The 123035-nt window shown below is 41.4% G+C and overlaps 1 protein-coding gene and 2 pseudogenes across 5 annotated transcripts; 1 reads left to right on the top strand and 2 right to left on the bottom strand.

Moving 5' to 3' along the window:
• Positions 1-3524: 3524 nt before the first annotated feature.
• Positions 3525-106771, bottom strand: SEPTIN11 (septin 11). 5 transcript variants are annotated; one of them, XM_007519826.3, is made up of 11 exons: positions 106597-106771; positions 49998-50112; positions 35546-35741; positions 30392-30578; positions 27117-27278; positions 23439-23535; positions 20858-21026; positions 13980-14112; positions 11987-12174; positions 6341-6408; positions 3525-3794 (listed from the first exon to the last, which is right to left on the bottom strand). In XM_007519826.3, the coding sequence occupies exons 1-10, from the start codon at positions 106621-106623 to the stop codon at positions 6384-6386; spliced, it is 1299 nt and encodes a 432-aa protein (XP_007519888.2). In that variant the 5' UTR covers positions 106624-106771; the 3' UTR covers positions 3525-3794; positions 6341-6383. The 5 variants fall into 5 exon arrangements, with proteins under 5 accessions (XP_007519888.2, XP_060043893.1, XP_060043892.1 ...); XM_060187910.1 differs by lacking the exon at positions 6341-6408; XM_060187909.1 differs by lacking the exons at positions 3525-3794; positions 6341-6408 and adding an exon at positions 3821-4448.
• On the top strand, positions 90040-91125 carry LOC103110655 (MOB-like protein phocein; annotated as a pseudogene).
• Positions 106772-111450: 4679 nt separating the features above from the next.
• LOC103110691 (RNA polymerase I-specific transcription initiation factor RRN3-like) lies at positions 111451-112469 on the bottom strand (annotated as a pseudogene).
• Positions 112470-123035: the final 10566 nt, after the last annotated feature.

The following is a 123035-nucleotide window of genomic DNA, read 5'->3' as shown; positions in this document are numbered from 1 at the left end:
CCTAGTAGCACAGGAGGGAGGCCTGTGTGTGCAGGAAAACAAGCAAACTCAGGTACCCTGCGTATGGGCCAGGTGGTAGCTAGGTGCTAGATGTGCTTTCAACAAAATACGCTAGAGATCCAAATCAAGTCTTAGACATAGTCAAGCCCCGAAACTTTGCTGTTTGAATTGGATTTGAGCAGTCTTTAGGACATTGAGATGGGAGTGCAAACTGTGACTTGATAATTAAAGAGGCAGGCAGTAAGGATGGCAGAGACAGTGGTTTAAAAACATGTCCAGGGCACCACCAAGAATGCCTTTTCAGGTAGAAAAAATTGAGCTCACAATCCTAGATCCCAGGAGCCTAAGTAAAAGCTTAACCACATAACAAATACTAGAATTATTTACCTTATTACTCACCAGGAGAATAGTAGGGAAAGCACATTTTGGTACTTTCTTTAGACCCAGTAAACTGACTTTATTTCTTAAAAACTTGTTAGGCAAGAAAACACTTCAGAATGAAAGCAAGCAAGGGATCAAGTAGGACTCGTTTATTTTTTCAAATAAAGCTAGCTATAAAATTCTAGCATGAAGGGTTTACCTTCTCCAAAATTTTGCTGTGCTATATATACTCTAAGGTGTATGGAGAGGCAGTGGCAATTCATGGTCTGTAGCTACATGGCCAACATCTAATTGGGCTTGGCACAGTTATTTAAAAGTATTTGGAAACGGAGCACAGGGGGGATGTAAAAAAAAGGGCAAGGGGCAGCCAAACTTGTAACAGCTTCTGTCTCTGATTTAAGATCCTATTACGAATAGAAAATAGGAAGGTGAATGGACCCCCTCTTCTCCGAGGACCCAGAGAACTGCCCCCTCCCCCGCTGTCCGTAAAAAAAAAAAAAAAAGGAAGGTGGGGAGTCTGGGCGGTAGCAGCAGGTTAAGCGTACGTGGCCTGAAGCCCTGAAGCGCAAGGACTGGCGTAAGGATCCCGGGTCTAGCCCCCAGCTCCCCATCTGCAGAGGAGTCGCTTCGCAGGTGGTGAAGCAGGTCTGTAGGAGTCTTATCTTTCTCCCTCTCTTGTCTTTCCACTCCTCTCTGTCCTATCCAACAACGACAGCACCAATAACAACAATAATAATTACAACAATAAAAAACAAGGTCAACAAAAGGGAAAATGTTTTTTTAAATTTAAAAAAATATGAAGGTGAATGGATTATGAGGCTCATGGTTTTTTTTCCCCCCAAATTAAAAGTCCTCAGCCCTGGGAATTTGGTTACTTACTAGACATAGATATAAGTGCCAGAGGACTAAATACTTTGCCTTTAATAATTCAAAATACAAGGGCTGTCAAATAGCTCACCTGGTTAGTGTGCTGCCCTGCCATGAGCATGACCTAGGTTCAAGCCTGGCCACTATCACATTGAGAAGGCTTCAGTGCTATGGTTTCTTTTGCTCATCTGTGAAAAAGCTGGCTCCAGTGATGAAGGTGTGGTGCTCCACCCCCCCACCCCCCTGGAAAAAAGGAGGCCAGAGATAAAGCTCACTAGGTAGAGTATGTGTTGTGCCATGTGCATGGCTCAGGTTCTAGCCTTGGCCTGGCATCACATGGAAGGTTCTCTGGTACCATGAGAAGCTCTGGTGCTGTAGCACATCTCTTAACAGATGACAAAACAGCCCAAGTGTGGTAAACCTGTGAGGCCTAGCTCTGCAATAATAAAAGGCATTCAAGTGCGAAGATATTCCAAGTGAGCTACACATACACCATTGTTTTCCAGAGTGGAAAGGCGAGAGCCATTGCTTAAGCAAAAGATTTGTGTAGCAATGTGTGTGAATATAGCCAAAGTTCTGTACTTGTTTTTTCAGATATAATCTGGGTCAATGACAGACAAAAAATGAAACGTGAGCACAAAGGAAGTTTCATGTGCTACTTACAACTGTTGGGAGGAAAAGTTTGGTCAAGCACATTAGGGTGATGCTGTAATTTCATCTGCCCCGGCTCAGTGCATTGTGATTCAAAAGATCAGCTCTCCTGTGAACAGGTGCTGTGCTGATCTCAAGTGGACCTCTGGACTATGCAGCAATATGGCAAGAGTTTTTACCTGAAATAGGTAATTGATTACAATGCGGGTGAAAAAAACCCTATTAGTGGAAATGGGTTTACATGCTTCAATTCTTCTTGTTCTGTTCCACAATCAAGCTCTGGGTTAAGTAATTATTACTGATAATTATCCCCAGAATGGTTTCCTTTTACTCGGTCAGCCAGGAGAACTTGAGAAACTACCACCTGAAGTAAAATGCAAATCAGTGTGATGACCAGCTTCCTGAGGTAACTGAACAGAAGCCAGCCTACTTAAAATAGTCCGTTCTCCCACTATTCCCATTAAAATATTTAGTGTTCTACTTCCTCTAACCCTGGGACTTGAAAAAATGAGGGGGGGGGTTGTTGGGGGGGGGAGTTAACAATAGACTTTTAAAGTATTAGTCTTTATAACCCTTAGCAGAATTTAAAAAAAATAAGTGACAGGATATTGAAATATTTTTTAAAAAAGCAAAGTTAAAAATAAAGCCCTTTATTGTACTAGTGATGAAAGTGGTTTCACACAAATAGGATGTCTCTGTGTAACTTACAAAAGTGATATATCATGCTCTGGCATTAGCTGGTAACCCACTCACCAAAATACCAGTCACATTACTTGCAGAATTCTATCCTGACAGATTACAGTGTAATGTTTGGAGGAGATGGCCTTTCACTCATGACCATTTAACATTACAGATAGGTCTGGCTAAAAATTAAGTTTTTCTAAGAAAGTCTCTTGTCAGTATGCTCATTCAGTTGCCCTAAACTCTTCCTAAGAATCACATGATTCAAGAGGCAGGGAAGTTGCTTCACCTTTCAGCAGAAGCAGATCTTAAGTCTTAAGAGGGAAAACAAACCCAGGGTTTTTCACCAAATGCAACTCAGGCCATCAGTAGTAGTTTATGACCTACCTATCTACCGTAGGACTGCAAAATGATGATGGAAGCCAGCAGACAACTAAACTAGTAAAATTAAAATGTAACTAAAAATGCATCTTCATGCTCTGAAAAATGAAGCTGAAAATCGCTTTTGACTGAAAATTGTCCTTAACGAGTAGATGTGTGTGGTGTGGTGTGGTGTGTGTGTGTGTGTATAGACTTCTTATAATCTTGTACTTCACAAATGTACCAGCCATCGGCAAGCACAGAGAGGGTGTGTGTGTGTGTGTGTGTAAATGTTAAGTGACTTCCAGAAGAGATTTTTTTGCACAGTAGATAAAATCCTCTGGTAACTCTTGAGAAGTGAGAACCTTTCTTTATGATGCTATTATTTGGAAAAAAGATATGAATTTGTTAGGGTTTGTTTCTTATGGTCCAGGAGACAAGAAGGTGGATGCAAGACAAAGCAGAGCTTCACAATAAATACAAATTCAGGGATAGGCCAGAAAATTAATGAATACCTACTTAACATCAGCACATTTTAAACAATCAAAACTTTTTAAACCTTGGTGATAGCAAAGAAAAAAAGGTTTTGTTTTTTGTTGTATCTGAGACATATACTGTAAGCAGTTTTATGTTTTAAACTTGAAACTTAAAACAGGCACAATTTTAATACAACTGCCTAAATAATCAATACACAAAACAACTGGCTAACTGGAGAAAAAGAAATGTTGTTTTCTAAAGGAGAATCCCAAACTTAAAACAACTTATATCAGGGGTGCAGGTAACAAAGAGCCAAACAGTGGTTCCTGAATTTATAGGAAGGATGCCCACTTCTCTATCAAGAGGCAGATGGTCAGCTGAAAAATAAAAACATTGTTATCAATAGAACACTCCAAATAAAGTCATTCTTGTTCATGCAATATCAAAAAACCCAAACTTCAAAACAACCCATAAGACTAACGAAAGGAAAAGTTGCCCAGATCTTATGACCTGATTGATGGTTATGGTTCCTGATGGGACTGTTTAGAATCTTGTTCACTAGTCAGAGATCTGGAGTTAATATGAGATCAAGTTTGTGGACTGTGGAGGGGGTGAACACCTCAGATTAGGGTAAACAGTGTCTTCAGTCAATGAGTTCCTGGATCAGCAGTTTTGGGAACACTGACAGCTTATCAAGAGGTTTCCAACATAGGGTTACCTCAGCTCGTGGCCCACGTTCTCTGTCACTCAATTTCCTTTTAAGTAAATATATAGTATTAAGTTTTATCTGTTTCACGTAGTGACCAGTCTCTTTAGTAATCACCAGGGGCAGCAGTTTGTAAACAAGACAATGACATATACAAACAGTAGTGCAGATATTTGACCCAGACTTTAAAAGAATAGAAGGCGATGGTGGAAATGAGGTAACTCTTCCCCAACACGTGTGAACAAACAGCTCCTGCTCTTCTAATGCTCTATGTCCATTAGGAGAGAGTAGGGCTTGTCAACAGGATGGTTACATAAAGAAGAAGCTACAGAAGAGAAAAGAGAAAGGTTCAGATTCAAATTTGATTCTTAAGACTTAAAAGGAGGGTGGGGGGGGGGAGGAAGGAAGGCTTCTCTCTAACAAACTGAAGGAACACCAGTAAGTCAGTTGAAGGATAACTTCCTGGAGTAGCAATGGCAGTAGCAGTGGCCTCTTCCTAGAGACCAGGAAAGAAAGGAAACCACAACTGGGTGTAGGGGATACAGAGCAGGGGACACTATTCAGGGCGTGGGGAGGGGAGAGAAAAGGGTGGTACAAATGCTATGCAAAGTGCAGGGAGGAGGATCCTCCTGGGCAAGGATCTTGGAGAAAGAAGTTGCTGCTGCCAAGATGGTAGCACCTGAACTCCACCAGGTAATGCAGAAAAGCACAGGCTTTCACCTCTTTTATCCAATAAACACCTGTATGGGTGTGCATATCAAGCAGTGACTAAAAAGAACTCACAAATGGGCACACAATGTTTGGGTAAAAATATATTTTCCCTAGTTTATATGTCTTGGCACTAGTGATAAATGCACAGATGACCTTTCCAGCATTCTTCTACCTTAACAGATACCAATATCTGAGCATTTTTGCTAAGTGATTACTTTCATACTTGGAAAATGTTATACTTCACATCAATACAGTTATCTTAGTTAAAAAAGACAAATGTCAAACATGCATCTTACATATATGACAATTCTTCATTAACACTGAATGTAGATTACACAACAGTTTTAGAAACACATTGGTTATTTCCAAACAGCAAAATGACAGTGATCTGTAACTACAGTTTAAGGCATACCATCATATTTTTAAAATTAAGAAATAGACAAATTTCTAATGCTGTTCACAGCTTAATTTTCAATTTATTTAAAACGTCTTCAAACCTACATACAATCTGACTTTGGAGGGCATAATTCCTACTAGAGAGCCATTGCATATTATGTCCTGTGTCAAAGGAACCAGGAATTCTGAAAGGTGAGGCTTGACAATTTCAGACACTTGTGAACAGCAAAGCCAAGAGATCTGAATGGTCATTTCTGGTGAGAGTACACAGAGACGGTATGACATGGCTTGGTAACAGCTGAAAAACCCAATTTAACAGTGTGACTATGATACACATATGAATATGTCCAACAAAGTGAGGAAACCACATCTGTGAAGGTCACAAGATACAAAGAGTGTTACTGCTGGTGAGATCACAAACAGTGAAGGAAGAAAACCCAAGCCCAGAGCGATATTCAACATTCCGCTGGTTGAGATGCCCTTTCTAGATAAGACTTGGGCCAATAAACAGAGTTTAAGCTGGGCACATAGTCTCTGAACTTCTAACCAATTCTTCTAAGTGCTTTTCCATCATAGCCTACCATACTTAGCACTGTTAGGAATAGTTCAAGCCCCAAGAAGCAAAAGATGGTCACTACAGTTGAGTAAGAGATGTGGAGAGAAGAAGCAAGTGTGGGGTGGAGGAGGAGGTAGTCCCTGCCAGCATTTAGCTAGCATAAAGATGAGACCATGAACCAAAACACGAAGCAGCCATAATGATAGAACTGGCACCCATTTTTTCTTCTTTACTTTCTGCAGTTGGAGGTAGATCCTTTCTGCAGTTTTATTTACATCAGAACAAAGACCCTCTGTAGTATCTAATGATGACCACAATACCATGTGAAATGCAAATGGGGATAAACAACTGCTGGCTTTCCTACTGCTATCAAGGAACCGTTGACTTTATGTGAGTTTTTTTTTTTTTATGAAGAAGAGTTAAATGTTATTTGAAATATATCTTAAAAATGATTCAAACCTTTCCTTCAAAAACAAAAATCCTCTATCCCATTTGCGCTGTTCTTATTTTAAAAGTCAGAAAGATCTCAAAAGGTTTCTCGCTATTGTACTTACATGCAAAGGCGAAAGCACATCCAATTAGATTTGAGGGTATCATTTATTCCGTGCAGAGCCAAGGACTACTGTGAAAAAAGGCACAGATACAGAAAGAAAAGAGAAAAGCAGCAATAACAAACCAAACAGGGCTAGGGAGAAACGGCAGAAAAAAGTTCAGAAGCAACGTCTTTTTTAAAGCTTCTATAGTTTTTGACTTTTTATTCCCTGACTCTCCACATGATTTATTTTATTGTGAATAATGTGTGTGATGGGGGGAAAAAATCAATTCAATCAATACTACTCTTGGAATCAAAAAGTCAACAGAATGCTTATCATGATGAGACTCGCTTTTAAAAGGCAGTTAAGGATGCATCCAAAATAATTTTACAATGATGCGCTTTTATTACTTAAAAGTGTACTTTTTGTTACAAGACAAAGATGCTCACACAAGCAGATGTAGGGGCAAGCACACATCACAAGCAATCAAGCTTTTGCCTAGTGCACAGCATCTGAGCAGACTCAGTCCATGGTTAGAAGCAGCATGCTGTCTCCTATCTGGCTGCTCCATAGCAAACTTCAACCTAAAAGATGACCAAAAAGACCCAGAACATTGGTCTGCAGCTTCTAAGCCCATCCTTATGACAATGGTGCTGCTCCTAGTTTGCAGATCCTATCCTACACTGGTTTGGGCTTTAAAGAAATAAGATTTCCTTACTTTGTCTAGTTAAGCCTCATTCAGTTCATAGAAGATGACTCCTCCTTTCCCAAGAAAGTATGGTTGAGATGACAGGAGGGAAAACCTACTCCAATCAAACAGAGACTTAATAATAAAAGATGGGGAGATACTGTGTCTTATATTGTAGTGACATAAGATTAATGAAGGAGAGGAGGAAAATTCGGAGAGAAAGAACAGGTTCATGAGAAAAGTTTTTTTTTTTTTTTTTTTTAAGTATGAAATGAGAAGTTACAGATAGAAAACAGAGGCTCTTGTTACAGGAGGAACATTCAAGATGGAAGGGTAAGCATTAGAAAGATAGCAACTAGATAAAATATGCCTTCTTCTATTATAAATTTGACCTATAGGCTAGCTCCTGGCACAGAGGGTAATCCCTAGTTCTCCTTCATGGGATCATGAGTCCTAGTTAGAGGACAGGTAAGTAAGTAGTAGTCCCTCAAGACATACATTTGAAGGAGCAGCAGTGTGAGTGATGCTTCCCTTTATTATTGTTAAATACTGAAGCATTATGTGAAGGAGGCTGGTGTAAAGCTGAATTTCTATGTTCTTGTCTCATGTTTAATGTTAATGTTCTTTCTCAATTCATGCCTTAAATGAACAAGGCCCCATGAAATTTGTGCTGAAAATGATATACACATTTTCTATTTGAAGTGTTTCTAGAATGTTCTTTCCCATGATTATTGAAAAATGTTTTAGAAGCACCAATATCCTGCAGTCAGCCACTAGATCCACTCCTCAGCCCACTGAAAGCAAGCTGAAGTATGCTTATGCAAGACTGCCTACTTCAAGTAGTAATCTGGTTGTGGAAAGCCCACCACCACCATCTCTTGGTCAGAGACTTCAATCAAGCAATGCCATCTGATCAAACTTGGAGCTCTCTACCTGTGAGGGGATGAGAACTGTAATGATATGGTGAACACCAACACAGGCTTACTTGGGCAAGATCTGAGACTCTGCAGTTCAGAAACACTTTTAAAACCTCAAGAAGAGACACGTCAGTCTGAACAGACCCACAATCCAGGCCAAATAATGTGATCAATTCAAATGTAAACTCTGCTCAAGCATAAATATCACAGGATGACTACCCACCATTACGCCTACATACAAAGCTACCTTGTTTGGGGGGAAGGTGTGGAGAAGGAGCAGAGGGAGTTCAGGGGCTTTGTAATCATGGAGATGAAGAATCATGCTATTCACATTCATAGTTCAGTGGCTGAGGTGGTGAGAAGTTGTTCTGTCAGACACACATGGAGCAGTTTTCCCTCTTTCCCTCAGTCCAATGCAACATACAAGTCATAGGCATGCTTCCTGCTTCCACACCCAACAGGCATAAATCATTGGCTTTTCAGAAACAAGTCCAGTTGCACAGAGCTTCTGCTGTCACTCACTTGGTCTATCATTTTCTCCCACCCAATGACATTCAGCAAAATGAGTTAATAGCTATTGTTCGGGGAAGGGTCATAAACCAAAAACCAAACATAAAAGGACACAGATGGCAGAGATACAATATTACTGCAAAAGCAGGTGAATGCGGGACCATCCTTGGCTTGCCAGGCTTTATGTGAAGCTTGCACTGCAAGTTAAAAAACAAAACAAAAAAGTTAGAAATAATAATAAAAAAGAAAGAAAAATTAGGAGCGCCAGCACCAGCACTTGGTGATGGTGAATGCTCATGCAATGATTATGAAACTGACAGAAATTAAAACCAAAAATTTGAGTAAGCTATTCTACATGACAAGCAAAAGCAAATTTTTATTATTGAATTAAAGAACACGTGGTTAGTTTCCACTTGCATGTAATTTTGAATTCACGAGTGACTTCTTGAAACCACTATAATTTCTAGTGGGAAGATTTGCTGCTTGATTTTTGTTTTCTCAAAGGAAAACAATTATCTATTAACTTTGGGCATCACATCATTACTGAATTGGAGCTTCATCTTCCATTTCTGAGTTGTCAGAGTCAGAGAATAAATATACAGTAAGTGTCTTTGCATGATTAACTTGGGAACCAGAGTATCATGGATGAAGTACATGCTATTAATCTACTTGGAAAGGAAAACAAAAGGCAATAACAATAACAAAATAAAAAAAGAAAGAAAAAACCCTGATGATGATTATTATATGCCAAAGTCTCCCCCATTTTTAGGTACAAAGCAATGCTAAACCCAAGATCCATCTAGCTAATTTTAGTCAAGTTTAAGCATGCGACTTAATTCCTTTGCAAGAATAAAAATCTTAAAATATTTTTTTAAAAGATGAGTGGATGATTATATAATCTGGTAGTTATCAGATGCTAGATCCAGTTTTAAAATAATGGACTTTAAAACTTTTTCTTGGGATGGATGCCCGCTCACCTCACCAGCAAAAATAGCTGGCCTGTTGTGCGATGTTTTCAGAAAGGATGAACACTAGCCACTGAACAACTTACCCTTGGGCAGTCCCACCACTGTGGTGTCGCCGTAAACAAGGAAAGAGACTTGGTGGCCAGAGATGGCAGGAGGTGGGGTCCAGCTAATGGCAGTGCCAGGGTTAGTTCTACTTTGTAACCTTAGGAAATGTTACTGCTCTCATGCCACTACAGGCCAAGGCGTATAAAGCCTTACCTATGTTAAAAAGGGAGCGTGTCATTAGAATAGAAAAAAACAGAAAATGAAGCAGCATAGCTGGTAATAAGTAAGCATTGCTTTCTTTTCTTTTCTTTTCTTTTCTTTTCTTTTTTTTTACCCTTGATTGTTTTCTTCCTAGAGCCAAGCCAGCGCTAAGTGGCATGCATGTTGCTTCTCTCACCAGCAATACAGAGAGAGAGCTCCATTTAATTTCCAAGCGCTGCTTGGTTACCCTGGTTACTGTCTTTCTGTGGTCCTCCCTAGCCAGTTCTCCAGTGGTATTAGCCACTAGCAGGAAGAGGGGTGGGTTTTTTTTGTTTTGTTTTGTTTTTTACATTTCATACTTCAGGCTTCCAACTGGCAGCTGCTGCACAGTTCAGATGGAAAAGTGTATGAAAGGATTAAAACCTAGAAGAAATGAACAACAACAAAAATGTTCCATGGTAAGGCACCAAATTAAATCCAATCCTATTAACAATGAGTGAGAAGGTCTAAATAAGGCTAAAATAGAATCCACACATATTCCATATCTACCTGAAGAACATTCTACATGGCTAAGGCCCAAAACTGGGAATAAAATAAGTTAAAATGTTCAAAAGAACAGGGAGAGTCCCCTCATACTGAGGAATCTGGCCAGGCTTTTCAAAGTGCAGGCACAGTGCTAATCCACTCTTGGCATTCTCATTGCTTAAAGGCACATCTAGTGTACAGAAAATATCCTTAGGATGTTGCTGGTCTTTGATACATGCTTTTAGTTTTAAAACATGTACCTTAATGCACATCAGTGCTTCAGAGTAAGAAAAGTGTGACTTTAGGTTTCCCAAACAGAGTCAGCGGTCTTTTCTAGTTCACCATACCTACATAAATATAAACACACTCACACTTTCATCTTGGGGTAGTTTGACTCAACAAGGGCATGGCTTTTCTTTTATCATCACTGGAAGTACTGCTAGAATCTCAAGACCTCTTCGTGGGTAACTATTACCATAGGTGACTGATGCTCTCCCAACACACATAAAGCTAAGAAGTGTTTTCTTGAACTGGCTCATAATACAGATAACTGTTACTCTCAGAATTAATCCAGCACTGCTCAGTTTCAGGCCCCTAGAGTCCTTTCAGCCACTGAGGTCTGTACCAATTCCAGTAAAATCCAATTTACCTACACCGACTACTCCTAACTGCTCAGAAAACTTGCCAGATTCCTCACTCTCTTGACAGATCATTTACTGCTGCCCCAGAGCTTAGAAAGTCAAAGTTTAAAGTGTGGTTTAAAACTCTCTCTATGCTTCCCCACAGCAATACATTTTGACTTCTCAACCAGACTCCTCAGGTGAGCCTGGCCACTATCCTCTGAGAATAAGTGACTTCTCTGCTCCCTCCGCTGGGACAGGCCCTGACTATCATGAAGACTCAGTCCTCTCTACCTTACTCTTGAAGCATGTTATTCTCTGCCTACTTGAGGAACATGTCTGTTGTTTATTTAACTGTCAGCTTTCCCCCTAGTCTCAGCCTCTCAGGAATGAAAGTAAGAAGTCTGAAACACATGCTGAGCTGCCTTACACTGTCTTCAGAGCACCACTGTGTGTCAAAGAGCCATAGAGCTCCAAATCATAGGAAAATTCCAAGGTCCTCTCAGACCTTCCCCAGGACTTATCAGCTGCTACTTGGAGCATCACTGCAAGTGACCAACTCAAAGCAGAATCTGACCCATTGGCACAATAAACTGAGGCCCTACTTCTAAATGTTTTATATGTGGGTACTGGTATGTCTCAAGGGTTGGTGGGCAATCTTAACTGAATGGGCATTTTGATCCCATTTTCACAACTGAACAGGTCCTTGTCGGGTTGGATTTAGAGAGAAACCAGTGGCCACCAGTAGCTCTTCCAAATATTTCATTTTGGAACAAGGAATTCAATGACTGGCTTATGAAGCCTTACAATACAGAGTAGAAAAATAACTGTCAACAAGCAGAATGTTAGGATGTTGTTCTCAGGAGTTATAAGGATTGTTTCCAAGGGTAGTGGTGAAAAATAAACTGTCCTTCAAGAGTCTGAGTGTGGTGCAGAAAGAAGGCGGCACTGGAAAACACAGCTACTCCCGTCCCGACTGCCTGCTCAAGTGGTCAGGTTTTATAAGTTAATGTTGTGTACCCTTTAGAAGCACTTTGAAAACCTGTATCATCTTCCCTGCACTGTAGAGAAAACACTTTCTTCTATCTTTCTGGTAACAGACCAGTTTCCAATCTGAAGATGGGACAAGTGGAGACATGCAAGAGGAATAAATTGTTAGAAGACCCCAGTGCACGAAGGTGACACCTGCTTACTTTTTCTTATCCTTGTCTTTCTTGGTTTGCTGGGCCCCAGACTGCTGGGCCTGAGACTGTAGCAACTGAGCTGCCGCTTTCTTCTTCTGGAAATTGTTCACCTCCTCCTCTAGTTCCTTCTTCTTGTCTTCCACTTTCTTCTTCTCTTCTTGGTGTGTCCGCTTTAGGAGGTCAAATTTCTCGTGGAGCTGGAGAGGCAGGCAAGGTGAAGGGATGAAAAGTTTCCCAGTGTACTGTTAACTGGATGTGTTCTACACCTTTGAGACTTGAGCCACTGGCACTAAAGGCACTCTTCTGATAAGAAAATATTATTTGTAAAAAGCATATAGGGGAAAATATACTCTATTCCTGGTCCTAATAAGAAATTTACCATAGTGGTTAAGTGGTTACCTATGGTTCTTTTATGAAATGTATAAATACATTTTCTCTTAGGTCTACATCTAAGTTCATGTAAGTATACATATACCTTCAGTAAGAAGGTATTTAAGTAAGAATATGTTGGAAGACTCTGACCCTTAACAAATCAAATTAAAAATTTTTTATTTCACTCACATATGATATATATATATATATATATATATATATATATATATATATATATATCAAGGGAATAAATGAAAGCAAACCCTTGGATTCAAAGAACTGAGGTCACTGAAGGGGTTGAGGTGGAGGGTCAAACAGACTGTAGTGGAAGAACATTTGATGGTGAGTGTGGTGTGGTGACACATCATGAAGAGATTTAACTCGCACCTCTAAAATGTATAGCTTTGTGAACTGAGGGAGAGGGGAAGGGGTGAGGGAAGGAAGGAGGGAGAGAGAGAGAGAGAGAGAGAGGGAAGAGATGGGGCCAGGTGATGGCTCTCCAGTGGAGTGACACATGATCATGCATGATGACTCTGGTTAAGCCCCTGGTCCCTATCTGCATAGAGGGGCAGGGGAGGCTACTGTTTCATAAGCAGTGGAGTAGTGCTACAATTATCTCTCCTTTTCTGTCTCTCTCATTCTCTATTTCCATCTCCTACCCTCTACCAAAAATAAGCCCCAGTGAAAATCCTGATGAGAAAACATAAATCCAAAGCAAAGAAAACCTGAGAGTCTTGAAGGGAACATACATGTGACCGCAGCACCGAGGCTTCCCCCAGTGGAGCTGGGGTGAGGGCTTAAGCCCAGGCCATGTGAATTGCAAAGCAGATGCCCTCTCAGGTGAGCTATCTCACCAGCCCAGGATTTGTTTTCTTAACACCATGCCTAGGAAACAACTCTAGAGCCTCCCATGAGGCTGGTCTGTGTTCTACTGGCCGAGTCCTCTCCCAAACTCCAAGGGAAAAATTCTTATGAGATGACTCCAGATTCTTAGCCAACATCCACTTGGTATTTATAACCAACAGCAAGTAACTCAATTTCTCTGCAGCAAAACTATGCTGAGCATTTAGCTATTTATTTATTTATTTTGGCCACTGCTGAGGTGGCCAAAATTCACTGCACTGGGTGGAACCCTCTTAGTTCTTCATGTTAGATAGGTAACTTGGTCAGAACATGGGGAACAAAGAGGGGTTAGAGGCACACTGGAGTAGGGAGTGCCAGTCCAGCAAAGGGGAGCATGAGCTGAGTCCAGTCCCCAGACACAGTTCCTAAATTCCATAACTTACTTAGTCCATTATATGTAAACCAAGAAAGTACAGAGCTACAAAGAACATGGAATCTAGTTTTAGTCTCAGCTATGCTACCAACTAAGTACATGTGATTAACATTTATGACTCAGTCTTAATCACTTGCACAATAGGGTTAAAAACATCTGATCTCAGGGGCCAGAAAATGACTCCATTAGTAGGATGTACCCTTTGCCATGCAGAAGGACCTGGTTTTGAGCTCCCAGCCACATAAGGAAGCATATGGGGAAACTCTGCAAGCAGTGCTGTAGTATCTTTCTTTCCTTCCTTCTGGAGAAAGAAAACAAAACAAAACAAACAAACAAACAAAAACACAGGCTTACCTCTTTCTCTGCTTCTTTAAGTTCAGCTTCTTTCTCTTTTACTCTCATAACAAACATTTGCCTCATTTCTTCTTCTTTTTTCTGCAGTTCTCCCAGAAATTCATTTCTTTTTGCTTCATATGTCTCCTGAAGACTATTCAAAAGTCACAAATCAAGGGGAGTGTCATGTAGTCGCACATAAGAAAAAAAATATCAGTTCATATCATTCCTACTCACTTTCACGAAAGTAGACAAGGCTACCACTTACCATACTAAAGGCTGTGCAGGAGAACACCACCTTTATAGGCATGTGCACTTTATAGACAAGTGCCCCAAAAGTCAGAGACAAGGGACTAAGCACAGTGTGGCATTAACATCTCTTACTAGCTAGAAGGATCTACAGACATGCAGACAGGGAAGGTATGACTGACTAGAACCTTGAAGATGAGCAAACCAGAAAAAGATATCAAATTTATGACTTAAAATGGAGCTAATGTAAGGTGCAGAGAGTACACAGGCCTAGAGCTAAAAAGATGACAGTGTGGATTCTGGTCACAACAGCTTTGGGCAGCACATAGCCTCTGAGACTCATCTTTCTCCGAAGAAGATATGGATATGGGTCCATCACATACTAGATGTCAGGCTCAGGCAAAAACTAGTAAAGTCATGGGCCCCTTGGAATATACCTAAAATAGACCTACCAGCTTTTTCCAAAACGGAGACCCCAAATCTTCATCTGTAATATTCTTGCTTTTAGGTTCATGATTAGTCAACAATTTGTTCTGCTTTATATGTTAACTCTTTTTCAGCCACCAGGTTCCAGAGCTACTATGATGCCAACCAGACTTCCTTGGGCAGACGACCCTTTCAATGTGTCCTGGAGCCTCACCTCCCCAGATCCCTGCCCTACTAGGGAAAGAGAGACAGGCTGGGAGTATGGATCGACCTGTCCATGTCCATGTTCAGTGGAGAAACAATTACAAAAGCCAGACCTCCCACAAAGGAGGTCCTACACCCCACAAAGATCCTGGGTCCATGATTCCAGAGGGATAAAGAATAGGAAAGCTGGGGCCCAGGTGATTAAAACAGCAGGTTAAGTGCATACGGCATGAAGAATAGGAAAGCTATCAAGGGGGGAGATTGGATATGGAGTTCTGGTAGTGGGAATTGTACCCCTCTTATCCTATGGTCTTGTCAATATTTCTATTTTATAAATAAATTTTAAAAATAGATACATTTTAAAAACTAAATTAAAAAAAGAAGATATGGATACATGCCTTCTAGGAATAAGATCATGGGCTTAAGCCAGGGCAAAGTGAGTAAAGTATTTGACATAGCTTTAAAAAAATTTTTTTTTTATTATCTTTATTTATGTATTAGATAGAGACATCCAGAAGTCAAGAGGAGGAAGGGGGAAGACAGAGAGGGAAAGAGACAGAGACACCTGCAGCTCTGTTTTACCACTTGCAAAGCGTTCTCCCTGCAGGTGGGGACTAGGGGCTTGAACCTGGGTCCTTGAGCATTGTAACATGTGTGCTCAAGCAGGTACACCACCACCCGCCCCCTTTTTTTTAAAGAGGAGAATGCATGCTAGTTATTTATTGATTTATTTCATACTTTGCTGCTGGGCTTTGGTGCCTATACAACTCCACTGTTCCAGTGGTTATATTTGGATAGAGAGTGAAAGACAGGAAGAGAGAGAGAAGGAGAAAGAGGCAGAAAGAAGTAGAGACACTTGCAACATGGCTCCATCAACTTGTGAAGTTTTCCCTGAGCAACATATGCTTGCTAAGGAATGCCATTGCCTGGCCCCTTGGCATGTTCTTTTGCTTAGTAAATGCTACCCTGCCCCCAACTCCCATGCTCAATGAGAAAAGGGAGTCAATGAGCCATCTAGAGACAACAGTGTATCTACGGACACAGGAGAAAGCTACTACCCAATTACAATAATATCAATTATAATACAGAGGTGCATGTTTACTTTAAAACTCACCCACCTCTTGACTACATAATCCACTATTTTAAATCAACTGTGATGACTCAGCTTTATCTCTAAGTCTGAACAAACATTTATAGAAAACTGATCTTGTGGGGGTAAATAGCATAATGGTTATGCAAAGAGACTCTCATGCCTGAGGGTCCAAAGCCCCAGGTTCCACATCCTGCACCACCATAAACCAAAGCTGAGCAATGCTCTTGTTGGTATGCATGAGACCCCATCTGTTTCATTTGGTTTAAATCCCCCCTGCTTAACACTATTCTATTTATATAACCGCTGTTGACAAGCACCTCCCTCCAGGGCATTGGTTCAATCCCCACTGTTTCATGATATGTTTTTGCTCCACCCCCCCCTCCTTGTCACACCCTGATCCTCTCCTTGTCATACTCTGATTGTCACCAGTCACTTTTCTCTCCACCCTCTCTATGTCACACCCTGTTTCCACCCTACTTGGCAAGTATATATAAAGACAGCATTGTGAGTTTTAGAGTACTTTACCTTTAGTTTAGCTTAGCTCGGCTTAGATTGTGCTGCGTCCTGCATGAATAAAGAGATACTGCGTACAACCCAGCCATGAGTCCCTGGTCGTCTGTTACCTGCCCGTGAAGCCAGCCCGGCGAAAACAACATAACCTGTCGAAAACAACCTAACCCGTCAAAAACGACAGCTCTAGTTAAAAAGGAAAGAAGGAAGGAAGGGAGGGAGGGAGTAAAGAAGGAAGGAAGGAAGGAAGGAAGGAAGGAAGGAAGGAAGGAAGGGAGGAAGGAAGGAAGGAAGGAAGGAAGAAAGGGAGGAAGAAAGGAAGGAAGAAAGGAAGGATGGAAGGACTGATTTTTTGGTAGCACAACTTGAGAAAATGTATACTCAAACCCATAAGGAACAGATAGTGTGACTTTAATTTTTCCCTTGCAGTTTCCCAAGAACCATAAAGAAAACAAGAACTGTGCTGTTACAGTAACAGTCTGCAGGACTATCTGCCTTTACTAGAGTACCAGTTGCATCCAGGGCCAGGGAGGGGGCCCTTCCTGTGCCTCACACACAGAGCTCCAGTGTTCCAGCCCCAACAGCACATGAAACAATGACGAAGACTGGAAAAAGTGGAGCTCTGGCTGGTGGAGGGGTGCCTTGGGTGGGTCTTCTCACACTTCTGCAATGACTTCCAGATTGCTTGCAGTGCTTTATTGAACATTTCTGAGCAGTCTCCTAACCTCACTTCCAGAGACGCTGATTCAAGAGGCCAAGCTAAAACAAAATCATATGCTTCCCAAGATATTCGATATAATCAGCTTGCTAACCTCTGCTTAACTTAAACGCTCTGGGAAGATGATATGACCCAGAATCCAAAGAATTCCTGAGATTCCTCTGCTTTATCCAGCACCATTTACAAATGGCTTGTTCCAACTTTTGTAGTTCTATTTTTCTAACTGAGTCATGACAGAATCCAGGATCTTTTTTTTTTTTTTAATTTTCCATTCCCTTTTGTTGTCCTTGTTGTCCTATTGCTGTAGTTATTATTGATGTCGTTATTGTTGGATAGGACAGAAAGAAATGGAGAGAGGAGGGGAAGACAGAGAGGGGGAGACACCGGCAGACCTGCTTCACGACTTGTAAAGCGATTCCCCTGCAGGTGGGGAGCTGGGGCTTGAAGCAGGATCCTTATGCTAGTCCTTGTGCTTTGCACTACCTGCGCTTAACCCACTGAGCTACCGCCCGACTCCCAGAGGCTGCTTTTTGCTTAGTAAACAGAAAGCGAGTCTGGAGGGTAGCCGAAGGCTGAACCTCATTAAGCACACATGGAGGAATCCTTTACTTTGAAAAAATGTAAGTCCTTGATTTATGCTTCTCCAAGTTCACCTGAAATTAGCATTACAAACAAAAAGAAAACCTTTTGAAAGCATCCCGAAATGATAACTTGGGAGAAGACATGCTGGCAAATCACTCACACAAGCAGGGCTTTATTTTCCTAAACTGATCATCCTCCCACAGGGTCACCTTACAACATTGTACTCTCAGTGCTGGGGTCGCAGGAAGTGCTGGGAAAGCCAGATACTCCTTATAGGACAGGCTGAACCCTTTGTGCAGTAGTGGTTTCCAAGAAAAAGAAACAAAGTTCATTGCACGATGTGATTTGCCAAGACAGGATTCAAAGCCAACTTTTACTACAGACTTTATATACACACTCATCCTCCCCATCACCAAAATGGAAATCTCAGGCCAGTACAAGTGGTACCAAGGGGACAGAGGGGCATGTACTAATGCATGTTCTACAGCGCAAGTGGTGACAGTGTCATCTGTCAAGGTCCCAAAGTCCCTCTTTAGGAGACCAGAAATGGGCTGAGTCCGGCTCTGCCAGGCCTTGTGGGACCTATCCAGCCACACTCTCCACAGCAAGGAGATTCTGTAATTGCAATTATATGCCCAGAGAAGGCAGGTATGCTGCAGTAGCAGGACACACCCTCCCCCTTCCCTGGGGCTTCTGGTAACCAAGGAAGTTCCAGTCAAGATAGAAGGTAGAAGGCAACTGCATCACAGACTTCAAATTCTAGAGTAGAAAAGAAAAACCAGTGCTAAAAGGCTCTAACACTTGGAGCTCTAGCAAATTAAGCAGTCACATGCATTTTCACTCCTGCAGACAGTCTGATCTGGTCCAGAGGTTGGCAAGTCACAGCCTAAGGCAGGACCTGGCTCTAAGCTGCTGAAATATAGTTTTATTGGAACATAGTCATGCCCATTCATTTAAAGCATTGGCTGCTTTCACATTACAAGAATGAACAAGTAGTTGTGACAGAGGCCACAATATAAATATAATATAAAGCCTAATATAAATATAATGTATAAAGCCTAAAATATTTACTGTCTGGCTCATAGAAAAAGCCCTGCAGGGAGGCTGCTCAGAGGCTACAGCATAAGATATAGATACACACACACACACACACACACACACACACACACACACACACACACGAGGCCCCAGCAACCTAGCAGCTTAGGAACCTTCAATCCCTAACTTCTGACCATGACCCAGGTCTGAACAGACCCCTGGGCCAGGTCCTCGTGGACTATCAAATATAACGAGAAGACAAAAGAAAATAAAAGAAAATTAATTTGAAGAAAGTCCCAAATTTAACAGAATTTTGAACAGATATTTCCAGTTTTCATCAAAACCATAGTTCCTAAGAATGCCCACCAGAATGAGAAGTTCATTGGAAGAAAACATCAACAAAGTCAGAGAAAATCTGAAAGAAGATCTAACAGAAATACAAGATAGTTGAAGAACATAGTACCAGCAAAATTGTACCTCTAAAAACACTGATTGTCTTATAAACCAAGGTTACCTCAATAACAAATAAAATAGGGCCTAAGAGACAGCAAAGTGGTTATGCCCGAAGCTTAGAAGTCCCATGTTCAATACCAGACACCACTATAAGCAAGAACTGAGCAGTGTTTTGGAAAAATATCACTAACGATGGTAATAATGATGATAGTAACACAAATACATATATTAAAATAAAAGATATGGTGAAAGAGAATTTTGAATTAAAAATAAAAATATCTGGACGGGTTCAATCTGGATAAAAAGATGGTGAACCTGCCCAGTCATCCCCACCTGCATCCCTTCTCACCAAGCCCAGGTGGCCATGATACCCTCCCTGTCAAAATGCCCCACCACTGACTGGGCTGTGCCAGAGCTTTGCTAGAACACTAATCCTACACTTATATCAACATTCTCTCCTTTACATGTTGCCTCTTTATTTTCATCCATCAAAGAAGTTTTCTACAAGTTACTTGTTACTCCTCTTGAATAATGACAGAATGATAGGGCTTAGACTATCTGACAGGGGATGGGGTGGGGGTGGGGTGGGGTGGGGAGGTGACCCAAGCTCACTCCAGCGTCACTCCAGCAGTTAATATGCTGAAGCCTGGAAACAGAAGGACAGCCTCTGGGACTCCAACCCTTCTGGTCTTGCTCTCTTTAATAGAGAATAACAGTAGAGAATAATACAGAAGTCTGGTGGTAGGAAAGGGCAGTAGAGAATAATACAGAAGTCTGGTGGTAGGAAAGGTGTGGAATTATACCTTTGTTAAATTTTATAAATCACTAATAAAAATTAAAACATTAGTAAAGAATAATCAGGGTTGACTATAGGTTTTTGTTATATGAGGAAATTAAGGAATTGAGGCTCTAGAGATAGTAAAATTTGAGGATCTTAACTGTGTTATTGTGCCCCTCTTATCCAATGGACTTGTCGATTATAATTGAATCAATTAAAAAAAAATGCCAAAAAATTTTTTTTTAGTATCTTCAACCTTTCCCTTATTAATGGTCCCCAAATCCAGCTCCTGGCTCTGATAACACCTGTATAAAAGCTCAACACTCCCTAGCTTGCAAGAGGTAGATTTGTATTAATACACTCAGAACTGTTGTGGACTAGAAGAACAATGAAACAAGTCTCTTTCATGCATGCAAAGTCTGGCTTTCTGTGGCACTGGGCATGCAGACCATCAACCAGCTTCACTCTTGTGTAAACTATAATGAAAAGCCAGTAAAAGCACTTGTCCAGCAAAAGCCTGTTTGGCAAAAGTAGACAGCAAACTGCAGTGTGCAGACACACCCTTGTAAAGGCTTGGGCCAGCTCTGTGCCTAGTTAGTGTAATGGTTACGAGAAGGGGTTCAAAACTCAGCTCTGTCACTACCTTTTTGTAGGAATTTAGTATAGTCAACACTTAAATGTCTTAGTTTCTTAATCTAGAAGGTAATGACAGCCACCCTTAACAGTGAGCTGAGATAATACAAATCAAGAGAAACAGTAAATCCCTAACAGGCTCCTCCAACCCTACATCCCAAATAAACTAGCAAGGATGTATTTACCCTCCTGCTGGCTGCTCTGTGCCCACATACCTAAAAGGTTTGCTGTCTGGGTCGGTGTCCTTGAAGCCCATCTCTTCGAGCTTACAGCGTCGATACAATTCATAATGGCGGGTGTGTGTCTGTTCTCGAAGATCTTCCATGTTCACTCGGATCAGCATCTCCCGAAGTTTCACAAAATCACAGTGGTTTTCATTCTCAACTGCAAGAGATGGGGAAGGTATGGGAAGTCTGAAACAGTCTGTGCAAGATGCCATCATCACCTGTGAAGTCTCAGAGTGCTAAGAGTCCATCTGGAGTCCCTCTACTGGATGCACCTGACACTCTGACGCTCCTAATGAAGATGAGATTTCTGACAATGTTGACCAGGATACTAGTGACAGTAGTGACGGCTCAATGCCAAATACTGTGGCAGAAGCTTTATATGTATTATCTACTTGTGGTCTGGGAGGTAGAACAGTAGCTAGAGTATTTGATTTGAAAGCATGAAGTCCTGAGTTTGATCCCTGGCATTGCATATGCCAGAGTGATGCTTTGCTTATCTCTCCTATTAATAAATCTTGAATACATGTTATCTACCCCCCACAGTAATTTCTCCCTAAGAGGCCCTGTAACTCTTGCTTTGTGTGTGTAGAAACCTAACTCTGCTGAGCAAGTTGACCTTCAGACAGTGGTAGTAAACACCCTACAATCAGGGTCCCAAGCCAAGCCTAATTCTACCATCCCATCCTGTCTGGAACAGTATAGAAGGTTCTTATGTGCCATCTCATTTAATTTTATCAACACACCACGAGGAAAGTTTTCTTATGGTAGAGAAGTTGATATGATTCATGAAAATAAAAAGCTTCTGCTGTTGGCAAGTAACAGCTGGCAAAACCTGTACTTTTTAAGACTGAGGTCCTGGTTTGAGCTCTAGCACTATCTGTGGTAAGTACAGTGCCCTGGTGTCTATCTCATAAAATACATAAATAAATCCTTAAAAGTAATGTGTTTTCCTGATGATCACAAAGATACTGCTTCTTCTGACAGATTTACTGCCTTCACTTGGAACAAAGGAAAACAGAAGACTGGTGTATTACTCTAATGAAGGAGTTGTTATAGCCATACTTCTTTAAAATGCACAAGGGCAGCTAGAGTCTTTGCCCTTCAAGATGAAACACAGGGAGCCCAGGAGGTTGCTCAGTGGTGGAATGCAGAAAATATACATATTTCCAAATACTGGTCTGATTCTTCTTCTTCTAGCGTTTGCCCTTCTTCCGTAGCCAGTCAACAGCATCAGGTTGAGCCTGATGTAAAGTTTCGAGACCTCCTTTGAATCTGGAGATGTGGCAGTCGTTGACTATGTGGGTCATAGTCTGTCTGTAGCCGCAGGGGCAGTTCGGGTCATCTCTGGCTCCCCAGCGATGGAACATAGAGGTGCACTGGCCATGGCCTGTTCGATAGCGATTGAGGAGGGCCCAATCATAACGTGCTAGGTCAAAGCCGGGTTGACGCTTGCAGGGGTCTGTGATGAGGTGTTTGTTCTTTACCTCAGCTGACTGCCAGCTCTGTTTCCAAGAGACTGGAACAGAGAAGTTCAGTGTAGGCGTAGGGGACCAGATTGGGTGACGAGACGTCAAGCGTTGGACAGGGTGGGCGAAGATATCCGCGTATATTGGCAGGTCCGGTCGAGCGTAGACTTGGGAAATGAACTTAGATGATGCCGCATCCCGACGAATATCTGGCGGGTTGATGTTGCTAAGAACTGGCAGCCATGGAACCGGGGTGGAACGGATGGTTCCAGAAATTATCCTCATGGAGGAATATAATTTGGAATCGACCAAGTGGACATGGGGGCTACGGAACCATACTGGGGCACAGTATTCTGCAGTGGAATAGCATAATGCCAGAGATGATGATCGTAGTGTGGAAGCGCTCACACCCCATGAGGAGCTGGCCAGTCTTGCAATGATGTTATTCCTCGCACCCACCTTTGCTGCAGTTTTTATGAGATGTTTGTGAAATGACATAGAGTGTGATCGAGAGTAACGCCAAGATAGACTGGCTGGGCTTCATGCCGGATTCTCGTATCGTCAAGCTGCACATTAAGCTCGCGCGAGGCCGAGGCATGGTGTAGATGGAAAACAGATGATACCGTTTTTGCAGTGCTAGGGATTAGTCGCCATTTTTTACAGTAATCAGATATCAGAGACATGTCTTTCGTGAGTGTTTCCTCGAGGTCTGATAATCTCATATTACTCAGCCATTGACTGATAACATTCAACTGGGAAACAATATGCCCAGAAATAATGGAGAAACAAACATCTTGTTTGCAAGAAACTTGCTCCAACTCTTAGGGGAGAACTGCTTTATCCTGGATTGATGAAAGCTCCCACACAAGCCTGCATTCCCAAGGGGCTGCCTCCCTGACACGAGGGCCTTGTTGTCTCTTCACTATCTACCTACCTGGACACATTTCTCTCATCTTCACAGCCGCGGCAACCCTGATCTTGCTTCCTACCTGCCACCTGCCACTAGTCAAAGACCTCCCCAGATATCATGGAAAGGAAAGGAAATGGATGGTTACCACTAACGGGTTAAAGGAGAAGCGTCCCTTTCCCTTATGTGCACATACCCTGCACCACACCCCATGGGTACTGCCTGGCCTTGGCCATCTTGTTGCCGATCTTCACCTCTTCGGTGCTGCCAACCACTGCAAACGGGAGGTGAACCTGCAAGCACACAAAGACCGGAAGTGGTTACCTCCCATGCTACAGAGGAAGCTGGCTCTTTGTCTTCCCCGTTGCAATCCTCTTGCTGGTCGTCTCTATCTACCCTCTTTTGAAAAAAAAAAAAAAAAAGAACCAGTTTTCTCAATGTAGACATAAATATTAAAGGATTGTCTTTTGGACATTTATTTCATGTTGGAAAACATTCAAATCTGTTAGCTGTAACTTGGGTATATGCCCAATTAGGTTGAGCTGTATTTAAACTACACACTGAATTTCAAAGAGTCAATATTAAAATATCACCATAATAATCTTTGTATTATGTTACTTTAATATCACGTTAAATAAAATAGGTTATTAAATATAATTTAACTTCTTAATATGGTGATCAGATCATTTCATTCATTTCTATTTATGGGAAGGGGGTAGAGAGGAGAGATGCTACATCACCCATGTTACCCCTTCCACAAGCAACTCATGATGTTCCAAGTGCTGCCAAGATTCAAATCCAGGGCCTGGTACATGGTAAGGTATGAAGCTGTGCCTGACTTAAACTATCTCCTGGCCCTGAAGCAATTTTGAATGACTTGTGCATCTTTCTCTCTTTCTCACTGCCACCAGGATTATCAGTGGACTTGATGCCTGAATGATGAATCTACTACTCCCAGTGATTGCTACCCCCCCCCTTTTGATAGGAGCGGAAAGGAGGGCCACAGAGACACCTGCATCACTGCTTCACCACTCATTAAGTTTCCCCCTGTAGGTGGGAACTGAGGAACCTTGCATGTGGTAATGTGGGTACTCAACTGGGTGGGTGCACCATTGCCTGACCCCCATCATGTTATATTTCCATTGAAAAGCACTGCTTTGGATAGTTGGTTACTGCACAAAATCTAAGTCCCAAATAAGATGGTAGTCCAAATAACTGGCCCAAACCCTGTACCCAGATCACCTCAAGCAGAAATGGCATTCAAGATAACTGACTTCTACACACTGGTAGCTGTGTCTACTTCTGGTGTGGGAGGGAAGAGTCATCTATCTTCTTTCTTTTTTTTAAAATTTTTTATATTTATTTATTTTCCCTTTCGTTGCCCTTGTTTTTCTTTTACTGTTGTTGTTGATGATGTCGTTGTTAGACAGGACAGAGAGAAATGGAGACAGAGAGGGAGAGAGAAAGATAAGACACCTGCAGACCTGCTTCACCGCCTATGAAGTGATTCCCCTGCATTTGGGGAGCTGGGGGCTCGAACCGGGATCCTTATTCTGGTCCTTGCGCTTTGTGCCGAGTGCGCTTTAACCCGCTGTGCTAGCGCCCGACTCCCGTCTTTCTTCTTTCTATCTGCATGTAACAATAAGATTTGGAATGGATGCTCTGAGAATGATTGAGATAGACTGAGAAGGATAAGAATGTTTTAAACAAGTCTTCCCCTACAAAGAGTGAGCATAGTCCTTAGCCCAGGTTGTCCAAGAGGAATTTTATCTGATGCTCAAGATATTTATATTTTCTAATTCATCTCCCACTCTGAGGAAAAGCAAGCAAGCAAGCACATTCTTTCTCAGATTCTGAAATGTGTTCCCTGAAGCTGAAGAGCCACAAGATCCTCTGGCCAATATGTTGGTGTAAGGATCAAAGAAAATGCTTTCTCCACTCCACTAAATGACATGCAACGTTATCACAAATGAAATCTGTTTCCTACACAGCATATGAGATTTCATCAAGCAACTCTTCGCAGAATAGAAAAGACAATTTCTTCATAAAAAGCAAGACTAATTTGGGAGTAGCAAGAATAATTTAGCTTCAGTACATGCAAAAATAATCTAGCCTGGGAAGATAGCATAATGGTTATCATGTGAAAGACTTTCACTTCTGAAGTTCCAAGGTCCCATGTTTAATCCTTGGTAGCACCATAAGCCAGAGTTGAGTAGTGTTCTAGTTTTATAAGCAAAAACAAAACAAACGACAGCCAAAAAAAAAGATGGGAAGGGATGCAAAGAGAAAAATTAGATGATCACCATTCATGTTACTTCCTGAATCCTACAATGACACCTCAAATCACAGTTTTGACAATTCTATAAAACAAGCACGTCACCCACTCTGCTGGGTGGTCATTAATACAAAGGATGAAGCATGTCAACTCTACAGCCAAGGGGGCAGAGTTCAGATCCTGCCTCCACTGCCATCACTGAGCAGTCCTAGGCACTAAGCTATAGTTTCCTCATACGAAGTAGGTGTAATAAAGTAGCTCCTCATGGGGTTGTTGTGAAGATCAGAAGCCAAGCTCCCAATACTTCTCCATGCTCCCAAATGCCAGGACTTTATAAGCAACTATGATGATGAAATCTATACAACAGCCCCCACTACATTTGCTTCCAAAGTAAATTTAAGGGAGAAGTTCTCCCTAGATGACAGCAGCCTTATTAAAAAGCTCAGAAGATGAGCTTATGAAACAAGAAGTAGTTTTGTACAACAGCACTGATCTCCAAACCATATAGGACTAGAAAGCAGGTAGACTGGGTTCAAAGCTCAGTGCTTCTCCTAATAAGATGACATTGACCTTTGGAATGACTTCCTTCCTATGAAGTCTCCAGGACACAGAAATCTAGAGAGAGAAAAAGGTACACTGTATGTAGATCAGGCGGCTGTGCACCTGGCTGAATGTACGCATTACCATGTGAGAAAGCACAGGTTCAAGCCCCCAGCCCCCACCTACAGAGAGGAAGCTTCAGCAGTGGTGAAGCTGAGCTACAGGTGTCTATCTCCCCATTTCCTTTCAATTGCTGTATCTTATTAAGTTGAAAAATTATAAATATTTAAAAAAAAATAGTCTGTAGTAGTCTAAGGTGGTGATAGTGAATTTCAAAACCAAAGGGTGTGCAGTTTCTTTTTGGAATGATGAAAAGGTTCTAAAGTTGTTTATGGCGAAGGCCGTACAACTCAGTTAGTATACTAAGAAACATTTAACTGGGTATTTTAAATCAATACATCATAGAGTGCATCAACCGTATCTCAGTAAAACTTTAAAAAAAAAAAAGTGTCCTAAGAGCATATTTTCATGATCAGATCTGAGGAAAGTAGAACATCTCTCAATCAACCATACATTGAAAAACTTCAGACTGAGCTATATGCATTTATCTCCTAATCAGTTCCTCCCTGTGCTATTGATATTGTGTACATCACCATTACTTGACTTAATCACTTAGGAAAAGTAAACAGGAAAGAGTGAGGCAAGACAAAGGAGAGGAAAGCAAGAACCTGTCACAGAAGCAAGTGAGGCAAGTGAACACATTATGCCAACAGTGGTAGAAGTAAGCAGAGATCAGTTTCTGTTCTGCTGTTCTCCTTGTAGTTGCTGGGCTGGCATCACATCCCATCAGATCTGTGGACATCACATCCATGAGAATGGGAAGGCAATGTACGGCCAATCTCCCCCATTTAGGAGAGAAACAAAGCCATATAGTGAAAAGACTTAAAAAGTAGAGGTAAGGTGGACAACACCTAAGAAGGTACACTCCAAGCTCTAACTCTGCAATGTGGCTGAGAAAAATCATACAGGAAAAACATGGATCAGGCCTTCCAGACTCACGCTCATCGTTGCATTAATCTCTGCCACCGTTTCTTCATCTGTGGGGAACTGGTAGATCTGTACTCCGTTGCTGACTAGTTCACTCATGATCTTACTCTTGAATTTATGCAATTCATTCTTGGCAATGGTGTCAGCTTTTGCAATTATCGGAATGATGTTTACCTGTAAAACAAACATCACTTTTATGTAATTCTAACATGAGAAAAACTGGACAGATGAAAAAAGGCAAACGAAAATTATAAGACTTCACTTAAAAAACAGAGGTGTGGGCTGGAGATACAGCATAACCGTTAAGCAAAACTCTTTCATGACTGCGGCTCTAAAGTTCCAGGTTCAAGTCCCAGTACCACCGTAAGCAGTGATCTGGTTTCTCTTTCTCTCAACTCTCTAGCTTCTTCATTTAAAGTAAATAAATAAAATATATTAAAAAAAACAGAGGTGCTACTGAAAAATTGGGCTTTCCATGTAGATGCAAAATTAAGAAGCTACAGATGCATCTTTTAGTTCCATTTTTGAATACTTAACTTCCTCCCACCCAACACCAAAAGCTTATTTGTAATTTCCCCTTTTGTGTTACCTCATTCTTCTTTACAGAGTAAAGGAAGTGATATTCTCTGACAAAGAGCAGTAACAAAGAGCCCTATTCTTTGACTAGCCAACCACTCCTTTTTGACTCCTCCCAGCTACTTCAGAAACTTGATTTTCTCATGTTCCTAATGGTGTATTAAGACTGTGTTAGGAAGGCTGGTGGAATATCCTGCTCTACATCCTTTCTCTTTTCTGATCAACTAAATATGAACCAAAACATATATGATTTCACTTACTTTCAAATTTCTCAAAATCACACCAACTAATTCTTTTCAAAAAACAGTTTCTATTACATTACACCTTTGTGCCAGAATGAGATCTAGAGCCAAAGGCTAGGCTCACTTTCAAAGCATTGTTACAGAGTAGAGAAAACTCAAGAGTCTGACAGCTGCAGAAAGTTCTAAACAGAAGCAGAGAGCTTGGAGAGCAGCCCCCAACTCCAAGGTGGGGCCAGTCTTCCCAACTCTTCTGCCTCACCCCCACCGACTTCAGCATACAATTCTCTTAATCCACTTTCTCAATGTACTGTTTATTTGTTTGATAAGAGAGTGAGAGATAAGAAAGAGCCAGAATATCACTGCAGTATGTGCAGTAAAAGGGACTGAACTTGGAACCTCACACATCCAAGACCTGCCTTTCTAGCTGACCCACTTCCTTGGCAACTTCAAATTTTTAATTTAATTTAATTTTTAAGTTTAATGTTCTCCTACTACTCTCATAGGTACAGAGGTCCTAGAAAGAAGCTACAGACATGCAATGCCTAGGACTCTCCTCTTTCTATAGCTCAGGAGAAAAGGAAATGAAGTTGGTAAGAAAGAATTTAACCAAAGAGTCTTTCTAGTTACATCTGGATTCCTTTGATTCTCCTTCTAGCCCAACAGCCAAATCAAATATTTTTGACAGACCTTAATGAGGTGACATGCTACAAAAACCAATTCTTCAACCTACTCTCTGACCCACTCCTCATCTCATCCTGTATGGGCTTCATCCAGCCAGATGCAGACTGAGAAAAAGCATCACCACTGGGGAAATGTCAGGCCTGGAGGAACAGAGATCTTCCAGGTCTCACTGGCCCTCCTTTGTGCAAACTCGACAGAGACAAAATGGTAGGGTGTTCCCAGTTTCCTCATCAATTTGGCCAGGCAAACTAAGCAATTTATTTGAAACTTTCTTCCTTGGTGGCGGAGGCTTATTATGTCTTTGCTGCAATGACTATCTGCTTGCCTTAATTCACTAGCATAAACAAGCTTTTTCCATTTTCACCAGATACCTGACAAGCCAACTCTACAACAGTTTTAGCTCTTTGAAAGAAGTTTAACCTGCTTTCTGATGACTGGGTTTTTTGTTGGTTTGTTATTTTCAACTGTGTTCGTTTCTCCTTATTAAATCAACACTACTAAACACAATCCTAGCACTGGATATAACTCTGAATCTGCAAACTCAGGTTCACTTAGGATACTACCTCCATCTCATGCTCCTCGGCCATTTCTAGACCAAGAGGCATCACAGGGGAGATAGTTAACATGTGGTCATGCAAGCAACTTTCATACCTGAGGCGCTAAACTCCCAGGTTCAATTTCCAATACAACTATAGCCCAGAAATGTGCCTGATAAGGGGGAAAAAAAAATCAAGACAATATAGAGATGTCTTACTACCCAGAATACACCACCTTGTGTGGCTATGGGTAGCAGAACCAAAAAAGATGAAGAGCAGCGCTTGGTAGATGGCATAATGGCTCTGCAAAGTGACTCTCAACCCTGAAGCTCCTAAGTCTCAGGTCCAATCCTCTATACCATCAGTGCTTTGGAGTGGGAAAAAAAGTTCTATTTTCCCAGGAGTCTAGCTTTAATAATCCCAAATTCTCACTTGAGTATATACTGCTATAAGAAATAAACATACTTTGTATTTAGCTACATGGCTTTATTTGTTTAGTTTGTTTGATTGATTTCATTTTGGCCTTACAGTCAAAAAGGTATGGAAGCTTTTTTTTTTAATATTTATTTTATTTATTTATTCCCTTTTGTTGCCCTTGTTGTTTTATTGTTGTAGTTATTATTGTTGTTGTCGTCGTTGTTGGATAGGACAGAGAGAAATGGAGAGAGGAGGGGAAGACAGAGAGGAGGAGAGAAAGATACACACCTGCAGACCTGCTTCACCGCCTGTGAAGCGACTCCTCTGCAGGTGGGGAGCCGGGGTTCGAACCGGGATCCTTATGCCGGTCCTTGTGCTTTGCGTCACCTGCGCTTAACCCGCTGTGCTACAGCCCGACTCCCTTTTTTTTTTTTAACACCATACATTTATGGTTCTTTTAAACAAAAATAATAAATATGGGGTTGGTAGTGAAGATCTGAGTAGCTGGAACACAGAGCATTAAGGGCAGTGTATCAGAATATAGCAATACATGAAAAACATTATAAATCTATTGATCTAAACTGGTAGATTATAACACCAAGAATGAACCTGAAGTCTGGTGATACATATATTGCCATCTGAATTTTGTTGAGAGCCTAAAAATAACCTTCATTTTTATAAGACATCACACAAACACACACACACACACACACACACACACACACACACACACACACACACACGCAACACTGAAAGCAGAGAATAAATGAGGGGGCTTCATTCAGGTAAAGGTAATGTGACGGAGAGAAAAGGCAGCCAGCACAGCACTGAGTACCTTACTGTCCAGCTTTTTCATAGTGACCAGATCCAGGGACTTAAGTGAATGTCCAGTGGGAGCTATGAAGTAGAGGCATGCATGAATCCTGGTGTCATGGTAGTTGAAGAGGGAACGTTTGATCTTCAATTCCTCTTGCAAATAGGCCTCAAACTGGGCATCGATATATTCTACTATTGGCTTGTAACTAGAATATAGAAAGACATATTTTAAAACACATTTTTAAATCTGCATGACTTTAGTCTTCAACCTCTTACACAATTCAAGCAAGGTACAAGCTAAAGTTCAAATTCTCCCCCTTGGCTTCCCAGACTTTCTGTCACCAGGCCCTTGCAAATGATAATATATGTATACTAACAGGTTACTCCACTGCTCAGTCTCTTCTGCTCTCCTCCCATATTTATCTGAAAAAGTCCAGAAGGTCCAGAGATGATGATAAACAATAAATGAGAAAAGCAAGTTTTACTTCTCTTTTAAAGGGTGATGTGAGTGGTTAAAGGAGCTTTACACCCAGGTCTACAATAGCTCGTCGGCTACTGAGCTCCAGTCCCGGGAAGTGGATCAGGCTCTGCCTCTTGGGTGAACTATGACCTGCCACCTGTGGCCTGATTCTTGAGTCTCTGTTGTACCAAGTGTTTGGGGGTGGGGGAGAGGGGGAACAAGGCTTTTCCTTCTCACCCTCTTAGCCACTAGGAAAGGAGAAGCAGCTCACAAGTGGTTGCTCCTTCCTGCTTCCCATTTCTCGGTATTTAAAATCTTAGCCCTACCACCCATACATTTCTGCTTTCTATTAATAACCCCCCCCCTTTTTTTTATTCTGGTGTTGATCCTGATCCTCCAAAGATTGTGGGCAGTACTGAACTTCCAAGCATGAGAATCTGAATTTGATCCATGGCATTGCATGTGCCAAGTCGATGCTCTGGTTTTCTCCCATAAATAAATCTATTAAAATTATGGGAGGCATAACTTCTCTATGCACAAAGATCCTGATTCAAATTCCTGGCTCTACCTGCAGGCAGAAAACTTTAGAAACAGTGAAGAAGTATTGCAGGCGTTTTTCTTCTCATTTTTTCTGCCTCTATTATACATAAATGAGAGAGAGAGAGAGAGAGAGAGAGAGAGAGAGAGACCACAGCACTGAAGCTTCTTCTCATGCACTGGGTGCCAGACCTGAACCTGGGTCATGTACATGGCAAAAGAGCCCTTTCCCATGTTTTATTTACCTGATGACAATTTATAAATCTCGACTTTCAATTCAAAATTTTCACCAGAGTTACAGACCCACTCATGCAGCTACTTACCAGATATTTCCATTTGCCCTTCTAGTTTAAAACTAAATGCTTCTTCTTTCCACCGCTCTCCTGTATTTCTCCCTCTTCACCCCCTACCCCCACTGACTTTTGTATTTCTTTGCACAGTGACCAAAGTCAGAAACTGGAATTCAACCTTCCTCTCCACCCCTCCTGCTAACATACAATCAAGTATAAAATACCATCAGTTGGGGGTCAGGCAGTAGCGCAATGGATTAAGCACACACGGTGGCAAGCATAAGGACCAGCGTAGGGATCCCAGTTCAAGCCCCCAGCTCCCCACCTGCAGGGCAGCCGCTTCACAAGTGGTGAAGCAGGTCTGCAGGTGTCTATCTTTCTCTCCCCCTGTCTTCCCCTCCTCTTTCCATTTCTCTCTGTCCTATCCAACAACAATGACATCAATAACAACAATAATAACTATGACAATAATAAAATAACCAGGGCAACAAAACGGGGGGAAAGCAAATTAAAAAAAATACTGATTTAAACAGTTTAACCTTCATATCATTATAAGCAAAAAAAGAAATGGGTTCCAGGAGAATGATGTCCTCAAGCCCTCTTCCTTAAATTGAAGATTTAATCATGCTGATGAAATAGTTTCCTCTTGATATGTAACGTGCCAGCCAAGTAGTTTTTATTACCCTTCACTATTCTTTAAACAAATTCTCTGCCTCTTTCATCTATTCCTTCCCACTTATCTACATCCAAAGTCATACAGATAAGGAAGCTTATTCCCAGTTCTGCCTTTTAAGGAACACCCATTTACATTCTGCTTGGCCAATTTTAACTTCTCTGGATTACAGTCATATAAATAAAATGGGAGGGAGAGTCAAATCAAGCCCCTACATTTTCACTTAATTCATTTTTTAAGGTATATGTACTTGTTTTTATTGCATGCATGTGTGTTTGTGTGTATTATTAAAAACTGGTAGAAAAAAACTTCCTGTTGGCCAAGGTCAGTTTTTTTGTCTTATCTCTTAACCTCCACCAGAGAGTGTGCTAAGAACAGAACCGAAAGATTCCACAGTCCTCTTCACTACCTTTCTGTAACACTGATAGATTTGCTTTCTTTGAGGATTCTCTTCAGTAGATTTCAACTGTCATGATACTGACATTCTACCTCTCCCCTCGAAAAGTGGGGCAAACAATTCTGGCTCAAGAGCAAGACTCAGTTTCCCTCCACCTCCAGACCCCTCTTTTTCCACGAGAAAGTACAGACGGCTACATAAGGAAGCCTCTAAAGCTTGAGGCGTTGACTGTGCTATTAAATCTAACAGGAAACCTTACCAGCTCTCTCTTCCTGCCTCCTTCCAGTGAGCCTGGTCCCAGGCTGATAATGATGCAGGAATGCTGACATGTCTGAAGTCTACATAAACAAACCAGGGCATTCTTGAAACCTTGCACTGATGGTAGAAAAGCTGGCCTAATCCCCTAAGCAGGGAAAATAATCATTGGTTTTGAGAAAGAGCACATCCCTTTTCTATACAGTGACATAGTGGCTCAAAATGCATAAAACCGCCTTCCAGCTTTCTGGTGGAGGCTGGGTCTGCGTGAGTAACTATTTTTAATTAACAACCATTGGATTTACAGCCCATACTATCAACAGTGCCTTCCGGGGCCTGAAGTTCTCAATGCCTTTTAAAGATGTTATGCAACAGCTGTCAAGAAATTTCAGCAGAAAAGAACAAAAAAGTGGTATCTAGGTTAGGTTAATATCACACTTCCTCTCTTCTCAATCTCCTTGGAAACTATTATTTGACCCAAATGAGTCAGATCACTTCTTAAAGAGGCCTCCAGCTACAAGCTGGAGACTCAGCATTGAATAGGCCACTTACCCTTGAGAGACAAGATGAAAACCAATCAGGGGACAGCCCTGTAAAGGGAGAGGCAGCCAGAGGTAGTAACCATGTAGCACTTGTGTGGAGATGTCGCCTCTAAGCAGGAACAGCATATGGAATTTGGGCTGCAAGAGGCTGAGGTGCAATTTTCACCACTAAAGGGAAGGGTCCTAAAAAGATCCTTTGGCTCTCTTCCAATCAGAGAATGTACAAACATGACTCTCTTAGCTCACGGAGAAGCCTTGTGACACTTAGAGACAGTCTTGCTACCAATGTATGCTGTGACATTTAGAGGACCCGAAGTCCTCGCCCTTCTTCCACAATGCACCTCTCTGCCATCCTTGTCACTAGGGTTTTGTTTTTCTCCATATTCATGGAGCATTACAAAGAGTCTTCAGGAAGAAACCTGTCCATCACTCTAAGCATTGAGGTTATATGTTAAGAGCAAATGCTCAGCTGCAGAGCCAGAGCTTAGCTGTTTGCCCTCTTCAACACAATGTACAGATAGTCCATTTTGACCAGATGCAAGATAAGTCCAACAATTGCTCCTGTTATAACAGGACAGTGTTTATTGAAAAGCATTTAAATTGCCCTATAGTTAAGTGGTTAACTAGAAAATGAATTAATGTGTGTCATCACTATGGTATTCATATATATCTAGGCCAGTTAAATATTTTTTTTCTTTATATAGACAGAGAGGCAGAGAGGAAAAATAGAGACAGACAAGAGATTGAAAGAGACCACAGTACTAAAGCTTCCTTCAATGTGGTGGGAGACAGGCTCAAACCTAGATTGTACACAAGGCAAAACAACACACTATTCAAGTGAAGTATTTCTCAGGCCCTACAGGACAGTTAAAATGTATCTAGATAAGGGCCAGTTAGACTGCATAATGGTTCCGCAAAACACTTTCATGCCTGAGGCTCTGATACCCCAGGTTCAATCTCCAGCACTACCATAATCCAGAGTTGAGCAATGCTTTAGTCTCTCTCCCAGTATCTATCTCTATCATTTTCTCATGGGGGGAAGAAGAGGAAGATTTAAAAAACCTCATGACTAAGGCTCTGAGGTCTGAGGTTCAATTCCCCACACTACCATAAGCTAGAGCTAAGTAGTGTTCTGGTAAAATAAAATTTACATTTAAAATTTAAAAATTAAAAAACCCGGAAACCCTATTTCTAAGGGTCTCTTCCAGTTAGCATTCTAAACGTGGTTTACGCTCATCAACTGAAAACTTCTGGACAGAGGCTGTGCTTAGGATGGGATCTTGCAAGTAGTAAGGGCATTGGTTATTTGGGGCAGAGGTTCCACAGGCTTCATGTGTACTGAGGCATCTATGGCAGTAGGGGCTTCTGCTTACAGTTCTGTGTAGTGGTGGGTATTTCTCTAGAATCTTTTCCTTTTTTAAAAAAAAAAATTTATTTATTTCCTTTTGTTTCCTTTGTTGTTTTTTATAGTTGCAGTTATTACTGTTGTTGTTATTGATATCATCATTGTTAGATATGACAGAGAGAAATGGAGAGAGGAGGGGAAGACAGAGAGGGGAAGAGAAAGATAGAGGTTCTGAGTTTGATCCCTGGCATTGTATATGACACAGTGATACTCAGGTTCTTGCTTATCTCGCTTTCCTTTCCCATTAGTAAATAAGATATTTAAAACAATAAAATTCCCAGGTTTAATCCCCCCAGCACCATAAACTAGAGTTATACAGTACTCTGGTGATAATACTAATGATGATGGCACAGAAGAAGAAATAAATCACATAAAAAAAAAGTCAAAGTAGCAAAACCAGTGAAAATACAACCCTTAAATTGATTTGGAAATGCCCTTCCCTCCCTCCTTTCCTTCCTTCCGTCAGATCACTTCTCAGCTCTAATTTATGAAGGTCTTGGGGATTGAACCTGGGGCTTCAGAGCCTCAGGCAATAAAGTCTTCCATACAACCATTATATTATGTCCCCAACGCACCTCCATCTAGTTCCAGACAAATACAACCCCAAGAAGTACCTGTCATCTTTGTTTATCTGGTCTCCAAATCCCACGGTGTCAACAATGGTTAGCTTCAGCCGAACATTGCTTTCCTGAAGCTCATAACTTCTGGCTTTTAACCGAACACCTGGTTCATTATGAGTAGCCGGATCACTTTCAAATTTGGTGTTGAACAAAGTGTCCATTAGTGTGGATTTGCCGATGCCCGTCTCACCTATATGACCACAGGGAGAAATCAGAAAATGTGCCAGGGTCTCTCAGACAAGTGGTATGTTACTCACAGTCATGTCGGTAAAAGCATTTCAAAAGCCAATTATTACCAAACTTCAACACAGAAAGTTCTTTTCATGTGCAATCTATAAACGATTTCCTTAGAGACATTTTAATAAATTTCACAAACAATTTAACAGAAAAGACACTGAACTTTCAGATCAAAGTGCTCTTTAGCTCTAGATAAAAAAGCAAAGTCTGCAGCCTAGGCTGTGGTCAGCTTGTACCTTACAAAAACAAACTATTTCTTCCTCTCCTAAATCCTGGAATCTGAGACTATTTCTTTAAGGGGTGAGGATGTTTCTCAGTGGTAGACAGAACACATGCTATGTAGGGATGATGCCCTGGTTTCCACCCCCAGCACCACAAAATAAACATTACTTAAAAATACTATACAGCTGGGCCACAGTGCACATGATTGTGTGCACTTGTTACCATGCACAAGGACCTGGGTTCAAGCCCCTGGTCCCCACATGCAAAGGGGAAGCTTCAAGAGTGGTGAAGCAGGGTTACAGGTGTCATTTCTCCCTCCCTTTCCGCTTTCCTCCTTCCCTCTCAATTTCTGCCTCTATCTAATAAATAATAAATAAAACATTTTTTAAAAATGCTATATTGCTGAGTCTGTTGGGGGGGGTGTCAGGGGAAGAGGAAACTAGTTCTACTGAAACAGAATCTAATATTGTTGCTGATTCCACTGATACAGAATGTAACTGCTGACAATAATCTACTGTTGTCAAAAAGAACTACAATTTTCAAAGTATCACTCAATAACAAGCCCAGCTGAAGTTAGGGAGTGTTACCTTTGTGTCAGGTTATGTGACAAAGGCTTCCAATTCATCTTCTCATTTAAACCATAGCAATGCTGGGCAGACAGATCAGTAGTTGAATACTGGACTTACATTCCTGGAGCCACTGGTTCAATCCCCAGAACTTCATCTACCAGAGTTGAACAGTGCTCTGTTCTCTCTCAGAAAAGAGAGAGAACACTATTTAAAAATAGACAAATAAACAAATAATTAAATCTTAAAACAAAACCTAGAACTTCACCTATGAGACAGGAACTGGATATAGTTTCCCGAAGTCACACTGTTAAGTGGTAGGGCTAGAGTTCAAAGCCAAGCTTGTGAGGTTCTAATTACTTACACTCAACCAAAATGGCGTCTGGACATCCTGACTCTGCTATTTCAAAGAATACTATTTGTCTCATATTTTCCATGTATAATTATAAATCTGCATGAATCTTCCATCTTATCTCCATTTTTGTTTTTAAATTTCATTTATTTATGAGAAAGGTTGGGGGGAGGGAGGGAGAAAGGGAAGGGGAGAGGGAGGGAGGGAGAGAAGGATGAGGGAGAGGGAGAGGGAGAGGGAGAGGGAGAGGGAGAGGGAGAGGGAGAGGGAGAGGGAGAGGGAGAGGGAGAGGGAGAGGGAGAGGGAGAGGGAGAGGGAGAGGGAGAGGGAAAGGGAGAAAACCTGAACATCATATTGCGTATATGATGCCAGGGATCAAAGTCAAAACTTCGGGAGTCGGGCGGTAGTGCAGCGGGTTGAGAGCACGTGGTGCAAAGCGCAAGGACTGGTGTAAGGATCCCAGTTCGAGCTCCCGGCTTCCCATCTGCAGGGGAGTCTCTTCACAAGTGGTGAAAAAGGTCTGTAGGTGTCTATCTTTCTCTCCCCGTCTTCCCCTCCTCTCTCTATTTCTCTCTGTCTTATCCAACAACAACGACATCAATAATAATAATGACTACAACAATAAAACAACAAGGGCAAATGAAAGGGAATAAATAAATATTTTTTAAAAAGTCAAAACTTCATAGGTTTGAAGGCCCAATGCTTTAGCATTGGACCACCCCCTGGGATGCTTTATCTTTATTTTCTTTCTCAGCTCAGCTAGCAATATTACCACCACATGTAAGTTTTCCCAGTGAAACTGAATGATGCTAAAGGACCTGCAACCTGCGTCTTTTACTGTCAGGCTGAAAATTCAAGCCAGGGGCCAGGATGGTAGCATAAAGGTTATCCAAAAAAAACTTTGATCTCTGGGAGGGCCAGGTGGTAGTGCAGTGGTTAAGCACAAACGGCGCAAAGCACAGAGGTGAAGCACGTCTGCAGGTGTCTGTCTGTCTTTCCTCCTCTCTTGATTTCTTTCTGTCCTATCTAACAGCAATAACAATAAATACAACAACAAGGACAACAAAATGGGGAGGGGGTGGCCTCTGAGCCCCAGCGATAACCCGAGGTAAAAAAACAAACAAACAAACAAAAAAAAAAAAACTTTAATCTCAAGAACCACCATAAGCCAGAACCGAATAGTGCGCTGGTAAAATACATAAACATATACATATACATAATTCAAATCAGTAAGTATCTCCTGAGGTGTGCAAAGCAGAATGGCAGTTTTGGCACTACTCTACTCAAATGCAGAGTCAAGAAGAACTTTAGCTTGACTTTCAATGTATGTTAAAGTTTCTCTTAATTCTAATTACTGGCTGATAATGAGAAAGGACCCACCCATAGCAGGTGGTAATTGAGTGTAATGCTAGAAAGAAGGAAGCAAAAATCAAAGAACTGTGTCCACAGTAAAAGTCTTTTATAATTTTTTTAAAAATTCCCAATTAAGATTTCCAACTCAGTTTTTTTAAAAGGATTGAAACAGGGAGGGAAGAAAAAGGGAGAGAGAAGGAAGGTCACCACAGCACCAGTTTCCTTTAATTTTGTGAGAGCTGGACTTAAACTTGAATCTGTCCACTGAATTATTTCACCAGCCCAGATTTCCAGCTCAATTTAACATGTTAACATTTTGGAATCCCATTCAGACATCCCAACCTCACGATGCTCCTGGGAACAGATTCTCATCTAAAGAATTGCTGTGGAGTCGGGCTGTAGCGCAGCGGGTTAAGCGCAGGTGGCGCAAAACACAAGGACCGGCATAAGGATCCCGGTTCGAACCCCGGCTCCCCACCTGCAGGGGAGTCGCTTCACAGGCGGTGAAGCAGGTCTGCAGGTGTGTATCTTTCTCTCCCCCTCTCTGTCTTCCCTCCTCTCTCCATTTCTCTCTGTCCTATCCAACAACGACGACAACAACAATAAAACAACAAGGGCAACAAAAGGGAATAAATAAAATAAAATTAAAAAGCTTCTTAAAATAAATAAATAAATAAATAAAATAAAAAATTTAAAAAAAAAAAGAATTGCTGTCATGACTTTTAGGAGGAGGAGGAGGAGGATTCCACAGGAAAAAGAATACCTCCAGGATCTGTCTGTCACCTCAGGACAGTTTCCCATTCCCATTTTCCCAAGACAAAATTCACTTCCTAATTATAAGGTCTAGATTACTCATAGCTTTCCAAGGTAATGCTAAAGTAAAGCAGGACACGGCTTTTCTGGATTTGAACTTTCTCTAATTAGAACCATTATGTAGTTTATACTGACTGCAATGATCCGCTTACAGTATATAAAAGTTGTTTAAGTATACTGGTCTCACTCTTTTATCTCTCCCAATGTGGCCCTGATAGATCCAAGATCAAAGAACTTTCTCTTTCATCAGCTTTCACTCAGTATTTTTCTAGTGCCTCTTATATACCAAGCTCTGTGCCAAGGTCTGATGTGAACCAGACTGATGCAGTATTCTCTCACAGCTTAGCATGTGACCTGCAACATGACTGAATATCAATCAAACTCTTAGTGTGGGAGCAACATTCTAAATGCCCGTCACAGCCTGCCACAGTCCTCTTCTGCGCAAGATGGTCCTCTATACCATGACTTTGCTAGTGACTGTGAGTTACGGTGGCCCCTGACCAGAAGCATCCAGGAAAGCCTAAAGATTATGTGCTGAGAGAGCTGTGTACTGGACACTAAGCTACATATTGAATCAGAAATTCTCCGTTCAGGAATTTCAATGAGACAACGACATGGTGCAACGGCATGAAAAAGGAAAAAAATAAGAAGTAAGTAGAAGCCATAAGTCAGCAAAATCTACCGACAAATAGACCACTAGCTAAGGATATAGGAAGAAGAGAGCAGATAGATACAGGAGAGCTTAGTGCCAGAGATTCTGAATGTTCACCATGCAATAGGCACAGGTGCTGGGGACATGTGAAACCACAAGAGCTTGCACTTTAGTCATTTCCTGAATGTCATTCCAGGTTTTTGTCAAATCTGGCTACATAGAAGCTGAAACTATCTTCTGTCTTCCTTACTTCCCTAACTGTCCCTATAGAAAGGCTCATCAATAAAATATAAACTGACCTATGCTGACTAGAGGCTCATCAATAAAATATAAACTGACCTATGCTGACTAGAGGCTCATCAATAAAATATAAACTGACCTATGCTGACTAGAGGCTCATCAATAAAATATAAACTGACTATGTGCTAGAGCTCAAGCAGCTCAGAGCCATGATTCAATAAGGGTATTACTGGGCTGAGCTGGGCGGTAGCAGGGGATAGCATACTGGTTAAGACTTCCAGAAAAAGGGGGCAACTATGTATAAATGTGGTAGAGATGATAGGTGGCCCATGTCTATAACCTTTGGGGAACTGTGGTGGACTGCAGTGGGGAGACTGAAGATTCAGAACTCTGGTGGTGGGAATGGTGTGGATTTAAACCCCTGTTGACATGTAATTTTGTAAAAATAAAATAAATAAATAAAAACAATAAAAAATTTTAAAAAGCTATGCAACAACAATAACAGAAGCAACAACAATGAAAAAAGATGGCCTCCAGGAACAGTAAAAAAATAATAATAAAATAAAATAAATTTTTGGGAGCCAGGCTGTAGCGCAGCGGATTAAGCACACATGGTGCAAAGCGCAAGGACCGGAGTAAGGATCCCAGTTCAAGCCTCCGGCTCCCCACCTGCAGGGGAGTCGCTTCACAGGCGGTGAAGCATGTCTGCTGGTGTCTGTCTTTCTCTCTCCCTCTCTGTCTTCCCCTCCTCTCTCCATTTCTCTCTGTCCTGTCCAACAATGACGACATCAATAATAACTACAACAATAAAGCAACAAAGACAACAAAAGGGAATAAATAAATATTTATTAAAAAATAAAATAAAATAAATAATAAATAAATAAATTTTAAAAAAATTTGACATGCCAGAGACACCAAAATTCCTAAGTAGTGATCTGGGGGGGGGGGGGGGGCAGGAGACCTTTCTTAATAAAGCAACTTTGAGCAAAGCAAAGTTGCTACCTAATAGATATAGAAACAAGAGGTTGTCACTTTAAAGAAACTTAGAATCTGCTAGGCAATTCAATACTAAGAGCACCCCTACATGTGTGCAGCAAATTTCTTTCTAAGACTGACCTATTTTCAAAATATGGCCAATGTAACAAACAGAAATTTTACTTTATAGAATTCTCTCCATTAGATCAGTGGTTCTCAAGGTTGGGAAATCATTCACCTAGGAGCCTATATACTTTACTGTACTGAGGCCCAGGGGTTACACTAGAATACCATGAAATGGGGGGGGGGGGGGGGAGAGCAGACCTAAGAATGGTAAGGCAAGGCTATAATGACACTGCCTTAGAAAGACAGAGATGGGGAGCCGGGCAGTGGCACAGTGGGTTAAATGCATGGACCGGCATCAGTATCCCGGTTCGAGCCCTGGCTCCCCACCTGCACAAGTGGTAAAGGAGGTCTGGAGGTGTCTATCTTTCTCTCCCCCTCTCTGTCTTCCCCTTCTCTCTTAATTTCTCTGTCCTATCCAACAGCAACAACAGTGATAAAAACAACAATAACAACAGCAACAATGATAAACAATAACAACGATAAAGAAAAGGGATAAAATAAAAATTAAGGTTTTTAAAAATATTTGAAAAAAAGAAAAATAGAGATGGAGATACAGATACAGAAAGAAACATAAAGACAGAGAGAGAGGGAGAAAAGAGGGGAGGGGAGGGGAGGAATGGGGAGGGGAAGAGAGGGGAGGGGAGGGGAGGGGAGGGGAGGGGAGGGGAGGGGAAGGGAGAGGAGAGGAGAGGAGAGGAGAGGAGAGGAGAGGAGAGGAGAGGAGAGGAGAGGAGAGGAGAGGAGAGGAGAGGAGAGGAGAGGAGAGGAGAAAACTAGATCATGTGTGAAGCCTTGGATTCATTCCCTGGTACCTCATACAAACTAACAACAAAAACAACATTCTGACATTTAATCTTTTCCCAAGGGCAGCAATAGTGACTTCATTTTACATGGAAAGGATTCTAAGCCCCATACAAGGCCAAAATTACCATCTCATTTTACTAGGCTGAGAATGACTTAAACACCCATGTAATCAAGAACACTGTTTTTTAAGCCAAAGTAATTTTAATTACCATTTACCTTAAGACAAAAATTATGAACAATTAGCATTCCAGACCCTGTGTACAGCACAGGATTAATGAGTAGGTTGGAAAAACCACTGCTTCTCTAAATTTTGGGAGTTCTTTGCTTTCCATTTCTATATTCTCTTTTTAAACACCTTAATTAGACACAGTTACTCCAGAAGCAACATGGTTCTCTGAAAGTAGTTCAGTAAGAAATGACAGCTTTGGCAATAAAAGAATTTAAAGGATGGCAGGAGCTAGGTTATCAAACTGTTAGTTGTTGAGGTCTCTCTAGTGTCTGAAAGTAAACCACTTTCTATAGTTTTGAGGAGCCATAAGAGAAAAAAAAAAAAAAAGACTACTAAGCACATGTTCCAATGCAAAACAGCCATCTTGAGAACTAATGACTAGCACCAAGTCTGAAGGACTTCAAAACTCCCTAACAGATTACCTGACACAAAGGTTTTAAAACATTAATTTAAAAAAATAATGGTGATGATTTATACAGATATTTGCCACTTTGGTAAATTTTTCAGTTTGCTGTTCATTGTTATAAATTCATCTTCAGAAACACCTGGTTGTTAGAATAACTAGAGATTTACTCTTGATGGCTGTCTGTGGTATCTACTTTCCCTTCTCCTACCATTGATGCTAAACAGGATACCCACCTCCCAGTGGGAAGCAGCCCTACCTCTTCCATCCTACTCTCAGGCTTACTCAAACCACAAGTTCTAAACTGAACATTCTTACTTCATTTTTTTTTTTTTAATGTCACCAGGTTTGGATATGGTACTATGTGCACTCAATTGGGTGTGCCACCATCCAATCCCTAAATTGGACACCTTTTAAAAGAATTATTTTATAGATTAGAGGGTAATTTAGATCAAATAGCTGATCTCTGATTCAGCATCTTTTACTCCTATCACCAAGACTGACTACCTGGATACTTATCCAAGTACTGGTGCACAAAGGGCTGCCTGTTTCCTCTAAATTCCAAGATTTTATTCTTGGATGGCGTCAGATGACCAAAGAGCTATGTACCTAAGCTATGTTGTTTGAAGGCACTATTGAATCAGTTACCTTTAGTGAAACATGCTTTGGAGGATACCAACTGAGGTAAGTGGGATGGGAAAGGCCAGCACATGACACTTAGCATTGCAGAAAACTGACGGCACTGGTTACAAGACTCTCAGGAACTTAGAGCTAAACACAGTGGAACCTGCTATTTCTCATCTGGAAATTCATGGGAAAAAGTTTTTAGCTGGAGCAATTTTATTTCTACTTTTCAAGTACTATAAACCCGTCACTGCTCAATTCTAAACTTTTGTCTGACATGTAATTGACAGTGTGCTTAATAAATATCTGCCACATAAGTGGATTTCTCCCTGCTCTGGGCAGAGCTGAGAGACAAATGTATCCCTGATAGAGTTAGTCAAAGCAGGCAGGCTTTGAGTTCTGACTCTATCCCTGAATTTACTTTGTTTCTTGGGGGTAGTTTCCTCTTTCTTCACTTACTCATTTAGTTCACCCTTTAAGTTACATTGTGTCCTTTCCTGGAAAACAAGACTAAAAAAAAAAGTTTAAGAGTCTGCTTTGACATGTGTGCAATCCAGGTTTGATCCTGGATCCCACCACATTCAATCTTCAGAGCTATAGTGTTTCTCTGGCTCTCTCAAAAAATGTTGAATTGATTATATAATCCCAATTTATGATAGCCCTGGCAAAAATGAAATTAAGTCTGTCTGTTTTCAGTCCCTCTTCTATCATTCTCTCAAAAGGAACTACAGTTGAGTTATTTTCAAATTTTCTATTTCTGAAACACATCACTCATTTATTTTTGACCCAACCATTCTTCAAAAGCAAGGATGCTAGGTTTTTTATTTATCTCTGTGCACAAAGAACTGAAATAAAATGGAACAATGTTGAGGTTTCTCATGGAACTAGTATCATTTTAGAAAATGAGAAACATGTTATGTTTAAAGTTGTGGTGGCTGAACATTAATTTAGATTCTTTGGATAAATAATAGTATGCCAGGAAAGAGACAGCCAGAAATCGAGAGGAAGGGGGATACAGAGAGGGAAACAGAGACACCTGCATCACTGTTTCACTATTTATGAAGCTTTCCCCCAGCAGGGGGGATATTAGGAAAATATGAAAGTGCTTTAAATATCAGACATGGGGAGTCGGGCTGCAACGCAGCGGGTTAAGCGCAGGTGGCGCAAAGCACAAGGACCGGCATAAGGATCCCGGTTCGAACCCCGGCTCCCCACCTGCAGGGGAGTTGCCTCACAGGCGGTGAAGCAGGTCTGCAGGTGTCTATCTTTCTCTCCTCCTCTCTGTCTTCCCCTCCTCTCTCCATTTCTCTCTGTCCTATCCAACAACGACGACAACAACAATAATAACTACAACAATAAAACAAGGGCAACAAAAGGGAATAAATAAAATAAATATTTAAAAAAATAATAAAATAAAAATAAATATCAGACATGTACATACTATATAAAATATATAACAACAGGTAGTAGAATTGACTAGGAAAAAAGTGGAAATACCATGGTTACACTTAAATATGATGTGTGCTCCTAAAGTGGTTGTCAAAATATTTTGCTTGACTAGAACACTTTTTGGTAGGCCCTTAAAAAAATACTGCACTAACTAACAGTGAGTTATTTTCTTATGCAGGTATTTTGCTGTGACGTACTTATGGAAAGAAGGGGAGTGGTGGTCGCACACCCAGTTGATCTCTCATATTACAATGCCTATGGACCCAGTTTCAGCCCTCAGTCCCCACCTGCAAAGGGAAAACAGGGCTGCAGGTGTCTCTATGTCTCTTTTCCTCTCCTCTCGGTTTCTGTCTCTATCCAGTAAAAAATGCATAAAATAAAATAAAGAAAATTTCTACCGTTTAAAAAAAGGTAGTTATTGTTGTATGCTTTACAATGGGTTCTAGTTCTCCCCCGCCAAGAGAACTGGAACAGTCCAGTTAGTTTCGCAGCCCGCTTGGCCCCGCCCCTAGGAACCCCGCCAGAGTTCCAGGGTTCTAGAGTTCGAGAGTTGCGGAGAGAGAGAGTGCTTGCGCCGCTGCAAAGAGACAGCAGAGTTCTGCTTGGTGATTAGTTTGTTTTAGTTTATGAATCGTTGTTCCTGAATAAAGAAATACAGCTTCCCTGCCCAGCCGTTGTCTCCGCATCTCTGTTACCCGCCCGTGAAGCTAGCCCGGTCAGCTAGAGCCGCCGAAATTTTAACAACAAGTTATGGGGGGAGGGATTTGGTGTATTTTACTGTCTGAGGACAAGTATGTTTAGCACTAAATGATGAGCAAGATAGCTCACCTGGAAAGTGCTTTGTCATACACACACACACCTGAAAAACTCAAGCTGGAGTGGTAAAGCCTGACAACAACGAAGAAAGATTTAATATGAGACTTCTAGTTCCCAAAGAACCAATGTTGGCTCCAACCAAAGGGCTCCAAAATTATGGAGAAGAGCCTGGGGGCCCAGGCAGTAGCGCACCAGGTTGGATGTACATAGTGTAATGTGCAAGGACCTGCACAAGGATCCCAGTTCGAGCCCCTGGATTCCCCGCTGCAGGGGGATCGCTTCACAAGTGGTGAGGCTGATCTTCAGGTATCTTTCTCCTTCCCTATCTTCCCCTCCTTTCTCAATTTCTCTCTGACCTATCCTGTTTAAGAAAAAATGGGAAAAATGACCTCCAGGAGCAGTGAATTCGCAGAGTGGCACCAAGCCCCAGCAATAACCCTGGAGGCAGGGGGAAAAACAAAAAGAGCCTGGACAACTAGGTATATTGGCATGAGGGGTAAGCAGAACTGTGAATAAGAAAAAGAATATGAAAAATATCTCATATGAGTAAAATCAAACCTAAAAAGTGTTATGTAACAATAAGGGACCTATTAATATCTGTCCTGTGTGGCTCTCCCATGCCCACACTCCTTGCTGACCATGTCCTCTTCTTCCCTATAGGGAACCTCTCATCCTGAGGGGCATGACTCAGACCTAGTTAATCAAAGACATCCTGTGACTGTTCAGAGACCTATAAGGGATGGCTGGTTCTTCCCTCTGGGGCTGCTAGTGGCTGGCACTGCTGGAAGCCATCCTACTTCCACAGAGGGGGGAAACAAAAAATAAAAATCAAGCAGGATCAGGAACAAGAGAACTTGTAAAGAGAACTTATAAAGAGAACTGTGAGGCTACTAACTTTGAAAACACAGGGATGGGTCAAGAGTCAAAGAATGCAGGCAGCCTCATGACACTGTAAAAAGTACGAAGACATTTTCTAGAGCTTCTGGAAAGAAATGTAGTCCTGTGTGTGCTTTGGTTTAACCTGGTGAGACACATGAACCTTTTACAGTATTGTGAGATAACACCTTAGTTATTTTTATTATTTATTATTTTACCTATTTATTTTAACCAGAGCACATTATAGTTCTGTTAATTAAAACTGGGGCCTTGGAGACTCAGGCATTTTTATGCTATTTCCCCAGTGGTGTTTTTTTTTTTTTTTTTTTTTAATCACCAAAATAACTTCTAAGTATAGAAAGAGGTAAGAAGTTCCTAGAAGGATTCCACAGTGTTATTTCTGTGGGATGGAAATGAGAATTACAGAAAATAGGGGGAGATGTACAAACTGTTGTATTTACTGTTGAATGTAAATTAATCCCCCAAAAAAGAAAGAAAGAAAAAAAAAGAAAATAGAGAGAGGATTTTGTGATATTTTTAATAGCAAATACATATTACCTTAATTAGTTTGAAGACTGACTTTAAACAAGTTTTTAAGAATGAAACCAGAAGCCCAGGGAGATAATATCAGCAGTCAGTGCAAGTCTTTTGTAGCTGAGGCATCAGCAGTTCCAAGTTTAATCCCCAGTACCACCATAAATTGGAGGGCAGGGGAGGGGAGGGGAGTGAAAGGAGACAGTGGGAAAGAAATACTAGCTGCTTTACTAAGTCTAAGCACACCATGAATGGGGCTTGTGAGGAATTCCAACTAGTCCCACAATTGCACTGCTTATCTTGAGGGCTCAGTCAGTGAGCCAACATGCCACACACAGATCAAACCAGACCCTTCCAGTCTCCCATTAGAAGGCTTTAGCCAGCCTGCAGGGACTGTGAACATAACTGTCACAAGTATTCTTAAAATTGGTTCTAGAGATAGAAGTCAACAAATTACTATGCTAATGAAGAATTACACCAATCTGCAATGAGTAACAGAAAAGAGGGCTCATTTATGCCCCTTTGTAGAACACACTGCCATCAAGGGGTTCCCTGCTGAATTTTAAAAAGCTTCGTGTAGGGAAAGGGAGGAAGTATGAGAGATGGCTGCTCTGGCCATACTGCCCTCAGTGCCTAAGAAAGAGCCCTGGGGAGTGGGCCAATCTGGGTGCAGTTCAGCTGTGGCTTCTACTACAGTAAATCCAGATGGAGGCTATGTTTCTGAAAGAGGAAAATATCTGTTGTTCTCCCTCACTAACCACCAGCAGCAAAGCACCACTTCTTAAAAGTGCACTACTTTTCTGTATTTTATTTTACTTGGGTAAGAAAAGAGAGTAGTGCCCTCTGGCAAGCCAACACGAAGGATGGCCTCCTTGCCCACATAAAGAAGCAAAATATTTTCTAGTCTGTCTCAGGGCAATGCCTCGGAATTACAAATCCCAGAAGATAGCAGCAAGGGTGGGAGAGATAGCATAATGGATATGCAAACAATTCTCATTCCTCAGGCTCCAAGGTCCCAGGTTCAACTGCTTACACCACCATAAGCCAGAGTTGAGCAATAATCTGGTTTAAAAAAGAAAAAGAAAGGAAAAGGAAAAGGGAAGGGGAGAAAAGAGGAGAAAAGAGAAGGGGAGGGGAGGGGAGGGGAGGGGAGGGGAGGGGAGGGGAGGGAAAAAGAAAGGGAGGGGTGTGCCAAGTGGTGGCACACCTGGTTAACCACATACATTACTGTGCAAAAGGACCCAAGTTCAACCCCCTAGTCCCCACCTGCAGGGGGAAAGCTTCACGACTGGTGAAGCAGGGCTGCAGGCATCTCTGTCTCTATCCCTCTCTATCTCCCCCTCCTCTCAATTTCTCTGTCTCTATCCAATAATAAATAAATAATAAATATTTAAAAAATAAGAAGCGGCAACAACAGAACACAGCTCAGATCACTTCACTGCTGTGTCGCCCAGCTATCAAGAGTGATATATACAGTGAAGTAAGGGCCATTCACCATCTATCCCAGGCACATTTCTGCTTCAAACCAACAGATTTATATTTCTATTTTTGGTCAGGGGGGATAGCATAGTGGTTATACAAAGACTCTCAAGCCTGAAGTTCCCAAGTCCCAGGTTTAATTCTTCAATACTACCATAAGCCAAAGTTGGTCTGTGCTCTGGTAAGAGTTATATATATAATTATGTTTGTGTGTGTGTATATATATATATATATATATATACACACACAAACATATATATATATATATATATATATATATATATATATATATATATATGGGCAGGTGGTGGCATACCTGGTTGAGCACACACATTATAGCCCTGGGATCAAGTTCCTGGTCCCCCCTTGCAGGGGGAAAGCTTCACAAGTGGTGAAGCAGGGCTGCAGATGTCTCTCTGTCTCTCTCTTCCACTCTATATCCCCCTTCCCTCTCAATTTCTGTCTTTATGCAATAATAAAAAATAAAGAAAATAGAGAAAATCAAAATGTACTTTTTGTTTTGTTTTTTAATTTTTATTAGTGATTTAATAATGATTAATAAGATGTATGATAACAGGGGTAGAATTCCAGAGTTCCCACCACCAGAATCCCATCTCCTCCACTGGAAGCTTCCCTATTATTTATCCCTCTCTGGGAATATGAATCAAAATCCTCTAGGGGATGCAGAAGGTGGAAGGTATGACAGAAATCCTATTTCTATTTTCCCCTTTTGTTCTGCCTTCATCTCTACCTTTCTCCACTTAGTTTAAAAAAAAAAAAATCACTGGAGAAGAAAAATACAAATGCCAGAGATGTAGGCTCATGTTTAGAGGTTATGGATAACACATAGCATGGATGCAAAATAAGTCACATTTCTTCAGCCTTTTCCATTTATCTTGGGGGGGGGGGGACCTAGCATCAATGTTAGGTCCAAATTTAACTAAGAGGTTAATTTAATAATTCAAGTAGAGAGTGTATTTCAGTTATGAAAAAGAATTCTTTATTATCTTTGGCTCTAGAAACAAGAATTTTAAGCCTTCTAAGATTATTAAGGTAGTTCATATTTCACTTAGTACATGTAACATGTCTTTAAAAAAAAAAAAAAAAAAAAACTTCAGTGGTCCAGGAGGTGGCACAGTGGATAAAGCACTGACTCTCAAGCATGAGGTCCTGAGTTCAATGTCTGGCAGCATATGTACCAGAGTGATGTCTGGTTCTTTCTCTCTTCCTATCTTTCTCATGAATATATAAAATATTTTTTTAAAAAACTTCGTTGGAGATTAATTACTATTGCACTGTAACTAAGTGCAATAGTAGCACAATCTAAAAAATGCTTTTGAATAATCTTACAACATATGTATTCCTCAGTCTTTTCTTCCTATACCCTGTAGTCTGATTGACCAAACATTAAAATATTTATATAATGACAAATCATGATGCTTTATATAAAATGGCCAGTTGTTTGACTACATGACACAAAAAATAATCATTTAAGTCACACCTTAAAGCTTCAGAGCACACACCCCAAATGTAAGTCTTAACCTTTGTCACCTCGGCATAGTTAGACACATACTACTTACTGTTGAACTTTACTAAGAAAAGAGTGAAAATATCATTTCCCTTATTTCCCTGAAAGGTACACTCTCTCGCAGCCACCCCCCAGTGTGTAAGGTGAAACCCCAGAGCAATCACTCACCAACACACAGGATGTTGAAACAGAATCCTTGAGAAGTAGATTTGTTGACCAGCTGGTCTGGGAGACTGTCGAACCCAACATGGCCAGAAAGAGACAAGTTCCGAAGTTCTTCATTCTGGAATTTAGAGGGGAAGCTTTTGAGAATCACATGTTACAGGTGTTATGATCTCCCTTTCTCCTCCTTGGCACCTGGGAAGGGGAAGGAGATTCATCTGTGCCCTCAAATGAAGGTACACTGTTTGCACAAATCATACTCACTAAGTCAACTACCTCCCAAGTTCCTTCATTTCCTATTCTAAGTAGAAAGAAATTTGAACTTTTAGGTAACTATTTAAGATAAGCATTAAATGACATAACAACATCTCCAATTGTTCTGGTTTTCTTCCAGCACTCAAGAAAAACTATTTTCAACCCAAAGTGAAAAATAACATTTTTTCCAGTGGTCCAGGAGGTGGTGCAGTACATAAAGTTTTGGACTCTCAAGCATGAAGTCCTGAGTTCAATCTCCAGTAGTATATGTACCAAAGTGATGTCTGGTTCATTCTCTCTCTCTCTCTCTCCTCCTATTTTTCTCATCAATCAATAAATAAAATATTAGAAAAAGAAATATAGATTCAAGAAGGAAGTCTGAGACAGATGTCTGTCCAAAATGGTAGATATATACTTGTTGCAACTATAGGAATTCTGTAACTAGCATAATGCAACATATTACAAAATACTAAGCACATTGGGGGCTTGTTTTCTGCTTCACAGACTCCAGTACAGTTTCTCTACCCACTGAGCATTCTCTGAGTGAGATCTCCTTGTGGAAAGAGACCAGAGAAAGGTTGTTACTAGACCTGCTAAAAACTGGGTGATTTACACTGTTTTATAAGATGGTGCTGACTGCCTCCATGGCTTTGTATCTTGTGGTGTTGGTGACAGTCTGTGAAATCTCTCTTCCAAGAAAAGAGTTCAAAAGAGTGTGGTCCTTCGATGATCACACTATAGGTTATCATTTGGGACTCCAGAAACTAGATATTGAAGATGTGACTTCTGGGTCTGGCCATGCTGGCATTTGAACTATATATTCAAAATACTTAAGTACAGGTTATAAAAAGCCCCCCGCCCCCCTTTAAAAAAGCAAAAGTTTCAATGCTGGGCCACTTGGCAAGTATTTTTCCAAAGGCTGTTTCTACCTTCCTGTTGTGTTACATAATAATGAAAGTGATTTCTTTAATAATCAAAAACAGAGGCTCTGTTTTCAAACTGCAATGGTCATGATATGGGCAGAGAAGTGGCATTCCCCTAAATGTAGTGATTTTAATGGAATGTTCCATGAACAATATACTGGCTGAGGTCTTTCTCAGGTCTAAACTTCTTATTCTGTGAAATAAGAAGAAAACCACTATATTTCCTGAACGCCGTGGTGGCAGCTGCAGGTTTGAGGTCAATGGGACGGAGAACAGATGCCTAAGCTATGAATAGTTTCCTTGAAACCTGCCAAGAGTGACTATGAGACTCAAGAGTAGGCACTTATCCTTGAACAGAATGGCATGGCCGGCAGCTTACCAAACAGCTTTGGGAGCAGCCCCAGTGGGCAGAAGTTTTGGGAGCTGGCAGGCCTCCCAGTAACACCCCAAGGCCCTGACTCTAGTACCTGCCCCTTCTCCGTCCTATACCTCAACGGTTGAGACTGAAGGTATTTTTAGGGTGTTTACCACATCCGCCAAGGCTTGGGGGAGGAGGATTTGAAATGAGTCTGGGTTATATTTAGAGATCTTTCCATCACAGCTGTGCAGTAGCTGTTGTGTATTAGTAGGAGAAGCCAGCATGCCAGTCTTCTCTTTGCATCATGGACCTGAAAAGTCTACCAAATGGTCTAAAAGAGACAAAGCAAGGAAAAACCATGCCATGTATTTCCCTCTTTGCTCCACAATTCCTTTAAATTGAGGTGGGAGGGGGGAGGAGATGGAAGCGAGGCAAGGAAGAGTAGCTGATTGCTCTGAATTCTGGATGGTTGGGTATTAAGATTCAGAATAATCATCCATAAGCCAATCCTACGGAAGAATCAGAGTTAGTAATTATAGCTCTTCTCCCAGAACCCAATGCTCAACATCTCATTTTCTCACCATTTCCAAAACACGAGAAACCACCCACACACCCACTGAGTATTTTTATAACCCACTAAAAACCACATACAAAATGAATGGTTATAAAACAGTTGGGTTTGGACTTTTATTTAAATTTATACCTTTCAGAGTCTCTGTCTTCTTTTAATTTTTTTTGTTTTGTTATTGGATACAGACAGAGAAATTGAGAGAGAAGGGGGAGAGAGAGAGGAAGAGAGACACCTGCAGACCTGTTTCACCGCCTGTGAAGCAACTTCCCTGCAGGTGGGGAGCCGGGGGCTTGAACCAGGATCCTAACCGGTCCTTGAGCTTTGCGCCACGTGTGCTTAACCCGCTGTGCTACTGCCCGACTCCCGAGTCTCTGTCTTCTAACACTGCAACAAAAAGTATGTAAATTTTAACACTCAGTTCTAAAATTCCATCACTTGACCCCCAACTATCTGCCTAGTATTGAGAGAATTTTGAATGTATGTGATGGGGAGAAGAGAAATAAGATCTTCAGGGATAGGGTGGTAGTGCACTGGATTAAGCCCGCATAGTAGGAAGCACAAGGACCCACTCAAGGATCTCAGTTCCAGCCTCTGGAGGTTGCTTCACAAGCAGTGTAGCAAGTTAAAGAGAGAGAAAGGAGATTCACCCGATTCAGGTATGGGCTTAAACTGAACACACTACTGGAAATGTGAGAGGCTCTTACTCACTCAGAGCGGATGAACAGATTCGACATTCCAACATTTTATGGTATTGTATTTACTGCCTTCTTGCCCTGGCAGTCTCCATACAAAGAATGTAGAGTTTTTGGAGTTCTTAGGCTCAGTTTCAGGGACTCAAATATATTCTCGCTTGGTTACCACTACCACACATCTGGAACTGAGTCTTGAAATTGCACCTCTCATACTGGTCTTTTTGCTTGAGTTTCAGTTCTGGATTTCTTTCAAAGGGGCATTCTCTTAGGTGGTCCTATCTGTACCTCAAATTGGTATTCATCAAACTAAAAGTCATTACTTTCTATTCCAAACAGCAATAGTAGAGTCTCCTGCCATTGTTTCAGAGTTCTCTATTTCTGTTAGGAGCATTTACCTCAGCCTGGCACATTCCCAGGCCCTGCATTACTTCTGAAGTCTCTTCAGACTCACATGTACCTCAAGTCCTAGATCAGCAGCCTTCCGGTGATCCCCCTTGCTTTGAGCCTACTCCCTGTAACCCTTCCTGTCCCTATCTTGCTGCCAAAAAGAACGCAGTGCCCAAAGGTCCTCAGTCCATACTACCTGGTCTGCCATCTTGGGGCCTACAATAGGCTAGGCCTAGGTTTCTCTTCCTACTGAATCTCCCACTTCATCCCACAGAACACCTTAAACTGTGGCTAAACTGGACTACAGTAGGTTTTAAAGAACCAAAAAAAAAAAAAAAAAAGAGGAAGGAGGGGCACTTAATTCAACAGCATTATAACTAAGGGAGAAAAAAAAGAAATTCTGGCCAACTTTGAACACAAAGACATTACTTGAGGATCTGGTTTCACTATACCTCGTTTTCGCTTAAAATCATAAAGTTGATGAAAACCTATCAAAGGCATTAAGTGAGGACTTAACGCATTTATTAGGATTTCTGGAACAACAGCAAGTTTCTCCCCATCAGGTCTTACTCACACAATGTCTTCTATCTTGAAAGGCTTTATAGCTTATGCTTACCTATCCAAACCTTCCTGATTCCACTGAAATGTTATCTTTACTATTGTCTTTATTGGGAAACCTCGGGACAATTTCAGTAAACATTTCCCTTGTCAAGGGAAATAATAACTGGATAAAGGTGACACACACCAGCTACTTGGTATTCCATGATCATTACCATCATAACTGCTGATATTTGCTGGCTATTTCTAGTGTTTCAGAAATGCCCACCACATCAACATACTAGCTACTTTTATCTTAACAACTCTAAAGAGGAGTAACTATCATTACCTAACCTCAACATACAGGTCAGAAAATGGAGGCACAAAAGTTTAGTAATTTGCCTCAGGTCACAAAACTAGCAAGTTGAGGAACTGACATGTGAACACAGGAAATCAGGTTCCCTGTCCAAAAGTCACTGCTATCTCATGAGGATCTAAGTTTAGAGCCAGCCCCAGGCATCCCAGTGATTTCAACTGCTATGGCACACTGACAGGTTAAAGAAAAAATATTCTCTGCAATTATAATTCTTTGGCAACGATAGTAGTGAGAAGTTGAGAACAGAACTGGCAAAGTAGCTATAAGTGTATTTTTACTGGTCCTGGCAATACTGAGATTAGATTTTTCTGCTGCTAGTATACATGAAGCCAATACTATATGGCTTAGTTTTTACCATCTTTGAAGTAAAAGAGCCAATATAGAACCACTAAGTGAATAAGTATATGGCCTTAATTTAGTCTTCCACTTGCTAATCTATTTAGGAAGGGTTTGTGCTTAGATGATTTCTATGCCCACCCCATCTTGAAATGAATTATGACTAAATTCTACAGTGTAAAATAAAACAACCCATCTTAAACTTGACAACCTCATTTTTCTCTTTTCAGAACATGCCCATGTTCATTCAAAATTATTCCCATGTTCATTCAAAATTATTCAGCCACAAAGTACTAGGGGAATAACAGTTCCATTTTTATTATTCACTGATAAAGACTGTTTCTGTCACTAAGATGATTTACAGTATAGCAATAGAGACAAGCCATGGGTTTTTATCTATGGAATAATATTAAGGGAGAAATAGCTTTTGGCTAAGGAAATTCAATGTAGGGAGAAATTCCTTTAGGAAGATTAGACCTCCCAAAACCTAAAAGAGAACAAAGTTCCTTCCAACTTGTAGAATCCTTGTAAATAAATGTTATCTCTATCTAAAAGGTCACTTTATCATGTATATATACTTTATTTACTATATATACATCATTGTATATTAAACATACATATATGTGATGTATATAATCTAGTTTCTCAGAAGATACCTAGCTGATCTCATTACTCAAATTATAAAAGAAATTATATAAGATCACATGTCAATACCTCTACTGTTAGTACTGCTTTATATGGCTCATAATGTCAAGTCTTATTTAACCAGATGCAGAATGGTAAAAGCTTGGACTGAAGAGCCATGACTTTAAATTCCAGCCATGTTTCCTACTTTCTTTAGTCTCTGTCCTTCCATCAGGAAAAACAGAACATTTGGCAGGTGGCTGGGGGCATTTAAAGAAACTGGTATGTATGAGAGTACTTAGTGTTGAGCAGGCTATCTAGTAACCCCAGACTTCCTTTCTCCAAATTAGGTGGAAGGATAAGACAAGTATAGTTTTTAAGATCTAGAATAAACTAGTTCTCTTTTTGCTACTAGGCTTACCTGGAGAAGCTGTCAGTCAGCAATGCCCTTGGAATAACCAGGAAAGAAGTCACAAAGTGAAAACCAGAATGAGTAAAAAGAAAGTAGAAGAGAAAATGAACATTTCCGTGTGAAAAAAAAAAAAAATGCACCCCTGGGCCAGGACAGTGGCAGTGAGTAGGGCACTAGTCTCGAAGGCATGAAATTCTTGGAGTCCCATATGCTGGAGTGATGCTGTGCTTTTCGTGTTTGTTTGTTTTTTTCTCTCGCTCCCCATCCCTCCCTCCCTTGTTAATAAATATCACAAGTAATTAAGCATTTTAAAAATTCACCCTAAGAAAAAAATTCATACAAAGTTGGGGATAAGACAAAATCACATTCTTATTCACAGGCAGCAACACCCTCCATGGCTGGAAATCACTCCAGATTCCCCATCTCCGCTTTTCTATTTTTATTCAGCCAGAAGTCTCTTGAAATTAACTAGATGTGCCCAGATGAAATCCATTCACATAACTCAAAATGAAGTGATATCCCATTTCTTTACTTTTATAGCTGAAGTGCTTCAGTAGATGTGGTTAGTTAGTTGATTCTTATCAGCCGGAAGCAAGAGAGCTGTTACCAAGGTGATGCTTTATTTTAATTAATGCTGAAACGAACACACTTTTTTTTTCCCTTTTACAGCAGGTAAAAGGAAATGTAAGCTTTGAGGGATTTTATCATTTTAAATTTAAATATTTTTTATTTCATTTACTTATTTTAAGAAATAACATCTTCATACTTTCATGTAGAGGGCTAGAAACTTATTTATAAGAAGCAGTGATAACTGTCTTCTCAAAGCCTCAGTTTAAGGGTAACTTATACTGATGTAAATCATTTAATCCCCAGGGCTCTGTTTCCCCCTCTATAAAGTGAGACTTACCCCATGACCTCTCAGCAAGAGTTTTAGCTTCTCATATTAATCACATAGTATCCGGAGGCAAGAAATGAGAGGCACATAACCCCAGTTCTGTCATTTAGTTTAAGGAAAGCCAGTTTTATCCAATGATGAAAAATTCCTGGCAGTATGCTTTATCTTGCTAGACTAACATGGCCCAACTTATAAAAGACTCCTTCAAAAGGAGTCTTTACCAGTTATCCTAGGGCATTCTAACAGAAACCTGTGTGTATGAGATTTTCATTTTTTGTTTGTTTGTTTGTTTGTTTAAGAATTACGCTTACGGGAGTCGGGCTGTAGCGCAGCGGGTTAAGCGCTGGTGGCGCAAAGCACAAGGACCGGCATAAGGATCCCGGTTCAAACCCCGGCTCCCCACCTGCAGGGGAGTCGCTTCACAGGCGGTGAAGCAGGTCTGCAGGTGTCTATCTTTCTCTCCTCCTCTCTGTCTTCCGCTCCTCTCTCCATTTATCTGTCCTATCCAACAACAACAACAATAAAACAACAAGGACAACAAGAGGGAATAAATAAATAAAATAAATATTAAAAAAAATTAAAAAAAGAATTACGCTTACTTTGTAATAAAAATTGTATAATCCCCTCTTGTAACTGTTCTGCTTAAAAAACAATGTCTTGGGAGTCGGGCGGTGGCGCAGTGGGTTAAGCGCATGTGGCGCAAAGTGCAGGGACCGGCGTAAGGATCCCGGTTCGAGCCCCCGGCTCCCCACCTGCAGGGGAGTCGCTTCACAAGCGGTGAAGCAGGTCTGCAGGTGTCTATCTTTCTCTCCCCTTCTCTGTCTTCCCCTCCTCTCTCCATTTCTCTCTGTCCTATCCAACAACGAATTGTGTCAACAAGGGCAATAATAATAGCCACAATGAAGCTACAACAAGGGCAACAAAAGGGGGAAAAAATGGCCTCCAGGAGCGGTGGATTCATGGTGCAGGCACCGAGCCCAGCAATAACCCTGGAGGAGGAAAAAAAAAATAGAAAAAAAAAAAAAAAAAACAATGTCTTTCCTTCAAGCATATCTGTACCCTTCTATGAATTTTTGTAAAGTGAATTTGTAGTTTCAAAGCAAATGTAAACTGTTCTGCATAAATTAATCATCTGCCTTCAAAAAGAAAAGTAAATCTTTACTCATGCTTTTACTCGCTCCACAAATATTTATAGATTATGAACAGCATGTGTCTTTGATACAGTGCTAAATATGCTTGATGAAACAAAGCACCCCTAATTCATAGAGCATGTAGCCTAACTGGGATAAATGAATGGTAATCAAACAGAACAGTCACAAGTGTGTGGTCATCCAAAGTGCAGGATGCTATGCAATCATATAACTCATGCAATAAGTCATTCTAGAAAACCAAACCCATCAGTCTATAGTATGAAAAGACATGTACTGGTCTGCATTGTTGCCAGATAATAACTTAGTAGCTTGTTCCGATGTATAGTTGGTATCCATGTTTTATGCATTCAGATGAAAACAAAGAGTCTTTTTAACCAACACTGCCTGGTGGGAGAGGGTAGAAATTATTAAGATTTATATCATAATCACTTGAGAAATAAATGTCATCATTAAGATAACATTTTAAAGGGCAAGGGAACTAGCACAACAGTTTACATGACAGACTTCCATGCCTAAGGCACCAGAAGTCTCAGACTCAGTACCCAGCATCACCAAAATCTAGAGCTGAGCAGTGCTCTGCTCAAAAAGAATAATAAATGTCCAATTTTAAGTGAAACTGAAATGGAATATGGGACATGCTCCTTTTGCTCTGTATTTCCCTATAAAGACACTTGGAGCAGATAAGATCCTTTCTTAATCTTAGGTTTTGGACTCTTTTGAAGACTTCAATGGCATCAAAGATGAAGAGAGGCAGAGAGAACATGTTATTTCTCAGGTGAAACCCTTGAGTGACCACTGATCAACTGTCAGTATCTGGAGAAATTCTGACCTCACAAACTGTCCAAGAAGTAAGTTTTACAAGTAAATGAATGATCACTTCTGTGACTACAAACTCATCACCTAGCTATAATCAAGAGTACTATGGTTTCATATTCTCTTTTAAAGGAAGGGGTAGTTGGTGGGAGACTGGAAACGCCCTTAGTTCCCAAGCACTGGAATGCAAAGCATCAACCCAAACCACAAACTATGAAGCCTGTACAGGGATGTTTTTAAGAGTACACATTGCTGGGGTTATGCTCTTGGTGTAAAATGCCAGCAGTATCTTATTACCCATGAGGAGCATGTTTTGGACAACATTTGCTACTCTGTCATCTATACCATGAAATTTCAAGGTTGGAGCCAAGAAACCCCCTGAGGAGATTGTCTCACAAAAGCAGAAGAGCAGAGAAAGCTAGGGAGAGGGGAAGAACTAAGAGGAAAATCCTGGGCAAAGAATCTGAGTGCAGCCCAGCTGGGGGCTGGGACTGAGAAGGGACCTCCTGGGACTAGCCTTCAAATTTCAAAGCCATGTAGATCAGCTCTGACTGCCAGATCTAGGCAGCCACCCTCAAAAGCACCACCAAAACCAGAAAAGACCTTGATTAGTATCAAGTCAGTGCTCTGATTTCAAGTGTTCTAAGTCTCCAAAACACTCCCAAGGGAGAAATAAATTTTGCTTTTCCATTAATAGATACTTTGAGAGATTCTTGGGGGTATAGTAGGATTATGGGGGGATTTTAATTTTTTATTGTTATATTTCTCAATATCTGAAATACTACTATTTCACTGTTCACTTTTACCATTAAAAAAAAAAAAAGGTAACAAAGGCAACAAAATGGGAAAAATGGCCTCCAGGAGCAGTGGATTCGTAGTGCAGGCACCAAGCCCCAGCAATAACCCTGGAGGCAAAAAAATGAAAATAAAATAAAAAATAAATAATGGTTAGAGTTCCCTATTCTAAGTCAAGCCTGTCCTTCCTCCCATGTTCATATGCCAAACTTCAAGATATCAGAAAGGCTCCAGAATAACATCAATCAACAAGCATATTATCATTACTGATAAAAACCTGAGTAAGTTTATTGGTTCCCACCAGTTTCAGAAGAAAAGGTCCACTGTTAAATATCTTGAATCCTCCCCTAGCCTCTGAACTGGGTCATCAGGACCAGGTGAACTTTTACACACTTTTTTTTGCCAAGCCTTTCCCTCCCACCCCTCTTATGTGACATTACTGCACCTAGCCCACCAGCTATTTTGAAGTCTGGAAGCCCATGTCTTGAAGAGTCCTCTTTTCCTATCACTACCCCCATTAGATTATACCCAAATCAGTATTTTTTGCTATTGGTTTCCACTCTGCATGGTGCAGGTTGGAAAGAGTGGTCCAGCACCTTGGATTCTGGCCCACTTTTTAAAATTTTTTCCTTATTGGAGGATTAATGATTTACAGTAGAGATTAAAATACAATAGTTTGTACAAGTGTAACATCTCCCAGTTTCCCAACCCCCACTAGGTCCTCCTCTGCTATCATGTTCCAGGATCTGGACCCTCCCTGCCTCTCTCCCTCACCCCAGTGTCTTTTACTTTGGTATAATACACCAACTCCAGTCCAAGTTCTGCTTAGTGTTTCCCCTTCTGGTCTTGTTTTTCAACTTCTAAGATCATATGAGTAAGATCATCCCATATTCATCTTTTTGTTTCTGACTTATCTCACTTAACATGATTCCTTCAAGCTTCATCCACAATGGAGCAAAGAAGGTGAATTCACCATTCTTTTTATTTTAATTTTTTAAATATTTATTTATTCCCTTTTGTTTCCCTTGTTGTTTTAGTGTTGTAGTTATTATTGTTGTTGTGTTGGATAGGAGAGATAAATGGAGAGAGGAGAAGAAGACAGAGAGGGGGAAAGAAAGGTAGACACCTGCAGGCCTGCTTACCACTTGTGAAATGACTCCCCTGCAGGTGGGGCGCAGGGGGCTTGAACCAGGATCCTTACGCTGGTTCTTGTGCTTTGCACTATGTGCGCTTAACCGGCTGTACTACCGCCTGACTTCCAAATCCACCATTTTTAATAGCTGAGTAGTAAACATATATATGCCACAACTTGCTCAGCCACTCATCTGTTGTTGGGACACCTGGGTTGCTTCCAGGTTTTGGCTATTACAAATTGTGCTGCTATGAACATAAGTGTATACATGTTGGTATGCATGAGACCCCTTCTGTTTCATTGGTTTAATACCCCCTGCTTAACACTGTATTCTATTTACATAACCACTACAGGGCATTGGTTCAATCCCCACTGGTTCATGATATGTTTTTGCTCTGCCCCCTCTCCTTGTCACACTCTGATTTTCACCAGTCACTTTTCTCTCCACCCTCTCTATGTCATATCCTGTTCACGCCCTACTTGGGAAGTATATATAAAGACAACATTGTTCGTTTTAGTAGAGTTTAGCTTAGCTCGGCTTAGATTGTGCTGCGTCCTGCATGAACAAAGAGATACTGCGTACAGCTCAACCATGAGTCCCTGGTCATCTGTCTCCCGTCAGTGAAGCTCAGCCAGACATATACACATCTTTTTGGATGGCTATGTCACACACAACTTCTTTTAATAAGGAAGACAGACCAGAGCACTGTTTGGCTCTGGCTTCTGGTGGTGCAAGGGACTGAACCTAGAACTTTGGAACCTCAAGCATGACAAAGTCTTTTTACATAACCATAATGCTGTCCCCCACACCTGGCCCACCCCTGCTTCCATCAAGAAGTTCTTTTGGTTGCTGAATGAGGGCTAATGGCAAAGGAGTGAAAATACAGCACCGTTTCAGCTTCCCCTGAGCATCCCAGACTGTCATCTCCAAGGTCGTGTTAATTATAATGCCCTAAGATGAGGATGGTTTGTCTGTACTTCTGTCTCTTCAGAAACTGGGTGCCTTATGAAAAGTAGTGCCAGGGATGGTAATTGCAGTGAAGCAAGCCCCCAACCATGATGCTCACAACCTGGGGTCCTAAGAAGGCAGGATGGGTGGGGCAGCTTGGGATATTAGTAAATCAGCACCAGGTGTGACACGTGCAAATTTCTAAGTATATATTAGAAGCATGCTTTTCTTACAGAAATTTTTTTTTAAGTCTGCATAAACTCTGAAAAGTTAAGATGTCTGAATGCCAAGATCTAGCAACAGCAAAGGAGATATTTTCCTAAAGTTTCCAAAGGTCAGTCTTTTCTATTTGAGTCAAAATGACTAATGTCTGTAAAGGCCTAAAGTTACAAAGCGCTGACCAACAGAATTTCTCCTGTTGAGGAATGGCGAGGCCTACACGAGCATTCCTGGGACTCTTACAAACTTTGCAGCACTCAGAAGAGGACAGGGTGGGAGGGAAGCACCATGATTCTAACGTGTTTCTAAAGGCAAGATCTGATTAGAAACACATGCTCCAGCTGTTCCTCCAGAACACAGCCACCTGGGAAAGCTAATAGGAGAACCAAGGAGGGAGACACTAATCATTTCAGAACCTTCTGGTTGCCCAGCAGGGTCCCAAATAGTCTGACTCACATTTCAAACATATCACCTATCCTACAGGGGTGGGGGGTGGGGGGGTGAGGAGGGGGAAGCCACCCAAATGTCTCTCTCACTCATGTGGGTCATTCTGTCTCCTTCAGCCCAATGTGGTATGCCTTTCAGAAAAGGTTTGCACAGCAGTGATGAATAGGACTTCGAAGATAATTAGCAATCCCTTACCAGCTGGAAGCTTTTTCTCTCTCAGACATCAATTCCTCAGCACTTCCTATCTGAGAAATTCTAAAGCCAGGCTGCTGTGTTTCTCACTGCTGACTGTATTCAACAGCAGATAGTGAAATATGGATGGTACACGTTCTTCCCTATGCCACCACTGCTATCACTGGATTTGAATTAGCAACTTCCTTTGGGGAAGACATTGTTTATTTCTATCCCTTTCTGAAAATGGGAGGGGTGTTCTGTTGTGGGGGAAAAACATGTAGGTAATGGCAGTAGTCTGAAAAAGAAAACAAAAATCCAAACCAATTCTAAAGCAATCTCAAACAATAAATACCAGAGCTGTTTCTCTCAGTCACAATTTGTCCATGGACACCCCCTTGAGCATCTTTTGTCCCCAAATGAGGCTACTTCCCAAGTACAAAAACATTTCTAATTCCTAAAAACTGACAGGCTGCCAGAAATAAGCAAAGTATATAATATTTTCAGGAAATAAACATAGAAAGCAACACTTGTTTTCACTCTACAGACATTACTAAACAGTCCTTGCAAAGATTCTCAAACCTTTCCTAAAAGTTACACGGCATCTTAATCTCAGACTTAGAGAAAGCACTATCAGGATGGCGTAGATTACAAATGGAGGGGTAGATACTCATTTCCCATAACCCTGTAACAAATAAATACTTGAAAATAAAGAGCCAACTGCATCACAATACAAGAAAATCATCAGGGTGACAGCATATCCAACATACTCAGGTTACGTAGGGAGTGCATCTGGGGGCTGGGGCCTAGAAGCCACTTTAGGATTCTGCATACCAGAGTGCATAATGTTCCTATAGTCTCCCTATGTCAAAACAAGCCACAGTTAAGTCACCAGGGGAAAAGGTCAAAAGTTAGTTAAAACAGAATCAACTAGGTCCTTCTAAAGTCAACAACATATTTCCACCCTCTTAACACCAAATGCTATTAGGCAACTAATCGCTAACTCATTAGGTTGCTATACCTTTAGAAGGCTTTAAATAATGAGAGTAACTTTGCAAATACTTATGTACCTACCATGGAACAAAAATTTTAAGAAATGCAAAAGCTTCTTAAACTGAAGCCCAGAATGTAGCAAAGTCACCAAAACAAAACAGAAGACAATTACAAAATGCTTGGTGAACATGTAGCACAATGATTATCAGGGTGAAGGTAATGGAGATTAGCATGCCTATGGGGAGGGGAGCCAGACTTTCTCAGGAAAGTTAGATATGACCTAGAGATCATGAAAGGGTCAGACAGAATCCGCAGAGCTACCGAAGGTAGAATGGAGATGGAAAGAGAAAGAGAAAGAATAGTCTGTCAAACTACAAGATAGTTTCACTCATCTGTGTAGTCGAGAGAGCTGATACATATGAACTACAAAAAAAAGAAGCAAGCAAGCAAACTATTTCTAAGACTTGTGAAAACTCTGATGGTTATATTTGGGAGGGGGGAGGGTAGGGCACAGGACTAGGACTTTGGTGGTGGATCTTAAGTGCTACTATATATGGTAATCTTGCAATCTTGTAACCCCCTATCAGTCACAAACAAAAAATGAAAAAAGAGAATTTCAGGAATTCAAGTGCTGCAGGTCTGTGTCCTCCCTTCCCCTCCCCTTTCTTCTCCTTCTTCATCTCCTTCTCTTCCTCGTTCTTCTTTCTTTCTCTCTTTCTCCTCCTACAAAGACCCAGGCTTTGACCTCATGCAAAAGCCAATCCCATGACACTGAGAGACAGTGAGGGGAAAGACAGCATTGCCCACCAAACTGGTACCCTGGCCAGAGTTGGATCAGTAAGCTTCAGAGAACACAGGGACTATATCATAAAAATAAGATACATAATAATAAATTAAATTATGGGTTCTAAATCAGGAGCCATGGGTGAATTTTGTCTGCATTTTCAGAAGCATTAATCTATGTGCCATGAGATACAATTGTGAATGACAAAGAGGTAGTGGGCCAGGTTGTCGTGTACCCAGAGGAGAGCACATGCTCAAGGGTTCTGCTTTAGTCGCTGGTGGCGCCCACCTCCAAGGAAGAAGCTCACGAGCAGTAAAGTAGGGTTGAAGCTGTCTCACTTTTTTTCTTTAAGATTTTTAAAAATATTTATTTATTCCCTTTTGTTGCCCTTGTTGTTTTATTGTTGTAGTTATTATTGTTATTGATGTCGTCATTGTTGGATAGGACAGAGAGAAATAGAGGAGGGGAAGGCAGAGAGAGGGAGAGAAAGATAGACACCTGTAGACCTGCTTCATCACTTGTGAAGTGACTCCTCTGTGGGTGGGGAGCCAGGGGACTCGAACTGGGATTCTTACACTGGTCCTTGCGCTCTGCGCCACATGTGCTTAACCTGCTGCGCTACCGCCCAACTCCCCACTTTCTTTCTTTTCTCAATTTCTTTCTGTCCTATCAAAATAATAGAGAAGGAAGGGGAAAAAAGAAAAAAAAATGGCTGCTGGGGATGGTAGATTTGTCCTGCACACATTAAGCCCATACTGTAACACTGGTGGTGATGGAAGGAAGGAAAGAAGGAAGGAAGGACAGTAGGATGGGTAAAATGAAATGAAAGCAGAGAAAAAGCATGAAAAGAAGGAAAGGAGGGAAGGAAGGGAAGGAGGGAGAAAGAAAAACAGAGGATATATAAGACTTTGTGGCTCACAATGTAGTTTTTAATATTTATTTATTCCCTTTTGTTGTCCTTGTTTTATTGTTGTAGTTATTGTTATTGATGTCATTGTTGTTGGATAGGACAGAGAGAAATGGAGAGAGATGGGGAAGACAGAGAGGGGGAGAGAAAGATAGACACCAGACACTTGCAGGTCTGCTTCACCGCTTATGAAGTGACTCCCCTACAGGTGTGGAGAGGGGGGGCTTGAACCGGGATCCTTACGCAGGTCCTTGCGCTTTGCACCATGTGCACTTAACCCGCTACGCTACCACACGACTTCCACAATGTAGTTTTTAAAAAAGATCTAATTTCATTATTTATTAGTAGAGAAGAGGAGAGAGAACCAGAATATCACTCCAGCACATGTAATGCCAGGCATTGCACTAGGAACCTCTTGCTTGAGAATCTACTTTATGCACTGAGCCTTCTCCAAGACTGCTCACATAACAGAATGCTACATGCCTAGGCTCTGTCACCAGGTATTCAAATGTTGAGTGGGGGAAGAGATCTAGGAACAATCACTAAGCAGTCATTCATGAAAGAATTTTCTGTTTCCTGCTACCCAGAGAGAGCACTTATGAACATATCTTCCCAGCAAACCTTGGGAAGTATAGAATTGCCTTGAGTCAAGATTTTAACCCAGCTTATCAGCCTGGGAAAGCATCCAAATTATAAACTATTTAATGCAAACTTCCTTCAGAGCATTAAAAAAATGTGTATCTTGCAGAGAAAAATATGGGTACAACTTCTGCCATTTTAATTAAACTAAACTTTCTTATTTCTTCTTCATGCTATTCTCAGAAACAAAACAAAAACAAACAAAATTATCCCCTGAAAAAATAAATACTACCACTAGCAGAACAGAAATCTTCTGCTTACAGGAGTTTAACTGCACGTCACAGAGCATCCATGAACTATAATACAGAGTCCCACTAGAGAATTTCTCACATACTGATGTGCTTAAGAAAGCAGATCCAAGAGGCTATATTACAATTTACTCCCTTTGCTCTCAAATGTTTTCTGTTGGTGAGCAATTTTAGATGCTGGCTTAAGTGTCTTGATCAGCTAATACAAAACAAACCTTCTTTTCATATGCGGCCACTGAAGAACGTTCCCACAGTCCCCTCCACCTCCTCCACCGTGCCTTAAAGACCCATTTCTAGGATCACTATTATGCTATTTCTGAATAATCTTGTACGATCCAAGTAGAAATGGGAAACCTCTACTACATTCAATAATCTGATATAAAAACCCCAGCAGCTCTCCAAAAAAAGAGAGGACAAAATAATATGCAACATACACTGTCACACAAGGATTGGGCCAGCAGCTCAGACTGCTCAGAGATAGAGAACGGTTCCACCTCAGTACTCCAAGATTAATAGAGCACGAGTTATAAGACGCATGAATAGAACCGTGTTTCTAACAGTCTTTGATAGCATGATTACAGGGATGCATTAAACTGAAATGGAGACTGGGAAGATTACATCTTGGCAAGAGAACCCTGCTGTAGCTCATACATTCTGTAGGATGGAGAAAATGAGAAAGTTAAATGTAACCCGGGGTGAAGGAAAGAACGGAATTAGCAAAATTCTTAGGCACTGATCCAAGTAGCTGCAATTAAACTTTTCCAAAGTCTGATGGTTTATTAGACCAATCATTCATATAGTGAAAATTAAAGGTGGGCAAAGGAAAACATAAACAATAATAATGCTGGCAGAGAGAAGAAAAACTACTTTAGTCATCTGGACATGAGAAAAAGTCTAGCTTCAACTCTTCCCACAGTGAGGGTTAAGACCACGCATTCCTGTATTCGTGGTCACATAGAGTTAAACCCCTCTTGCCACAATTGCACCAACTGTATATACTTAGGTTGGTTATCACCATGAGTGGGTTTAGTGCAATGTGGCAGCTGCAACCACAACGTAAAGAAGTAGGGCTTAGCAGCTATCCCCCAGGATTTCTTCTCAGTCCAACTCCCTACACACTCCTTAGACCAGATATTAATAATGTTCAAAACACTGTTACAGTCATAAATCACTTGGCTATCTGCAAGCACACTCAAGAAACAATCACTTGGGGCTCAGAGGTGGCTCAATGGGTAGAGACCATGCCTTCCATGTGAGACCCTGAGCATGTTCCCTAGTACAGCTTGGGAGCACCAAGGGCAACACCCAAGACAAAAATGGAGGGAACTTTATGGATGGTGAAATAATACTTTAGTGTCTGTGTGTGTGTGTGTGTGTGTGTGTGTGTGTGTGTGTGTGTGTCCCCGTGTTTCTTAAAATATAGAATAAAAATTGGGCTAGAGGGTAGCACAACAGGTTAAGGATACATGGCGCAAAGAGCAAGGACCTGGGTTAGGATTCCAGTTTGAGCCCCTGGCTCCCCACCTTCAGGGGGGTCGTTTCACAGGCGGTGAAGCAGGTCTGCAGGTGTCTATCTTTCTCTCCCCCTCACTGTCTTCCCTTCCTCTCTACATTTCTCTCTGTCCTATCCAACAACAGCAGCAATGACAACAGTAACATTAACAACAACAACAAGAGTAACAACAAGGGCAACAAAATGGGGAAAAATGGCCTCCAGAAGCAGTGAATTTGTAGTGCAGGCACTGAGCCCCAGCAATAACCCTGGAGGCAAAAAAAAAAAAAAAAAAAGAAGAGGAGAAGAGAGGAGAGGAGAGGAGAGGAGAGGAGAGGAGAGGAGAGGAGAGGAGAGGAGAGGAGAGGAGAGGAGAGGAGAGGAGGGGAGGGGAGGGGAGGGGAGAGGAGAGGAGAGGAGAGGAGAGAAAGGATTGGGCTGGAGAGGTTGAGCAGTGGTATCATGCATGTACAAACAAACAAAAAACAGTGGGAAAAGAAGAAGAAAGAGAAGGTGGAGAAAGGGGAAGGGGGAGGAGCGGGAGGAGGAGGAAAAAAGGAAAGAAAAAGAAAATCACTGTAAAAGCAGATATATTTGGTCAGAGAAGACAAGTGAGTCAACCCTTATGGAGGGTAGAACACTAACGAATCTACCTTATATTTCTCAAGTTCTCAGGTCAAAAAGAAAAAGCTGAATCTTTTATCTTTGTGTATTATTTTTATTCGATAGGATGAAGAGAAATTAAGAGGGAAGGGGAGAAGATAGGGAGAGAAAAGGGAGACACCTGCACACCTGCCTCTTCACTCATGATGCTTCCTGCCTGCAGATAGGGACCAGTGGCTTGAACTTGGGTCTCTGTACATAGTGATGTGTGTGCTCAACTGGGTATGTTACCACCTAGTCCTGAATGATATCTTTTTTATTTTTTAGTATTTTTATTACTGGATAGAGACAGAGGGAAATTGGAAAGAGAAGGGGAGACAGAGAGGGGAAGAGACAGAGACACCTGCAGCTCTGCTTCACCACTCATGAAGCTTTCCCCCTGAAGGTGAGGACTAGGGACATGAACCTGCGTCCTTCCATACTGTAATATGTGTGCTTAACCAGGTGAGTCACCGCCTGCCCCCAGCCCAATGATATCTTTTTTTTTAAGTTATCAATTCAGTGTTGCCTGAACAATAAATATTAAGATATTCAGAAGGGAAATGAAGGAACTAGGCTCTAACACTTATTTAGTAAGAAAGTTCAGGGAGTCGGGCTGTAGCGCAGCGGGTTAGGAGCAGGTGGCGCAAAGCACAAGGACTGAAATAAGGATCCCGGTTCGAACCCCGGCTCCTCACCTGCAGGGGAGTCGCTTCACAGGCGGTGAAGCAGGTCTGCAGGTGTCTAGCTTTCTCTCCTCCTCTCTGTCTTCCCCTCCTCTCTCCATTTCTCTCTGTCCTATCCAACAACAACAACAATAATAACTACAACAATAAAACAACAAGGGCAACAAAAGGGAATAAATAAATAAAATAAATATTTTTAAAAATTAAAAAAAAAAGAAAGTTCAAAGAAAAAAAGGGGGGGGGGTATTCTAGCATTTCTCTTGAGCTAACAACCAAAAAGCAATCATTGGCCATTTATATAAGGACCACAATGTCAAATGAGGTTTAGCAAAACAAAACAGAGAGAGAGAGAACACAATTATTCCGAGGTTACCATGTTTGGTTTACTCATAGTTTTCCTCCCTGTGCCCCAACCATCACATAAATAACAGTATCATGGGCATTTCTATCCCCAGAACCGTATCTGAACCTTTATACATCTTCCTATCTAATCCTCTTAGCCCTGATAAGTAGCTATTATTGGTTCCCTTTTATAGATGGAGAAACTAAAGCTAAAATGGCAGAGCCAACATTCAGACAAGTTTTGCCAGATTCCAAGTCCACTACCAACTGCCTCTTCAAAGCATACCCACCTCAGTATAGAGAAGGCCTCCATCCTCAACTCCACCCACACAACCTTGTAATTCCAGGCAAAATGCTACCTTCCTAATTAAACCTTTCTAGCCCTTGCCTTCACCATAGAGCAGCTATGGTAGGGACTGCCCCAGTTTCTGAAGAGAGGCTGGGGTATCCTGCCCTGCCACTTGAAGAAGTGGTCCTGAAGTGAGTGCAGCCTGCACTGTTTCCAGCTGTGACCATGAGTTGTGCTCAAACCAATAAGGACTTAGAGGTTACACAAACTCTGGTGCTAAATATAAATATACATGTGGGCCCTGGATTAGGTGGATAGAGGAAAATAGTTAATTCTATACACAGAATATTTTCAAGAATGCCAGCTACTCTCTGCCCTAGTCCAACTCTTTAGCCCTTTTCTCTACTCTGACACCATTTTCTTAGACAATGTTTTTATCCAACTTCATGCTAGCTATAAAACTCAAGCAAAACTACCATAGTCATGGGCCCCTAAATAGGTCCCCTAAACAAGCCTAAAATGAACTTCCTAGCTTCCTTCCACCCTAAAATCCCTAATCTCATCTGACTTAAACAAACCTAAAATGAACTTCCTAGCTTCCTTCCACCCTAAAATTCCTAATCTCATCTGCTCTGTCCCTACTTTTTGGTTCCTGTTCATTAACCATTTTGTCTCACTTTATGTCCTGCCACCTTCCAGATACCAAGTTGCAGATGCTACCATGATTCCACCCTGAGCTCTCTGGGCAAACAACCTCACCAATATATCCTGGAACCTCACTTCTCCAGAGCCCTACCCCACGAGGGAAAGATAGAAACAGGCCGGGAGTATGGAGTGACCTGCCAATGCCCATGTCCAGCAGAGAAGCAATTATAGAAGCCAGAACTCCTGCCTTCTGCACTCCATAAAGATCTTTAATCCATACTTCCTGTGGCGGGGAGAAGTGAGGAGGAAGACAATAAGAGGGCTCTGAACTCCAGCTCTATCAAGTCCCAGAGAGAGAAGACGAAAAAAAGAAGAGATATTTGGATGTAGTAATATATGACTTGGAGGGGAAGAAAGCATTGGACCTGGAAGAAAAAGGAGCAATTATGTACAAATGTAGACAGATAGTTGTAGGGATAACGGTGAACCCATGCCTGCAACCTTGAAGAACTGCAGTGGTTTGCAATGGAGGGACTTGGGATTCAGAACTCTGGTGGTGAGAACAGTGTGGAATTATACCCCTGTTGACATGTAATTTTGTAAATCAATACTGAATCGCTAATAAAAAAAGTAATAAGCCTTCCTTGCTCCTTAGACACCAGTACCTTGATATTTTTTACAAAGTTTTGCTGTATTTGGCCACTTGTCTTGTATTTCACAGTAAAGTTTCCCACTTGTTAGAATATAAATTGGAAGAATATAAAATTGGAAGAATATAAATTTCGTAAGGACAATAACCCTTATTCTGAACTTTACTTACCACAAAGCCACACATAGTCAGTGCTATTTATTTTAGGATGAATGAATGCAGAGACACAATCTCACAGGTTTAGTAGTCGACCCCACTGCAAACACCTGCTGCATGGGAGGGGGCATGAATGAAAACATCCAGGAGAGAAGGCATTATGCTCCAACCAACATGCTTCAGTAACTTCTCAACACTCAGTGTTAACCATCATTTATTAGAAGCCAGTGACTTCTAATAAGAGCACATTAGTGGTCAGGAAGGATGCTCAGCAGGTCAGTGTTTGCTTCCCAAGAACAGTATGGAAGAGTAAATTTTGGGGAATAAGGGTATCAAAATGCATACAAAAACAATAGAAAAGGGGGGTCAGTGGAGGAGGTGCAAGGAAGGTAGCTGCACCCAGCTAAGTGTAAACATTATAGTACACAAGGATCCAGGTTCAAGCCCCCAGACCCTACTTCCAGGGGGAAGTTTCACAGGCAGTGAAATAGTGCTGCAGGTTTCTTTCTCTCTCTTTCTCTTATTCTCTCTCTCTCTCTCTCCATTCTTCTTTATATCCCCGTTCCCTCTCAATTTCTTTCTGTTCTATCCAAAATAAATTAATTAATTAAAAAAAAAAGAACTTGGGGAGTCGGGCTGTAGCGCAGCGGGTTAGGAGCAGGTGGCACAAAGCACAAGGACCGAAATAAGGATCCCGGTTCGAACCCCGGCTCCCCAACTGCAGGGGAGTCGCTTCACAGGCGGTGAAGCAGGTCTGCAGGTGTCTATCTTTCTCTCCTCCTCTCTGTCTTCCCCTCCTCTCTCCATTTCTCTCTGTCCTATCCAACAACGACAACAACAGTAATAACTACAACAATAAAACAACAAGGGCAACAAAAGGGAATAAATAAATAAAATAAATATTAAAAAAAAAAGAACTTTAGAATTGCAACCAGGGAGGTGACACAACACTATAGCACTTGACTTACAATGTGTAAGGTCCTGAGTTCAGCATCTGGCACCACATCAAAAAAGGAAGAACACATAATCGGATGATTTTTTTTTCTTGTTTTCTCAAACATACACATTAAGAAAACTATACAAGTTGGGGCCAGGTGGTGGTACATCTGGTTGAGGGCACATGTTACAATGCACAAAGAAACCAGGGTTCAAGCCCTGGTAACCACCTGTAGAGGATAAGTTTTGCAAATGGTCAAGCAGTACTACAGGTGCGTCTCTTTCTATTTCCCTTTCTATATCCCCCTGCCCTTGATTTCTGGATGTCTCTAGTCAATAAATAAAGATAATAAAAATAAGAAAACTGACCTGTAATGAATGATGTAAAGTAAAGGTGGATTTTGCAGGCCTGCCTGATGGAGAGACAAATGCAGAGACCTTCATTTTACAGGCAATTACTTTAATACTCTCTTTTTAGCTGGCTATAAAACAGACCTGGCCCCTGAGAGGTAAAAAAGATGAAGAGCTCCAAAATAAACTGAATATTAAAAAATAAAGTCCTCCAAACTCAGCAAAAAAAAAGAAAGAAAATTATACAAGTCACATAGTACACATATACGCGTGGCATGTACACTCACCAATCACTTTTTGCTAAGTGCTTAATATTGAGGTATGTTTTGTAGAGTTGAGGCAACTCAAGTTCAGAGATGTAGCTGCTCAAGCCACGCAGCAAGTTAACTGGTGGTAAGCTGCTCCCAGAGCCCACAAACCTTTGCTACTATTGATAAATTAGGTCTGAAAGCCTAGAAAAGCTCCTTCTGGTCAACCTGGCATAAATCAAGGCTATCAGAGTACATCACAGGCTCACGTGACACTGTTACATTACAGAAGTCACCCTCTGCCAGGTCAGAAAAAGAAGCAGCAGTTCTACCATGGCAGACAGGCCCCAGAGCCTCCATGTAGGAGGGAGCATATGAGGAAAGTAAAGCAGGAGCTGGGGAAAGGGGAAAACAGGAAGGAAGAAGAAGACTCTGAGAAGAGATGCATTCTTCAGGACAACTGTCAAGACTTCATTTTTGTATTTTTTTTTTTTTCACACAGAAAAGCAAGTCTAGCCTAGCAATCACAGATTCAAGTTGAGTTAACCTACAGTAATTTATCTAAAAACCTAAGTCTATCAAGGCTCCTTCATTCTTCACCTCTGGCAATGCTAAAAATAAAATAAAATAAAATAGAAACTGCAGAGAAAAATCAACCAGAGTTCACAAGGGAGATGCAAAGAGAATTCTCAGAGCTAGAGAAAAAGAGACAGGATGCAGTTAGCAGTACTGAGTAATTAAAACCACATGTTGGGAGTCGGGCTGTAGCGCAGCGGGTTAAGCGCAGGTGGCGCAAAGCACAAGGACCGGCATAAGGATCCCAGTTCAAACCCCGGCTCCCCACCTGCAGGGGAGTCGCTTCACAGGCGGTGAAGCAGGTCTGCAGGTGTCTATCTTTCTCTCCTCCTCTGTCTTCCCCTCCTCTCTCCATTTCTCTCTGTCCTATCCAACAACGATAATAACTACAACAATAAAACAACAAGGGCAACAAAAGGGAATAAATAAATATTAAAAAATATATATTAAAAAAAAAAACCACATGTTTAACATGTCAGAAATTCCTACTACTTCCTCCTTAGCTTCTCAGACCACTGAAGAGCAGATATATGTATTTGTAGAGAAATAAATACACATACAGTGTCATTAATGCTAAAAGAGAAAGAAAAAAAAACCACTTATCATAGTAAGTAGTACAGAAGGGAAAAAAAAGAATATTTTTGCTATCCCTACTTACCATGTGCAAGGAACTGGCAAGTCATTTTTGTCAGCTTAGTTACCACAAGAAATGCACCTCTGGAGTAAGAGAACATCCTCAGGTTCATTTCCTTATGATTTCTGATGGGGAAAGCTTAAAGGGCTTATCATCCAGATATTTAGTATCAGTCTAACGAGGAAATAAGTATCTACTGACTTACTTGTTTTTATTCACTTTTTGAAACAATACTAAAAGGGGGACATTTTAAAACTAGCAATGTGTTTACCCTCAGGGAAACCAACATTTATAATTCTAGAGGTAGGTGTTAGCTGGTAAGTTCACCTTTGTTGTTTGACTTAATGTACTATTAACTCAAACTCACTTCTATGAAAGCATCTTAACTGTATTCACGTTCCTTTATATGTACTTCTCCACAGCTTGACATTTGAAACAAATGTTCAAACCATCAACCACTGTGTACCAACACAAACTACCTGGTTTTTAAAAAAAACTTTTAAAATTCCTAGAAGGCCACAAGATAGTTACAAATAATTTGCTATGCCTATAGAAATCATATCCAGATGTCATCTACTTGGGCAATGATATTTCTGCAAGGTCAATAAAATGGCAAAGAATTCTAAAACTGTAATTTAACAAACATAAAATCACATATTATTTAATAGTTCCCCCCTCTCCAGTAAAAATCAGTAGTTGCTTCTTCTGAGCTTTTTCTTATGATTTGAATTTTCCTCTTCTACCACCGGGGGGCCGGATGGTGGCGCACCTGGTCGAGCGCATGTATTACAATGCACAAAGACCCAGATTTGAGCCCCTGGCCCCACCTGCACAGGAAAGCTTTTCGAGTAGTGAAGCAGTGCTGCAGGTGTCTCTCTTCCTCTCTATCACCCTCTTGATTTCTGGCTGTCTCTATTCAATAAATAAAGATAATAAAAAAATTTTAAAGAAAACAACATACCATTGGGAGTCAGGTGGTGGTGCAGTGGGTTAAGCGCACAAGGTGGAAAGCACACTGACCAGCATCAGAATCCTGGTTTGAGCCCCCGGCTCCCCACCTGCAGGGGTTTCACTTCACAGACCGTGAAGCCAGGTCTGCAGGTGTCAATCTTTCCTCCTCTCTGTCTTCCCCTCCTCTCTTGATTTCTCTCTGTCTTATCTAACAGCAATTACAGCAATAACAACAGCAATAAACAACAAGAGCAACAAAAGGGAAAAATAAAAGTTAAAAAAATATATCGTCTTTGCCTCTTTCCGCATTTTATACTATAGGTGGATTTAACTAGTCTAACTAGGCATACACACACAATTGCATTAGCTGTTACATTTCATATCTAATGATCTTCCAGGACTTCAAACCCTTTTCCAGGTAAGGTCTGTTTTAAATGACATGTACTCTCATTTCTCTAGACTTCCATTACATCAGCTGTATCAGATGAGGGGAGGTGATATAAGCAGTCTGTGTATAGCTCTTAAGTGATGGATTTTGTCATTCACAGTGAGCTAAGGGAAGAAAATTGCCAGAGCTTGCATTTTAGAGTGGTTATTGAGCTTCAAGTAAAACTACACTAGAGGTATTCAGTCATTAAAAACAGAAGTGTACAATACTGAAGTCAAATGAGAAGACACAACTGAGAGGGATGGAACTAAATGCAAATCAAATAGTAGGTTAACTTCTCCAAGAAGAGCAACTGTAGTATAGTTTGGAGACCACAAAACCAGTCTGTGATCTAGCAGAAAGGAAAACAGCCAACCAGTCCTTGTGGGTGAGGATCAAAAAGACACAGAAGACTCAAGGGAGTGCAAAGTCATTGTCACCAGTCCATTTCCACAAGAGATGTCATGCTTTAGCCCCATGAGACTCCCAGTGTCTCCAAGTTTGTTTATTCATACAACAATGAGGGAGATGAGGGTGTCAGAAGTTTTGCTTTTTTTTTTTAATAGAGACAGAAATTGAGAGGGGAGAAAGGAGTGCTAGCAATAAATGTTCTTTTAAAATTAAAGAACAGGGTTGGGGAGACAGCACAATGGTTATACAAAAGACTTTCATGCCTGCGGCTCTGAGGTCCCAAGTTCAAGCTCCCAGCACCACCAAAAGCCAGAAATGAGCAGTGCTCTAATAGATTTTAAAAATAAAGAAGATTCATTAATTCCCCTAAGAACTAGAAACTAGTAGTTTCTTTTATGTGTGTACTCTAAGCATACCACCACTTGGCTCCAGTGGTCTATTTAAATGTGAGTGTATATGACAAATCCTTACCATATAAGGAAAATATTGGATTGTTGAAAGAATTCTGGATGCATTTTTTTTTTTTTTAATTTTAAATCAGAGCACTACTCAGTTCTGCCTTATGGTGGTGTGGGGATTGAACCTGGGACTCTGAAGTTGCAGGTATGAAGATCTCTTTGCATAACCATTATGCTATCTACCTCCACATTCCATGGTGCATATTTTAAATTCTTTGTTCAGGGATTAATGGTTTATAGCTTCATGATGCATTTTTGTATAGAAAAACAGAAAAAATGTTATGACTTCTCCAAAAGCCTAATAGAATAAATACTTATAAATACCCAATCCCCAGTGCAAGAAACAGCATTACCAAACATATTAAAGCCAGGGTACCCTATTCTGGGAACACCACTTGCATTCATATGCCCCATACCTGAACCAACACCACTATCCTGTATACACATTAATTCATTTCCCCATTTTTCTTTATAGTGTTACCTCATATAGCACTATCAGCATGCAATCACTAAGAGTTCTGACTGCAGAATAACAGAAACACCTACTTCCTTCTTCATGTCATCTATCAGAAAATTGAAAGATTCTCCCTAGAAGGGAATAAATAGTAAGTGGACATGGATATTTCCCAAAGTATGGTTGGAAGTTCCCTGGGGCCTCTCTGGGAATCTTTTAAAGGTTTGCAAGTTCCTGCTTTTCTAATCACACTGGCTCTTCTCTGTACTTCAAGCAAAACAATATATAATATCTAAAATAAGGGAAAAAATGAGCACATCTGAAGATCCAGCTGTCTTTTATTATGTCAGACTTGTAAGAAATTTGCAAAACTGTAAAATGAACCATCTCATCTCACAAATATTTTTGGTTTGAAAAAATGTAGTACATTTCAGAAAACTTACTTAAGTTAACATGTAATGAGACTGTTATTTCTGGTGAGTTAGCAAGTAAAACTTTTCAAACAAAAAATTAAAAGAAACAGAATAAAACTGGATTGAGGCTACAATAAAAATCCATGGGGATGGCTGAAGGAAGTACTTTGTTTTAGTATAAAGTGTGCCAACTGACCAAAACTGATCCAAATTGACACCGTCACAGTAAGCCCTTTCGGATGAGAGGGGAGGAAAAGCTTCCAGATAGTGTTTTGTCTTGTCTATAAGTCATTAATTATCCTTCAGTCTACAAGCTGGAGGTGCACTAACAAGCTGTTCCAATAGCAACCTGAGCTGTGTTACATAAGCCTTTTACAAGAGCTCATATTTTTAATAAGGGATGGCTCACCATAAATATCCAATTGCACTGAAGACCTAAGTTAAATTTGATTCATTCCATCTGTAGCCCATTTTGAAACTGTTTTTTTTTTTTTTTTGGGGGGGTGGCGGACACACACACCATAAAGTAGTCAGTGACCAAGTCTAAAACACAAGATACATAACTGGAAAGGAAATTTGGGTTTTCCCCACCAAGCAATGGGAAAGCCCCAAAGAATTTGCCTACAAACTTAGTCTTTGTGTCCTTGGATTAGTTTATAAGCAAAAGTCAGGAAATATGGTTCCATTTCAGACTATAGACCTTAAGCAGGTCACTTATACTCCTGGCCTCCATATCCTTCTCTGTAAAGTAAGAGCTGGATATGTAACCTCAAGCATCAGAAACCTCAAGTGGCATTCATTTTGCTCCCACAGCTTCCAGTAGTGCCTGTGCTCAGCAGACATGCAGGGGTACCACAGATAAAGGGCCATTTTATGAAGGAAGAGGACAATAGGAAGCAGTTGTAGGGAGAGTCAACACAGGACATCCAGGGCACTCTCATACAGGCGTAGAATTTATGACACTAATACTTGAGAGGTGAAGTTCCAACTGCATCTGTGTCATCTAAAGAAAGTGGTCATGTTGGAAAATGACAGAGCTAAAGTCAGAAACTAGTATTCATGGGACTAGAATAAATCCTACTTTTCTAGGGACTTCAATGGATGCTGTCACCTACAGGGGAAGGTAAAAAGTTTTGATACCAAATGCACCAAAACTGGTACAGATAAGAGTATAAGGATGTCAATGAAGGCCACTGAAACCGTATCAGAACCAATACCTGGAAATGTAGTTCAATGTTTTAAATCCATAAAATTACTCACATTCATATGACAGGCAACCTTCTAAGTAACTTACATGCACTACAATTTGCATGCTCACAACCCAGTAAGATAGATATTAAGGTAATTATTTTACAGAGGTAGAAATTCAGTCAAAAAGATACAGAGAAACTGACCCCACATCTCAAGCAAAGCGTGGATTTTTTTGTTTTTTGAAAAAAAATTTTTTTTTAATTATCTTTATTTATTGGATAGAGATAGCCAGAAATTGGCAAGGGGGGTGTGTGTGGGGAGAGAGAGAGAGAGATTTGGAGCACTGTTTCATCACTCGCAAAGCTTTCCCGCAGAGGTGGAGGGGCAGGGGACGGGGGCTTGAACCAGTTCTTTGTGCACTGTAGCATGTACATTCAAGTAGGTGTACCAGCACCCAACTCAGCCTGGATTTTTAACTCATTGAACACTATGGAATTGCATCATGTCAACATTTCTTCCATATCAACAAGTTTTAACCTCTGTTATGTTTACTTGATGCCTGTCTCATTTTCACCTAAGTGGGAAGCTGTATTTGGGATGTCCTGGCAGAATGCATGCTAAGCTGGGGGGCTGAACCATTGGTGGAGAGGTGTGCTGAAGAGACTGGGGTACTATGACCATCAGCAATCAAGTCCCTCCCCTTATACATGTGTGTCCCATGCACCACAGCAAAATACAAGCTTACCTGTGATCTGAGTCACCAGATGCTGGAGAGCAAGGTCAGAGCCAAGAAGGAGAGACTGATCTACCAATCACCCAGGCAGAAAGCAGCAAAGGCAAGGACCTTTGGGAGGGAGTTCTGACATTTATTAAAGAGACTCGGGTAGTAAAAGTACAGCAAAAACTTCTCACAGTTGGAGATGGGGGCAGTGCAGACTGCAGCAAAAACTGGATAAAGACAATGCAAGGAACTACTTCAATCTACTGCAATCACCTACCTCAAAGCATCATCATGCCTCAGGTTCAATGCCTGGCATTACCATAAGCAAGAGTTGTGCAGTGCTCCAGTAAAAAGTAAATAAATAAATATTCTACATTTGAAAAAAAAATGCATCTTCACGTTTGGATGGTTCTGAGACGCAAAAGAATTAAATTCTAATGCAACTACTGCTTATTTACCAGCTAAGTAATTTTTGGCACTTGATTTAACCTTCTTGAGCCTATTTCTTCATCTCTAAAATAGTAACACCTACTTATAAGTTTAGTGACTAAGTAGAAATAAGCTTTTTAAGTGCATAGGCTACTGTCCAGTTTTCGAGCTATAAACTTAAGAACAGTCCAATTGAACAGAGTTAAAACTGGATCTCTCTGCCCACTCCCCCCAAAATAACAAATGCTTATTGCTAGTGTCAGAGTCCCTTGCTTGCCTTCCATCTAGCTCAGCATGTACTAATGCTAATTATAAGGCAGGCATTAATTATCTCATAAAAGTTTTTCAAATCACAGAGCATTAAACGTCTGCATCTCTCTCAAAAGGCTGGACTCTTGTTCCTTTTTGCCTTTCAAGTCCTGGGTTCCAAACTCTTCCCTTTCTGTCTCCTCTTTGAGTTGCTCCTAATGTTTATTAGTCCAGGACTCTTTCTCACAGGATGAGTGAGCTCTGAGACTTGTCCACCAACCAGTAAGCAAAAACACAAAACAGTTGTTCAGCATAATAAATTTCAGTGGAGAGTGAACCATCATTTCTAAAACAAGGCATCAACACACAAACTAAAAAAAAAAGGGGGGGGACATTTAAGTTCCTGTATGAAACATATCAGAAACTAAAATAATGCACACAGTAGATTTGGAGAAGTCTGTTTGCACATAGAAGGATGAGTGTCTACCAAATAGAAATGACCTAATTTGTGGGGCAGGTTCTAGAGAGTAGGAGGCAAGGATGTGACTAGGTTATTCACAAAGCAGTAAATATAAATGGCTAATGACCATATGCTTGGTAGCAGAGTATTATAATAACCTAGAGGTTGCTAGATCTTATGTAACCCTGGTCATCTGCACTTCAGAAGAGTAATTCACTCCCCCATGTTTATAAAGGTCTATTACGGAAAGGACCTTTAGCTTAACAGAAAAGAAACACTGTGACAAATCCTTGGCATTTCATACTCAGAACCTCACTGACTTGTCCAAACTGTTGAATAGGCTCGAAGTTGTATCCATTTTAAAGTGGTTTTCTTTTTCCCAGTTTCCCAAGCATCCCTTCTGATGTTCCTAAATCTTGTATGATATATTCACAAATGTGCTATACCCAGACAAAGCTCAAAGCTTAAGATTAAGAAGTACTAGCTAAAATAGGCCCTTCAATATTCTGTTCCAGGGGGCCAGATGGTACCACACCTGGCTGAACATGCTACTATAAGCAAGGACCCAAATTCAATCCCCTGTTCCCCTCTTGTAGAGGGGGAAGCTTCACAAGTGGTGAAGCAGTGCTGTAGGTATCTCTTTCTTTCTCTGTTACCCCCTCCTTCTCAATTTCTCTCTCTATTCAAAATAAATTTAATTATGTTCCAGAACAATACATACAACAATTTAAATTTAAAAAATAGTGTTATCTTTGCTAACACACATCTCAGATAGGTCTGCATGAAGTTTGTGGTGCTATTTTAAAATTCAACATCTAAGAATCAATATCTTGAGGAACATGGTGGTAGGTGCTATACCCTATAATCTTATAATATTTTAACCTACTATTGATCATAAATAAAAACTGAAAAAGTAAAATAAAATATCTCAAGGTATGGGCTTGAAAAATACTCGATAATACAGAAAAATCAAAGAGTAGGGAACATTTTGTAAACATTAGCCACAAGTCAGTGGTAAGAATTCCTACTTTGCCACTTTGGGACTGCATGATTTTAAGCAAGTTGCTTCTATGTCTCTTTTTCTCTATCTGAAAGTGAGGATAATATCTATAACATTGGTTTGTTACAGTTTCAACTGAATTCATGGAAATTACCTGATATAGCCCAGCCAATGTTAGACAATTTCATAATAGGCAATATTTTAAATGCTTTTCTTTGGTTATTCAGTGTTGATTCTGCTAGCCATCCAAATGTGTTTGAATAAGATATAGATATCTGTATATGCTTTTAAAAAACACATATACTTATTCTTTCCATGATTCCAATATCCTCACTTCCAGAGATCAAAGATATTTATAATACTTTCCTCACATTATTATTTCTAGAAATTTCACCAAGCATGTTGGCATTTCTCTCTGGAAGGTACTGAATAATGAAAATAAAGCTGCTAAAAGTTGTCCACTAATTTCCACACCGAACAACTTTAGGTGTCACTGCTATACATATAATTCTAATAATTTTTAAACAAGCACAAGGAAAGGCCTTGAACATCAAAGAGAACTACTAAACCATTTACTAAGGCTGCCTTACCCAGCTACTCTGCCATGTTTTTTGCTAGACATAAGTAAGTTATATCAAGCTCTGTCAACTCCAGTGGTTTGATCTGGCAAGCCAGGGCTGAAACAATAAACACAGGAAACAAAAATTAAAATTTTCAACCCATTTGTTCATTTGTGCTCATTTAGCCTTTGAAGGTCCCTGTATCAGGCACTCAACCATTGAATAACGATAAATTTGAGAATTCCTGGGGAAATTAAATGTTCACCAAAATCTTTGGTTTGTTTGTTAATTTTTATTGTCACCAGGGTTATTACTGGGGCTTGGTACCTGCTCGGTGAGTCCACTACTCTCAATCATTCTCCCACCCCACCTCAGAGACAGTGAGGAAAAGACACCTGTGGGCCTGTTTCATCCCTCATAAAGCTTCTCCCTTCCAGATATGGAGCAGAGGCTTGAACACAGGCTCTTGGGTATGGTAACGTGTGTGCCACTACTTGGTCCTAAATTTTCTGTTTATTCCAAAAATCTTCCACAGGATGTTAAATCACTAATTTTCACTATAAAAAATATTTCTATGAAAGTACAAACTTGGGTGTGATTTGCAGTTATTTTTGAAACATTCATTGAGGACTCCTAAATGCCAACACTATTCCGTGATGTACTTAAGATGCAAAGTTGATAGGTCATGGAGATATCTCAGAGTTAAAGACCACAGGACTTAGATGCCTGAGGCTACAGAGGTCCCAGGTTCAGTCCACACACAGTATCACCATAAGCCAGAGCTGAGCCATGTTCTGGTCTCTCCAGTAAAAGGTAAGTTTTTTTTTTAAGAGGAAAAAATTAGCAAGGCCTGAAAACCAAAATGTTTGTTTAATACAGGAGTCTCAGGTCAATGGAATCCAGAAAACTAGTCTTGGGTAAGGGGAACACAGCACCTTGAAGAATGAGCAGAGGGTGGAAAGAAGCTATAGGCCATAGACAGTGACATGACATTCAGAGACAGAGAATAGGCAGTGTACACAGGGCCTTGCAAGCAGGTTTGTGGGTGTGGAAAGTAGTCAGCTCACAGGGCAGCTATACCAGGCTGGAGAGGTGAGTCTTTGTTTCGAGTTTGGAAAGGCATTTTCTGAGAAATCAATTAAAGAAAGGGGAAAAAACATATTCACTCTCTCCAATACCTTTTTTCATTGGCAAAAACCTTTCATCACAATAACAGGGCTCTTTAGTGCTACAGTTTGCACACAAGTATTACAAGACACACTTCAAGAACTAGGGCAAGGGGCCATGGGGGTGTAGCCAGTTGAGCATATGTATAACCACTCATGAGGACCAGGATTCAAGCCCCTAGTCCTTACTTGCAAGATGGAAGCTTCATGAGCAGTGAAGCCATGTTGTAGGTGTCTCTATTTCTCTCTCCTTATTTCTCTGTCTCTATTTAAAAAAGAAGAAGGGAAAAAAGGCTACCTGGAGCAATGGAGTCATTCGTTATGTAGGCACTCCAGCCCCAGCAATAACCCTGGGGGGGGGGGGGGTGGAGCAAAACACTCAAGTTTAGCTTTGAGTGAATTTCAAACTAGTTCTCTGGTTTGCAGTAGTACAGAAAAATTCCATCTCCAAGTTGCTATTTGTGATGACTCTTGAAAGTATTCAGAGTGGTACCTTCTGCGTGAGCTTTCAAGTTGGTAAAGTTTGTCTTTTTCCTATCGATCAAATTTGGAATTTTTCCCCCTAAGTTCTTAAGGAAAAGCATACATTTATTATTTCTTAAATATTTATTTATTTATTCCCTTTTGTTACCCTTGTTTTTTTTTATTGTTGTACTTATTGTTGTTGTTGGATAGGAAAGAGAGAAATGGAGAGAGGAGGGGAAGACAGAAGGGAGAGAAAGATAAGACACCTGCAGACCTGCTTCACCACTTGTGGAGCAACTCCCCTGCAGGTGGGGAGCCAGGGGCTCAAACCTGGATCCTTCCACCAGTCCTTGTGCTTTGCGCCACCTGCACTTAACCTGCTGCGCTAACACCCAATACCCTACATTTATTATTAATTTCCTTAATATCTAAAATCACATATACTTTGATGAAGACCCAAAATTATGATCAGTCTCATTTTAAGAAAAACTTGCCCTGTAAGAAGTTAAATTCAATCTATTAATCACCAAGATGCTAAAAGGGCACTTTTTTTTTTCTTCTTCAAAAAGAAGTTGGTAAAAAAAAAAAAGAAGAAGAAGTTGGTCTGGCAAAGCTAATATGCAGTGAATTTGATATCAAAAGATAGCAAAAGAAAGGGTCTAATGTTTGTAATCAGTTTCTGTGGGCTCATTTGTAGTCATACACCACTACTTCCAAGTCACAATGAGGAGTCCACTATAGTATAAGCAGTTCTCAAGTGTCTCCGATCACAAATACAAGGTGTAATAACAATAACATAACTGCATAGCAAACTATTGTGCTACAGACCAATACTTCCACTCCAACTTGCTTCTGTTGGCCTGAAAAATAAGAACCTACCCAGCATCTGACTTTTTAGCTGGGTTGTCTTTTCTTCAAGGCCAAGGGAACATTTCAAGCCAAACATAACATGTGGAAGGAAGACACATGGAACTTTCAACCTCACATTACTCAGGGAGGAAAAAAATGCTCCCATTTAACAGCACTTGTGCATAATAAGCTTGAAAGCACTGAATGGTTAATGGTCACAGATACCTCTATAATAGGGAGATAAACAGATATTCTTTATTACTGGCTTTATCCAAGCAATAATAGTTCAAATCATATAAAGCAGCATTTTTGTACCTCAGAAATAGCTGGAATTGGGTTGGCAAAATAGCACACTTGGATAATACCCTTGTTTTGTAATAGCCATGGCCAAGGTTCAAGCACAGCCCCCATCTCAGAGGGAAGCTTTAGTGCTACTCTGTTTCTCTGTCTCTGTCTCTGTGTCTGTCGCTGAAAAAGTCAGCTTGGAGTGGTGAAGCCTCACTGAGAAGAGAATGGGAGTGAATGAAATAAATTATTACATGTAATTTAACACACTATAAAGAAATTATGCAGTGGGAGAGAGAGCATAATGTTTATTCCAAGAGATCCATGCTTGTGGCTCCAAAGTCACAAATCCAATCCCCCTTTATTACCATAAGCCAGAGCTGAACAGTGTCCTAGCAAAAACAAACAAGTAAATAAATAAATCTGAAAACTAGAGTTAATTTTGCTACCTCTCCCTAATGACTATTTTTTAATTTGCTTATTGTTTTATACTCTGGAGGAGTAAGATTTTGAAAAGAAGGGTATTAGAAACCAAGAGAAATCTTACGAATAAAAAAGGTTCTCACAATTAGCCAGGCAAATTAAATCAAACTTCTAGGAAAAGAAAGAAAAGTTTGCTAAATATTCTGATTAAATATTATGCATCTGCTTCTTTAGTTTGCCAAAGGTTCTAGTTGCCAGAAATAGGGAAATTTATGGGCAGGTCAAGAGGAAAAGAAGAAAGACTACTGAGCTGCTGCGGGACAGGAAGAGTTAATGGAAACTCAAGCTTTAGCAGAAATCTTCAGCCTCAGTTTCCCACCCTCCCAGGAAAGTCATGAATGATGTGACTTCAAATGTCTCTCGAGTCTCCACCACTAATAATTTATCAAGATTTGCTCACAGGACTTATTATGCCTATACCCACTTACATTTTACATCATCATATTGCCAAGCAAGCTCATAAATAATTTCAAAGCCTGTAAAGAGCAACCATTAGCCACCACTGGATCTCAACCAAAAAGAAAAAAAGGAAGAAAAAAAAAAATCCATCTCCATTTGCTATATAGAGAACATTTTTTTAAATTTCTTTATTGGGAAATTAATGGTTTATAGTCAACAATAAAATAAAATACACTTGTTTGTACATGTGTAGCATTTCTCAGTTTCCCACATAAAATTCAAACCCCACTAGGTCTAGAGGACATGTTTTTACAGAGCAACATTTGTGTTGGCTAGCCCTCCACACTCTAGAATCCTTCAGTGCTCCCTGCCAGAGTTCACTCTGTGCAGTCTTTGGTTCTACTCCCAGTCTGATTTCTCATAGCTTCAACTGGTTTGGAGATGGCTTGTTAAGGAACAATTTAATTTTTTTATCATGTCCTCAATCACTTTCAGAGTTCAAGCAATTGCTTCGTTTTTGTTTGTAAATATACATATTTTCCATAAAAGTTGTTCACATGTTAAAAGAAGAGAAGGAAGAGGAAAGAACTTTCATGACTTTTTAAAGATTTTATTTATTTATTTATTAATGAGAAAGCTAGGAGAGAGAAAGAGAAAGAACCAGATATTACTCTGGTACATGTGCTGCTGGGAACTCAGGACCTCATGCTTGAGAGTCCAGTGCTTTATCCACTGTACCACCTCCAGGACCACTCATGAATTCTTTATTCAAACGCAAAAAAAAAATTAGTTCCAATTGAAATCAGATTGCCAAGTTGACAGGCTCCACCCATATACATGTTTAAGTGGCTTACACAGTATTTTAAAAATATTTAGTTTAGTTGTCAACATCTGTAAGCCGGTCCTTGCTTTTTGCACCATGTATGCTTAACCCTCTGCACTACCACCTGATTCCCCGTTATTATTATTGTTGTTATTGCTGTCATTGTTGTTGGATAGGACAGAGGGAAATCGAGAGAGGAGGAGAGAAAGATAGACAGCTGCAGACCTGCTTCACAGCCTGTGAAGTGATCTACCTGCATCTGGGGAGCCGGGGGCTCAATCTCGAATCCTTCAGCAGGTCAGTGAGCTTTGCACCATGTGCGCTTAGCCCGCTGTGCTACTGCCTGGCCCCCAGTTTTTTAATTCTTTTAACCAGATCACTCTTTAGCTTTGGTTTATGGTGGTTCAGGGGATTGAACCTGGGACTTTGGAACCTCAAGTCTGTTTGCATAACCATTATTCATTCTCTCTCTCTCTCTCTCTCTCTCTCTCTCACACACACACACACACACACACACACACACACACACACACACACACCTTATAGTTTTTCAAGAAAAGATGGACATTTAGAGTTTGAGGTGAAATTTCTCCATCTGAAGATGTTGACAACTAACATGGTGCAAAAAGCAAGGGCCGGCTTACAGATTCCAGTTCCAGCCTCTGGCTCCCCACCTGCAGGGGAGTTGTTTCACAGGCAGTAAAGCAGGTCTGTAGGTGTCTTTCTTTCCTCCTCTCTGTCTTCCCCTCCTGTCTCCATTTCTCTCTGTCCTATGTAACAACGATGACATCAATAACAACAACAATAACAACAACAATAAAAAACAAGGGCAACAAAAGGGAAAATAAATTAATATAAAATTTTAAAAAATAATAACAACAATGATAAACAACAAGGGCAACAAAAGGGAAAAAATAGCCTCCAAGAGCAGTGGATTCATGCTGTAGGCACCCAGCCCCAGCAATAACCCTGGAGACTAAATAAATAAATACTAAACTTTGAAAACACTATCACCCTCAACTCACCAGCCAGAGCTCAGGGTTGCCATGACCTTGCGCACTTATAGCAGTTTAACTAAAGAATCCAAGAATTGTACCTTCTGGTATTTATCATAATGAAATAATGTCTACTTAGACTTAGATACCCTCCTCACCTACTTCCTACTACAGTTCTCACTCCAAAGCTAACCTTAGCAAAGCAAGGACTGCAAAAGCTGAATAAGGTCAAGAGACTGGCATACTTTAACAATGACTCTTTAGTCACTATCAGGCCATTCCATCAGCTGGGGCCCTAATCGGGAGTCCCGAGATTCCCAAACAGACTTGATGGGCCTAGACCTCGAATAAATCCCTCTCTCCATTGTTACCGGTCATTTCTATCAGGAACAACAAAATAGACCCCTTTGTGGGTCCCCATAGGATCTTGCCCTCAACTTGGATCAGCAATGGTACAGAATGTTCCATCCTCTGAAGGGAGGATGGACAACATACTCTATGCTACACCTGAGGAAGATGGGTCGATATTAGGGCAGCATGGAATGTTCCTACTCATGACCACAGAATGTGAGCTTCAGATCTACAGGGATGCAGAGGTCACATAGGCTCCTAAGCTGAATATGGGCCTCAGATCACATCATATCAGTGGGGTTTACAGTCAACAATATTTATACCCCTTTCCCACATTTGGGAGCTACCCTCTTCCCTGTTCCAGCTTTCTGGTCCTTTTCCCAGCCATGACATCATCTCCCCAGATAATAACTTGGATCTACTGGCATATCAGATTTCAGGCTCAGGGGCAAAAAGAAAAAGGAAAAAAAAAAAAACTAGTATAGCCACAGACCCTTTGGAATTTAACTAAAATATGCCTACTAGCTATCTACAAAATGGAGGAAACCCCCCCCCCAACTCTTCATCTGCACTATTCCAGCCCTTAAGTCCATGATTGGTCAACAATTTGTTTGGCTTTGTATGTTAACTCTCTTTTCAGCCACCAGGTTCCAGATGCTAGCAGGATGCAACCAGACTTCCCTGGACAGACAACCCCACCAATGTGTCCTGGAGCTTCACTTCCCTAGAGCCCTTCCCCACTAGGGAAAGAGAGAGACAGGATGGGAGTATGAATCGACCTGTCAATGCCCATGTTTAGCTGGGAAGCAATTACAAAAGCCAGACCTTCAACCTTCTGCATCCCACAATGACCTTGGGTCCATACCCCCAGAGGGTTAAAGAATAGGAAAGCTATCAGGGGAGGGGATGGGATACAGAGTTCTGGTGGTGGGAACTGTGCGAAGCTGTACTCCTATGGTTTTATCAGTTTCCTTTTTATAAATAAAAAAATTTTTTTTTAAAAATCAATCAATAAATCATTAACTAAAATATATTAAAAAGCATGAGGTAAATTTTCATTTCTCACTATAGCTATGGATACTTCAAATTAAATTTCTCTCCCTCTCTCTCTGAGGGAGAGACAAGGCTACTGCCTGGCCCCAAGTTAAACATTGTTTAAACTATAGAAAGAAAAAAAAGTCATTAATTGAAATCCAGATTACAACACAGAAAGTGTACATTTCTGGGACCGGGTGGTGGCGCACATGGCTGAGTTCACATTACAATGCGCAAGGACCTGGGTTCAGGCCCCTGGTCCCCATCTGCAGGGGAAAACTTTACAAGTGGTGAGTAAGACGTCTCTAGTGTGTGGAGGGTAAGCCAACGCAAATGTTGCTTTGCAAGAACATGTCCTCTATATAGCGAATGGGGGTGGATTTATTTTTCCTTTTTTTCTTTTTGGTCCCAACTTACAGAGGGAAAGCTTTTCAAGTGGTGAAGCAGTGCTGCTGCAAGCATCTCTCTTACTCTATCAACCTCTTCTGTCTCAATTTCTGGCTGTCTTTATGCAATAAGTAAAGATAACTTAAAATAATTCATTAAAAAAGAAAAAAATAAAGTCTACATTTCTTTTTAATGATGTGTTAGATTTAAATTTGATTATAAAAACTTTGTAAAATCTGTAAATTTAATGCATTATAGAAATTGCTATGCATACTACACTGGTACCCGCTTTGCTGAAAATAAGTGCTATAACTTCCTAGTCAGGTCAAAGTCATTTAAAAAGCCTTCCTACTTTGTCTCTCTTGCATGAAAAAGACAAGGCAACTTATTTGACAAAGCATCTTCCTAATCTATTTCTTAGTCATCCTACCATGGGTTCAAATATCTCTTGTCAACTGAAAATAAGGTAGGTTACTTCACAGGGGTATTGTTTGCAAAACTGGCACAAATCTTAAGACCTGGTAACATTTCTATGTAAGGTGTTTACCAACTATTCTCCATGTCCAGGATCCACGAAATAAAAACAAACTGAAATAAGCTGCAGATGATGAGAGTAGACACAGCTCTGCTCTGCTCTGCTCTCTCTTCAGGAATGTGGCTAACAAAAGGCAAAAAGAACACCATGCAAAGGCAGATTCTCCACTATGAAAAGGAATGGCAAACAGCTTCAAGTGCAGGCTGACAGTTGTTCTGAATGTCACTGAAATGGCTAACGATGCTCCTTCTAAAGCACATTATCTTTTTCCATCAATAAAACAGCTGAGCCAAGACTTGGGAACATTCTGATGATACAAGATCCTTTTATACCATCACAAAATTCACTCTTCTTAAATCTCGAGACCCTGATTACAGGGTTCCAAATTTAGAATATACATCTACTGCACTCTACCATAGGAAGAAATCATTATTAACTCCTAAATTCAAATACAAAAGTGTAAGCAACAATTCTTGCTTTATGTTACCCAAAACAAAACAAAACAAAAAAAATGACACCATTATTTCCTTAGTGACCAAAATGTGCTGGCTACTAGGGGTTTTTTTCATAAACAAAAATAATTAAGACCAGTATTTCTTATAATAATCTTCACCAGTATTGGAGATAAATTTTCCACCCAAAAAATAAAATTTATCTTGTCATGACTGATAAAATCTCTCTTCACCAGAGAAATCCCCAGAACCACAAGGAGACTTAGGAATTACACCTCTATTCTGAAAGAGCTTGAAAAAAAACAAAAACTCTTAAAAGCCAGGTAGAGGGATTAGGTGGTGGCACAAGCAGTAAAGCGTGAAAGTTACAAGCATGAAGAGTTCAAGCCCCCATCCTCTCCTGCAGGAAAAGAACTTTTCTTTCTCTTTCTCTCTCTCCCTCTTCTGCCCTCTCACCCTATTTCTGTCTCTATCATAATAAAAAATAAAAACAGGGGAGTCAGGCAGTAGCGCAGCGGGTTAAGCACACCATGGCGCAAAACGCAAGGACAGGGCCCTGTAAGGATCCCGGTTCAAACCCCGGGCTCCCCACCTGCAGGGGAGTCGCTCCACAAGTGATAAAGCAGGTCTGCAGGTGTCTCTCTTTCTCTCCCCCTCTCTGTCTTCCCCTCCTCTCTCCATTTCTGTCCTATCCAACAACGACGACATCAATAACTACAACAATAAAACAACAAGGGCAACAAAAGGGAATAAATAAATAAATAAATAAATAAATAAATAAATAAATAAAAACAGGACTCCAGCCACCCAGACTTGGGCACTATGGTCACTTGGGCACTATGTTGAGGCGGAATAGGCTAAGCACTAAGGCACAGGATTTCTATAATTGGCCTGATGAGCACTTTGATGAAATGGACAGTACACTAGCTATTCAACAGAGCTTAAAAGCAGATAGTTTCAATATTGACAAAATTCTTGAACCACCTGAAGGCCAAGATGAAGGTGTATGGAAGTCTGAACATTTAAGGTAATGCTGTCTTGAGCTAAATGGACTTGTCAAACTCAAGAGTGAATGGCATCCAGATGCATGCACCCAGATGACAGAAACTGAGCAGTGGATTTTTCTTTGTGGATTTTTCACTCTTTGGAGCTCATAAAACTCCAAGAGTGTCCTGCTATGGACTATACTAGACACACACTTGATGATGCTGCATCTCTTCTGAACAGCAATAAATATATTCCCAGCAGGGTTAGCAAAAAGAATCATCTGTAGCAAAACTAGGATCAGTAATGCTGTAGGATTTACAGAATATATTCACATGCTTATTTTTTACCACTGGCAGACATTTGATGAATACGAAAATGAAACATTTTTTAGTGTTATCAGTTTACTAAGTTTGTGATGAAATAAAATTTGATGTACAGGGATAGCCTGATTGTACCAACTTTAGAAAAGTTCAGAATCCACTTTCTAGGGAAAGTAAAGCATAAAAAGAATCATATAGAAAAATCTACTGGTGGGGGGGAGAAAAAAATGTACTGATCACATAATTAACATTAATTATGCAGTATATGTATCATTTTAGACACATCAATCATGTATCCATATATAGCTACTTTGTTTAGGTTTTTACTTTTTTATCTTTATTTAATGGACAGAGATGGCCAGAAATCAAGAGGGAAGGGGGAGATAGAGAGGGAGAGAGAGACACCTGCAGTACTGCTTCACCATTTGCAAAACTTCCCCCCTACAGGTGAAGACCGTAAGCTTGAACCCAAGTCCTTTCACATTGTAGCATGTGTGCTCAAGCAGGTGCACCACCCCTCTGCCCCCTATAGGTTTTTACATGCTGTGTATTGCATTTTAAAAGGAGAAATATGGGCTGGGTGTTGGCGCACCTGGGTGAACACACGTTACAAAACACAAGAACCCAGGTTCAAGCCCCCCGTCTCCACCACAAGTGGTGAAACAGTGTTGCAGGTGTCTCTCTTTCTCTCTCCCAATCTTTCCCTGCCCTCTCAATTTCTCTCTTATCTAATAAATAAATAAATAAATATTTTTGAAAGAGAAATATTTAAGTCATTCATAAGCTGTATATTCACCAGTGTGGCATTCATGGTTTTTAAATAAGAATAATATTGTCTGTTTATAATACTTGTTAATAAAAGAATTTACTGTCTGGTAAAAGAAAGGGAGATAGAGAAAGGCAAGAAGGAAGAAAGGATGAAAACCAGGTAAGAGTGACTTAGCACTGCAAGTTTTAACTCAGCCAGTCTTCGTGGATCTAGCAAGTGTGATGAGGATCATTCACAGGTCAAACCAAGCTGCTACTTTCTGAAACTGACAGTTCCAAGGAGAATAGGCCAAAAATTACCCTTAGCTTGCTTTTTACCTTTTAAAGATCCTATGACTCTATAGCACTGCTGGCATCAATAAAACTCAAGGATCAATATTGTATATGGATAATATTTAACTGTTTGAAATACCCATAAACTCAAAGTCCAATTTAAGCACAGGCAAGAGAGGCTAACAGTTTTTCAGTAGTGGGTGTGTTTCCATATGCACTTGGTCAATAATATTATTGTCTTTATCTGAAAAATCTTCATAAAAACTGTGATTCAGATTATTAGCTCTCAGAGACCCATGCCTGAGCTCTAGGGAAACTTGTTTTCTTTGAGCTTTCTGATCTTCAAAATAAGTTGGGTATAGTGATTGTTCCATTCTGGGCTTGTGCTTGGGTTTTTATCACGTGGATGACTGTAATAAAATATTACAAAGATACAGAATATCTCATATCTATACAGCTAACCCTTGAATAACATGGCAGGTAGAGATGGAGAGAGGTTAGAAGTAAACCAGGCTCATTCTAACATTCTCTCTACCCTTGTTTGTGTTTTGAATTCTTTCAATTTTTTTTCTAAGCACCAAGAGAGGTCAGATTGTAAATATTTCTAAAGTATATTCCTAAACCTGTGCAATAAAATATGGCTAATCTCAAGACATAAATGGTTATTTTGGGGGGTCGGGCGGTAGCGCAGTGGGTTAAGCACATGTGGCGCAAAGCACAAGGACCAGCATAAGGATCCTGGTTCAAGCCTCCGGCTCCCCACCTGCAGGGCAGCCGCGTCACAGGTGGTGAAGCAGGTCTGCAGATGTCTGTCTTTCTCTCCCCGTCTCTGTCTTCCCCTCCTCTCTCCATTTCTCTCTGTCCTATCCAACAATGAGCGACATCAACAACAACAATAACCACAACAAGGGCAACAAAAGGGGGGAAAATAATAAGAATTAAAATTTAAAAATGGCTATTTTTATTTATTTCTTATTTATCCAGAACACTGTTCAGCTCTGGCTTATGATGGTTCCAGGGATTGAACCTGGGACCTTGGAGCCTCAGGCATGAATGTCTCTTTGCATAACCACTATGCCATCTCTCCAGCCTTTAATATTTAAAGAGATATTTAGAAGAGAGAAAGTCAGAATGTGACCCTAACATATGTAGTGCCAGTAATCAACTCAGGACCTCATGCATGCAAGTCCAGTGATTTACTATGAGTCAGTCACCTGCCTGGCCACACATATGGCTATTTAAGTATTTAAATGTAATTAAATTTTTAAAAATAAATTTACTTCTCAATTGCTCCAGTCACATTTCCAGTGTTCAATACCCATATATGGCTAGTAGCTGCCATACTGAGCAATGCAAAACCAAAACAAAACACATTGCATCACTACAGAAATTTCTACTGTTCTGCAGCCTGGGGTAGCCCTTAGATTTGCTAAGAATGTAACCAACAGTTTAGGACACTTAACCTAAAGATGATCACTGTGTGTTGGGCAAGTGTGAGTTCTGATACATCCAATAGAAGTCAAGAATAACAGCTAATCAAACTCCTTCACAACATTGCTGTGAAGATCAACTAACTACCTACTGAAATCTCATTACAGGAAAAATGAGTGAAATTGCACAACTTGAATTAGGACATCACTGGAATGTGTGCTGTGAGTTCAGTGGCCAAGCAAGGTGTGAATTAGCAATAATATTCTGAATGTATGCTTAAGAGGGAAAACCCTGACAAATGACTGCTTTTAATTTGAAAAAATGGGGGCAGAGGGAAAAAAAAATCACATACTTCAACTTCCAGTTTCCTAAGATTTTTCCCTCCATGTCCTTTATTTTGGAGTAGAAATTTAAAAGACAACTTTCTACTTGCTTTTTGAACACTTTATTTTCTCATGGTTGGGATTAAAGATTAAACTAAACTGCTGGTGGGAGATTATGCAAGGATAGCTAGAATGAGTCATCTGGACCAAAAAGTCAAAACACTTGGATGGATATAAAAATACAGGAAGACTGGCTCTGAAGACTTTAGTCCAAGCTTTCAGCTATATATAATGAGATAGACAGACGGAGAACATCTTTGTGCACATGACCCATGTTTTGTGTGTTTCTGCATGTGTATCTCTCAAAAAAGAATTTTAAAGATGGGGCCAAGCAGTGGCCACCCTGGTTAAGTGCTTACATTAAAGTGTGCGAGGACCTAGATTCAAGCCCCTGGTCCCCACCTGTAGGGGAAAAGCTTCATGAGAGGTGAAACAGAGCTGCCGATATCTCTCTCTCTCTCTCTCTCTCTCCCCTCTCAATTTCTGTCTCTATCCAGTAATAAATAAAAATGTTTTTAAAAAGATAATTTTAAAAAAGAATTTTAAAGATTACATAACTAACCTCACCTTTCCAAAATAAGACTTTGTTTCCAAAAATGTATTTCCCTTTATTCTTGTACAACCTAAGAAAAAAATGAAGACACATAAGAACAGATGACCTCTTATATCAGGGTGTAAAGGAAGTTTAAAAATGCCAAGTGTGCTTTTTTTTGGATAGGATAGGGACCATGAGGTCTCCAGGTGGGGAAGGGGCTTAAACCCAGGTCTTTGTAGATGGTAATGTGTGAACTCAACTGGGGATGCTACTGCCCAGCACCTGCTAACTTTCTTAAACCCATCCATATACTCTATATACAGAATGATATTCAACCAGGACATGTGTTAGACTATCAGGAGAAAAATGTCATCCTATCTAGTACAAATTATTTTATTCAGAGCTATTAGGTACAGGGGTTGAACAATTTGTAATTTATCTTTTGTTCTGGTGAATCAATATTTTTATTACTGTATTTATCTGAAAAATCTTCACAGGAAACTATAATTTGATTTATTAGCTCTGAGAGGTCCATTCCTGAGCCCTAAGGAAGCTTGATTTCTTCTGAGCAAGAGGTATTTTGAGACAGAACTTCATTCCTGGGCTTCTTATTGACTCGATTTTCTGTATGGCGGCAGGATCATTCTTATATATCTCCACTATGTCTGTAGCTACACTGCTCTCTTATGTATTGAGAGCACTGCTTCTTATAAGCACCTTCACCTTTTTACACTAGTATATAAGCTGAACCATTCTGACCCATGGAAATTCTGCTTGGAAGTTCTTGCTTTCTGAGTCATAACCAGAGGACCACTTGGGACTATGAAGGCTAGGCAAACCTGTACCCACAGCTCCCCTCAGAACCCAACTTTCTTTCTAATAGTAGTTCTGGTAAGTCCTACATCCAAATAGCAGATGAAGGCACCAGGTTGATCGCCAATGCTTTCCCTATTGTACTCATATCCAATCCAGTATGTGTGTTGGGGTGGGGGGTAGAGGGATAGCTTAGCCAGTAGAGCACACTTCACCATGCTCAAGGACCTAGGTTCAAGATCCCGGCCACCACAAGAGAACACCTACATGGAGGAAGCATCACAAACAGTAGAGCAATACTGTGTTGTCTCCTCTTGAAGGCTCTCTCTCACTGTTACTCACTCTCTAAATGACACAAAGAGACTCCATCGGGAGCAATGAAACCATACAAACACAAATCCCCATTGATGTCAAAAAAATAATTAAATAAATAAAATCCAGTTTAGACTCAGGTTCTCATGGAAGTAAACCAGTGTGGGGACAGCAGGTAATAGCAACATGATTAGTCACTCTAATAGCTAAAATTGTATCTTAATTACATGAATTTTCTGCCTTAAGTCCATAAAATACCTTAAGAGTTTAGTCTCTGAATGGGGCAAACTTGATTACCAGCAACTGAAAAGCTTCTTTTGAGGGCTCAGGGTTAAAACTATGCTGCAGCTGCAGACATCCCACACTCCCCAGGGGAGATGAGGCTGAGGTTAACTCCAGTTTGAAAGAGGCTTTGAAAACAAAGAGGTATGCATACAATAGCCATTCTATCAGGTGAAGGCAGTCTTATATTTCCCACCCACACCAAAAGTCAAGCAAGTCTTCATAGTGAAGCAGAGGTAGCAGATTTGGGGATAACAGGAGAATAAATCAATTCGGTTTGTAGCATTTCAGAGGATATCTGCCACCTTATCAAAACACATCCCTGAAGCAGGTGCATAAAATCAGGATGATTTAACCAGCTCCCTATGTGTGCACCACACACACACATACTCCCACAGATTTATTTACTTTTATGAGAGAGAGAGAGAGAGAGAATCAATGTCCCTACATGTGTGGTGCTAGGGTTGAGCCCAGGGCCACTGAGCATATACCTGGGCCACTTGGCCAATTACCATAAAAATTCTAAGGTGGATACTTTATTTGGGCCCTTAAAAAAAAAAAAATCACTGAATACTAGTAAATTAGTTGTTTCAAGAATTACTTCACTTGTCCAATATGTAGACAATATAAGCTCCACATTTTCCAATTGTTTGAAGTTTTAAGTGTTGCCCAAGTTCACAGCTCATGTATAAAAACATTTCCCCTAATGCTCTGTATCTAGCTCCTAGACTACAAGTGTAATTGACTTGAAATGGCTAAGTTACAGCACTACAGACTCAGAAATAAGTAGTTCCACTAACTGTTTCATTTCAAGGCACTAGAAATGAAAATCATGAAAATATTGTGATACAGCAAGTATTTTTCCCCCCTGAGTTTAGTTTTTATAATAGTTTGAAGTCTTTCATTAAATATCTAAAACATTGAAGTTTCAAGAATGGGGTCCAGAGTTTGACCCCAGTATCATGGTATGTGTCCAGAATGATGGTGTGTGGCTCTCTCTCTCATTAATAATTTATCTTAAAAAAAAATCAGTCTAGAATGGTAAAGCCCCAGCAACAACCAAATATATAAATGCTAAAATATACAAAATAACACAGATAATGGGACAGTGAGAGGGTGCTCCAGACAGAACACGATATGGCTAGCATGGAAGTGCTATAGACAATTCCTACTACAAGAGACAGAAAAGTCTGACGACATGATAGCAAATGGAGTTGGTGTTTTGAGCTGTGCCTCAATGGTGCCCACTTCAGGTGTGCAGAAGGGGCAAATGCCCACTGCCTGGTGTGATGGATGGAGTGTGAGCCAGGTTGGCAGTTCTAGTTTGATTACAGTACTTGATATGAAATTATTGCTATTTCATTTTTCATTTCCCTCATTTTGGGGATGCAAATCTCACGCACCATTGCAAGCATTATGTATGTATAAACTCATTTAATCCCATAAGCCTCTGTGGCAGAGACTGTTATCATTTGATGGATAAGGAATGTTAACATTCTTAACACAGGTTAAGAAGTAGCATGCCTAAGGTCACAGAGGTGGTGAGATGGCAGAGCTGATACCCACAGCCCCAGCATTCTGGCTCCAGTGCCCACATTCCTGACCTGAATACCATACACTACTGCCTCTCTGAGAAACAAAGCAGGGAGAGCGGCGAGTCTTCTGATGTCTCTGCATTTAGGGACAGACGGGCTGGGAAAAAGCTGGTTTGGAAGTTTCCCAAGGGAAATAATTCTGTCAAGCAGCTGGAAGTCCTAATGGCCTGGAAACCATTTCCCAGAGTACTTGCTACACCGCCCGCCCCCCCCCCCCCCCACCCAGCTGAGGCCAGCAGAGAATAGCACAGAATGTCTTCCGAAGGGTCACCACCCTTCACTTACTTGGTGAGAAGGCTACTAGAAGTTTATCATCAGTCAACAACAGAAATAATCATACTCTCTGCCTTCAATTCCTTCTGGTTGCTCAGCACAGCACACATACTCATTCTATCATGGCTATGTGGAGTAAGTCAGGCCAAGGAGTGAGAAAAATTTTAAGGCAGGGAGACAATTCTGAAAAATAGCAAAGTTCCTCTGACCGGGGAATTATGAGGGACTCTGCTTGCTGTTAACGCCCTGCCCCTCCAGCTTGGCCAAGTGCTGGGCAGAACCCCAGCCACAGGAAATGTGTCCATCTCATCCTGCTGACTTGGGACCATCTACTTTGGTCAATGGCATTCAGGAGGAAGTGACCCATATGAGACCTGGGACAGTCAGCACAGGGTTCAGTATGGCTTTTTCCTTTGCCACCAGCCTGGCAATGTCCAGAAGAGGATATGTCCTCAGCCTGTGTCCTAGGGTTAACAGAGCACAAGTCGATCTCAGAGGATGGAGCAGACAAGGTCACTGAGGAAGGGAGAAAGAAACCTCTGACTTGCAAGTCAGTGCCACTATGTCCAATTTGTTACTGTGGCTTAATTAAGCTGTCTGTAAGTATGATCCGTAAGTATGTCTAAGAGCCACTGGCTCTAAAGCCTTGCTCTCCCACTCACTGGCTGGAGCATATTAAATAAGTGCTAATTTCTTTGTGCCTCAGTTTCCTTATTTCTATTGCTTCTGGGGAATTTGGAAACAATAAAACTATCTTGACAACTTCAAAAAAAAAATTAAATTCAAGTTGCTGACCAGCTTCCTTTCCACTGAGATTTCTAGTCAAGCCTTTGCTGTCCAACAGCAGGTCTGAGTAAATTCAAACAGCACCCTCAGCTAAGACCCACAAAACCCACACTGGCATGAAAACAGTACACAAAGGGATGAAATTAATGAAAAAGGTATTAAGTGTTAAAAGAACCTGATTGTAACAGACTTTGTTCCTACTTTCTGAGGAAGTAGTGGGGGTTGGATTTTTCCTCTCTGGACAACACTGCCTGCCTCCTGCAGTCCTGGGCATGGAAAGTCCTACTTGCATCCCACCTGCACACCCATCCCCCAGGTCCCCACTGTAACCTCCCTGCTTCAGTCTCTGAGAAAATTGAGGTTTCTAGTTCTACATGTTGAGGTAGGACTCAATCCTGATGACCAGAGAGACACAGGCCTATACTGGAGATGTTCCTCCTCTTTTTCCTCCTCCTCATGCCCTTTTCTCAGTCTTCAATTCCTGGATTCATTAATAATTCAATTTGGTCATGAAAGGAATTAATACCTCCCATGCATCTCCACTGAGTCCTGAAAGACTGGTACTCCATATTTTTCAATGTTTTCCATCAGCCAAGTGGCCAGGTGGTGGAGCATCTGGTAAAACACATATAACAATGCACTAGGACCCTGGTTCTAAGCCCCTGGAACCCACTTGCAGAGGGGGAAGCTTCACAAGCAGTGAAGCAGGGCTGAAAGTGTCTTTCCCCTTCTCCATCACCCCTGTCTCTGTATCTAAAAATAAATAAAGTAAAACTAACTAACAAAAAAAAAAAAAAAAAACCTCATCAAGGAAGCTAAGGGGGGTCGGGCAGTAGCATAGGGGTTAAGCACACATGGTGCGCCATGTGCAAGGACTGGCATAAGGATCCCAGTTGGAGGCCCGGCTCCCCACCTGCTGGGAGGTTGCTTCACAAGCAGCGAAGCAGGTCTGCAGGTGTCAATCTTTCTCTGCCCCTCTCTGTCTTCTTGTTCTCTCTCAATTTCTGTCCTATCCATTAACAACAACAGCAGTAACAATAATAATAACAACAAGGGCAGCAAAAGGGAAAAAAGTAGCCTCCAGGAGCAGTGGATTCGTAGTGCAGGCACCAAGCCCCAACAATAGCCCTGGAGGGGAAGAAAAAAAAAAGCAGGAAGCTAAGGTATCCTAGTTGGGGGTCAGGCACAAGACACAAAACCTGTACAGACCTCCACAGTGAATAAATACATGCACAACCTTGCCTGGTCACTTCTCATCTCTTCACCTCCTGTCTGCCTGCTCTCTACCCCACCTGGCTGCAGATGTCCCAACTACTCTGGCCTTCCCTTAAGACACTCTGACTCATTCCCAGAACCTATACATGCTTTTCCCTTGACTTGAACACTCTTCCACCTCACTTCCCTCAATAAGCCCTACTGCTCAGTCATGCTTTAGAGAAATTTGGTAAGAGCAGGAGGTTGGGATCTTAACGTTATATCCTCAGCACCTGCACATCAAAAACAAAAAGGAGATAACTGATAAAGCTGATAGGGGAAGCCAAGAATTCTTGGTGCATGAGTGGTTTGCAGCTTTTTTTTTTTTTTTTTTTTCAATTTCTAACCTATATTATTATTGGGATCCTTTTTTGTTTTGTTTTTAATAAAGAACCTGTATTCTTTTTTCTTCCCTTTTTTTGTAACTTTATTTTAGAGATAGATATACAGAGAGAACAGAGCACTGCTCAGCTCTGGCTTACGGTGATACTGGGGATTGAGCTTGGGACTTCAGAGCCTCAGGCTCAATGAAGTCTTTGGCATAACTACTATGCTATTCCCCCCAGCACTGGGGTTCTTTTTCTATAAGAAAATAATTAGAAAGGGAAAAAAAGCATAGATATAGATACAATGGAATGTTGTTCAATCACCAAAAAACAAGCAGGTACATTTTATGTTATATAAATTTTTAGCACAATTTATAATATATCCAAAAGAGAGAGCAGAGAACAAAGCCCCCACTTGCTAGACACTAAGACTAGCTGGGAGCAGGAAGTCACCCACCTCATCCAGCCCGTCCATAAAATGTAAATGATACATAAATGTATCATCATTTCTATATGGCTATGTTATACTGGGAATAAAAACTTCAGTTAAGTTTAACACTTCTGTTTCTATTTTAACTTTGACCTATAGTTTCTCCATTCTCACTGATGATTTTGAGGTTCACTTCTTAAAAGACTCTAAAGCACATCTGGGAGACAGCATATAGCTAAAACTCAGCTTCCTACATTCAGGGATAGTCCCTCACACCACAGACTATACAACGTTGGCTTGAATGCCTCGGCTCTGCTCAGACCAGGAACAGGCACAGAATGATGCAAATCTGATTTTCATCACCCAGCAAACTCCTTTCAGAAGCCTGTCTGCATTACCATAGACCAAGTATCGTTTTAATGTTCTACACAGCCTGCAATGATGGCCTGCCAGCAGGTCTGAGTGGGTCAGAAGAGGTATTATCTAGCTGGGAGTTTTCTGTCAATCTGGCTTAAAAAGAAAAGAAAAAGAAAACAAAGGGGTATCAATTATAGTAAAATGGGTCTCCTTAGGGGAAGAAAAAAGAAGCTTTAGAATGGCTGAGTCTTTGTTTAAATGATAGCTAGCTTCACTGACCACAGCTGAGACAGTTCCCCACCCCCAAACCCAAGCTAAATTTAAGGATTATAAAAAACAGACACAGAAAACTGTGATTGTAGTCTGCTCCTGTGGCATCATCGGTGGGTCTGAGAGTCATCAATCAGGTCATCCCAATCACGAGTTCCTTTGTCTGACCACAGACACAGGGCAGCCCCTCTCAAAGCACTAAGCATCCATTTCCTCTACTATATGAGCCTTCACATAAACAGGGCCCATTCAAGGCACAAGATCTGGTTTCTAAGTAGTAGTTTGTACCAGGTAAAAGCTGATAAAATACAATGTACAATTATTTGAGATAAAGGAATAATTTGAGTTTAGTTCTTTAGTCAGTTCCTTGGCTCTTCTTCATTGTAATGTAGATGTCTTTTTCTAGACATCTTAAAAAGATTTAAAAAAATTAATCTGCCATTTTTAAAAAGTTTTTTGTATTATCTTTATTTATTTATTTTTTAATAAAGACAGTCAGAAATTGAGAGAGAAAGGGTGATATAGTGACAGAGAGGCAGAGAGACACCTGCAACACTGCTTTAACACTTTCAAAGCTTTTCCCCTACATGCAGGGACCAGGGTCTCAAACCCAGGTCCTTGCACATTGTAACATGTGCGCTCAACCAGGTGTGCCACCAACCAGTTCCTAATATACCACTTTTAAAAGCTTTAAAAATTACCACACCTCGAGCATCATTTGCATTCCTTAACAAATGACTGCAGCACCACATCCTCAAGCCGGAGAAATGGCAATTTTAAAACAAGTGAAAATAACACTTGCCAGTCCCCTCCCTCTTCCTGCTACAAACTGACTACTGTATCTTCAGCAACTGCCTATAGTGATGCTCAGATAAGATCCTTTACCTACATTGCAACTGTTGTTGGAGCAAACATACATAATTTCCTTTCCCCCTAAATGGCTTCTATATTCCATTGAAGCTAGTCACTTTAACACACATGGACATTAAATCATTCAAAACATAAACTCTCGGAAGTAGGAAGGGGACTCTTGTGCTCTGCTGTGTCCCAGCACTTAGAACAGTACAGAAGCTTCATTTTCCATTTCTTTGGCCTTAATAGATAAAAGCACAATTAAGCAAGTTTCTTGAAGGGTGTCAGACAATCTTCACTATTGAAAAAGTGTGGGAGTCAGGTGGTAGCGCAGTGGGTTAACCGCACGTGGCACGAAGCGCAAGGACCGTTCTTAGGATCCAGGTTCGAGCCCTGGCTCCCCATCTGCAGGGGAGTCGCTTCATAGGCGGTGAAGCACGTCTGCAGGTGTCTTATCTTTCCCCCTCTCTGTCTCCCCTCCTCTCTTAATTTCTCTCTGTCCCATCCAACAATAATAATAACCACAACGATTTAAAAAAAGGGGGGTAACAAAGGAGAAAAAATGGTCTCCAGGAGCAGTGGATTCAGAGCCCCAGCAATAACCCTGGAGGAAAAAAAAAAAAAGAAAAAGTGCAAACCTATGCCTTCTGTTAAAGATAAAGAAGCACTGCTACACTGGGGAGGAGGCTGAACTTAGTGACCTCTGAAATCCCTTTAATCTGGTAGACCTGGTGACTTTTAAGATTGTGGATCAGCTACAGAGAGCCGGATTCCCAGGTAGCATCAATTACTATGCTGCATGTAAAATAAAGATCATAGCTTTCTTGGGACTTTAATACAAAACAAACAAACAAAAAAGTCATCCAAAATGTGAAGACTTGCTAAGGAAAACAACAGATGAGTTTTAGAATCTTCTAAGAAGTGCACCTCAAAATCATCAGTGAGAATGGTAGGGAGTCAAAGTTAAAAAGGAAATAAATAAAACATCACACTTAACTGAAATTTTATTCTCAACAACAAAGCCACATAGGAAACTTCTGAGCTTAGCTTTGAGGCTACCTAAATAAGAAAAATCCTACCTTTTACATGTAAAAATGTTTAACTAGGGGCCAGGTGGTGGCACACCCAGCTAAGCACACATGTACAAGGACCCACAAGGACTCAGGTTTGAGACTCCCCCAACTACCCACCTGCAGGGGGAAGCTTCACAAGCTGCAAAGCAAGTCATGTCTGCAGATGTCTTTTTCTCTCCATCTATCTCCCCTTCCCTTCTCAATTTCTCTGTCCTATCCAATGGAAAAAATGGCCACCAGGAGCAGTGGACTCAGTGCAGGCACTGAGCCCAGTAATAACCCTGGAGTCAAAAAAAGAAAGAGAGAAAGAATTTTTGGCCAGTAAAATGTTATACTTGGAATATTACGCTACAATGTTCAATTTTTTAAAGTGTAAAACTAAAGTGATTCTGAATTTTCTTTAATCATATTCAATATCAGGTCTGCCTAACAGATGTGGAATTAATCCCACAGAATCCCTGTATAAATCCTTTCTCATACAAATAGTAGAACATTGAACAAAAATTCTTTACTGTAGATGAGAAGAACAATTTTCAGGAAAAAGAGAAGTTCATTATTTTCTTGAGCAATTTACAAAAAACAAATTATCTTTAAGAGAAAAACTTGGGAGACTCCATTCACACACATCCATTTTGGAGTGATTCTTTTCCTTCATCACACATTTCCTTTTTGTTCAAATCATAGGTTGCAGGAGAGAAAATTCTTTTCTTTTTTCCCTCCAGGGTTATTGCTAGGCTCGGTGCCTGCACCATGAATCCACCGCTCCTGGAGGCCATTTTTCCCCCTTTTTGTTGCCCTTGTTGTTGTAGCCTCGTTGTGGTTATTATTATTGCCATTGTTGATGTTGTTCATTGTTGGATAGGACAGAGAGAAATGGAGAGAGGAGGGGAAGACAGAGAGGAGGAGAGAAAGACAGACACCTACAGACCTGCTTCACGGCATGCAAAGCGACTCCCCTGCAGGTGGGGAGCCGGGGGCTCGAACCGGGATCCTTCTGCCGGTCCCTGCGCTTTGCGCCACATGCGCTTAACCCACTGCGCCACCGCCTGACCCCCAGGAGAGAAAATTCTTAAGTGAAAAAGTTGGACTTCATGTCCAAGTTAGCTCACTTGGATAGTGCTGCTTTACCATACAAGAGGTCCAGGTTCAAGTCCAGCCCCCATAGATCATGCTGTGGTGTCTCAACTGTTGAAAGAAAGTGGAAGAGTGGGGGAAGGGGGATTGCCTCTGGAATCTGCTTGCACTGTTTTATATATATATATATATATATATTTTAAATTTTATTTATTTATTTATTTATTCCTTTTGTTGCCCTTGTTTTTTTTGTTGTTGTAGTTATTATTGATGTCATTGTTGTTGGATAGGACAGAGAGAAATGGACAGAGAGAGAGGGGGAGAGAAAGACAGACACCTGCAGACCTGCTTCACCGCCTGTGAAGTGACTCCCCTGCAGGTGGGGAGCCAGGGGCTCGAACCGGGATCCTTCCGCTGGTGCTTAGCGCCACCTGCGCTTAACCCGCTGCACTACCGCCCGACTCCCTTTTTTTTTTTTAATTTTATTTATTTATCAGTGAGAGGGATAGGAAGAGAGAGAAAGAACCAGACATCACTCTGGTACACATGCTGCCGGGGATCAAACTCAGGACCTCATGCTTGAGAGTCCAATGTTTTATCCACTGGGCCACCTCCCGACCACACTGGGGTTGTTTTGAAGACACACCTGCGGATAGCATACTTGGGACAGCAACCAAATGGACAAAGTCAAACATCTCAGTAATTGCTTTAAATTGTATGAAAAGTGGTTGTCATGGGGGGGGGGGGGTAGATAGCATAATGGTTATGCAAAGAGACTCTCGTGCCTGAGGCTCCAAAGTTCCAGCTTCAATCCCCCACACCACCATAAATCAGAGCTGAGCAATGCTCTGGTTAAAAAGAAAAAAAAAAAAGTTTGTTTTTTTTTTAAATAATGAATCTTTATTGGAGTCAATGCCTTGCCACAACTCGGTCCAAAAAAAAGCAAATATTCTGTTTTTAAACTGTAAGTAACTTAATCTTAATTTCAGTGACAACAGGGAATGTGCAGACAAAGCAACTAACCTCTTCTGTACACATAACGCTTTTCAAAATTCCTGCTATTTTCATGAGAGAGGGTTTATACAAGGATTCTGTGGGATTAAGTACACATCTGGTTGGCAGACCCGGTGTTGGATCTGATTATGGCCACATAATTAAATTTAAGTCCACATGCTGTTCCTATTTAAATGGCATATATGAACTAATTTATTGAAAATGTGCAACAAATTATTTCTTTCACCCTGCCCCAGACCAAGAATGCAAGGGTAATAGACGTTACAGAAAAGGATATCACCCCCTCAGCACCCCCCCCCCATTATTTGAACTCGCAAATACTCTCCAGTAGTTCGCCAATGAATGAAAAGCAGATAAAAGTTATTTTAGTTATCGGAATCTCTGCCTTTTGAATAAGAACGGGGGAGGGGTGCTGGGCAGGGGTAATTTAAGCAGATAAATTTGCCCCCTTTGGACCTCAATTTCCTCATCAGTAAAAGGATCGGTCGAGACTTTTATGCAAATATCCTCTGTACCGACAATCTTTGACCACTAATTATGAAGTGTACAATTTGTGTGCCAGCGGTGACCTGCATTCTTCAGAGTCTGTCCTTAATATTGGTGTTTTAAACGCCTGAAGGAGCCACAGCCACAGTTTCATATGACCACTGCACATTTTCTGAATGTGGGTGAACGCCTCTGGAAACGCCGCGCCGCTGCTGAACCATTAAGCCAAATGAGAGCACCAGGAAGGCATCCTAGAACGTCTCGAGGCGGGGCCCATAAAAAAAGGTGGGGGGGGGGTGCAGGGGATGAAAGGCGGGTAGCCTGGGGGGGTGGGAAGCTAGCCGTGAGAGTCTGAGCGCTCTCACAGTCTCAAATTTCTGGGGGCTCGGAGCTCTGGATGACTTTGTATCTAAAAATCTCGCCAGCCACCACCTGAAGCTACATGGTTGTGGGAAGGGGAAGAAGGGGGAGAAAGAGCAGGCAGTGGCAGGGCAGGAAGAACTTTGATCTGGGAGCCCCCAAAACCGGTGGGGTGAAAGCAGGACTTTAAACCCTGACCAAAAAATTTATTTAAAAAAATGGAAACGGAAGAAGAAAGAAGATTCCGCCTTTCTCACTCCCCCATCCCCGTTCCTTTCAATAAAAAGGTGGGGAGCCCACCGCCAGTGGATGCGGAGCGCGCACCGCGACCGCGCCCTCTAAGTCCGCTGCACTCCCGCCGGATCTGTGGGCAGTTCTGGGCTGGAACATCCCCCTTCTTTCCTTCCTTCCATCCTTCTGTCCGTCCTTCCCTCCTTGCCCGCGGCAGTGAAGCACTCGATTCTCCACGCACCGCGCTCCTGCCTCCCCCCACATCTGAGCCTCCCCGCCCGCCGCCCCCGGCCTTCCAGCCGCCGAGCATTTCCAGACTTCCACCCACCCGACAAGGCAGTCTTTTGAAAACTTTGTGTATGTGCGGCTAGGGCTTTTGTCCACATCCTGGGCAGGGCCCCGGCCGAGTGGGTGGGTGTCTGGGGTGCTCGGGGCTTCACAATGCGCAGGGGAAGCCACCAAGGAAAACCCACCCTTTTATATCTAAACCCACATCTACAGCCGAATGAACACAGGGAGCCTGGGCTAGTATCCCCACGGCCTGCGCGTCGGAGATCAGGGGAGCCGGGAGGAAGCCCCCGCAGCCCGCGCCTTTCTCCGCGGCCACAAGGGGAGCAGGGTGCACCGAGAGGGAGGCAGCCGAGCACCGCCACGGCTCCAGGAAGCCTCTGAAAATAGGAAGAGTCCTTCTCTGCCCACACCCCCGACACAGGGGTGCGACGAGGCCACACACTGTTGCATCAAGGAGGAGCTGAACCCCTGAGCTCCTGGCCTTCCGAGCGCGCAGAACCGTGCACACACCCGCGGCCACCGCAGCCGTCCCGAACCCCCGCCCCGGCTCCTGCCTCACCCGCCCGCAGGCAGGGACCACCCAGCAGACGGGGCGCAGCAAGCGAAGTCCCAGCACTCACAGACTGTCTCCCCACGGCTACGGCCATCGTGGCTGCGCCCGGCGTCCCCCGCCAACACTCGCTGCTGCTCCGGCTCGGGCTCCGGCTTCGGCTCCCGCTCGCCTCCCCCGCGCGTCCCTCGCGGCTGCGCCCAGCTCGCGCTCGCAGCCAGCGGCATCTGCGCCCCACGCGGCCGCCCCGCCCGCTTTATCACAGCAACATGGCCACCAGCCTGGAAGGGACCATTTGCTTCCCCGGGAAGGGGGGGTGAGCTTCGCGCCCGGGCTGAGACGGTGGGAGGAGCGTGACGAGCGGCCCCGACTCGGGTCCACCGGCCTCGGCCCCGTGGCTTTTGCTCCGCCAGTGTTACCGCCCGCATCTCACTGCTACCCCCGAGGCGCCCCGCGCTTGTGCGCACGCCGCACCCCCCCAGCCCCGCCACGTGCTGGAGTCCGAGTGAAAACCTGGGCGCGGAGGTCCCAGCCCGGGTCCCGCCACGCGCTCTCCTCCGGCAGGGCGAGCCTGCAGGTCCGCAGCTCCAGGCGGGAAGCGACCCCCGGTACGCACTGCCTGTCCGCAGGCGCTGGCGTGGATGGGCCAGCCCCCCCACCCCCGGGAGACTTGCACGGCCGGGACGAGGCTGGATCAGCTCCGTGGAAAGAAGGCCTGCCTCTCCACATTCCTCCCTTTTGGGGGAGACTGACAGGCAGGAGGCCGGGGTCGTTGCTGCTGCGGATGATCAGCCACTGCCCAACGGAGAGGAAGGAAAGGTTCCCCTGCTGGAGAATCCCATCAGCTCTGGGCTGCCGAGTTTCCCCCACCCCCACCCCACCTCGGACATGAGGAGCTATCCGCACACACTAGGGGTCACTGAGCTCTAATTGACCGCGGGGGACCGCCAGACGACCCGGACGCGGGCACGCGGGATGGCGGCTGTGGGACGCTGTAGCTGAACCCAGCTAGGGGGGACCTAGGGCGCGCTGGGCCGCGGGGAGGGCCCCGCGCCGGGGGCTCCTACGACCCCTGAAGGAGCGCCGAGGGGCGCTGCAAGACCCCAGGAAACCGAGGAGAGCGGCAGGGGGGCAGGGGAGGAACAGACTGCTCCAAAGAGCTGTGAACAGCCCTGGGGACTGCGCCCTCGGGGATCACCCGGCTTTATTGAATTAGACAAAACGGCTCTTTAAACTGGGGCGCCTCGGAGTCTCACCCGAGACTTCAAACATCCCGCTTTCTTCGGGCCTGGCGTCTGTGTGTGGTGCCCCGGGGAGTTCCAAAGCCGCATTTGGCTGAGGGTTGCTGTTGTTAGACTGAAACTGGGTCGCTTCTGAAGGGGGGAAGGGGTCTCTTTGTTTGGGTATTGGTTTCTTTTGCTGTACAGAAGCTTTTGAATTTATGTAGTCCCATAGGTTTATACTTGCCTTACTCTTCTTTGTAGTTGGATTCGTTTCAACAATACGAAGTTTTTTGAAATACCATTCTATAGCATGACTATTTAAGCTCAAGATCCTGACTTTACCAGTTTTTAACTGTGTGAATTTGGGTGAATTGCTTAACTTTTCTGTGCTTTACTTTCCTCATCTTTAAAATTTGTTTAGGGTGCCAGGTGGTGGTGCACCTAGTTAAGCGCACACACTTCAGTGCACAAGGACCCAGGTTCAAGCCCCTGTACCCTATCTGCAGGGAGAAAGCTTCACAAGTGGTGAAGCAGGGCTGCAGGTATCTCTCTGCCTCTCTCCCTCTCTATCTCCTCCTCCCCTCTCAATTTCTGTCTTTATACAATAATATGTAAATTTAAAATATTTGTTTAGTGGCCCAGGAGGTAGTATAGTGATCAAGCATAAAATCCCTGGTTTGTTCCCTGGTATCATATGTGCCAGAGTGATGCCCTGATTCTCTTTCCCACTCTTTCCCATTTAATAAATAAATCACTACATAATATCTGTTTAATAATAGTTCCATGCAAATAGGGTGACTAAAATGTTAGATTACCTTTTAAACTGCCTAGCACTGAACTAATTTTTTTTTAATCTTTATTTGTTGGATAGAGACAGTCAGAACTTGAGAGGGAAGGGGGTGACAGAGAGGGAGAGAGACAGAGAGACACCTGCAGCACTGCTTCACCACTTGTGAAGCTTTCCCCCTGCAGGTGGGACCAGGGGCAGAACCTGGGTCCTTGCACACTGTAACATGTGCGCTCAACTAGGTGTGCCACCACCTGGCCCTGAACTAAATTTTTTAAAATTTAATTTAATTTAATTTATTTATTTTCCCTTTTGTTGCCCTTGTTGTCTTTTTTATTGTTGTTGTAGTTATTGTTGTTGTTATTGATGTTGTCGTTGTTAGATAGGACAGAGAGAAACGGAGAGAGAAGGGGAAGACAGAGAGGGGGAGAGAAAGATAGACACCTGCAGACCTGTTACGCCGCCTGTGAAGCGACTCCCCTGCAGGTGGGGAGCCATGGGCTCGAACCAGGATCCTTACTCAGGTCCTTGTGCTTTGCACCACATGCGCTTAACCCGCTGCGCTTCCACCTGACTCCCTTTTTTTCATTTTTGACGTCACCAATGTTTTATTACCCCAGGCCAACTTTGCTTTTTCAAATAATTGTCCATGTCACTAGAAGAAAATAACCAATATTCAAAACTTTTTACAAGAAATTTCTATTTTCAAAAAATGTAGATACTGAAATTTAAATTCTACATTAGAGATATAATTGTACCAGCATAATTAAACAAGAGCAAACAAAGCTCTAGGGAAAAAAGTATTTCATAGGGGCCAGGTGGTGGCACATCTAGTTAACCAAACTTGGTAATAAGCAGAAAGGTCTGCGCAAGGACCTTGGTTCAAGCCCCCACTCCCCCACTCCCCACCATGCAGGAGGCACACTTCATGAGCGGTGAAGCAGGTCTGCAGATGTCCTTCTCCCTCTCTCTCCCTCTCTGCTCTTAATTTCTGTCTCCCCTATAGAATAAAATAGAAGAAAAAAGGGGGGAAAATGGCTGCCAAGAGCAGTGGATTTGTAGTGCTGGCACCAAGCCCCAGATAAAACCCTAGAGGCAAAATAAATAAGTATTTCATTATAAAATATTTGTATCAAGAAAATATCACTTGCTTTTGGATAGATAGGAAAAGTGGCAGAAAAAGAAACACGTTTTAAAATATAGGGCAAGGGAGATAAATCAGCATAGTAGAGCATAGTACTTGCCTTCCTGAGGCACCAGATTTAGTCCCCAGCACTCCTATATGTCAGAAGTGAGCAATGCTGATTTCTTGCTCTCACTCTCCTTCCCTCGTTCATAAATACATCTTTAAAAGGATAAATTTTTAAAATAAAAATGACCACTTTAAAATTATTTTCTATTAGATAAGACAGATATTGAAAGGGGAAGTGGAAAGAGATGGGAAGAGAAAGCTAGACACCTGCAGTTCTTCATCACTACTTGTGAAGCTTCTACCTGTAAGTCAGGCTCAGAGGCTTGAACCTGGGTCCTTGTACTTGGTGACATACAATCAACCAGATGTTTCATGCTCTGTCCCCAAAATGTCCATTTTGTTAAATAACAATAAAGTGTACATATAAGAAATAAGGCTGAAATGTGCATGAATTTCCAAATAGATCTAGCAGTGCTAGGAAAAATATGTTATAAAGCAATGTTGATTAGAGAGAGAGAGAGAGAGAGAGAGAGAGAGAGAGAGGGACTTCTCTCTGTGTTTAATTAGAAAAATATGGGGCCAGGCAGTGGTGCAACTGGTTAAGGCACATTACAAGGACCTTAACCAGTTGCACCAGGACCTTAACCAGTTGTACAAGGACCTAGCTTCAAGCCCCTGGTCCCCACCTGCAGGGGGAAAGCTTCACAAGTGATGAAGTAAGGCTGCAGGTGTCTCTCTCCCTCTCCCCTCTCAATTTCTTTCTGTATCTATCCAATAATAAATAAATAAATAAGAACATAAAAAAGAAAATATTCACTGAGCTGAATTCAAGAGTAGCCAGAAGTTGGGGACTGTGGCTCTGATCTCCATCTATTATTACTAGCAAAACAATCCCACTGAATAACCAAAAAATTTTTTCATGTGGGTAATATATATCAAAATATCCAAATGGTTCTGACAAAAAGCAACACTTCAGTATACAATTCCACTCCAAACATGGTTCCAACCCTAACAGTACTCTAGGGAGTCTATAGGTAAAAATACCATGTGCTGCCTTTTTTTTAAAAGAGTATATATATTTTATTTATTTATGTTCCCCTTTTGTTGCCCTTGTCTTTTATTGTAGTTATTATTGTTCTTATTGATGTCGTCGTTGTTAGATAGGACAGAGAAATGGAGAGAGGAGGGGAAGATAGAGGGGGGAAGAGAAAGATAGACACCTGCAGACCTGCTTCACCGCCTGTGAAGCAACTCCCCTGCAGATGGGGAGCCAGGGGCTCAAATATGGATCCTTATGCCGGTCCTTGTGCTTTGCACCACGTGCACTTAATCCACTGTGCTACCTCTCGACTCCCCATGTACTGTTTTATGGAAGTCCAACCTCATTTTCAGTCCATGTGAATTACCTCCACCTGGAAGCACATTTGTCTTTTGAAAACTGTGTCTACACTCACAAGTGTATGCTTTATCTGATTCTGTTTCCCACAACCTCTGCCTCTTCCCTCTGGACCTTTCTAGTCTCCAAAGTCTCTAGAGAAGTCCTACAATGCCAATTCTCACTTCTGGTGTCCTGGGCCAGCCCTGGTCACCTGCCTGCTCTCCTCCCATCTTCATAGCACCCCATTATAGTCCCTACATGCAGATACAGTTACAGCAAAGGATAAACAATGCTTTTCTGAATTTTTTTTTTTTTTACTTGTAAGCATACAGTGGCAAATGAGCTTATGCAACTGTGTCCCTGCCTGTCACATTTCTAATAACTGGTAGCAGAGTGCTTTATTTTTCTCGATGGTGGTGAACCAGAAGACTGGCTAGTATGTATCTGTGATGGCAGAAATAAACATTACCTAGTGAAGGTGAATCTTCAAAGGATTTAGTTGATTTGTCACAATATGTTCAAGATTTAGGTTTTGAAAGTACTTCAAGCCTTCCTTTAAATTGACACCTAAAAGCTGCTTGTGTCTAAAAACAGAAGTGTAGAACACTGTTTGGCAGTCAGGCAGGATGAAATGGCCCATGGAGAGCAATAGCACAAAATGCCTTTGTTCCTGAATCCTGGTGATTAAAGTATATGTGCAGCCACTTAACCAAAAGATGTAGCCATGATTGGAGAGTAGTGAGAGGAATAAATTTAGCTCTTGTCCAAAATCTTGCAATATAATTTTCAGCAGCTTGCTTGATGGCAGGGTTATTTGAATCCTACAATTTTTCCCCCAGACTATGTTCTAAAAAAAATGCTTTTGAAGATTTCACTTTAAAACTACAGAGGTAAAACTTGAAAAACTGTATGTGTGAAGAGGTGAGCAACAAGAGTTTATCAAAGATAGTTGTGTGATCTCAAAATAAGACCTTTGTTTTGTTGTTGTCAATCCTGCCATCTACATAGCAGACACCCTTAATGTGGGTCAAGTGTAGAGACAGCAGGACATCCCTGCATTTAGCTATAGAATTTAAACTGTCTGAACAAACCTTTTGGGATAATCCTTTATTTTGTGCTCAGTTTCCTCATCTCCATCCATTATTAGTCTGTTGTGACATCTGTCCCACTGGCAGTTAGAGCTTCGTTCCTCAGCATCTTCAGTTTCCTGCCAGCCTGTGTGCACACCCAGCCTACTCAATAGCTTTCAAACAAGCTACAGAAATTCCTGCCTAAAACTTGAAAAATACTCACTAATTCATAACATAACATTTCAAGGTCATCTTTGATTTTCAAACAAATAGTTTTTTTTTAAACATTATTGGCATAGGACACCAATACCATAATTAAGCACCGATAGAATGTATCTTGATATAACTTGCAAGACTCTAACATGTGTCAAAATTTGTAGGTGTATGACCATTCTTAGGATCAAAATCCATAACATCAATATCACCTTCCTTAATGACCACTCAGTGAAGTATAAAATGAGAAGCCATCATGTCAACATATGGTCAAAAGAAGACAGTCTGTGTTGATACAATGCCGGGATAGCCTGAGGGTACTTATTCCTGAGCTAGTGCTCTCTGGCTTGGAGAGAACTCAACTGGAGCCGATCTAGGCTGCTGCGTGGGACAGGGATCAGGAACTCGTGCCGCACTAACTTTGCAGGAGATACATTCTGGAACTCTCGGAGCCGGAAAGCAATTTCCAAGTGTCTTTAATCAGAAGAGCAGCTGTTTTTATACTCTCCAAGTAGGGTGGAAACAGGATGTGATATAGAGAGGGTGGAGCGAAAAGTGACTGGTGAAATTCAGAGTGTGACAAGGAGAGGATCAGAGTGTGACAAGGAGAGGGGGTGGAGCAGGTGAGAATTCTACCACTAAACCACCAATGCCCTGGAGGGAGTGTGGTGCTTTATGTAAATGTAAAAGTGATTTATGTAAATAGACCAAAGCTTTGAATGGGATTAAATCTATCCCTATATAGGCATATGGTTAAGCAGAAGCCAGGGGGAGCTGGCATACTATCCAACAATACAAGATCATCTAGAAAAACCAAATACTCCTCCACCACTATTGGGCTTTGGTTCAACCACTGCAATCTCAACAGAATTTGGATAAATTGTTCAAAGTCTCTTGTCAAGTGCATGACGGAGGAACCAAATTCTAGCAGCCTGCTTGGATCTGACAGATGCTTTGTTAGCAGTTCAAAGTCATGTGTTTCACCCTTTTATGTTTTAACAAAAATTCTGAGTCACCTCTGACTCTGAAAAAAAAGATTTTATTTCACATGAGAGAGAGGAGCTAGGGCACCACTATAACATCTGTGATGTCAGGGATTAAAGCAGGCACCTGTGATTGAATCAAGAATTGCCCCAGGCATGCAAGTCTGGTTCTCTACTGGTTGTGCATCTTTCTGACTCTTAACTAGTGTATGGCCTACTGACAGAGGTCTAAGTGAGTCTAGGTCAAGTCCTAGAAAAGGAGGGCCAAGTGGTGGTACACCTGGTTGAGTGCACAATTTACAATGAACAAGGTCCTGAGTTTGAGCCCCTGGTCCCCAACTGCAGAGGGAAAGCTTTGCAAGTGGTGAAACAGTACTGCAGGTGTCTCTCTTTCTCTCTCCCTCTCTCTCTCCCCCTTCCCTCTCAATTTCTTGCTGTCAGTATCCAATAAAAAAATAATTTTTTTTTAAATCCTAGAGAAGATGTGCAAATTAAGAAATTTACAGTAGTATGCTGTATTCAATTAATAATAGAAGGAGTTATTTGTTGTCAGAAGTGGAAAGGCTAAACCAAAAGGTAGAACAGGGAATAGAACAAGGACAACCAGGGAACAGAATGAGCTGCAGCTCAAGGGTGAAGACGCTATGGGCTGGATAGGTACTCGGTGTGGCATTATGGGAGCGCAGAAGCCTTCACAAGAACATGGTGGAGTGAGGGTAACATGGCATTTCCACCTCCCAGACTGCCACTTAATAGTATTGTGACATGAAGCAAATTATCTCTTTTTCTTTTTCCTACTGTAAAATGGGGAACTACCATCACTGCTCACTTCCACCAGAAACGTTATCATAAGCCCTGTCTTGGGCCACTCTAGGAACTTGTCCTTCCTATATAGTAGCCATGGTAGGAACTGCCCCACTTTCTGAAGGGGGGCTGGCTCATTCCACTGTACCACTTGAGGAAGACTGGTCCTGAAATGTGTGCAACCTAGAATGTTCACAACTGTGATCATAAACTGCGAGCTCAGACTGACAAGGACTCAGAGGTTACACAGGCTCCAGTGCTAAATATAAATATATATAGGCCCTGGGTCAGATTGATGGGGTAAACAGTTCATTTTATTCATACATTTTCTTCAAGTTCGGGAGCTCCTTTCTGCCCTAATCCAACTTCCTAGCCCTATTCTCAACTCTGCCACCACCTTCCCAGACATTATTTTTAGACTGCCTCCATATGTTAACTATAAAGCTCTAGCAAAAACTACAGAAGTCATGAGCCCCTAGAACATACCTAAAATAGACTCCCTAGCTTCTTTTCCACCCTAAGGTCCCTATTCTAATCGGCTCTATTCCTATGTTTTAGTTCTGGTTCATTAGTCATTTTGTCTTGCTTTTTATCTTTAACTGCCTTTCAGTCATCAAGTTGCAGATGCTATCATGATTCCACCTCACCAATGTGTCCTGGAATCTCCTCTCTCCAGAGCCCTACCCCACTTTGGAAAGATAGAAGCTGGGGATATAGATTGACCTGCCAACACCCATGTTTAGCAGAGAAGCAATTACAAAAGCCAGAACTTCTACCTTCTGCACCCCAAGAAGAATTTTGGTATATATTCCCAGAGAGATAAATGTTAGGGGAAGATGACCAGAGGACTCTGAACTCCAATTCCATCAGGGCCTGGAGAGAGAAGAGGAAAAAGGAACATTCAGAAGTAGTAATAATAGGTGTAGGTGTGACTTAGAAAGGGAGAGACCAAGGGGGTTGGAGGGGAGGGGAAAAAAAAAAAAGCTTTGGTGGTGCTCTGGTATGTCTCTCTCCTCTCTCTCTCTTTAAAAATTTTTTTAAAAGAAAAAATATCTTGACAGCATCAAAATAATTTAATACTTAATACATTTCACAAAAAGAAGTACAAGACTTACGCTTTTAAATCTTGCTAGCAGCCTGAGAGGTAGTACAGTAACTAGAACACTGGACTTACAAACATGAGGACTCAAGTCTGACCCCTGGCATGAATGCACTAGAGCATTGCTCTGAATCTTCTCTCTCTCTGTACAATAAATAGGTAAATAAATAAATATTTTAAAAAGAAAACATTCCTAAAATATTTTAAATCTATGTAACAAGTGACCCAAGACAGAGAAAAGAGTAAGGTAGAAATTTCAAGACCATAAAAAGAAGAAAGATATAAAGGAAGGAAGGAAGGAAGAAATTTCAAAGTCTTGGGGCTGGGTGATGGTGCATCTAGTTGAATGCACATGTTGCCATACACGAGGACTTGGGTTCAAGTCCTCAGTCCCCACTTGTAGTGGGGAGCTTCATGATCAGTGAAGAAGTGCTATAGGTCTCTCTCTCCTCTATCTCCCTTTTCATTCTCAACTTCTCTCTATCTCTATCAGTAATAAATAATGGAATTCAAAAGACATTTAAAAAAAATTTCTTATTATTTATTTTCCCTTTTGTTGCCCTTGTTTTGTTGTTGTTGTACAAGATCTTATTATGATCCAGTTTAGAAAACCACAACGTTATTTCTGCAAAATCCTTTAAAATTATTTAGTTGTCTCTATTCCATACAGGAGATATGAATGGCTAGAAGTACCAGAGACTTTTTTTTGTGTGTGTGCTGAACCACGGTGCCATCTTCTCAGTTCTCCAGATATTTTTTCTTTTTCTTTTCTTCTCTTCTCTTCTCTTCTCTTCTCTTCTCTTCTCTTCTCTTCTCTTCTCTTCTCTTCTCTTCTCTTCTCTTTTCTTTCTTTCTTTCTTTCTTTCTTTCTTTCTCTTTTGTATACTGGCTACCACATAACTATTATGTTCTTCCTTTGACAGATAATTGATGCTGAGTATCTAAAGGATATGTAAAGCCACAGGTCCCATCTGAGCATGGTAGAGACTAATAGGCAGTCAGTACAGTCTGACTCCGAAGCCTGTACACTTGCTACTATGTCATCCTGTCTCGTGTGGCAGCAGGATTTCCTGCACAACTTTGAACTGTTGCTATTAAACTATTATTTGCACTGTTGGACTAACCACATATGTTGTGCATTTTCGTTTTTCTTATAAATCTGTGCATAAAATAGATATTCAGAAAACAGCTATTCATTCACTCAATCAATCAACTTTAAAAATGCAGTGTTATGGGAGTCGGGCAGTAGCACAGCAGGTTAAGTGCATGTGGCACGAAGCTTAAGGACCGGCTCAAGGATCCTGGTTCGAGCCCCCGACTCCCTCCCTGCAGAGGAATCACTTCACAGGCAGTGAAGTAGGTCTGCAGGTGTCTATCTTTCTCTCCCCCTCTCTTGTCTTCCCCTCTTCTCTCCATTTCTCTGTGTCCAACAACAACTACAACAACAATAAAAAAACAAGGTCAACAAAAGGGAATATATATATATATATGCAGTGTTACTTGTATTTTAACAGCAGGGTAGTGGTTACCAGAGAAGAAAGGGGTGGGGTGGGAGGAACAGTTAGAGGGAGGCAACAGTTAGAGGGGGTGGATGGTAACTAGACCTGAGACGGCAGATGTGGTGTGATATGTACATTTGTTGAGCTGTTCGCTTATACTCTTGAAAGCAATATAGCGTTATAAACCAAAGTTATCTCAGTTTTTTTAAATGAAGTTGTAACACCCTTACAAAGGTTTTAATGTCTTCTGTGCATCCATTTTTATGTAATCAATCTCCTTGTTATTTATTAGTTTTTGTCCATTGGTTTTACTTGCACTTATATATTACACATCCCTAGAAAAAGAATCCCAGGATTCTTTCAATACACCTGGTTTAGCAAATTATTATAATGTGCAAGGACTGAGGTTCAAGGCTCCAATCACCACCTCTGGTGGTAGCTTCATGAGTAGTAAAGCAGAGCTGTGTCTCCCTAGCTATCTCCCCCTTCTCTCTCAATTTCTGACTCTATCCAAAATAAATGAATAATTAAACAAACCCCAGGATTTTTCTTTCTTTTCTTAAACATTCAATTGTTTTTATTTTTAAATGTTTTTATTATCTTTATTTACTGGATAGAGACAGTCAGAAATTGAGAGGGTAGGGGAAGATAGGGAGGGAAAGAAACAGACATCTGAATCACTGCTTCACCACTTGTAAAGCTTTCCCTCTGCAAGTGAGGACTGGGGGCTTGAACCAGGGTCCTTGTGCATTGTAACACCTGCACTCAAGCAGGTGTGCCACCACCCAGCCCCAGGGTTTTTCTTCCTGTGTGTTTTCACCTTATTTTTTCATGGTACATGATGTTAGCTGAGGAAGTCAGTACAGTGAAACCAAACTGGGGACAGAAGCAGGTTATTGTGCCATTTTTCTAGATCTTTAAGTTGCATGTCAAATCTGAGGCTGATCACTACACATTTGTCTAACTTGCCATAAGGTTCAAAATGATTTTCCCAACTCTGTGATTATCAATGATTGCAAATTTACCAATGTAACCATGTTTTATTATCAAAGTTAGAATCCAGACAATGACTTTGGAGCATAGTCTAATAAGAATCTGAAGTTTGGGCAGGGGAGACAGCATAATGGTTATGCAAACAGACTCTCATGCCTGAGGCTCCTAAATCCCAGGTTCAATCCCCTGTACCACCATAAACCAGAGCTGAACAGTGCTCTGGTGATTCTTTGTGTGTGTGTGTCTGCAGCTCTCTCATAATAATAATAATAATAAAATAAATAATTTTAAAAACATTAAAAAAAAAGGGAGCCAGGCAGTAGTGCAGCGGGTTAAGTGCACATGGAGCAAAGTGCAAGGGCCGGCATAAGGATCCCGGTTCCAGCCTCTGGCTCCCCACCTGCAGGGGGGTCACTTTGCAAGTGGTGAAGCAGGTCTACAGGTGTCTGTCTTTCTTTCCTCCTCTCTGTCTTCCCCTCCTCTCTCCATTTCTCTCTGTCCTATCCAACAACAACAACAGCTATGACAACAATAACCATAACAACTACAACAAGCGCAACAAAAAGGGAAAAATGGCCTCCAGGAGCAGTGGATTCATAGTGCAGGCACCAAGACGCAGTGATAACCCTGGAGGGAAAAAGAAAAAAAAAAAAAGAACCTGAAGTTTGCCTCTCTTTTCAGCATTGTTGATGCTCTTAAGAGCACTGGCCAGGACATTCATGCATGTTATTATGGCAACACATAAAGGTGGTAGAAAGAATATTTATTTATTTTTATTTAGAGAAAACGGGGGGGGGGGATGACATTCAACTTTAGCATGTGTGATGCCAAGAGATTGAACCTGGGACCTCCTGCATTCATCCTTTGTCCTACTTTGGAATTATCTCCCTGTCATTCCTTAGTTATTGTATATAAGCTTATTTCCTAATTTTTCACATTTCCCTCTCTTTCACTTTCTTTTTTTCCTATTTATCTATTTACTTACATATTCATTTTGAATACTGACAGAGAAATTGAGAGGGAAGGGAGAGATAGGGTGAGAGAGGAAGAGAGATAGAGAGAGAGAGACCTGCAGCATTGTTACACTACTTGTGAAGCTTCCTCCCTGCAAGTGGAGATGAAGGCTGGGGGGGTGGAATTGAACCTGGGTCCTTGCACACTATGATGTGTGCACTCAACCAGGTGTGCCCCTTCCCAGCCCCTCAATAAAAATAATTTAGGGAGTTGGGCGGTAGATCTATTTAGTGTAGCTGTAAGCTGGTACTGAATTGTAGTTAATGTTGCAGATGCAGCCTAAAGATTAGACTTCATCCCAGAAATCTGCAGCTTAGCAGTACTTTAGAGTCTTGAGTTTGTTCCCAAGAGTAAGGAAGGAACACTGCTGTATGTCTGAAATGACAGAACCAAGACACAGAACCAACATGGCTAGACTTTCTGTGCTCCTTCCACTACAATGCACAGTCCCTGTTGTATCTCACTGAAAATTATAAGTTAAGATTTTATTTATATTATACCCATAATTGCTGGGAAAACTGTGAGAACCAGGTTGAGTGTGGTGAGGCTTTTCCCATTGAAAAATGGGGAACTGAGGAAACGATGAGGAAACGAATATCCCTGTCAGACTCCCTCTTACGAGGCTGAGCTTGAAAGAGGCACTGACTCAGTTTTTTGCTTCCCTGTCAGTCCCTCCCTGTCTCCAGAAACCCTGCATTTTTCTGCCTCCAGGGGCCCAGCATTCCTTAAAACATTAAGCCAGCTTCCCTGCTTCACCCTGCATTCCTTGATACTATGGCCCTCCCTTTTATTATCTCCCAGTTCTGCCACTAACCTATAGGATAAGTTATTTTAGGCAGGCAACTTTTCTGAATTCCAGTTTATTAATCCTAACATACAGGTAAGGAAATCTGGAGTGGACACAAAGCCTTGCCCCTAGAGCCCCTTAGTTCACCGCAGCTGTAGTAGGCAGCTTCCGTGCCCTGTTAATTCCCCTCCTAGAGACCTGTCACTGTTTCCAACTATTCCCTATGTGCAGGGACTTGCACAGCCCTGAAGTAGTTCCATAAATTGTATCATGCTTTGATGAAGTAATTTAATGAGGTCCAATAAATAGTCCCACTTGAAATAATACTAAAACCACTTTTTGTAACAAGGGGGAAACTTTCTATATTCACATTTTTAACTTGCAGGGCCAGGTGATGGCGTATATGGTTAAGCACACACAGTATAGTGTGGAAAAACCTGGATTCAAGCCCCTGGTTCCTATTTGCAGGGGGAAATCTTCACAAGTGGTGACAGCAGGGCTGTAGATGTGTCTCTGTGTCTTCCTTTCTATACCCCCTCCTCTGTATATCCAATAATAAATCAATAAATAATTAAAAAACCAAAAGAAAGTTACTTGAATTTTTAAAAAAAAAAGAAAAGAAATTTCATTATTTTTTATTTGCAAATTGATTTCATATGTGGGGAGTCTTGCTGTGGTATAATCAAAGTCACACATATGACAATGACACTGTTCTTTACAAGGAAGACCCTATATTGACACACACTGAATAGCTATTTTCTGTATTTTTTAGGTTGATTTTTTTCCCCCTTTTGTTGCCCTTGTTGTAGCTTCGTTGTGGTTATTATTATTGCCCTTGTTGACGCAATTCGTTGTTGGATAGGACAGAGAGAAATGGAGAGAGGAGGGGAAGACAGAGAAGGGGAGAGAAAGATAGACACCTGCAGACCTGCTTCACCGCCTGTGAAGCGACTCCCCTGCAGGTGGGGAACCGTGGGCTCGAACCGGGATCCTTACGCCGGTCCCTGCGCTTTGCGCCACATGCGCTTAACCCACTGCGCCACCGCCCGACCCCCTTTTAGGTTGATTTTTAAAAATCCTTGTTACTTATATTCATTTTGCAAAAAATAAATTTATGTTATGTTAGATTAGTTGTTTGAAGCTTTGTTCTGAAGTTTGAACCTTTGAAGTACTTTCCCTACTCAATGCCAGGAGGCCCTTTCTTTCTTTCTTTCTTTCTCTCTCTCTCTCTCTCTCTCTCTCAGATTTTATTTACTAATGAGAAAGATAGAAGAAAGAAAAAGAACCAGACATCACTCTGGTACATGTGCAGCTGGGGATCAAATCCAGGATCTCATGCTTGAGAGTTCAATTCTTTATCCATTGTGCTACCTCCTAGACCACCAGGAGGTCTTGAAATCTTGTAATTTTACTTAATAGATTTTTTTCTTTTTCTTTCTTTCCTTCTTCCTTTCTTCCTTCCTTGTTGGTATGCTTCTAAATTCTGCTTATAAGACCTTCTGTTTTGATCATCATGTTAGGTTCATTTGTATTGCTTAACACTGTGGTCTATTTACATAATCATTGTTTTCATTGGTTTAATCACCACTGGTTCGAGTGCTTTTTCCTTCTCCCCACCCCCTATCCTACGTACTTCCTCTTCCTGACACTTTCGCCTCAGGAGATATAAAGGATAGTATTTTCTAATGAATAGAGATTAGATTGTTGAACTGCATCCGTGCTCGTCAATAAAGATTGAACTGCGTTCCCAGCTCAGCCATGAGTCCCTGGTCGTCTCTCTCCTCCCCGGCACTAACTTCCTTCCTTTCTCTCTCTCTCTCTCTCTCTTCCTTCCTTCCTTCCTTCCTTCCTTCCTTCCTTCCTTCCTTCTTTCCTTTCTTGCTTGGTTCTGGTTTATGGTGGTATAGGAAATTGAACCTGGGACCTCGGAGCCTTAGGCATGAGAGTCTGTTTGCATAACTGTTACGCTCTCTATCCCCACATCTTAATGGACTATTTCTTATTTTTGTAATGACTGGATTACTTCTATCATTGTCTGTTGAGAGGAAGTGGGAGATCTAGAGGGAGAGCATATCTATAGCACTGCTTCACTACTCATGAAGCTTCTCTCCTGCAGATGGAGACCAGGGGCTTGAACACAGGTCCTTTTGCATTGCAATGTGTGCACTCAACCAGGTGTACTACCACTCAGCTCACCACTTTTTTTTTTTAGACTTTTTAGCCTTAACTACTAACTTTCCCAGCTACTACTTACTTAAATGCTAACTTCTCCAGTAATTCTCCAACACCAAAGGGATATCCAACAATTGCTCTCAAATCCAATACTAATGGTACAGACTCCACAAGCTAATGGATCTCAGTCCCACAAAACAGCCCTCACATCAGACTCCAGTCACAAGTCTAGGGGACACTTTCACTGCTGATTAGCTTGATTACAAATTGAGGAGTTCCAATGGTTGGTTACCTCCCATTTGGGCTTGATAATCTGCTTAAATGACTCAAAGACCTCAGGAAAATGATGCACTTATAGTTATTGTTTATCTGTAAAGAATACACACCAGGGGGTCAGGAGATGTCTTACCACAGAGAGCACATGCTTTACCATGCACTAGGACACAGGTTTGAGTCTCACCACTACATGAAAGTACCTACATGGGAATGCTTCATAAGCTGTGGAATAGTGCTAGGGTCTCTCCTCTCTCTGTCTCCCCTTTCTATCTCTCTCCTTCTCATTCTTAAAAGAAAAGGTCTTTCCGGAGCTCCAGTAATAACCCTGGTGTAAAAAAATAAATAAAAGATATACCTGAAGCCAAAGCCAAATCCAAATGGGAGACACATAAGGAGAGGTCTAGAATGGGGAGATCCAGGAGCTTGTATCATCTTCCCTTGAAAATGGTATATTCACCCATCAGGAAGCTCTCTGAATCTCCTTTGAGTTTTTTTGTTTGTTTGTTTTGCCTCCAGGGTTATCGCTGGGGCTCAGTATCTACACTACTAATCCACTGCTCCTGGAGGCTATTTTTCCCTTTGGTTGCCTTTGTTGTTGTTATTTCTGTCATTGTTGTTGGATAGGACAGAAAGAAATCTGAGAGAGGAGGGGAAGACAGGAGGAAGAAAGAAAGACACCTGCAGACCTGCTTCACCACTTGTGAAGCGTCTCCCTTAAGGTTGACAGCCAGGGGCTGGAACTGAGATTCTTTTTTATTTTTTTGAATTTATTTATTTATTCATGAGAAAGATAGGAGGAGAGAAAGAACCAGACATCACTCTGGTACATGTGCTGCCGGGGATCAAACTCAGGATCTCCTGGTTGAGAATCCAGTGCTTTATCCATTGTGCCACCTCTCGGACCACTGGAACTGGAATTCTTAATTTTAAAAAAATTTATTTATTTATTTTCCCTTTTGTTGCCCTTGTTGTCTTTTTTTATTGTTGTAGTAGTTATTATTGTTGTTGTTATTGATTTC

This window comes from Erinaceus europaeus, chromosome 3, assembly GCF_950295315.1.
Source record: "Erinaceus europaeus chromosome 3, mEriEur2.1, whole genome shotgun sequence".
In the NCBI taxonomy this organism is placed as follows: domain Eukaryota; kingdom Metazoa; phylum Chordata; class Mammalia; order Eulipotyphla; family Erinaceidae; genus Erinaceus; species Erinaceus europaeus.
This window is presented reverse-complemented; position numbering and strand designations above follow the sequence as displayed.

Excerpts from the sequence above, each read along its gene's own strand:
- SEPTIN11 (XM_007519826.3), bottom strand. The coding sequence starts at position 106,623 with ATGGCCGTAGCCGTGGGGAGACAGTCT. Across the intron at positions 35,742-49,997 it reads TTTCAACATCCTGTGTGTTG|GTGAGACGGGCATCGGCAAA; the intron begins GTGAGTGATTGC and ends GTGGTCATATAG. Across the intron at positions 6,409-11,986 it reads AAAGACAAGGATAAGAAAAA|TAGTCCTTGGCTCTGCACGG; the intron begins GTAAGCAGGTGT and ends CTTTTTTCACAG.